The sequence below is a fragment of the Amblyomma americanum genome, chromosome 3 (genome assembly GCF_052857255.1).
Source record: "Amblyomma americanum isolate KBUSLIRL-KWMA chromosome 3, ASM5285725v1, whole genome shotgun sequence".
Lineage (NCBI taxonomy): Eukaryota > Metazoa > Arthropoda > Arachnida > Ixodida > Ixodidae > Amblyomma > Amblyomma americanum.
In genome coordinates, this window is record NC_135499.1 from 53,601,075 (window position 1) to 53,745,253 (window position 144,179).

A 144,179-nucleotide genomic window follows, 5' to 3' on the forward strand; every position below is an offset into this window, starting at 1 on the left:
GCCGGACGCGCGACCCCATTGGTCGAGCGCGGAAACCACCTTCTAGAACAATCTAGGTCATTCGCGGCACGCTGAGTCATCGGCGCCGGAGCGTAGGGGGGAGGGTATCACTTTGGCGCGCACGAGGTTACCCCTTTCCGTCGACAACAAGCAAAAACTCCAACATTCCAGAAAAATCGACGCCGCGCGCGGCCATGCCTCCCGCGGCGCCGCGCCGGCGAGCTGAGTGGAAAGTTCCCCCGCTGTTTTTTTTGTTTTATTTTACCGCGCGCGGGCGCGATTGCTTACGCGCAGCGCCGGGTTTTTCGAAGATGCGCCGAATTTTGTGACAGCGGCGTCTCTCAGTCCGGCAGCTGAGCGTCAAAAACGGAAGTATAACAGCTCTCGCTGTAATAATTATAATTGGTTTTTGGGGAAAGGAAATGGCGCAGTATCTGTCTCATATATCGACGGACACTTGAACCGCGCCGTAAGGGAAGGAATAAAGGAGGGAGTGAAAGAAAGTAAGCAAGAGGTGCCGTAGTGGAGGCCTCCGGAATAATTTCGACCACCTGGGGATCTTAATTATTCCGGGGCCCTCCATTACGGCACCTCTTTCTTCCTCGCTGTAAAAAGAGGAATTAGACTGTCCTCTGAGCAGGTATAGGCAGCTCTGGTGCACCAGAGAGAACGGCCAGAGAATTGGGCGTGCGGCGCCGACGTCCCTCCATGCCCTCGCCAGCGGTCTCCAGTGGACGGTACCGAAGCTTCGAGGCATAGCCATGGGTGTGGCGGAACGCTTTTTACTCCGTCTTTAGAACGCCGCAGACTAGTTTCGCAACTTCGTAGAGGATGACAAGCACGCAGAAGGTCAATGTTTGGGAAGGAAGCACCCGTGAGTGTTCCAGAAAATATTCGCAGGGACTGCACAGTGACCAGAGTAATCCGCAGGACTGTGATGGTACCGATTAGAATGGGTGCCATGCAACGTGCGAGATAATCTCCTCTTGACAGCGCAAGGTATTCATAAGTGTTCTTTGGAAAGAGTTGCACATTGTAAAAAGTTTTCGTAATATTACGGGAGAATCGTTCATAATTAGGTTACGGCATGTGTCGTGAAGCGGATAACTGACGATTCTTCCGGATTTGGTCTATATTTTTTCGGTACCTTGCATACGAGGCATTGACCTATCAAAGTTGGTCCGGGCGATGTATTTAGTACGCGGCCCTTATGGGTACTTGAGAGCGCAAGAACATGAGCGCCGCCATATTTGGTAGGTTACGTTCTAACTGGAGACTCAGATCAGTCTTTTTCAACTGGTGAGACCGGTTGGTATGACCAGTTGCATCCAATTGGTCCAAACAACTACACCCAATGTATCCGTTTGAACATTTGCATATTGGACGAACAAGACACAGCTAATATGATTCTTTAAATGAGTGTGTTCAGTAGCTTAACATATTAAACTGCATTCATCATTTGTGCTGTCAGTGCGGTCGAAATCCAATGAAATTCTAGAGATAAACAGTCGAGCGTCACTAACCCCATCACGAGAGACACAAATTGGGTAAAAGTGGCAGTAACCCGTACGAATAACGTACTGTCATTATAGGGATTACGGAACACAATAATGTTGTTACTGTATTAACATAGTTCCCTGTATACCTGTCTCAGTGCAGCGTTGTCCTCTGATGAAGCCAGGCAATAAAGAAAAAAATTACTAAACGTCTTCTTTAAAAATATAAATGCTGAGGGAATACATATTTTTATGACATTCCTCCGTATTGCATGCATTGTACGTACCTTACATTGTTCGTACGCCTCTCGTATTGCAGACTGAGTCATTTTTTGTTGTTTATGAACGCAATTTTTTTGCACAGCGTAAGATTGCACCATAAAAATCAACATATCTGCGGATTCCCACTTTGGAAGCTTGTAGTTCTTATTTATTGTCAAAAACGCAACTCACTGGTTTTCTATGGTAATCTTTACTCACAGCCAGCGCTGGACAAACTTTAAAAGCAAGATTTTGCAACTCGTCGAAAGATTAGACCCTTCCCATGAATGTTTTTGCAGCAGTATCTTACAATATCCACAGCTTCCTCACAACTATTGCCACAAAGGCATTCCTTTCACGCTCCCGTTGCGCAGAAAATCCGGCGTCGTCTAAGCATAAAATATAAACACCCGTCTAAAAAGCAAAACCAAACAAACCTTTCGTGAATTTTTAAAAGCTGTTTTTCAAACGCTGTTAGCTGGATTAATTTTTTCTTTACATTTAGGTTTAGGCGTTGGGTGGCCCTGCGATCGCAGGTTCTCAAAGGCCGCGCCTTTGGGTTCCAAAGGTCTCGGATGGGCGCCTTCAGCTCCAAGGTTATTAGCGGCGAAGGCGCAACGTTTGTGCCGTGTTGCTGCAGTGCACGTTTGGACATAAGGGCCTGATTCTCAAAGGCCTTTGTGGTGCCCGTTTGGCAGAGGCATTACTTATTCTTAAGGTAAACTGCAGGTTTCTAAATTACTCGAGGACAACAGTCGCGTTCAGCACTGTGGGTAACCCAGATCAAGTAGTATCTACAAATACAGACAGGAAAGCGAAACAATGAAGACAAAAATAATGGCGAGTTTAGTTATATAAGCTGCCCGCCGATATTCCTCAAGAGGAAATGTGACCGGCAGAAAGGCGTGGTTATCTCTTTAAGTTAAAACAATGCAATAATTTTATTCAAGTTTAACCGAAATGCTTAAATAATTAAGCGCAACGCAATGAGCTTACATTTCTTATGCATCAAATACTGTCACCGTTTATGTATTTGATGATGTAGAAGTTGCCTCGATTTCGGCGACGATACCATGCGCAGGGAAGCCTTTTCAAAAATGCGTAATGCGGAAAAGGGAACTGTGAGAGCGAGATTTCAATCGCGTATTTCTGACGTCCATTATTCCAAACAACATTCTTGCAGCCGCTAATTAATTTATAATTGAATTTTTTTCTAGTGGTGTTGCAGTTTCAACTGGCGAACAGTGATTGTGATGTCAAAGTGTGCTTATGGTTCACGTGAGGCATTAAAAACCTGCGATATAATCGCTGCTTCCCCATTTTAATTCACTACAGTGCTAAAGCAAGCTTGCTTCAAGAGAAGGAATAACAACGAAAGTAGATGGAGCAATTACATTGCAGTTTTCATGTCTCACGTCATCTATAAGCGCACGTTGTCGTCACAGTCATCATTCGGCATGTTGAAACTGAAACAGCCTGACAGAATTTGAATATAAATTATTTAGCGGTTGTAGGCGAATACCGGGCGGCGATTCATGCATAGTGTGATTAACCAGTTTCTTAAAATGGCCCTGGGTCCACACTGGGCATGAGGAGATTGATGCACAGACTCCAAAATGATTTTGAAGTGATTTAATTAAAGCATCTGGCTCGATGCCGCTTACGGGACAGAAGCTGGGCTCGTCGTCGCCGGGGCTGAGTCAGCGTGGTGTGGCACGGGCTCGATGAATGGCTGGTTGTCAGCAGCGGCCGGGCTGGGAGTTCCTCGTGGCTGTGCTGCCCTCGTTCTCGGCTGGTCGTTGGATGAGCTGCCAGGCGTGGAGGCGCATTGGCGAAGGTCGAACGTTAGCGACGGCTAGACCCCGGGCTCAGGTCAATGCGCAGCCCCAGTCTTCTGCCTCGCTCCGTCTCCGGCCCTCTCGTCCACTCGCCCCGATCGCTCCCCCCTTCCTCCCGTCGGCTTCCGCTTTTAAAGCCTTTGCTTCTTTCTTCAGCCGTGGCCGCGCCTTTGTCCACTCCCCCGTGGCTCTCGAGGGGTGCATAATGACGGGGACACTCAAGCGTCGTTCGACAGGGCCGTCGACGGTTACCATATATGGTCATGTTTCTCCGCCACAACCAAATATGGTCATGTCTCTCCGCTGCGACCCGACGCCAGGACGGCACGGCCAACCGTCTCCAGGAAAAGTCACTGACCGGCTCGCCGTGGCACCGGTGCATGTGCACGAATCGTCACATCCGCTCCTTCTTAAAAGGAATGTTCACTGAACATTAGGAATTCGTCATACACACACACGCGCACACACACACGCCGCGCTGTTCGGGCCAGTATCCCGCACAATTCGCTCCTTTCTTCCCCACGAGCACCGAGCCAGAGCGGAGTTTCAGAACAATTCTTCACCGTAGATACCACTCGAGTGCACAATATAAGACCATAATTAACAGTATGTACAACATCTCAAACAAGAGAACGAACAAAAAATGAAACTAAACGAAGCGCACTTGTAATGTACAAAACAAGGAAATGTAGTCTTAGCGAGGTACCTCCCTGTCCACTACTCGGTTACGGAGGTAGTACCTAGCGGCTGGAATACGTCTGCCAGATTGGAATGCCTCCTCCTCGAGAAGGGCGCCTCCGAGCTGCGACTGCATGAAGTGTTCCAGTTCATCACATGGACTGAAATTTTTGTGCCGGCCGCTCTGACCGCTTTTCTGCAATGCAGGGTTATTTACAATGGCGGGCTCCGTGCGAAGGTTATTTATTTATTTATTTAAATACCCTAAAGGCCCAAGTGGGCATTACATAGGGGGGGAGGGCATGAAAACAACACAATACAGATTATACAGGCAGCCGTTTCAGAAAGAGGCGAGCATGTTGGTGCTTGCTTTAACCGGTTAGCATGGACCACAGCGGTTGAGGCCCCTGCGATATCCCGAGTCCGAAAATTAACCGGCGATAGCTGCTCTACTATGCGGTAAGGTCCTTTCCATTTGGGCGTTAACTTACGGGCAAGCCCAGCCTTGACCTGCACACACTCAAGGTATACGCGGTCTCCCACCCTGAAAGGAACCGCCCCAGCCCTAGTGTCAAACCGCCTTTTTCTTTTGTCGGCTGCTTCCCGTAATGCTTCGGCTGTTACGTCATGGGCCACTTGCAATCGAGACGTCAGTTCGGCTCGATAATCATCTAGTGACCCGTATGGCACCCGTCTCTGTCCATCAACCACCGCATTCGGTGTGTCTGGGTCGCGACCGTACAAGAGGTAGAAAGGGGAGTCACCGGAGCTCTCGTGCACCGCCGTGTTGTAAGAAAAAACAGCAAACGGTATCTAGAGGTCCCAATCCTGTTGGTCTCGCGAAACATAATGGGATAACAGTTTGCTTGCTGTTTGATTAAGCCTCTCCACAGCACCGTTACAAGCCGGGTGGTAAGGGGTGGTCTGTCTTTTGTCAATTCCCAGAAGGTTATACACATCTTTCATCAACCTCGACACAAAGTTTGACCCTTGATCCGTTAACAACTGCCGCGGAACGCCGTGCCGCAGAACCACTGTTTCTACAAAGGCACGTGCCACAGTTTCTGCTTTTTGGTCGGGCAGTGCTGTTATCTCAGCATACTTCGTTAGGTGGTCAACGCACACCAGTACATATTTGTTTCCTGTTGTCGTAGTCGGAAGTGGGCCTAGGATATCCATGCCAACCCTCTCAAAAGGCGTCGAGACTTCCTCGAATTCCTGAAGGGGGGCCGGCCTGCGGTTTTTCGGAGTTTTTCTTTCCAGGCAAGAACGGCAGTTAGCGCAGTACTCTTTAACATCTGAACGCATGCCCTGCCAATAGTAGTAGCGCTCCAACCTCCTTTGCGTCTTCATTACTCCAAAATGGCCCGCGTATGGGGCATCGTGAAAAACCCTCAAGACGTGCGGCACCATTGACTTTGGTACCACCACTCTTTCCCACACCTGGCTAGCCTTCCTTCCTGACCGCGTAGGCCGGGTGCGCTTTCGTAGGGTTCCTTCGTTGTCAACAAAGTAACAATTGTCGGGATCCCGGGCGATCCCCCCAGAAATGGCATGAAATGTTTTCGCTAGCCCTTTGTCCTTTCGCTGCTCGGTGCGGAGGTCGTTTGTATCTATGGCCGGGCAAAACTCATTCACGGTGCGTACCAGGTTAGCTCGACTTAATGCACCCGCGTTAGTGTGAACCTTGCCTGGCTTGTGTTCAATCTCGAAATCGTATTCCTGAAGTTGCAGATTCCAGCGCGCGAGGCGCGAGCTCGGATCCTTCACGTTTAGAAGCCAGGGGTTGGCAGTCGGTCACTAGCCTGAATCTGTGGCCATAGAGGTAGCACCGAAAGTGCCGCACGGCCCAAACCACTGCAAGACACTCCCGCTCAGTGGCACTGTACCGCTGCTCGACTGGACTGAATTGCCGGCTCGCGAACGCGATAGGGTGCTCCTTGCCGTCAAAATTCTGAGACAGCACTGCACCCGCTGCAAACTTCGAGGCGTCAGTCGCTACAATGAAAGGCTGGCTGAAGTTTGGATATCCTAGCAAGGGAGCGGTTATTAATTTTTCCTTTAGTTCTTCGAACGCCACCTCTGCCTCCTCCGACCATACGAACTCTATGTTTTTTGCTGTTAGTGCAGTCAGCGGCTTTGCGATTCGGGCAAAATCTCGCACATGCCTTCGGTAGTATCCGACTAAGCCAAGAAACTCGCGAACGCCTCGAACTCCAGTTGGTCTAGGGAAGTCGCGGACGCTACTTAACTTTCCCGCTTCAGGTTCTACGCCGTCCGCGGAAACGATATGTCCAAGGTATTTGACCTGCCGCTGTAGAAGTTGGCACTTTGAAGGTTTCAATTTTAAGCCAGCAGCTCGCAATCTGACCAGCACTTCCTCAATGGCCTCCAAGTGTTCGGCAAAGGTGCTGCTGTAAATTATTATATCGTCCATGTAGACGAAGCACCTCTTTCCCAGCAAACCGGCCAAGATTACGTCCGCAGATCTACGCCAGACTGCAGGGCTGTTAACAAGTGCCATCGGCATGCGTCTCCACTGAAAGCGGCCAGACGGGGTGTTAAATGCGGTTTTGTCGACATCGTTTGGATCCATTTCGATCTGCCAGAACCCCGATGCGAGGTCGACAACTGTAAAATACTTGGCTGACCCAAGCTGCGCGAGGGATTCCTGCACCTGTGGCAGCGGGTAGGGATCTATCCTTGTAATGGAATTCAATCGCCGGTAGTCTATTACCAGTCGAAATGAACCATCGGATTTCTCAACTAGAAGTGCCGGTGCCCCCCACGGCGACTTGGAATGCTCAACAATGCCTTTGTCGATTAGCTCTTGGACCTGCCTATCCATTTCCTCTCTTTGTGAGTAGGGGATTCTATAGGCCCGTTGGTACACTGGTGGCGAGTCGCCAGTCGTAATGCGGTGTTTAATCACTCCGCACTTTCCCAGGTCTAGCTTCGATGCAGCGAACACATCCGAGTAGCGCCGTAGGAGACCCTCAACTCTTCCTCGCTCTTTGCAGTCAATGTGAGAGAGGTCAAACTGCAGGTTCGCTTCTTTTCCTTTCCTTTCATTGACGAGGCCCGTAGTGCAAATCGGGGTACCCTGCTCATCTACCTCAGCCGTGGAGAATGTAGCTATGTTTTTGTTTTTCGGCAGGTGAAGCTCTTGTTGCGAGTAGTTACATAAGCGGACGGGAACCCTTTTCTTTGAGTCAACCGTGACCAAACAGCCCGCCACACTCAGTCCTATTGCGAGCCCCTCTATAGGTTCAACGACTCCTATGTGTCCCTCATCAATCTGAGCTGACATCGCTCCCACACAGATTATCTCTGACCGAGGCGGCACCACTGTTTCTCTCGTTGTCCTAACACTAACGCCCGCGTGTGTAAGCGAGCCCTGTTTCGCGCTCTGTTCCCCATAGTCCACTCGTGCAACGTACTCGGCCTCTCGATTTGCTAATGGGACCAAAGCCCCGCGACAGGAAAGGCAGTTCTGGCTTAATATGAGATCGATGCCATGCTGCCGTAACAGGTCCTGACCTACGAGGCCCGATATACCATCCGGCAACGACACAGCATCGGAACAAATGTAGCTGGGATGGTCAAAACTTTCGTTCCCGATTGTGAAGCGCAAAAGGTACAGTCCTCCCATGCCGAGGTCAGCTCCTGTGATGCCCACGAATCTTACTTTCGGAGATTCTCGGGCCTCATGCACCTGCCTGTCTCCCTTTCTTGTCAGCAGATCAAAAAACTTTTGCTTAAGGAGCGTTATCCGGGAGCCAGTGTCAACCAACAGATTGCAAGTGACCCCGTTTACCACGAATTTGGCAATCGGGCAGGATTCTCCAAAAACGCTTACAATAGCACAGCTATTACTGCTCTCCCCCCCAACCGGCTCGGCTGCGGGGGACTCTACGCGTTTTTTGGCACAATATATCTTTGTTCCATCCCCGTGTTGGTCGGCGCGCGCTGCTGCCCATTTGGCGTACCAGATTCGCGGTTTAGCTCGGGACAGTATCTGGCAACGTGTCCGTACCCTCTGCAAGCATAACAGCGAACCTGCCTCCTTTCACGGTTCCGGAAATTGCCCCTGTTATTTAACTGTAGGCCTTCCGCGAGGAGCGCCTCCAGCCGGTCTAGCCTATCGGTCAACTGAGTAACATTCGCGTCGGCGCTTGCACTTTTTGGCTCTGTTACAAGCCGCACCTTCTCCTCACTGGAGACAAGCAACTCATTACGCTCCTCGTCTACAGCTGCCTCTACCGCTCCTTCAAAAGTAGACGGCGCCTTAGACAGAACAAACCTGCGCACCGGATCCCTCAAGCCAGTGATGAACTGGGACGTCATCTGCTCCAGAAGCAGCTCTCTGGCGTGCTTTTGCTTCGAACTATCAGGCCCCGGTTCTCGCGCTAGGGTTTCGTTCCCAAGGAAGCGAAGGCGGGAGGCAAACGCGCGTGCATCTTCCCCCGGCTTCTGCCGAGCGTCGAGGAACCGCCTGAGCTTTACGCTAGAAGGTTCCCTGTCAAAATATTTAAACGCTAGCTTTTTAAATTCAGCCAACGTGCCCGCCTTCCTGACTCCCTCATCTCTCCAGGCAAAATCATGTGCTGCCCCTGACAAGCGACATTTCGCCATTCCCAGCTGTTGTGCATCCGTTAACCCGCCCATTTTGCACACCTGCTCCAACATGTCAAAAAATTCAACAATAGACGGCCCCTGACCGTCGCCAGTGAATCTCTCCACCATGTTTGCTAATGCAAGTACGCTTGCCCCAAAGGGCTATGCACTCGAGTGGGCTTCTTCCATATTAGACCAAATATAGTCAGTGCCTCAAGCTCCTCTCGCCGGGGGTGCAGTCCAGCTTTTGCCCAATGATTTAAGTGTGGACCCCACTTCTGACACCAATGTGATGAACCAGTTTCTTAAAATGGCCCTGGGTCCACACTGGGCATGAGGAGATTGATGCACAGACTCCAAAATGATTTTGAAGTGATTTAATTAAAGCATCTGGCTCGATGCCGCTTACGGGACAGAAGCTGGGCTCGTCGTCGCCGGGGCTGAGTCAGCGTGGTGTGGCACGGGCTCGATGAATGGCTGGTTGTCAGCAGCGGCCGGGCTGGGAGTTCCTCGTGGCTGTGCTGCCCTCGTTCTCGGCTGGTCGTTGGATGAGCTGCCAGGCGTGGAGGCGCGTTGGCGAAGGTCGAACGTTAGCGACGGCTAGACCCCGGGCTCAGGTCAATGCGCAGCCCCAGTCTTCTGCCTCGCTCCGTCTCCGGCCCTCTCGTCCACTCGCCCCGATCGCTCCCCCCTTCCTCCCGTCGGCTTCCGCTTTTAAAGCCTTTGCTTCTTTCTTCAGCCGTGGCCGCGCCTTTGTCCACTCCCCCGTGGCTCTCGAGGGGTGCATAATGACGGGGACACTCAAGCGTCGTTCGACAGGGCCGTCGACGGTTACCATATATGGTCATGTTTCTCCGCCACAACCAAATATGGTCATGTCTCTCCGCTGCGACCCGTCGCCAGGACGGCGCGGCAAACAGTCTCTAGGAAAAGTCACTGACCGGCTCGCCGTGGCACCGGTGCACGTGCACGAATCGTCACAATAGTAATGTCTTCCGCATCAGTGTTAAGAGGAAAACATGCCACCTAATTAAATATCTACTGCTTTTCTACAAAAGGGGTATAGAAACCCCTAACTTTTGGGTACGTTTTCAATTTTGCAATGATGTGTAAGGCATTATTATACATCGATTACCACGAAAACTGAGCTCACCTTCAATGCTGACGGCCTTACGTTATGCAATATAACTTTGCCCCTAAGACATATAAAAATTGATTAGTTCATATAAGTAATCATGTGACAGTGGGCTGCGCGTCTGCGGAGGGCCGACATCTTCCCTATGTGGGACCCCGGAGGCACTCGAACAAGAGACTGTGTGGCGCCAAAAATCGTCGGGTGTGGGGGCAAGGGCCCATTATGGATCTGAAGGGTGACAGCCATCTTTATTCCCGCGCCAACAAGCATTCCCCGCGAGAGAGACTGCGGCGCCGTCCGGAGGAGAAATCCCCAAGCTGGCGGGAAAATGCGGGGGAAGACGGGGAATAATAATAATAATTGGTTTTTGGTGGAAAGGAAATGGCGCAGTATCTGTCTCATATATCGTTGGACACCTGAACCGCGCCGTAAAGGAAGGGATAAAGGGGGGAGTGAAAGAAGAAAGGAAGAAGAGGTGCCGTAGTGGAGGGCTCCGGAATAATTTCGACCACCTGGGGATCTTTAACGTGCACTGACATCGCACAGCACACGGGCGCCTTAGCGTTTTTCCTCCATAAAAACGCATCCGCCGCGGTCGGGTTCGAACCCGGGAACTCCGGATCAGTAGTCGAGCGCCCTAACCACTGAGCCACCGCGGCGGGGCAAGGGGAATGCCGCAGGTGGCGGCGCTGAGAGGAGTGCGAGGGAGACGCTCCTGCCTGGAAAGAAGGATCGCCCGGATGGACGGGGGAAAACGAGGAAAACTGGTCGGTGGGGTGACGAGCAAGGCCCGAGGCGACACCGCTGCGAGTCGCTCCTCCGGCGCCCAGGCCATCGGGGGGAGAAAGACGAGCCTGAGCGAACGAACAAGGCCCACTCCGCAGTCCCTCCGTTCCTGCCGACGAAGACTCCCGTGCAAACACAGCGACATGCCATGCCCTGCCGGACCCGACTACGTCGGGGAAGGCGGAGAATTGCGAAGTCAACGGCCCATTCGCACCTCCGAACAACTCTCCTTTATTCTTAGTCCGCGATGGGTATATATAAAGATGTCAGCACCCCAGCCTTTGCATCATGTACTTGTTAACACGTATTTCTTGAATATATCAGTTTTGTTCCAACTAAGTCTAGCGGTGTCTTTGCCTCTCCGTCCCGTATGGACCCGCGCAGTATGTGGGGTGGCCACAATCGTTCAATTACTGTACTCTATTAATGTCCGCCTTGCTGTAGCGTCCTCCAGCACAAACGGCATTGACGTATATCCAGAAGTTTTTGAAATCAAAATCTGCAAGCAGTGAAACATAACCAGGTTTATTCCATATCTCCATTAAAAATGTATCTCTAAACGAGCCGATTCTCCTGCCTTGCTCCGTTGAATCCAGTCTACCTCATCCTCGATCGGCCCTCTCGCCCGTAACCGGATGAAAATATTTTCATTTCAGAATTAACAGGTCTCACTCTACTAAACAAATCACAGAACTAGCGCTCACATTTTTGTCTGTGATTATCTTTGTTTAGTTAACGGAAGTGATTTCAGAACCAACTACTTATTTGTGGCGGAAGAACAATAGATTTCAATCAGTGTTTATTGCCAGGAAAAAATACACGATACCAACCAGCCCATAAAAGCATTGATGCTCGCGAGCGTGGCTGGGCTGTAGGGCATTGCTGAACTAGTGCAAAGCCGTGCACAAAATACAGATTTCCCGCCCTAAGCATTCAGAACAAAGAAAAGCACGTAAACCGCGAACCAAAACATTAAGCCATACTGCATCAGATTAAACGTTTAACCAATAACAATGAAACCAAGTAATAGATCAAAAAGGATTCATTCAGAAATTAGTAAAAATATAAAGCCCACAGAAAAATAGCAGTAATTACAGAAAAAAAATAAAGGGTAAAAACATTAAGCATCGGCGCACAATATCATCTCTCGCAGTACAAAGAGCTTTGCGAGAAAGGAAATTGTTAACCAGTGTCCTGTAGCGTTAACTTTCCTGAGTAAATTTAGTTTGCGTGGTCACTTCAGTCTACGTCTTGTTTTCGGCGCTGTGGTATACGATGAACCCAAGACAGCACGGCCAGATGCCGGCTTTATTGTGTCACCCTGACTGAATTATCCATTCGTCAGGCCTTTGCGCACCGCGGTTAACGCGAGGGCGCGTTCAATGGCCGTGGCGCCGGCGGCTAAATCGGCGGCCTGCTGGGCGGTGAGCGTCACACGCCACTGGCCATCTGCCTGCGGGCGCGCCAGCACCGCCGACAGCCGCTGGGTCTCCACACCGAGGCGGCTGCAAGCGTAGTTAACTTCGCGGAACTGCGCCGCGCTGGCCAGTTGCTCCGGTGTCCTGTCCTCCACTTCGACGATGGTGGCGGTCGCGGTGAAGTGCTGCCGGAGGCTCTCCAGCTTGCTTTCCAACTGGTACAAGGTGGCCGCCACGCTGGGATGCGCCGCTGCTTTCCCGTCTTGAATACTGGCCGCCAAGGAGGTCTCCCCGGAGGTCAGGAGGCTTCCCGGGCAGCTTTCGCACGTGGACACCTGGTGATTCCGAAGGAAAAAAAAAAGGTTTCAAGCGGCTTTCGCGCAACGTTAAACTAGTTTCAGCGTCGTCTGTAAGTGCAAGGGAGGGTGTGGAAGATTATGTTGCAAGCGAATGCGTCGGACGGTTCAGTCACGCGTGGCCCGTTAATATATGACCAATGGTTCGCGCTAGTGATGGCAATTGGTCATGCGACTTCGGTATGTAATGACTTCATTCCATGACAAGACACGCGAGATCTCGAGGAAGGGGAGTGCCGCTAGAACTGCTAACGCCGCAAAGAAACGATCCACGACGCGAATGCACGCTCAATGCCCCGAGCAAATGATGCGCGCCGCGCAAGACGCCGCCCAGCATTACTGCCTGCTCAAGTTCACGTACGAGCCCTGACAACGGTGAGAAAGCAACCTACTAATGAAGTACACGGGGCAGACGCTCCCTTGAAGGGTGACCGGAGCTCGGCGGAAGTGAACTGCGGCACGAGAATTTTTCACGAAGTGTTGGTGCTCTATATACAAACACCGGGTTTACAAACAAAGGGGGGTTCGTGGCAGCCGGCATCGTTTGGAGGAGGCGGGGGGGTGTTGAGAAGTACGCTTAGCGCTCATAACTATACATGAATGAACAGTTTTCAAACCAGTTTTCTGCTTTCACCGTGCGCCTATGATATTGTCCCTTGTGAATAACAACCGGACTCACACTATTCTGAAAATATGAAGCCTCACTTTATAGGCGATGTATTTATAAAACACCACGAAATGTACACGTAGGAGTCGCCCGCAGCTGGGGTTACGAGAGAGTTGCGCAACCCATAAAAGCAAGCAAAACTTACCAAATTATATTTCTCTTTTGTGGCTTCTCTCGTAGATTCAACCGCTGCCATGAACAAACTAGTTGATCTCGAAGATCGTAGCCGACGCTCAAAAGTTATCATACATGGTATTGATGAGCATTCCGATGAAAACGAAGACACTTTAAGAAATATAACTGGGATCTTTGAAACAAAACTTGGTATAAAATGCAAATCTGTTGCACGTATACATCGTCTTGGACGACAAGGGAACCGAAGACCCGTGATGGCGTATTTTCAAGACTTCACGGAAAAGCAGGCTGTGTTACAAAATTCTAAAAAACTCAAGGGGTCGAATACTTATGTCCAAAATGACTATAGCAAATGCACGCTGCGCAAACGTAAATTGTTGTGGGAAAGTTCAAAGATAGAACGTGATGCCAAGAAACGCATGAGCCTTGTTCACGATAAGCTGAAAGTTGACGGCGTGTTGTATGTCTGGGATGACGGACGAAATGAGCGTGTGGCTCTTCCATCGCGAAATGAAACAAAATATGAGCGCTCGATTCCTTCAGCAGCAAATTCCACGAATGACTGACAGAAAGCAGGCGAAAATACTCATGAACTGAGAGTGTTAAATGTGAATGCCCAGAGTCTCCTCAATAAGACAGATAAGCTTGAGTACCTTCCTTTAGTGCATGAACCTCACATAACAGTCATCACTGAGACTTGGTTGCATGATACTGTGATTCCATCCTGATACCCAGCTCCCACCAAATATTTCGTCGCGACCGACTCACACGGGGCGGTGGCGCAGCAGTGGTATTAAAAAACCCCCTAAACGGCATAGTCCTTAATCAAATCCCAGATCATGAAAGCCTAATTATCCAAGTAAATTGTTGGGGCCATTTATTCACAGTGTGTGCTGTTTACAGAGCACCGTCGTGCTCTACTGATTATTTGTTTAGGCTTTACGATCACTTATGCCTGCTTAAAAAAGACCGCCTCATTCTTGCTGGTGATTTTAATCTTCCCGAAATCAATTGGAGTAACCCAAAATCTGTTTTTGATGTTATTGAAAACCCTCAGACTGATATTATGCTCGCGTGCGATCTTGTGCAAACGGTAACTGATTATACTCGGGGAATTGGAAATGCCCGTTCTACTCTTGATTTAATCTTTGTCAACAGGAATGTGTCTGACTATACGGTATTGGTAGACGCTGGCATTTCTGATCATCATGTCGTAAACTTGTCCTTTCGAATAGCAAATCGACAAGGCCATAAGCAACAACCTGTTCGTACTGTCAAAAACTTTTCACGAGCCAGTGACCAAGCCATTTTGGACACCCTGTGGCATTTTTCTGATAATCTATGTGGTGATGTGAAATCATTATGGAAGTCTTTCATGGAAACTGTACAGTCTTGCCTCGAAACTCATGTACCAAACAGACGTGTAAAAACTAACAAAAAGAACCCATGGATGACACGAGAAATTATTCATATCCATCGCAAGCTAAAACGTGCTAAGCGTAGCGGTCATTTCAATAGCACCCATCAACCCCTTAAAACTGCGCTAGCCTCTCAATTATCCGAAGCAAAAGCAAAATACTTCTCACTCACTCCCGAGGTTTTTAAAGGATAGATTTGAGAAGTTCTGGCGGTACCTCAGCGAAACTAAAAAAGAGCAGAGTCAATTATCTGTTAATAATTGCATTTCACATGACCCGTCCGTTATTTCCAACTGCTTTAATCAGTACTTTCACTCTGTTTTCACCACGGCACACGATGACGTCGTTTGATTATTCGCTCCCGGATCTATCACCCGATTTCATTACGTACGAAGGTATTTTTAATATGCTCCTCAACCTTAAAGTGAAGACCTCTGTCGGCCCTGATAATGTAGCTAACGTATTCCTACGTCGCTATGCGGAACCCCTGGCCCATATTCTTACTCATCTGTTCCAGTTATCATTTCGAAACAATGTTCTTTCTGACGATTGGCGAATGGCTCGAGTGATTCCGGTTTTCAAAAAAGGTGACCGTCTTGATGTTGGAAACTATCGTCCAATTTCATTAACCTCCAGCATATGTAAACTCATGGAACATATCGTGTCTAACTTCATAATTGCATTTCTCGAAAAACACAATATTTTGTCGTGTTTCCAGCATGGATTTCGGAAAGGTCTTTCAACTGTTACTCAACTGGTAACTACCATTCACGAAGTGGCATCCTCTCTTGATAAGGCCGAGCAAATAGATATGATATTCCTAGACTTCAGCAAAGCGTTTGATCGTGTCTCACATAGCAAACTAATCCTAAAACTTCAGAACATTGGTCTTCCTCTACCGATAGTGAAATGGATTCAAGCCTACCTCAGTAACCGAAAACAGTTCGTCCACGTCAATGGCTGCTCCTCTGAAATTTTACCGGTTGGCTCTGGGTAGTGTCCTTGGCCCTGTTTTATTCTTTATATATTAATGACATCGTTGCATCAGTCGACATCGCATCTGTTAGTATCAGGCTATTTGCAGATGACTGCGTTCTGTTCAAAACTATTTGTTGTACCGATGACCAAACTGCTTTGAACAATAACCTTAATGCTGTACACCAGTGGTGTAGCCTTTGGTCTATGGAATTAAACCGAGAAAAATCTGTCCTTCTTCAGGTAACTAACAAGAAAACCCCGTTTCAGTTTTTGTACAAAATCAACGAATATCCAATAGTTCAGGTCGAAGAGTATAAATACCTAGGTGTGACGATAACTAATCACTTGAATTGGACGAGCCACATTAATAAAACATTTAAGAAACTAGGTTTTCTTCATTTTAAATTAAGATCAGCCCCTTCCCATGTTAAGCTGCTTGCATTCAATACCCTAATCAGACCTCAGCTGGAGTATGCTTGTGTAATATGGGACCCTTACTTGAAGAAAAACGTAACCAAACTTGAAATGGTACAGAGAAAAGCCGTCCGTTTCATATTCAATTCATATGGCCGATTAGATTCACCATCGTCTCTGATGAGTGCTAACAACATTTTGACGTTAGAAAGCCGACGAATGATTTCCAGGCTGCGGTTTCTGTATCTGCTCAACAATCACCAACTTGGCATCAATCCACAATTGTTCATTCATCCACGTGTGAGTCGTCAAACTCGGCACTCCCACCGTCACAACCTGGAACCAATCTTTGCACGTACTTACAGATTTAAAAATTCTTTTTTTCCACGCACTGTCACCCAGTGGAATGCTCTTCCAAGAGATGTTTAAATTTTCTGCTGATAATGTAACAGTTTGTGAAGCAAGTGTACGAAAAACCCTGTGCTGATTTTTCCCTTTATATATATATATATATATATATATACTTTAATGGTTGCCGATTCATTTTCCCCTTTTCTACTTTATATCATGTGTTTGCACTGCACCCTGTTCGTTTTATATTTTGTGATTGCTTCCCAATGGTGGCGCTGAATTGCATTTTTTGTGACCTGTATTGCCCTTCCTGCTTGGTCTTCAATGACTGCAGTATGTTTTAAATAAATAAAAATAAATGACAGTTCACCCATAAAGGCAGCTGTTCGTTAACAGCTGACGAGTGGTTTGATGAAGAGTGTGACAAGGTATGCTTAGTCATTTGAAATCTATATTTATAGAATGCCATGATAAATGCGTGTTGTGTTGTAAAGCTGGACACCCCCCCAAGAGGCTCTTTATCCGCCGGGTGTTTCCTAAATCATGCAAGTTTCTCCTGTAGCCTGACATGTTCCTGGTGCACTACATTTACTCACATAGAGTCATTCAGACTTGACAGCATTACATGAAAAAAAAACAGCTCTCAAATGGCATGAAAGCACACGAACGAGAGCAATACACTGAAGCAGGCGCCCCTGGCTGCATGCCTCCAGCGCCGGTTCCGGAGTCCGCCAACGATGGTGTTAGTCGTCTGCTACAGTGCGAGGTTCGCTTATCATGCTGTTTCAGGACTGTGTTCAATGTAAACGTTGTTGTCGTTTGAAAGGCAGTACTTGCAAGGGTATGTAGCATGAGCGGCAGAAATGTCAGACTACATGAGATGCTTGCGCGGTTAGGGGGAACATCCAACGGATAGAGTGCCTTTTGGGGGTATGTTCGGTTCACAACACACATTTATCGTGGCGTTTTATAAAGACAGCTCCAAAATGACGAAGCGTACTTTGTCACAATCTTCTGTAAAGCACTCGCCAACTGTTAACAGATGACCTCCTCCATGGGTGCAGTTGAACGAGAATTATTTGGTAGGTATTGCTTACGCGTCTTTTCATGGGTTATGCAACCGCCTCGTAGCCGCAGCGGCGGGCGACCCCTATGCGCACATTTAGCAGTGTTTCCAAAAAACATCGCTTCGAAATGACGCTTCATACTTTCAGAATTTGTTCTAGGGTGAACATGGTTGTTCTTCACAAAGGTACGAGATCATAGGTGCATTTTGAAATCAGAAAACTACTTTGAAAACTTTTGCTTCCACGCGATTACCCTCAAGTTTTTCCCCAGTCGTTCCAGCCGGCGACAGCAGCGCCACCGCATCTTGCTTACGTCACAGATCGGTGCTGGCCTCTACGCGGCGGATAGTGCTCACAAACGGAATGAGCGTAAAACAGGGTTTCCTTCCTTTCGTACGGTTACTCCATGTCCCTATACAAGAGCTGGCGATGAAAGCACGATGAGGACAACTCCATCCTTGGCAAAATCCATTGCTTCGCTCCTTGTGACTGCGTTCAGGCTTGCGCGGCAGCAAGATGTGCGTTTGCTGACGAGGAAATTAGATTTATAAATGAAACACTTTTTATTCCGCCCATTCTAATCTGATGACCGGAAAACAGGAGGCGATACTTAAGCTGTTCTTTCTTCCTTTCTTCTTTCACTCCCTCCTTTATCCTTTCCCTTACGGCGCGGTTCAGGTGTCCGCCGATATGCGACAGATACTGCGCCATTTCCTTTCCCGAGAAACCAAAAACTGACCAATACTTCAGCTCCGCCGCCCTAAGGGTATGACGCAGGAACGTTAATAGAATGCCCGTATACGCATTTTCAGATCCATTTATGGGTTTGTATCAAGTTCACTTTCCTGTTAAAAGGCACACAAGAAATATAGAAATTCAAAAACCATGGGCAACAAAAGAACTCTGTCAGCAAATGAGAACAAAAGAGAGGTGCTCTACAAACAATAACTGAACAATCGTAATCTTGACGACTTGACCACTTTAAAACAATATCGAAACAAACTAACAAACAAAGAAACTGCGCATTGCACACAAGAAGTATTTCTTGTCTTTCGTGGATGTCAAAAATGTTTCGAGCGAGCAGATACATATACAGATGCATATCCAAATTGACCACTGAGGGCAAAGATTCGCATGGGCGGAACTGCAGATGCTTCAAATAATTTTTTTAGAAACATACTACCTCAGGTAGGTCCCCAGACGCATGACAATATGTAAACATGATAAATTATATCTTTATTTCTGCAAACACTCAAATTACACGAAGTTATTTCAACAAGTGCAAATTTAAATAAGCAGTAGTAGAGATATCGATGAAATTCAAATAAAACCACTGAAATATATCTCAGATATCATATTTCTTTGACTACATCAAAAATTCCAAAAAGATGCAAATTCCAAACTAGTACTCTTTAAAAAGGAAATTTGAAATGTATTTGGCAGTTACGGGCCAGTATCTATTTTGCGTAACTTTAAAAAGACTTTTGAGAAAACAATTCACTGTAGGCTTTCGAATTTCGCTGACGACAATTTACTAACACCATACCAATTCCGGTTCCTGAAGAGCTAGGCTACAGAATTAGCCTCCTTCACCAAGAAAATATTTTAATGCAATTTGAATGGAAACAAAAGGTAAATGGCTTATCTGTCGACTTTTCCAAGGCTTCCGACTAGATGAACCACGATATTTTGCAGTATAAGATAGATATTTGCGGTATGTGTGAGTTATTGCAGTAATATCCCATCGGCGACAAGTTGTCCAAATTAATAACTTGCGATCAAGAATCTTGCCGTTGTTTTATGGTGTCCCGCTGGTTTCCCCATCCTACTTAATCTGAATATAAATGACATTGTTAATATTAATCAGAACGCCGAATTTACTATATATACAGACGATACCAGCACATTTTTTTTTCTGATAGTAACATCCATCAACTTGTCTCTAGTAGCAATAACACAGCTGCTCAGCTACAAAAATAACCACGTCTAACTCTATGAAGAATAACGAAAATAAAAACTTATTTTTCTGCCCAAAGATAGGCCCGAGACGCCGTCAAGAAGCGGAGAAACGACAGCGACAAGCCGTGAGTGAAACGACGTCTTCTTCGGGTCAGCTATCGCGTACGCACTGTTCAACTGGAGCTGAACCAATAAACCAACAGCAATTTTTTTTCCATAGTGCTCATGTTATTGCGGCTCACAGAGTATACCACTACCGTACGAGTATACACGATTAATTATGAAGTCATATACAGTATTGTGCGTTTTTATCGCTGACACTTTCAAAAATTTCCCCGCCTCAACCGATGGCTCGTTTGTGGTGAAACTGCACACAGAGCTTGCGTATTATGGTTACTTTTGTATCGTAGCAAGTTTGACAATGGTACTTACTTAGTTCAGGCGCACATGATGCGAAAACGTAAGCGTCTACGAGAGATCGGCGAGCCAAAACACGCAGACGACGCTTTTTCGCTGAGAACCGGCAGTGGCGCCATCTGTTTTCGGCAGCGGAAAGCGTCACGACTAGGCCGCCGAGGCAAGCGTTGCAAGGAGCGCGGGCCCTTTGAATATGCCGTTCGGCATTTGCGTCTGCTTCAACTGAAGCGCTTACAACAGTTTCGGCTAATTGAGCGGAAAAATATCAAAACAACTGATTTAAAGAGGCGAGCCCGCGCCCTACCAATTGGGCTACTGTGAGAACAACTGTTTCTAGAAAAAAAATTCCAACTCCAATGAATTTAACGTTGTACAATTTTTGTGCAAGTAAAAATTTAGTACATTCCTGTGAGCTTGCTAACTTTCAGGCATAATGTATTCTAATTATCTGAATAACTTTTGCTTGCAAACTATAAACATTTCATTTGACTGAATTTCTTTAATACTATCGTTTGGCATAGACTGCAACATTAAAATTGCAACCACTACTAGAAAAGAACTTGGGGTGGAATTTATTGCATTTATTGCAGAAAGTTGGGATGGCATTTCTTTAAGAGATAGTCGAGTGCAAAGTATAGGTCATTCGGCGCGTAACAACCATAATGTTTGTGGAGATTGGGCTTCTTGAGCGACCGGAGTGCGCGCCCGCTGCTGCTTTTTGCTCATTAGAGAGACTCCCCGTGGGGTGTCTGCGAGCGGAATGCAGGTGGCTGCGCTGCTCTTTTGAAGAAACATGCGGTATATCACCCTCCCTTCCGTTCTTCCCGATTCGACGTCGCATCTCTGAAGGGTCACTCTGAGTGACATTTTGGGGCCGTTGTTTCAGCGAGAGGTCCCGAGCGGGAAATGAACGGGGAGATCGCTACCGACTCGGGCAGCAGAAAGGTGCGCAGATTCCGCCTGCCGGGTGCCGCGGCCTTGGTCGAGGGCAAAGGCCGCGGGTGGTTTAACTTGTGCCTGGCCTGAACTTCCGGAATTCTGTCGCCTGCCCTTGCGGCGCTGACGCGCTCCGGATTCGGGAGGGCCTGATCTGGCTGGTTCTCCGCCATCGCCGGCCATTGCCGGTGACGCTGCGCGATGAGCCATTGACGTGCGAGCTGCGTCATCAAGATGTGCTCCACGCATGCCCAATCCTCCCTTGTGTTGTGTCGCGCGCGATTTAACCCTTTGGTTGGTTGAAGCGGCATGCGATCGCCCTTAGCTGTGCCGTCACGCGCATATGTAGTCTTTGCTTTGAGCGCGCTACTCCGCAGGCCCGCTCCTGGGTGCTGCGGCTGGGCTATGGGTTCTACCAAGGTCTGGGGATCAGTGCAGTGTTCTGTAATGCATCTTATTATGTAATAAACACTTGTGCTGTCTATAATAACTGCGCCTTCCTTCGGAGCAAGAGCACAGGCGCGTGGCGAACGCTGGCAGTGCCCTCAGCTTGCTATGGCCCGAACCCGCGATATGTGGGCGAAGTTCCACCTAATTAACACACACACCATGACTGTATTGTAAACCTTACATGTTGCAGTCGATGCTTTGATGGCATACTGTCTGCCTAAAAATCATGTTTGATGAAGATTGACATTTCAGGAGCGCTACAGCTCCTTTGTTCACAATAAGGCAACTTGCTTATGTATCCGGGTTTTTGTAGCACTTATAAGTGTGTTTAGTGATTTAGCTTAGACAGGATGGAAGGTGCCGCCATTCCTGTTAAGTGCGTTAGGCGGCACCGGGATGATGGGTGACTAGAGGTTTCAGTAGGCTGATGAAATCGTTTCCAGTCAGTATCTTCGCTTCATGTCAGTTAATCTCATGGCCACTTTTCTTTGTATGCTTGGCAATTGCAGTCCTTATTGCTTTTTTGTTTCGCATGTCGTTCTGGTGTTCTCTCAGGTGTCTCGTGAAGTCTTCTGTCATGTACGAAATTGGCTCGTCGGTTGTTTATCAGTGTGCATAACAAGACTTCACAAGAAGCTAAAAAGCAACAATGAATGCAATTTCTGAGCGTGCGAAGAAAAGTGGCCACAAGATTAACAACAGAGCTGTAGTGAACCTGGAACGTCATTCTTTTTTGACCAAAGTTGGTGACCAGTGAAATTCATCAATCAAAATGTTGGTTGGCAAAAACTTAGTCTTTTTTGTTGTTCAAATGTGGAAAATGCAAAATCTTCCCTAACATACGGTATTCCTATGGAATCAAGAGTGCACCTTGATGTCATATATGCGGAATTTTTTTTTTAGACCTGCTGGCTATTGCTGCCTTGAGGATCATCGCATTAAATGTCAAAGAATTCGAAGCATTCCAAGCCAGCTTTGCGCAACTATGCAACTCTTGCCTACTTAATTTTTATGATATGTGTCCTACAGTCTTGAAATTTGGAAGGGTTGCTTGCAGCCAAGCAATTATATTTGTATGTGTAACTTGAGCACTTGATTTGAGAAAACGGCACCAGTTGGGTTTTTATTCACTTCGCATCTACGAGCTAACAGTTAACCGCACAAAGAAAAATGATCCATTTATGTGAGGCTATAAGAGCATTTCTCAAAAATGAATTTGCATGTACTAAAACGATGCCCGTTCTGCATTAAGTTTTCAAGGTATCATATGTTCTGCTACTGCTTGCAGTGTTTTGATGTTGGCAGACATAAGAACTGTCTTATGAGTTATACTTGAAGGCCTTAATGAAACAAAAGAGGCCGACTACTGACTGATGTAAACGTGCATAAATTATAAAAATTAACTGCTGGTTTTTCACTGCAGGAACGAGATATACCCATTTAGATCATGCCTTGCATAGTCTACTATGGCAAGTGGATTGAAAAAGCAGACTTCTTCCTGGTGGTTTAGCACAAGTGCCTATTTCCTATCTGTAATGCAGAAGGACATATCTGTTTTGCTGGGAACCTACTGGTCTTTAGCATCCAATATTCACATGAAGCATTCAACACAAGTGTTGTTCTAGAGCAACTCTTCCTGAATATGAGCATTACCACACCAAAAACAGTTGTCAGAAGTTTATGAACAGGGTTGTGAAAAAAAGCTTGAAGTGGTTATGATGCCAGTGTCAAAAATAAGGCCTTAAAAAGCATTTTCCAAAGTTTTGATTGCTTTCAGATTTAAAATAAAGTAACAGACAATACTTAAATTGCAGGGGAACACCTTAAGAAAAATGCAAACCAAGTGCTAGTTTTCTTGACAACATATGGGCAGGACGAGAAAATTAACTAGTTCACAGTGTCATTTTATCTCTGGCAGTTCTACAAAAGCCATGATCCAATGAGACTTCATCATTAATGTTTTACAAAGGCAAGACTGCCTCCTTTTCCACACTCGCGGTGAGCAAGTAGGCATAGTTTGTAGCGTATTCAGAGCAATAGCTGTTAGTGAGCTTTTGAGGTCCACAGTTCAGGATGCTTTGTGTTTCTGAATGGCCATCTGAAGAAATTCTGCATGGTTCTACTGGAAGCGTTCTCTGGATTCAGCCACTTGTATAACACAGTAAGCAGGATGTCTGTGCAAGCCGACTAGGGGCGTGGATGTGGAGGATGTTTGTAGATGACTGACCACTGCTGTCGCCAGTACACTAGGTTGCAAGCTGATAACGTTGTGGCAGACATGCGGCACGGCAGCAATAGGCCGCAGTATTCATTTGGTAACCAACCTCTCGCGATCAACCTATAACTGCCACCTGCTAGGGCAGCTGGGTGGGTGTGCTGCATATCCAGTGTGTTGCAGTTCGACACCAACACCACATACAAGTGAGATTGAGGTGTCCACTGACCCAGGCAGCCAGCTGTGCACCTTTCCTTTCCTGAAAATGAAAGGTGGCCTCTACAATGTCACTGCCAATGAACACAGTATGTCTGGTTTTTGAGGAAAGGAAATGGCGCATTAACTGTCACATTTTGTTAGACACCCCAACTGCCCTGTAGGGGATGGGATAATGGAGGGAGGGAAAGAAGAAAGGAAGAAAGAGAAAACTGAAAATTGAAAAAGCTGGTTGCCATGGTTACTAGTACCTGTGTAGCTGTGGCCTCAGACGGGCATGACAAAACTCGCTTCTACTAGCATAGTGTAACCTTGGCTACTTCGAGATTTTCAACCTGTTTGCTTACAATTTTATTTCCTTCATTTCTTCACAACACTAACGACAATGGCTGTACTGTGCCAATTCCCAGCTTCTGCTTTATGAGAGACAGAGACATATGGAGTTCTTCAAAAAGCACAAGGTGGAATTTGCGCGTGAACACAGCCACCGCATGAGCATGCAGCCACTGTACGTAAAGAATGCCCTTCCTTGAAGGGTGCAGATCCAGCACTCTCATTGGAAAGCTACGGATCCAGCACCCTGATCAGAATGGTGCTGAAATGTACATCTCTAGGGTGCTCCCCATGTGACAAGCCACTTCACCCTTAAGGGTATAAAATTTTTCACTGCGTACTCTGCACATGAAGATTTAACAACTGTATCATGGGCTGATTCAACAACTTTTTTTTGTGTCACTATTCTGAGTGAGTTGTGCATTGTGCTTTTGAAGCAATAACCCATGAATTTTAATAAAAATTTGGACTGCTGCATCTTTTCATGTGAGCTAAACTCAACACAATTCTGTCAGTCCATTGCCACAGGGTGCATGAAAACAGCTCCTGAACAGAAAGCAAGCCTCCTAGAATTTTACCTCATGTGGAATAAGCCAAATAGCTAGGCCTCTTGGTATGTTAACACCTTGATAGTCAGCGCGACACATGATGCGAGGACGAAGGCAGAAGAGACAACAAGCGCTGACTATATACAATTTGTGCTGGTAGTCGGCACATGTTTCTTTTTTCTTTGTCCTTATCTCCCTTACCGTTGAGATGCTGAGCTTTTCTTTTCCCACCAAATGACAAGAACGCTACGATGCCACAATCTTAAAAAAAAATTATGGTCATTTTTAGTTGTCTACTCACTTCAGAAGTGGCTGAAGCTGCCACGTTTTGAACATAGAGGAAGGAACAGCTACGAGAGGCCCTCGTTATCTGAGCTGCATGATAAAAAGTGTGCGGGAAGTTGTGTTTTTGCAAGGACTACAGGGATTCTTTAGCTTACCGCACAGCGGCGCCATCTGCATCACAGGCGCATCTGTGAGTTGCCGGCGACTTAACGCGACTAGAGATAGTCTCTTCAGCTTGGTCTTCATGGCACAAGCACGCCAAGATGACAAACCAACAGGCATGCTGGAACCCTCACTACCAGCTTCAAAATATGTGATGTAACGACTGCTCCTAAATTCTTTCCTTCTTCCATGTTTCGAACTTTTAGGCTTCTCGTCAAGCTATAGTATATGCTGCCACCATACATCTAACTTGCCGTCTGTGCCATTAGAATGCGTAATCTATTCATATGTGATATATCCATAATGACCTTAACTGCAAGTAAAAAAAACTCAAATAGCCACGTCAGTCAGATCCTTAGGAGTAGTTTTTTCAACCCATATACAGCGGGATGATTTATAACTGTAACATAGTATTAAAATCTTCAAGGGATTTCAGTCTTACTTCTTGCCACAGAAACATATTGCAACAAAGTGACAAATTGATGTGGCGCCAGCTCTTATTCTCCTCTCACTTGAACTAGTGTACACTGGTACGGAACAACACAAAAAACACAAATCTACAAAGCTATCAGTAATAGAAAAAGCATGCTTGGAATAATCTATGGTATTTATATAAAGCATTAGAAATTGCATTTGAGTCAATTCGCTATAATTTGAGGTTCCTTGGATATTATAAGCCAAAACGAAAATGCAGTTAACAAAATTTCCTAGTTTGCCTCACTCCAACAATTCCAAACTCCATACCCACAACACCCGAGATCACGCATGGAAATGCCTGCTGCTAGGAAAAATTATGGCCACCAAATGTTGAATTATCAACTGCCATTAACCTTAAACAACCTCAATGATTAAAATACTGCAAAAAATCATTGATACATGAAAAAAAAAAAAATGCGGGAAAAAAGTATTATCCGGGAAAACATGATCCAAACTGCCCAATTTTGAAAAATACAACTGTTCAATGAGGGACAATGACGTATTGACATTTTCACTCCATTAAAATGTCGACTGGAATTCCGTGGCACAATGCCTTTTCTAAAGCTGACAGAATTCAGCCCGCATTTGTGCTGTCTTAAGCACACAAAGAACTTCGCAACACATGCGGTCTCTTAACGGCAATGGCAAAAGTGACCGAAATCTCGTACTCAGTTTTTTCAGATGCTTCTCCCCCTTCGAAATATTAATTGCGATGAAACCACTGTGTCAACTGACTATCGCAGCATTTTTCTTTTCCTTTGTTCTCCTTTTCCTTTGCCCCTTTGTCCTCAGGCACCCCGAAGAAGCCGCTACGTTTCTCTTCATGTCGCGTTTCTGCAGGAGCAATCTGCTTCTATGCTTGCGCATTTTTGTGTGCGTGCAAGCATGTGTGTGTGTGTGTGTGTGTGTGTGTGTGTGTGTGTGCACGTGCATGTTTCGCCCCTTTGCACCTGGCTACAGCAGAGAAGCCACCCAGATGGGTGACTGCCGCTGTTTTCCAGCTTTTCACGTCGCAAGACCCCCTTCTTGGCTCACTTGTATGGTTTGTACATGTTCAGTTGGTTGCTTAACATACTACCCGACCTAAATTTGCCAAAACTTTAAGCACAATAGCCAGAAAATCGTGTTATTCAGGAATGTTGAGTTGAGTTTAATGGCGCATAAGCGACTAAGGCTATCATGCGCCAAGCTCAAGGTATAAGCAATTGTTTTCTGTAGATTTTTACAAAGGTATAAAAAATATGGCGGTGTGGAATGCCTAAAAGGTTATATCCATCTGCCCAGTATTGAGAGCAAAACAAGATATTAAAGGTTTCAAAGGAGGCTGGGTACCCTCATCAGCCGTCCTTGGCTGGGCAAGGACTGGAGGCCCCCAAACAATCAAAATAAAAAACCTCAGTCCTTTTCTCTGGAATGCAAAAGTGGCTGAGGTGCATCAGGCAAAGTACTGGGTCGTGTTTTACATATTTTTAAGAACACCAGCTTCTGTTAAAAATCTAAAAAAACGCAGTACATGTCCACAAATGCATTTTCACCTAAGAGCAGTGATGGATGAAAAGGGATGCGTTGGTTATAAAACGGAGAGAAGCACTTTTTCCGTAGCTTTTCCAGTTTCGAACATGAAATTAAAATGTGACTAAGTTCATCTCCACATGCACAAACTGGTTGATCTTCTTTTGTTAGCAGGTAGTTGTGAATAATGTGTGCGTGGCCTATACGGAGGCGGCAGATAATGACTTCATTGAAACGTTTCTGATGCACACATTACTTCCATTCACCGAGCACTGGTTTTATTAAGTGTAGCTTGTTATTTACTTCGCTGTCCCAAGTGCACTGCCAAATTTTCCTTGACTTACATTGTATTAATTTCATGCAATCTTTATAGGGCACATTTGCATTCTTTATTTCCTTGCCACAAGCTTGAGCAGCACACAAATCTGCTCTTTCATTGCCCTTTATGCCGACGTGACTTGGTACCCAGCAGAGTCTTATGTTTCTTCCTTGAGCTAGGGCTGTTGTAATGTAGTGTATGAGGTTGCCAAGCAGCGGGGTTATTGCATTTCTAGAATGAATGGCTGTGAGCACATTTAGCGAGTCTGTGTAAATAATACTGTTGCCGAGGTTCCCATTTACTATTTCATCAATGGCTACACAGATAGTGTAACATTCCGCAGTGAAGACTGAAGCACACTGTGGAAGTCTTACTATTTTATTCCAATTCCCGTGTACCGCTGCACTTATAACATAAGCGTCTGTTTTTGAACCATCTGTATAAAAAGCTGCGTAATTACTGTATTTTTCTTCAAGTGTGAAGAATTCTTGTATGATATGTTCTTGCGGAATTTGTTTTTTTACCGAAGTCTGTAAGAGTGAGATCACAGACTTCCAGAAAGTTATACCATGGCGGAAGTGGACCTCGCCTACGAAAAATGCTTGGCAATATGTCTAGTACGCCAAGGTTCTGGCACATGTCTTCGAATCGTAAGAGCAGTGGATGGGTAGCTTGGGGTTTATTGTTAAAGAGTACTCTAGATGGGCACTCTGTAGCAACGGGGTAACAAATATGTTTGTGCAGTGAACTAATTTTTAGAATGTACGAGCATGTGAGCATGGCTCTTCTGTCTGTAAGTGACGGCTTGTTGGTTTCAACATAAAGACTGTTTATAGGTGACGTCCTGTAAGCACCAGTTGAAAGGCGTAAACCTAAACTGTGCACCGGGTCGAGTCGTTTCAAATACGATGGCCTTGCTGAACCATATACTATACTGCCATAGTCTAAGCAGGATCGTACCACAGAGCGGTAAATTTTTAGAAGGCTTGCCCTGTCAAAACCCCAGTGTTAATGTGAAAGGAGTTTGAGTATATTCAGTGATCGGGAAGTTTTCTTTTTTAATGCATTAATATGAGGCAGGAAAGTGAGTCTTTTGTCAAATGTTATACCTAAAAATTTGTGCTCATTTTTTACGGGCAACTCGGTTTCGTTCAGATGTAGGGTCGGATCTGCCTGTAATCCTCGTTTTAATGAGAACGGAATTGCCACCGATTCCTGTGGGGAAAACCGGAAACCATTTTTACCCGCCCATGCTGCTAGTTTATTTACAGTCAATTGTATTTGTATTTCACATGTTGATACAGTGGAGGATGTACAAGCTATTTGAAGGTCGTCTACATAGACTGAGTACATAACGGACCTCGGGATTATTTTACTGAGAGAGTTCATTTTTACAACGAAGAGGGTAGTGCTTAAAATACAGCCTTGAGGTACTCCATTTTCTTGAATAAAATTTCTCGAAAGCGTAGAGCCCAGGCGGACATTAAATGAACGGTTAGACAATAAGTCTTTACGGAAGTTCAGCATTCTGCCACGGATGCCGAGCTCAGCTAAGTCCTGGAGAATCCCGAACCTCCATGTTGTATCATAAGCTTTTTTTAAATCGAAAAAGACTGCTAGACAGTATTGATTATGGATAAAAGCTTCTAAGACAGTATCATCTAGACGGACTAGGTGATCTGTTGTAAAGCATCTCTTTTTAAAACCGCATTGATGGATATCTAGAAGTTCGCAGGATTGAAGGACAAAAGTTAATCTTATATTCAGGACACTTTCAAACGATTTGGCGAGGCAACTGGTAAGGGCTATGAGTCTATAACTGTTAGGAGATGTTGGAGGTTTATTAGGTTTAGGAAACGGTACAATAATAGCTTTTTTCCAGGCTTCAGGTATTTTCCCCAAAAGCCATACTTTGGAAAAGAATCTTAAAAGTGCTTCTACGGCAGGCTCAGAAAGATGGGTGAGCATTTCATAGTGTATTTGGTCGGTTCCTGGAGCGGTTTTCTTTCCGGCAGACAGTACTATGTTTATTTCTTGAAGAGTAATTAAATTTTATTCTTCGTTTTCACCTCCACTTACTGGAAGCCTTCATTTTTCGGTTACATTTTTGTGTTTTATAAATGACTGCGTATATTGCGATGAACTGGAAACTGCAGCGAAGTGTTCACCCAAAATGCCTGCCTGTTCCCTTATGCTTGTTTCTGCGCCAGGTGTTGTCAGAAGAGGAATTGTGAACGGTGAGAAGTTGTTATTTAATTTTCGAACCTGCTCCCACATTTTTTTAGATGTGATTTGACTGTTTATAGATGAAACATAACTCTGCCATGAAGTTTTCTCGGCAATGCGACAGATGTACCGAGCTTTAGCTCTTGCCTTTTAAAAATATACGAGATTTTCATGTGTCGGATACCTGCGAAATTTACCCCAAGCTCTATTTTGTCATTTTCTTGCTTCCTTGCATTCCTTTGTCCACCACACTTTCTGTGTTTTTGTCGCACCACTCCCGAAGACTGAGGAATACCTAAGTGTGCGGCATTAATTATACAGTTTGTGAACATTTCGTTTATCTCGTCGATGCCGAGGTTTTCTAAAACTATATCTTCTAAATTGGCTTGTGCTCTATAAATTTCCCAGTTTGCTAAATGCAGCTTCCAACATCGCAGTTTAGTTGGGATGATTTCCGGCGCAGATGACAAACTGATTATTACAGGAAGGTGATCGCTGCCATATGGGTTGTCGATAACGTCCCATTTAAAATCGTTAAAAACAGATGGAGAACTAAAAGACAAATCTAAACAGCTCATATTGCCCGAGGTTGGAGAGCAGTATGTGGCCCTTTCCGTTTTTAAAAGACATATATTGTTTGTGAGAATAAAAACTTCGATTGTTTGCCCCCTAGAGTCAGAGCGCTCGCTTCCCCAAAAAGGGGAGTGAGCGTTAAAATCCCCAACTACCAGATATGGCTCTGGAAGTTCATCTATCAGTTCTTGTAGGTCATGGACATTTAAAGTAAAGTGTGGAGGAATGTACACAGAACAGATTGTTAGTGTTTTGTAGCTGACAACGCTGACTGCTACAGCCTCAAGTTTTGTTTTGAGCTTGATTTCTTGAGCAGGGACGCCATGTTGGACAACAATCACAATGCCTCCCGAGAGTCGATTTGCCTGCTCTCGATCACGTCTAAAAGTTTTATAATGTTTTAGGATGTGCACATGTTGTGGACCAAGATTGGTCTCCTGAAGACATAAAACTGTAGGTAACAGTGACCCTAAAATATGTGCTATGTCACTGTAATTCCGCATAAGTCCTCTGCAATTCCACTGAATTAAAAAAGCCATGTTTATGTTTTTGAGAGGAAATGAAGCGGGGCTTACTTATGTGGTGGGCCTGTTATGAGGGGCCTGTCTTTTTTCCGCTCAAGAAAGCTGTTCCGCCTCTGTAAAAGAGGCGGAGTAGGTGTTGTATCCATCACCTCAACCGAGGTGCTGGAGGACCGCGGAGGGGCCACGGTTGTGTTAGTTTCAGGCCTCTCCCGACGGGGGGAGGTCCTGCGGGATCCCGACCCATGGACCGCGCTCTATGCTTTGAGGGTGGCAGAGCAGCCTTCACTGTCCCTGCCTGAGGCGTGGATGGCCCTGCCATAGGCTCTGTGAAACCAGCCTTGGCAGGTGCCGTAGTGCCGTGTGGTGTTACGCCCCCGCGCACCACATCAGCGAAGTTGGGTTTTGCTGTGAAAGAGAATGTGTTCGTAAGCGCAAAATGCCTCCTTGCTTCTTTGAATGAAATGTTTTGTCTTTATGGTAATTATTTCTTTTTCTTTTTTCCAGGACGGACATGCCCTGGAGTATGCAGCATGGTCTCCTTCACAGTTTGCGCAGCGCAGTGCTGCACCACATTCCTCAGAATGGTGGTCTTTCGAAGCGCATTTCGCGCAGGTTTTGCGGCCGCGGCAACTTTGTGAGCCGTGGCCAAACTTTTGACAGTTGAAACATTGGCGGGGATTGGGTATATAATGTCTGACGTTGACTTTCAAGTATCAAACTTCGATCGTTTCGGGCAAGGTACTGGTGTAAAATGTGAGGACCATGTGTTTGGTATCTATTTCTTTGTTATCCCTGCGGATCTTGATTCGGTGAACGTCGATTACATTCTGGTCGGTGAGCCCTTCAAGCATTTCGGCTTCTGTGAGATGGATAAAGTCAGATTCAGAGATTACACCTTGGGCTGTGTTTAGAGATCGCTGGGGGGTTACAGAGACAGAGATGTCCCCTATAGACGCAATGTTTGAGAGTTTGGAACACTGGATGCTGTCGCGCAGTTCGAGAAGTAAGTCGCCACTGGACATTTTTAAAACCTTGTAGCCAGGGCCCAAGGTATTGGTTAAACATTTTGAAACAAGGGATGGGGATATTAGTCTTGCCTGTATTCCGTCACTTTCACTGTGGATTACGTGGAAATGTTTGTCTCTTTTTTGAGAAAAAATCAGCTGCTTCGTTCCGCCCTCTTTTTAGAGAGCGATCAGGTTTGGATAAGGGTGGAGCCATAAAACATTTAGTTTTTCGGTCATGGTGCCAGCCACCCACCACGGAGTCCAATAAGGGGAAGGGACAGGAACTTGATAGCAAGTCCTGCCCACGACAGCTGTACACCTCAACTATAACCAAATATGACGCAACTCAGGGTAGTTGGTCACATAAGGTTAACCCTCGCCGCCAGGAAAAAAGGAAAAACCAAGAAGTGAGTAGGAGACAGGAGAGTTGTGAGAAAGAGATAGGAAAGTGAAAGACGGAAGGGAGGACAGGAAAAGGCGACTGCCGATTTCCCCCGGTCAGGTCAGGCCAGAGGTGCCGTCTACAGGAAGCTGGGGCCAAAGTGGTGTGTTGCCTCCGCCGAGCGGCCTTAAAGGACCAAACGCCCGGGATCGGTTCAACCACCAGGATCCCCTTTTCCTCGGACAGGGCGATGCCACGCAGGCTAGGCGCGGGTGCTTGGGTCCGTGGTGATGCAGTGTTCACCATCATCCCCTTGCGGGGATGTCCCTGCGGATGCTCGGGAACCCGTGGTGTCGCCACTCACCAACGCCTGCAAGCTGCAGACGCCCCTCTGCGGGGATTATCCAGGAATGTATTAATAGGGACAAAAATGGTGCGACTCAGCCTTAAAACCGGCGATTTTCAGCCTATGAATCAGGAAAGTAAGAAAGAAGTTTTTACTGTATTGACATATTATGCACTCCAATTTCAACCATTCGCAGTATTATTATTATTGAATGCAATAAACGGCTACAGCCACTTTCGCCTATCAACAGCAACACCATCACTACCACAACTGCTTAGTGAGAGCAAATCTGTGCCATCTATTTTTCTCTGTTATTAGTTAGCACTACAGAGAGCACAAGTATTTCATTAACTCAAATTATTGGCAACTTATTAAAACGTCTTTTCAATTTTATACTGCCTTCATCATTTTTGTATATATTATGGGGGAAATAAATATACTATTACTATTATATTACGATACAGGCAAACTTTTTTTGCTTTTTGTCCACTTAATGGCAAAATGATGTTGATTCTTTGTTGAAGAAGATAATAGAAAATATAGCCTACAACAGTCCATCAATTACAAATCAAACATTTTTTCAACACTTTGCCATCCTTGCCTGTGGACTCTGTGCTACTGCATTTCTCGTTTACTGTTTTTAAAATATGTTACATAGGCCCCCGAAGCCTTCGTATTAGTGTTCGCTTTGTAGTTCTGTGCATTTTAACAAGATATGGCGATGTTAGATGCTATGTTTATGTGCCAAGAATTCTCAATGATTTGCAAAATGAGGTATTCTCCATTACATCGAAAAATGTGTTAAAAACGTGGTTTGCTCACTGTACCGCACTTGCTTTAATATTTATAAGCTGTATTAGTCATCATTTTTAGAATTTATATCTATTATATACATGTTATCTGCTTGGCGTTGATTCTTATCCTGTGATTTGCTCCCCGTTGGTGTTAAGCTCCCTAAACGTTAGCCCTACTGCACGCTCGTTTGCTAAATCTGCTGTGCCAAGTCCCTCAAGCCATTGGTGGCTATGAGGCTCATTTCTATTACTCTGCATATTCTTTAACAACTGCACATTGTACAGTGGTACAACTGTACAAGGTACAGTTGTGACTCGTTAATTTAGATACTTTGGTTCCTGAGCACAGCTGCCCATAAAGTAAGTCGCCAGTAATAACAGATTGTGAAGGAACAACAAAAATTTGAAAAAAGAAAACACTGTGATGAAGTCTCCTCCTGTGCAAGTGGTGGCCAGTGAAGAGAAATAAGACAAAACCCTGAAAGCTCCAAGTGCATTACCCTGGCCTCCATTACCTTTACAATTATGCGGTGCAGTATATGAGGTGCCATTAGTCCATGAGACATATGGTGGCAGCTCATGGTGTGATGACACATCTCCTACTAAGACTGTTCTCATTAACATCTTGTACTTATCTGTATTCAGTCAGCTGACAAATGCTGAATGCGGCTTTCAACTCTGGACATCCTGCAGAGTTTTAATGTAATAGCACTAAGGCTTCCATTGTACAGAAAATCTGGTGTCGGCGTTGTTGGCATCATGAGCGAAAAAGCAGATAGCCCACCTGCCACCTAGGTCACATGATCTTGTGACATATCACAACCTGCCCACTGGATTGTGAGCAAATTGCCCACCATGGTAAGAGGCAGTTTAATTAATGACTGGTCGCGAGAGGTTGCTCGGGAAGAGCAACCTGGGTCTGCAAGCCCCGTCGGTGGTCATGTTTGAAATAGTCACCTGGTGAGGCAGTGGTGCACCGCTTAACCGCTGCACCACTGTGGCAGGAGTGGTATGAGGACTCCTGTGATCAATGAATGTAAAGATATAAAGTAGAGAATGACCGTATCTGTGAAGAAATGCGCAAAGAGGACCGTAGGCCACTGCAGGGACTCATTATTGCTATCATGTCAAATAAGGTGGCGCTAAGTGTCCCTCAAGTTTTTTTTCTACATAGCCACTCTGCAATACGGCAAGTTCTAAGGTGCGTTTTCTGGACACCTTCACACTGTGAAGCATAAAACCCCATAAAAAGGCCATAACTCAGGTATTCACACTTTCACACTGCTTTTCACTGTTGCCCTGCGCTTAAAATAGAGGAAATCAAACATCTACTACAGGAAGTGAAGATTTTGTTCTTTCTGGTGTTCCTATTAATGAAACAAAAATATATAGACCTGAATGGGTTTTCTGCACTTTCACACTGTCCATAGCCTTGGATAGCGAATTTCTATATTAATGAGGCATACAAAAGTATTGTCAATAATCTGAGTAGTCCATATTAATGCAGATCCTATTAATAGGGCACAACTGTATAATATTAAATTACAAGTCTACCTGCATGCCCTTGTACATCTTCGACCCTATCTGTGAGGGCACTATCAAAGTCATCCCATTTTGCACATCCATTTTCTAAAGATCAGCCTGATAACAGTTTTTTAAAGAAGATGACAGACAAAGCAGATGACTCGTGACAAAGAAGAAGATGGCCTCAGCCGTATTGCTATCGCCATGAATGTCTGTGCCGACCTAGCTGCCCTCGGACTGCTTTCGCTGCTGCTCCCGTCCTCCCAGCTTCTTTGATGATGATGATGATGGATTTTTATGGCGCAAGGGCATCTATGGCCAAAGAGCGCCATGGCAAAAGGTATTTTCAAATTCTCAAGGTGGGGTCGAAGACCCATTTCCCAAGCATTTCACCCTTAATAAGCCGAGCACCAGACCAGGGGAAAGCTTGTACCCATTGTATCACAGGTGGGTACCCGGCGGCACTTGGGATCGAACCCCGCACCTCCCGCATGCGAGGCGGATGCTCAACCACTTGGCCACCGCTGCAGTATCCAAGCTCCTTTGAATAAACCGCCGCCTTACATTTGGTGGAGGTGCTGGGTACAGCCCTGGAATTGAGCAACCATACTCTCCCGCCACCTGTGATGCCTAACGACGCTCAACATCAAGCCGTGCAAGTGGGCCCAGCTGTTACCTGCGCCGGCTCCCTTCGCCAACGGGACCCGGCCATCTTCAGAGGGACTGATGAGCAAGATGTCGAAGATTCGCTCATGTCCTACGAGCGAGTGAGCCTTTACAACAAATGGGACGATGCGACAAAACTAAATAACGTAATTTTTGTCTCACCAGCGTGGCTAACCTGCAGTATCGGAACCATGAGGTGGACATCCGAACTTGGTCTGCTTCAAGACAACCTTTGCCGATGTGTTCGGTCGTCCTGCTGTCTGGAAACTCCGTGCCGAACAATGCTTGCGCGAACGATCTCAGCAGGCCGGCGAAAGCTTCACAAGTTACATCGAAGATGTCTTTGACTTATACAAACGTATCAACCTCAATATGTTGGAAGCTGACAAGATTAAACACATCTTGAAGAATATCGATGACGACGCCTTTCCGATGCTGTTAGCGCGCGACTTGTGCACCATTGCTGAAGTCGTCACCCTCTGCCAAAGCTTCGAGGACCTGCAGAAGCAGAGGCTCCTGACTCGTCAGCACCCCCGACAGGTTGAGTCGCTTGCTGGGCTGATGCCAGCATCTGACACCTCCCCCCTGCAGCAACAGATCAAAGACTTTATTCAGGAAGAAGTGGCATGTCAGCTCTCTCTTCTGCCAAGCCCTACAGAGCGAGCTCCATATTTGGCTCCCGTTCTTTGACATTCCATCCAAGAGCAGGTTGCCGAGACTCTTCCACCACCTGTCGCCGCTCCACTGACGTACGCTGACGTCATCGCCCAAACACCACCCCCTATCGCCGCTCCGTTGACATACACGGACGTCGTCGCCATACTTTGACCGCCTACCTATCCTTTGCCTTGAATACCTGCGCGAACAGCGGCTCCTCTACGTCTGGCTCTGCAAATCAGCAATCCCTGGCGCACCATCGACAACCGGCCTATCAGCTGCAATTGTGGCTTGCCTGGTCATGTGGCCCAACTTTGCCGTCGTCGTCTCCCAGTCTATGTGCCACTTCCTCAAGCTCCCCCGTACTGGCCTTCCACAAGTCAGTACTCCGGGCCTGCTGAGCTGCTGCAAAGTCGTCCTTTTTATCCTGACCATTCGGCCCTTTTTAGACCTCATTCACCTTCGCTGAGGCGCTGCTCCGTTTCTCCTATGCGACGTTGCCCCACTACCATTCAGGAGGAAAACTAGGTGCCGCAGTTCCTGAGGCGAGAACTGCGCCCCCGTCAAATTTTGCAAGGCCTCACATATCCCCTGCTAATCTGATCGAAGTTTCTGTCAAGGGCATTTCTGTCTTGGCCATTAGGGACACCGGTGCTGCAATTTCTGTTATGGACGAAAAGTTTTGTCGTTCGTTGAAGAAGGTAAGGTGCCGATTGCTGCACTATCTCTGCGTATGACTAGCGCTGAGCACATCAAGCCGTCCGCAGCCTGTACCGTTCGAGTTGTGATTCAGGACTCCCTCCGCACGATAGAATTCGTCGTGCTGCTTTCTTGTTCTCATCCTGTTATTCTGGGCTACGATTTCCTTTGCCGCCATGAAGCTATTATCGATTGTGCTCGAGCAGAAGTCGGGTTCCCTTCTCTGCCCAATCCTTTGCTGGACGCTACTCCTTCTGTTGCCTGTGTTGAAGCCCTCGCCGCCGAAGACATCAATACTCCCCCATGCTCATCCGTTCTTGTTCACCTGTCTTGCAACTCTATCGGTGACGACACTGTCCCCTTTACTCCAGGCCATACTTTTGCGCACCACAAGTGTCTCCCTCTGCATACACCATACTGACTATGTACGCTAGCTTCTCGATACTTTTAGTCTTTAACCCGTTTTCCTGCCCTACCGCTCTGCGCCTTGGTGAATGCCTCGGCAGTGTGCAGCCCGTCGCATCTCCGCTCATCCGCGAGCAGACCGACGATACACCGCCCCTCGCCGCGAATGTGCTCAGCCCACCTGCTTCTACGCCAGATCCCTCTTCTGCCGAATTGTTCTTGCACTCCATTAATGCCGATCTTCCTTCACCACAAAGAACACAGCATCTCGCCCTTCTTCATCAATCCCATCTTCCTTCGACGCTCACCAAAGTGCCTTGGGTTGAACTTCCACCGTCACCCATCGCATCGACACTGGTGCTCACGCGCCGCTGCGGCAGCACCCTTATCGCGTGTCTCCAACCGAGCGCTAGACTATTGCACAGCAAGTCAACCAAATGCCTCAAAACGGCATCATTCAGCCCTCAAGCAGCCCTTGGGCATCGCCTGTTGTCCTTGTGAAAAAGGAAGATGGCTTCATACGCTTCTGTGTTCATTACCGCCGCCTTAATAAGATTACACACAAGGGTGTGTATCCCCTCCCACGCATAGACTGCGCTCTGGACTGTTTGCAAGGGGCAGAGCTCTTTTCGTCCCTCGATTTATGACCTGGGTACTGGCAGGTCCCCGTGGAAGCGGCCGATCGCCCCAAAACGGCTTTTGTGAGCCCTGATGGATTGTATGAATTTACTGTGATGCCGTTCGGCCTTTGTAATGCCCCTGCTACCTTCGAAAAGATGATGGACACCATTTTGCGTGGACTCAAGTGGAAGATGTGCCTATGTTACCTTGACGACATTGTCGTCTTTTCCCCCGACTTTGAAACCCATCTATACCGCCTGAAGCACGTTTTGACCTGCTTCTCTGATGCTGGCCTGCAGCTCAACTTGAAGAAATGTTGTTTTGCTACAGGTCAACTGACTATTTTAGGCCAAGTTGTCTCCAAGGAAGGCGTTTGTCCTGACCCAGTCAAACTTCGCACTGTCGCTGCCTTTCCCAAACCTACTTCCATCAAAAACCTGCACGGGTTCCTAGGTCAGTGCTCTTACTTTCACCGGTTTATTCGCAGCTTTGCTTACATTGCTGCGCCTTTAACACAATTGTCCGGCAGTTCCAATTTATCACTGTGGTCTCCGGCATGCAATGATGCCTATAACGCCTTGCGCCGCCTCCTCACAGCGCTGCCCATACTGCGCCATTTCGACTCGGCCGCTCCTACCGAGGTGCACACGGATGCCAGTGGTGTTGGTCTTGGAGCCGTACTCGCCCAGCGAATCTGTGGTTTCGATGAATACGCTGCTGCCTATGCAAGCCGCACACTTACGAAGGCTGAATGTAATTACTCCGTCAGTGAAAAAGAGTGTTTGGCCATCGTATGGGCCCTTGCGAAATTCCGCCCGTACCTCTATGGCCGCTCTTTTGATGTGATGGACCATCATGTGATTTGTTAGCTTTCCTCCTTGGAAGGCCTATCCGGCCGCCTTGCCAGGTGGGCTCTTCGTCTGCAAGAATATGACATCCGCGTGGTCTATCGCTCCGGCCGCAAGCATCAAGACACTGATGCCCCTTTTAACACTGAGGGGTGGTGTTGAAGTTTCTGCAAAACAATTCAAAACATCAGAGGCGTTCAAATAAGCATGAAGTGTTTACAGAAAAAAAAAAAAAGAAGGGGGCCACGCAGGATGCCTTGTCAATCTTTCAGGAGTGTATCGCTGTCCCGGAACTGGACAGCACAAGTTCAGTGATTTTTATCTGTACAATCCAGGTTTTCAGTCCCCAGAGATCTCAAAAATATATCTGTTATATAATGCAGCCCACAAACATTCTCATCATTCACTAGCAGCAAGATAAACGCTGCCACTGTTTTTCTTGCAGATTAAACCCCCTTGTCGAGTGCAATGCCAAGAATTTAAACCTGTGAATAACATTCCTGAGAAACAATGTGTAAAGTAACGAAACTGCTGGTGGGCCTGCCAAGTCAAAGCTGTTGCCACCCTCTGTAGGGGTTAGAAAAAAAAAAAACTGACAATTTAACGTATACTTAGCCAAATGCGAATTACTTGCACTAGCGCTCTGGTTTTTCACTTTGGTTTCAGTTAGAGCCTGTTTTCAAGGTCAGGCAGACTTCAAACAAAGACTGGCAAAATCAGACTTCAGCTCCATCTTAAGGGTATGATGCAATGGTGTTAATGCCTACATATACGGAATTGGTTATTCTCTGCTTTACATTCTTAGATCCCTGGGAGTGTTTGTACCACTGCTGGTGCGGTCGTCAAGCAACGTGCCACTGCCGTGCGTGCCTGCACACACACACACCTGTCAGGATGTCCCTGTCAGGTGGGCAGCCTGCCACAAAGCAGACATCAGACATCATGTTTTCACGAGAATGCAGGTAGCAGTGCTACTGCACTGAAAAGAATGGGGAAGTGAACCTACAGATCAGCATTCACAGCCAAGCCATGGTTCTGTCTTCTGTAGAGGGAGCAGCATGGACACAAGAGCCACTGCAGTGTCAGGGCAGAAAGAGTGTAGGTGAAGAGGACCATGCCCACAGGCACATACCATTTGCTTCATGGCACTTCCAGTTTCATCCAAGGTGTCCACCTTCTCAGATCCAGGACACTCGTCACCCTGAAATAAACATTTCGCCGCTTTCCTTTGTGGCACAGCAGATGGAGGAGCTGCAGGAGCTGCCAGCATGGGAGTCGACGCCACTACTGGCATAAAGGACATTTTTGACAGGTCTGCTGTGCTGCTGCGGATGAAGTTCGTGCCAGCGCCAACCGCCCAGTCACTTTCCGCAATGCTCGGTTCCACGTCTACTGTGGCAAGTTCCAGTAGGAACTGCCACATGTTCTTCTGCAACTGGAATCGGAAATGTGAAAAAAAGGCATTTATTTTGGAGTTAAATTAGTTGACTAATCACAGTGAATGCAGTGCTGTCAGCTTACTATAACATGCTAAAATGGGAAAACATGCACACTGCACACAAATGCACACCCATCTGGAATGACCTTGAAAAGGTGTCCTGAGTAATACTACACCCTTGAAACGACTCCTTTCTTTCACACAATTTTCACAGTGTGAAGCTTCAGTCATGTGCACCTTGGAAGTTAGTTTAATGGTGCAACTATCTTTGCAAACCTGCAACTAATAACGTAAAGAAAGTGGTTACGCACTATTTAAGAAACCATTTCGGGGAGCTGGAGGCAGAAATGTGGAGAGAGGGCTTTGTTTTCACTCCAAATGAAACAAGTGAATGATTTTAGAGCTAATTAGTTTTCCAATGACAGTGAATGCAGTGCTATAAGCTCATTATAATACACTAAAATAAAAAAAATGGACACTGCAAACAAATACATCCAATCTGAAATGACCATGGAAAGGTCTCCTAAGGGTCTTCAGAGTAATGCTACACTCTTGAAAGGACTACTTTTCTTTCTCACCATTTTCGCAGTGTAAAGCTTCAAACGTGTGAATCTTGCAAGTTAGTTTAATGGTGCAAATATCTTTGCAAACCTAGAGCTAATAATGTAAAAAAAGTTGCTATGCATCACTTAAAAAGGCATATTGTGGCAACTGGTAGGTGCAAAAATTTCCCAGTTTTAACCCATCCCCATAACTAAAAGTGACAATAAGAACTATGCTTTAAACCTGTCCAGATGTGCACCCATTCCCACGCTGCCTGGATCACATAACCTCAGATAATTATGATGATGTCGCAACCATTGCTATCACTGAGAGGTTCATTAAGCACCTAAAGAAAGGAGCTACACAGTGAAACAGAATTTAATTAGTACTCAGGTCTTGGGTTTCTTGGCTCATCCTTAAATCCACACATCTTTCACAAAAAGGATGAGGACGAGCAAAAAAAAAACATGCTAATGTGCTTAGAGTTTTGAAATATGTTTTGCCTCGTTCTTTTATTGCTTTGGTCCTCAGTGGAGAGAGAAGCTGCCGTATGAATAAATTTAACTGCTTTTCAAGAAATAAATTAGCTGGACATCACATTCAGCTCTGCAAGTTCTAACCCGTCCGAAGGGTTAGACGCTTTCATGCTTTGGCGTTCCTTAATCAGATTTTTCGTCTCCTATGATAGCTTGCAGTATCCTGTTGAACCGTCCCACTGCCTACTTTTATTGTGCACACCGTAATGGTAGCTGTGGGATTATCGTTCTTTGTTTGAACATCATGATTGTCTTCCGCAGTTAAAACTGAATATCTGTTCTGCAGCGATATCCTGAATTCCTCTACCTTCCCTATTAGCGCTAACTCGTTAATGGGCTGCCGTCGCACCGGTTTCTTCTCTTAAGTCGAAGCTAATTCGAGACCTTACCATTCTGTGGTCACTACAACGCACCTTTCTAAGGACCTCCATATTCTGCAAGAAGTTAGGGTGAGCGCATGTTATGAAGTCTATTCCATTTTTAGTCTTGCTATAGGGGCTCTTCCATGTCCATTTCCTCTTTTCTCGTTTGCAGAAGAAAGTATTCCTGATCTGTAAATTATTTCTCTCTGCAAACTCTACAAATAACTCTCCCCTGTTATTCCCAGAGCCTATAATATAGTTGCGTACAGCCTGGTCTCCAGCCTACTTCTTACCTACTCTGTCATTGGTTGCCCATTAGTACAGTGTATTATGTTTACTCTGCACATTGCTGATTCCACGTCTTCATAGAAGTTTTCGAGGATCTGGTCATCATGGCTGGATGTAGGCGCATAGGCCTATACCAGCTTCAGTTTGTACCTCTTATTAAGCTCAATTACGATAACTGCAACCCTCTAGTTAATACGACAGAATTCCAATATGTTGCCATCTATAACATGATCGATGAGGAACCCCATGCCTAGCTCTTGTCTGTCCGCTAATCCAGGAAAGCATAATTCGCACCCACATTTTAGCACCGTATATGCCTCATCTATACTCCTAACCTCACTAAGCCTTATGACATTCATTTACTACCCGCTAGTTCCTCCAACAGCATTGCTAGACTAGCCTCACTGGATAATGTTCTAGCGTTAGACGTTGCCAGGTTCAGTTTCCAATGGCAGCCTGTCCGGAGCCAGAGATTCTTGGCACCCTCCGCTGCGTCACAGGTCTGACTGCCACCTTGGTCAGTTGCTCCACAGCCGCTGGGGACTGAGGGCAAAGGGTTAATTGGTTTGTTTATATACACCTCCTTCACACCGCGACGTCACAAAGATGCGGTGGCCCTGATGTCAGTTGCACAGCAGGCAAACGAGGTTCCGGCCGCCCGCGTCTATCGTAGCTGTCACAGCTACCGGCACGACGGCGTGGCTGCATCGTGCCGGTACACTGCACAAGCAGCATGTACTGACCAGCCTGCATTGCTGTGGGATCCGCGTAGTAGCATAAAAAGAGATTAAATCCGCCTCGATAGGTTCCTTACAGACTAATACTGCAATAGGCCGCGATTTCAAGCTTAGTGTGGGCCTCGATTGACGCTGCCAGTCAGTACATGCAGCAAAGGTTTCGTAGCGGGGAAGATGTTACGCTCACTCGCCTGTAGCATAGTATGCTTGAAACAGCATAAGGAAAAAACCAGCGCAGATTTAGCTGCGCACGTAATTATCACCCGGAGCCGTTTTGGTGTGCACGGTACGCCGGCCGGCTGACTCGCAACCAAGGAATGCATTCATGCTCATGACGCAGCATAATTTAACGAGTGTGGAAGTTATATGATGCACTTAATATTTAAGTGGGACTATTTTTTAATACAAACGACATGATTATAATTGATTCATGTAGAGAGATCTGATAAATTGTGCTGCTCTTGCGCGGTCACGTTGGCATGTTTAGAAGAGCGCACATTAACATGTGCGAAAAGCCTTGTAAGCATGTTTAGCTCTTTTCATTTTATGATGCGTCATAAGCTGGTTAATGAGGTTGTGCGCCATCGCGAATCGTGTTTGCAACAAAACAGCTGCGGGGCGGGAATTGCCCGAGTTGTAGTGTTTTTTGGTCTTTGTTTTCGTTATCACATGACAATGGCGGGCGAAGGATAACATAAAGCATGCGTAACAATTGCGAGCACGCCTAGCTGCGTCCAGCACACATAGTGTGCAAGCGATTGGTTTTTTGCGACCTCAGCCGCAAACTCTTTCAACCTCCTAAGTTGCTCCGCAACCGATGTGTTAAGGGAGTAAGCTAACAAGCTGTTGGATGAAACACTGCAATGACATATTGGGGATAAGCTATTAAATGCAGCGCTAGCTGGCAACGCACTACGTGGCAGGTGTGTCAACAGACGGTGAGCACTCATCTGCTCGGCCGAAAGAGTGCCAGAGCTTACTCTCACTACTGTCCTGCAGAAACAGCATGCTAGCTTGTACAGTGTGTCAAAGACCGGTGATTTTATTCCATGCCTACAGTAGAAATCAACGGCAGCAACACTTTCTGCTTATTACCAACCACATACACAATGCTCAGTGCTGAGCTCTTTCCCTGAACACGCAGTATGTGGTCAACGTGAGCCTGTGTACTTCGAGCGAAATTACTAAGTTCAATGCATGAACCCATCTTGTGAGTCGAAGAAACTGAAAACGCACCTACAAGCTTTGAAAACCCGCGCTCAAGACCTCCCTGGAACGCCTGTTCCCCGGGTTCTTGCCTACCACGAGCCGGCTAAAGACCTCAGTGCCACCTCGTTCATTTGCAAACATGCAGGAGGTCTATAAGAGGTTGTGGCCAAGTACTACACTGGGGTGGCCAAATCCTGTTCTGGTGAGGGACTGTGTTGTTGGCTCTAGTCACCAAGATCAGGCCACACTCTATGCCTGGTGATGCAAGTCAATCGACACTCTGAGTGTTTTTTTTTTTTTCCGGTGGAGAATGGGAAGGAACAGAAATATGAGCCCGGTCTTCTTTCATGCGAGGCGGATGCTCTACCTATACGCCATTGCTGCCCCTAGCACTATGGGGATAGAATAGATATGAAGTAGTACGAGGACTGTGGAAGGGTGTAATGGCCCTGAGACTGACTTTTGTGAACGCGACACTGTGCTTAAAATCAGATGTAGTACAAAGACTAGAGATTAACCAAAGGACTGTGGGCAGATTAGCTTTAGAAGCCCATGGAAAGACAATACGCGAAGCTGTACAGGGAGATACGGGCTGCCCTTCCTTTGAGGCAAGGGAAGCACAGAGCAAAATATCATTTGAGAATTTAGACTACGAAACATGGAGGAGAAGAGCTGCTGTGTTGAAGTCTGTGTTGTTTCGGGCCTGGCCGGATAGGTGAGAGCTTTCTCAGACTCTGACTGTGCCCGGACATGTATTAGAGAAACCGAGCCGGGCTTGGGCGGGTAACGGTAGAGAGTAGCAGGCCAAAAATTGTGCAAAGAAAACTGCGCATCCGACACACGGACGGCGAAGAGGCAAAGACGCACACAAGCGCAGTTTATAATGGACCAATTGGCCCTACAAGTTCTACTCAAACATCTTTCTAGTACCACGGGATCTTTTCTAGTATGTAGCCAAGGAATAATTATGGCCCGGGCAGTGTTCCATTACACGCATCAAACGACCCATCACAACCACTTTTTAAACTGCTTTTGATAGCCTTTCACCTTTAAAAACCAGCCCAATACTCTTTTGGCACCTCTGCCATTGCGCCATGTACCGAAAGGATGGTAAGCGAAATGAACGCAGGCGCTGGACTCGAACATGGCCTACCTGGCGACTGGCAGTGCCTGCGACGAATGCCTTGAACGACTTGGCACTTTTCGGCTTGATATCAGTCAGGACCTTCACTATGCGGTCTGTGAGCTCCAGGTTACTGCTGCTGGAATTTAAATACTTGGGGATCTCAGCCGTCCGGTCAGTCCATCCGAGCGTCAACTGAAGAGCCCTGAGGCGCTGCGTTCCCGGCTCAAAAAATATCCGCGCCGAACTGCACGCCGCGCAGTCTTTGTGGGTCTTAAATAAGAACATTAAGTCCGCTGGGTCGAAGCAAGCCAGCTGTTCGTCCATTTTCAGCAACTTCAGCTCCTGAACGCCCTCAACAACACGTTCGAAAATAAGCGCTGGGCAAAATTGCATTTTTTGTTTGTTATTGACCAGTTTCCCATGCTGTTGCAGAAGCCGCTAATACAAGTGTATAGCGCCTATATATTCTAGGCACTATAAGAAATGACTTTCTCTCGCCTGTTAGCATTAATAAAATGAAACTAACTTTCTAAACGAAATAAAAAGTTGAGAATAACTGTGTGGTTAACTTAAAGAAAACAAGTCCTAAGTTTTGAACTAAGATCCAGCCTATCTTACCACGCTGCTGCAATCCACGCTTTTTATAATTTTATATTGGTAGGTTTTTATATTTTAAATGTTTTGGCAGAGTTGATGTTTAATCTTTCGCTGGTATCCGGCACTGATCTCCACTAGGGGACTAGATGCCGCACCGGGCGCCCGAAAGTGAAGCCACCGGAATTTGGACATAATTTGGACAACACGTCCCGGAAGTCAGCCTTTGGCAGTGCATGAAATCGGACCTCAGCACGGTTTTTCTGTTTTCGTTTTCCACTTAGCACCTTGTCTTTGTTCTCGTCTTTTTTCATGACAATGCCTACCTGTTGCGCCGTCAACTGCATGAGGAGAGCAGCAAAGTCCTCGGGAAAGACGTTCCAAAATAAGGGTACATTGCATCGCTATGGGACGACACTAGCAGACGACAGAACGTCGCTACACACAGTACGTACGGAGCCTCGTCTGCTCAGCTCTGTGGTATCGTCCCGTTGTGCTAGCGTCGTCAACTCTGCTCTTTGTTGTGATGAACGTCGTCACGCTCTAAGCCCAAGTTATGCCATCAATGAGGGATAAATTTAAGAAAGAATAGATTGAAATCTTCATTAGGCAGCCGACTTTGCAGTGACCATTTTACCGAATTATGTTTAGACCGAACCGGAGCGAGGGCGAGGCCACAATCTGGTGAAGTGCCGTCGTTGTTCTGGTGGTTCACATTAGCGCGTCCAAAAGGTATATCGGTACTGCTTTTTCGACGGACTGTATCAAGTACTGTTTCGTACTCTAGCAAATTATGCCTGAATGGGCTTTTATTCGGGATGCTTGGTGCAGTTGACTTCTAACAGCGCTTGTCACATGCGCTGCTGCATTCGTCTTTCTCGTGAGTCGTTTCTCTCGTGCTGTGTAGATGAAACGTGACTGTGCTATAAAGTTAGATTAAAAGCACGTCTGGAAGGTAAATGACACACTAAAACGATAAACATCACCTGCCATTGATGAGAAGCGTCATCGTCCGCCACAAAACCTAAACTGAAACAGCATAAGCTGTGTAACGAGTCGAGTGTCAGGATTTCCGCGCCATTGCCTTTTTTAAGATGACCTCGACTCATCGTCATTCCACTACTTGTCCTAATTACGCTCGGAAGAGAAGAACCAGATCAGTAAATAGTGTTCAATGCACGTACCCTTTTGCCGCGTCAAGGTGAGACCTGCATGCCTGTTTTCTTCGGTTTCTCTGAAAGTACAGGGTTCCCCAAACAATGCACACATTTCTCGCGTTGAGCTTGCTTATTCCTTTGATATTACAGCAGACGTTACACGAAACCAACGCGAAAACCTGAGAACAGAAGGGTGAAAGACGCGATCTTTCTGCATTGAAAGACACAGCAGACATCGAACTTCCGGTGGCTTCACTTGCGCCCACTTTGGAATGCGGGAATGCGGCATCCAGCCACCTAGTGGAGATCAGTGGTATCCGGCGTTTCAGGGCGGCGGTGGTGTGGTGGCGTTACAGTGCTCTAGAATATGGGTAGTGGCGTGCAGTGCTATCCAAACAACATGGCCGATGTAAGTCATATGATTTTTAGCCGCGTATGCTTGTTTTTGATAAGGCTGTTAATTTGACGAAGTGCGGTACTGATGTTCCCCAGTAAAGGAATCTGCAAGCAACGGACCCTCGGTCGGCAGTTCCTAAATACTTAACGAACGTCGATCACTCGACAATATTCGATTTCTGTTCTGTCTCATCATTACCGCATGCACCCGCCCAGCAAATGTCTCGACTGTACTTTTATCCCGATCCTTACCACTTTTGTGTACACTTGCAGGAATTGAAGAAGCACCTTATCCAACTTATTTCCAGGTAGAGAAACTTTTGTACAATTGTTTACGTTCTTGTGTACGCTATGCATTTTCACCGGAGTTTACCGGCGTGTTTCGCAGTGTCACCCAGTCTCTTAATTGCAGTTAGCGCTTTATTTTTTCTTTTTCACGGTTAGAAAGTGCGCATGAGTTCCCCGTTCTGTTGCGAGATGCCATCTGGGCCGAGTATGATTTTTCTGGGCAGTACTATATGATGCCCCCATTGAATTTGACATTGTATTGTTTTCGTTGACATCCTTGCTTCACTAATCCAATCAGCAGCGTCGCGAACCAAAGTGTCTGCTGTATGAGGGAGTAAACCTTGTTGTGTAATAAAGTGGTTGAATTCCTGGCGCCTGTTTTTATTGGAAGCTGCCTGAAATAGGCGTTTTATTTTGCATATATTTAGGGTCCCAGGCCTTCAGGCCATCGTCTTCACAGACCGAGATGGTGTGCCGCTAATCAAAGGTAATACTTGCACCTGGTAGTGTTTTATGTCTCCACAGAATTCTTGGAGCTTACAGTGCCCATGTCGTTCTACTCGGTGTCTGCATGCATTTTATTTCGAAGTCATGATGCTCTGTGGGGAGCTTATGAGAAGTAGCAGCAGTTGTCGACCCTCGGTGCGGAACCCGGCTGTGAGGTAAGGGAATCAAGAAGAGGGTGAACAGAGGGAAAGAGGAAAGGGTCGCCTGAATCGAGGGCTGCATGGGAATTTTGGTCACCTGCCAGTTCTTTAAGGGGAATCAATCTGGAGCTGTCCACCGTGGTGACTGTTTAAAGCTGTTTTAATGGTACCTGATCTGCAGTATCGAATTTATTTTCGGGAAAGAATGGACTGCTTTCTGGCCATCCAGAAAGCAGCTGCGGAGCCTCCCGAGTGGCTCTCGAGGCTAGAGCCGCTCTGTATGCTTCGTGAATTTTAGTATGACGAAGCCAGACTCATGATGGCTGACCACGACAGTGTCGTATGTACATAGCGTTTTGTGTGTTTTTTGTTGAGTGTTTTTGTGTAAATGTTATGAGTCAAAGCCAGGCAATAAAGAAAAAAAAAAATCGAACCTCCGAGGAAATAAATTGCAGTAACCTCATCTCAAGTATTTCTGACCCAGTGATAATTGCCTGCGAGAGAGAGCAGGACGGATTAATGCTGCTACAGCCACACCATGGCAAAATCACAAGTGCTCACTCGGGCTCACTCACAAAAGTTCGGACAGCCTACGGGCTCTCACTCTCACAGAGGCTCGGGCTCATGCAAACTCATTTAGGCTCATTCAGACTCGCCAGTCATCTGGGGTTCACCCACAGCGACTCGCATCTCACTCAGACTCCACTACTCATCTTGTCTCACTCACTCATTTGGTTTTGTTTATGGGAGTTTAACGTCCCTAAGTGACACAGGCTATGACGGATACCGCAGTGAAGGGGTCCAGAAATTTCAACCACCTGTGGTTCTTTAACGTGCACTGACATCGCACAGTACACGGGCCTCTAGAATTTCACCTCCATTGAATTTCAACCGCCGTTACTGGGATCGAACCCGCGTCTTTCGGGTCAGCAGCAGAGCGTCATAACCACTGAGTCACTGCGGTGCCCTCATTTGGGCATGACTCATTTGGAGTCACTCATTTTGACTCGCGACTCATCTGCGCTCACTCATTCGGGCCCACTTGCACATATCAACTCATGAGCCACCCAGGTTCACCTTGACCTAGGACCCTATATGCTTTCGGCTGCGACACAGAAGTCTTCTGTCCTCTGTGATAACGTTGTAGGACTTGGGTTCAGCACAGCTCTTCATGACCCTTGCCTTTTTGTCCTAGAAGAACTTATTTGAGGGCACAATGTCCCCTTGGTGCAGAGGTGGCAGTGGTTGCCGGTTGTTCCTTGTCTGACGATTCTTGTCAATATGTAGACCAGAACCATCTTGAATGCTCGGCAGCTTTGTTCGGAGCTTTCTGCCATGAAGGATCTCTGCTGGTGACTCGGCTCCTTCTAGTGGAGTTGTCCTGTATGCCAGCAAACTGAGCCAGTAATCTTGATTGGCTTCAGCGGTTTTCTTTAATATTCATTTTACCACTTGACCCCCTTTTCTGCAAAGGCATTTGACTGTGGGTATCTAGGGCTGGAAGTACTGTGGTGAAAATTGTATTCTCTTGCAAATGTGGCAATTGTCTGAACACACTTTCATAGATATGCCATATCTCGTGAAGATAGCGCTAGTTGCTTGAATGACAGTGTTAGCCAAAGCAACCTTAAAGTAGTTCCACCTCTGCAAAGTTCGACAGCACGTCGTAAACACAGACGTAAGGCCTGCCGCCTTAGTAGAAAGTGTCAATGTCAACTCGATGGCACAGCTGCTCAGGTACCGGGCACATCTTCAGAAGTTCATATGGCTGGCTGTACAAGTATACGAGTATTTCCTGCTGACTGTGCATTTCTGAACAAAATCTTCAATCTCATTACGCATTCCCGGCCAGAATACCACTTTTCGGGCTCTTGCCTTTCATTTAGTAGTACCCAAGTGGCTTGGGGAATTTTTTTCAGTATTTTGTGCGTCATGCTTGTGGGAATAATAACCTTGCCTCCCTTTAACAAAACGCCATGGACTTGCGACAGCTCGGCACTAATTGGCTTCAGCTAGCCTTTGGCCTGTTCGCCTCTGCCTAGAATCCCGAGTACACTGCTTAGGTATTTATCCTTGCTCGTCTTGGCTACCAGTCGTGTCGAAGTTCTATGGCTCACGCGAGACAAAACCACATTCACGGCATGTACTTCTGCGTCTTCACTGGTGATGCCCGGGACAGCATTTCGGCCAGAAAGAGGTATTTTCCACGAACAGAAATAATTCTGATGTCATAAGGAAGCAGTCTCGGCAAGAAGCGCTGCAGCCTTGGTCGCATGTCACCAATTGTTTTATGGAGGTCGCGCACTACTCTCTTGTCTACACATATCACCAATAGGACTTCCATCAGGAGGCACACCCCTCCCTAAAAACATTCACCCAGAAAGGGACAGGAAACGCGCAACAGCTAGGGTGCAAACCTTGCGCAGACAATTTGGAGAAGACCCCACAGTAGCCTATGTCGGATGTGGCCACCTATAGACAAGCGTCAGGCCGTGACGCCAAAAAGATGCGGCGGCCTGTTGTCAGCAGTGACTTTCGTTGCATAGGCAAAAAGTGGGACCTACCGCTTTGGGTGCACCACGCTTGTATGTTTTTGGGCACAATTCACGGCGTGCCAACAAATTATGGTGCAGTTGGTTGAGCAGCAGTGCCGAAGAAAGGAAGCGGCAGAAGTTTCCGCGAGTTTCTTGCAGTCAGATAAGCACGAAAGTGACGGGCGGGGCCGAGGAGCAAGACGGTTAAGTTCGGCGACGAATCAGCTTCGCGGCTATTTATTACCGCCGAGCTCGTTTTGCCCATTTGATTAATATATTGGGTTTCTGCATTCAAATCTACTAAGTTGGTTTGTGTCTCTGACTTCTCATCGTTGCTGTTCGGTCGCGTGGTGAACTGTGCAAAAATTAAGTGACGCCTGCAACTCGTTCTCATTCTGTAGTGCGCTCAGCATAAGTTTAGGCGCGATATTCCGTGTGCTTGGGATCGTAAGTTTAACACAGGGAGCCATTTTCAGATGTTTATCACCCGGACAACGTCCCGAGCATCATTTCGTGCAAAAAAAGAAAAAGACAAAAAGCTGCCGCCGGTCGCCTTCAACGTTCACACCGTGCCGCGCTTGAAGAATCGCTGGACTCGGGTAGTAGCACGCATGGCCGTTTTTTTTTCTCTGTTTTAATTGTCCCAAGTTTCAACAAGTGTGTCGTTTCAGCACTGGTTCAACGACGCTAGGATCGCGACAAAGTCGCGCAGTGTTATTTCCCAAATTATTTGATTTTTCACATTGTAGGTCGATGAGAACCTGGCGAACACAGCAAATTCCACACCAAAAGCCACTCCGATCAAGCAGAATGCGCACGCGTGAATAAATTCTAAAATAAGAAGCAAAATTTTATAGCTTAGCAGAGTGAGCGTAAATTTCGTTTGCGGCTCAAGGAGAACGTCTATGCATGCGATCATGTAGCTCTCGGATCGCATCCGCCTTATTCAAAGCAGCTATAGTGTTCATTAATTTCCACGGTCTGTGGAGTGAAACGACTCGGTGAAAATAGGAAGCACATTACAAGGTTCATTGTGTGAGAAAGCTGACTCGCGTCATGCATCACGTCGTCCTATCTTGCACTAGCAATCAGATATGCTTTATCGGCCCATATGTTGAGAACTGTGGACGATTAGTTCCTCCCCATACCTCGCGCTTTCACCCGCTGTATAACGCTGCGCTTTTACAATTGTCACAGAGAAGCACCCAATGCAGCACTCCGCCTACTAATTCCATCTGGCGAACAGACTGAAAAAGTGAACAGCTACTCTCCGAGCATCAACAAAAATGTCTCTAAACACAAGCGACTCGAATGCTTTGAAATATTCGCATACACCAGTTGGTTTTGAAGGCAGCGTCGCTTGGCGCAATGTAGGCATGCTGCGTTTTGCCTACGCCCTGCGTCACTGGCGACCGCAGCGTCACCTTTGTTTACAAACACGACGCTTGTCTATACAACCTGCCATCGCAAAGTACTGCCAGTCAAACAATCGCACAAAACTTTTTACTGCTGGCTCAATTCTCACTGACTCTAAAACCGAGGCAGAGGACAGGCATTGTACTAGCCATGACCTCCATGCTTGCCGCCAATATCATCTTCGATTCCAAAGTAGCTATCCTTGACTTTGCCAACGGCATAGTGTCCTCCCACCGTCCGCCGCCTTTTGCGTTCTTGGCAACCCGGACAATCCGTCGCCCTTATTTGGACACGGACATGCGGGCCTTCCAGGTAACAAGGAGGCTCACTCCCTGGACCGAGGTCTCACTTTTCTGGCTGGTGAGGAACAGCCTTTCATGGATGTTGAGAAGGGCCTACTGTCCTTTCGTGACATCCTTACCTATTACCACGAAAATAGAACCTGTGTTCCCCCTACCCCAACCCTCACAACCACACAAGCCGCTCATTGGCACAGGCAACAAGCGTGCACAACCCCATACCCCATCCTCCTCCACACCTGCTTTCCTGATCAATTTCCCTCCACCTGCAAGCTCTGTGGCAAACGTGGAGACTTTTTACACATAATACTCGCCTGCCCCTCATTCCCACATCCTCCTGCACCAGAGGTTGCCCTAGATTACTGGGAACGCCTGTTCACCAGTACTTCGGCTGGGACCAGTGCAAGATCATTACTAGCGCTCTCTCTAAGATAGCCCTCCAAGGGCTCTCCTTTGCTTTGTAAAGCGGTATTCACACGAGGGACCTCGGTGCGGATGGACGGGGAGGGGAGGTGCGCTACGTCACCGGCCGGCCAAACTCCTCCCCCGCTCCCAAATTCAGGATTCACACGGGCAGCGGGGAGCCACCGTGGGGATCCAGGCGCGCAAAGCGGCCGGGCTGCGGAAACAGGAGTGGGAAGGGTTAAAAAAAGACGGCCGGATGGCCGGTATTGCTGTTCTTTGAAAATGGCGAAGACTAAAAAGAAAAAAAAAGAAACTGATTGAAGGGAGATAAGAGGGAAAAGAAACCAAAAAAAGGAAACACAAACACAGAAAGTTCCCAGCACCGGAGCTCAATACATCTCGAAATGTCTGGCGCTGCATGATCCAGAGTAGCAGAAATAGACATCGCAAGAAGGCGCAAGTACGTGTTGTTGGCGGCTTTACTGGAAACCGAGGACTTAGACACATCAAATACATCATGCGGCCGTATTTACTAAGACAAAGTGACTGTACTCGCCTACAGTGTACGGCTCAAACTAGGAAACGAGTTGCCATCTCCTGACAGATATTCTCCCAGGCAGAGGCTTTCAACTGTGTCTTGTTGTAGTCGCTGTTGGTGACATCCCACAGTGAAGAGTACTGCTCAACTAATGACAAGAAGAAAAGCATTGCCTCGTTGCTGCAATGCATCTTTCGCTTCTGACGCACACTGAAGAAATGCACAAATGCAGAGCGAAATATTGCATGAAAGACAGGAAGTTCAACACATCCTGTCCGGTTCGTTCACAGAAAGGCCAACTGCGAAGCGTCGCACGATGAGGCAGTTTTTATTTTTTTTTACAACAAAAGCCGCCGTCTGGGTGTACCATGCTGAAGGAGCGGGGTTGTGCTTATCTGAGGCGGAAAATGCCGACAGTCGAGGGGGGAATAATGAGAGAGAAAGAAACAGATGCACGAAAGATAAAAGAGAAGAAACTCAAAGAGAAGATGCAGACAAACACAAAGACGACGTATGCCTCAAAACGCATTTTGCTCTAACTAGTTCATAAATATTGGACTTCAAAAATGTTATTTATTCGTACATTCTTAGAGCACGCGTTCTGCTACGTCCAGCGTGTGCGAAATCCACGGCAAGAACTCGTAATACAGCTCCATCGACACCGGAGCGCCACTCACGGCGGCCCCAATGCGTGGCACCGAGACCGAACTGCCGCCGCATTCTCCCGGGGACGCAGGGACTGAATGTAGCGGTCGAGCGAACGGTCCCCTCCCCCGTAGGCGGCGGCCGCCGGAGCAAAACCGGAAACTGCGTCGCCGCGAGCACTCTTGAAGGCGTGACGTGTACGCAGCCGCCCTCACTTGGGGAGGGATAACATCGCCCGTGTGAATACCCCTTAAGGGGCCCTCCCTACATGGGGAGGGCTCCCAAGTGCCATGTAGAGGGCTCTGCCACCACCCTCTGTAATATTAGCAATAGATGTTTCCACTGCCACCACCTGTAAGGAGGGATAAAACAAACCAAAGTGAAGAACTTGCAGCAGATTAGAGATCCCATAAAGATGACTTTTTTTTGCAGCACAAGCTCTGTTAGCAGTCAAATACGCGCCTCTAATTGCTCTGAATATGATCTTGTGTTCAGAGCCGCCCTAAGTTGCTGATGGAAGCAGTTTTTTAGCGTGCTTTTGAACAATTCCAGCGCCATCTGGGTACTGCAGGCTGCGTAAGAACTAGGAAAGGTTAAGAAATGAAATGAAATTTACGAAGCTGCGAAGACAGCTCTTTGATGTAGTTCCCAGAGGCTAGACTACACCACCATTAATTTTCACACGACCATCACAGAGTCTTTATGAATCTTTATCGGCGGGGAAACTTTTAGATCCAATTTTATCTGCAGTGAATGCACATTTTGCTGCTGGAGGAGCATTAACGCAGCCTTGAATAGGCAAAAAAAAATGGTTTTTAGTGAGAGTGGAAGTTTGGAGTATTCTCCGGTGTCTTTCCCAGCTTTGGTCGAGGTTAGATATGTTGAAAGGAGTTGGTTGTCGTTGCTTAGTGGACTTGGAACACATGTGCAGCTGCCACGGACAGTGCACCTGAGCATGCCCTGCGGCCTGGCTTCCTTGCCACGGTGGGCATGGCCATGTCGCAAGGCAACAAGCTGGGCCTGGGAAAGTGCAACAAGATGGTTTCCTCATACAGTAACTACCAGGTGTGTGTGTGTGTGTTCTCTCTTCAGTCCTCCCAAATGAGAATGCTGCTCGCCATTTCCGTTGGAAAAAAATTTGCATTTATTTCTTCTTTTGATCTAAACAGGCTATATGAACGTAAAGCAAGCAATTTTCTTTGTATTAGAGCACTAAATGACCTTTGCTAGCATTGCGCAGGTACAGAGAGCGAGAGCTCCAGTATCAAAGGGAACACATTATCTGCATTGAATCAAACAATTATGCGGCCGCTGAAGCCACCTTAAGAGACAAACGCGATAGTGGTGTGTGCTGCATCCATTGTGCACGAATGGAAGTTGATGAAGATGATGACATTCTTAGCACTGTACAAGGAACAGGCAGTTAAACCTGCGGGATGTTTGGCTGCGGCGATGGCATAGTAGTGTAATGCAGTGGCCAGCAAAGCTGATCTCTTTACACCGCCGCAGATTCGAATCCTGCTTTCATTCATAAACTGTCTTATTTATTAATTTCTTTATTATGTCATTCACCCACCTGACTCCCCCTGTTACGCTTGCCCTCTCCGGTAGCGATGTCGGATACTGTCACAGCCTCCCAGCTCCTCCTGTGACGATGGAATAAGAATGACTTGCATGCCTGAGGTTTAGTTTATTTTCTTTCAGCGACGAAAGAGGAAACTGTGACAAAGGGCAATAAGGCCTGATGAGATCACAGTTCTCCAGTGCAGTCTTGCAGTCTTCAGTTGTAATAATGTTCTTATCATTTTTTTAAGATATCAAGAGAAATCATTCTTAAATTTCTAACATTTCAAGGGAAATGACGTGCGGTATGAAACTGCTGTGTTGCTTTCAGCTTGGGTTCAAAGTGACACTGAGGACAGCTCCATCATGTTTTTATTCTCAATGAAGTCCAGGCTTGCCGTGGCTCTATTGACATCTTTTCAGTAGCGAAAATGTTTACTTTTTCACTGGCGAGAAAGTTGGACTTAAAAATTTTTTTTCTCACCACTCCGATTAAAATGTGCAATGTTGCTGATGTTGTTCAGCATCGGTTTTCACATTTCCACAAAAATGAGACTAGAAATTTTGAATGTTTAGTTTTTTCCTTTCATCTTGCTCGAGCAATAAAACTGCAACAGTGCCAGTGATGGCTAAATTGGGATTTGTAATCTTTTCATTGCTGTTTAGTTCAGCAAAAACTCTCACCCGATGTCACTACTGCGTACCCGCAGAAAGAGCCAGTGGTGGCACTTGTGTTTAATTTTTCTCTGTTTGCTAGCTTCTGAGAGCTCCATTCTTTTTGTGGAAGTATTGACACATCAAAAGTAAGACACGCCAAAAGACAGGGTATTAGCTTCTGAAGCTTGTTCATTCTGGCTTCATTCACTGTGCTGCATTATAACAAAATAGCGTTCAGGGCCCCATTCAGCCGAAAGAGTGATGAGTCTTGCAGCGAAACTCTCATCACCATACGTGGATCTCTGGAATGAAAAGTTATTAAAAACATGACATGTAATGCAAATTAAAGGTCGCTGCATGTCTCAAGTGATGTCACTTTATAAAGTAAATGATTTCCATTTAAAAAAAAAGTGTCTAGAATTTTAGTCGGGATTCGAACCTGCGACCCTTGGGTTGCCTAGGCCACGCAGGCATGGTACCAATGTGGTTTGTATGTATGTCATGTGGTCTTTCATGTAAACTGGTATCTTATGACTGCATGCTAATGAGTATGTGTGTAATTAGAGGTTCTTATTATGGAACTATTAATTAAGCGAGGCGTGTGTTGCCGTTTCACATCCTCATTACTTGATGCGGCATAGTGGTGGCTGGCATGTGGTGGCAATCGGAAAACTCCTGCGAGTTGATGTATGGCACTGCCCCAACAGATGTTGCGCAAGCAGTATAAAGGGCACGTTGTCTTCATTTGATTTTTCAGTATTTGTGTGTGCAGAAAATTCGCTGAAAGGACCAATTAACGCTATTGCATCATACCCTTACCTCTGTCCTTACGATTCAAATTGTTCAGTTTGAATAATGGCGCGAAAGGGCCCCTTCTACGTGATCCCAGTCGCTTCTGGACAAATAACACCACCCAGTATGTTGAAAAAGAACTGTACTTCCGATTCAGATTCTTTTTTTCCTGAGACCTTTGAGGGAGTATTTTTTACTTCCCGTGAAACCTGTCAATGCGCAACGATCAAGGCGAGCATGGCGCCCAAGGTGGCGTCGTCATTTTGCACCAACCCTGCTCAGCAGCGGAGGTGTTATCGGGATTTCCCAGTACCTGTGCATGACTTTGTACACGCAAGCGACATCTTTGTATGCAAAGATAATGTCCATTTGTTTGATTTTAGTGGAGACAGAGATGACTGCTGACTGCTCCGCCCAGCCCGCACAATCGACAGGTGCCTGTTTGTAACTTAAATTTTTACCGTTTCCGAGGAGATTTGCTGCTTTCGAGAGCCTCTCTGAATGCACCAGGCATGCTGTAAATGATTTAGTGCGCCAGCAGTAGAGCATATAGCGTTTTCTCTTAGACAGCCCGAAATCGACCTTCAGACTGCACTGCTGAATAACCCCAACCGCTTTGATTGACCAAGTGATTATTTTTACTGATCGGAAAATTTAGCATAATGCGCTCGTAGCTTTGCGTACGTATTTCTGCCATAATCGTGCATAAAACTTATATTCTAGGTTTTTATTTTTCTGTTTCGTGACTGAATATAGTCAGTATTTTTGAAAAAATTCTTGTGCCAACTCTCTGAAATTTTACCAAAGATTTTTGTTTCTTTGTCAAGACTACATATTATGTTTTATCTCTTTATGTCATTAAAAAGAGCTTTATTAGCTACTCTGCGATGTGCTGCAATAAAGCAAACTTTTTAATTTATGGGTTGAATAAATTTTTTACGCACACCACCCAGAAGTTGCCTCTTTTCTTGCAGTAAGGGAAGAGTTAAGGCGGAGCTTCAGTGTCCCCCTAATTTTTTGCTGCTTCTCAGGGGCATTTGTTTCTTGTCTGTGGTGAATCTTTAAACTAGGCCTGCAGCAGCTTCTCTGAAATGCTGTGCAGTGCCACTGGGTTTCCCATGACCACTGTTTTGTGGGTTGCTGCTGTGGGGGTACATTTAATTGCTGCTCCGGTCTGAAAGCATCTATATGGATTTTCCTGTTGAAATAGCAACCTGCGGATTCCAAAATGTTGGCTGGATAAAAAAAAAAACTCGCATTCAACGCAAAAACTGTGAAATATTGCTCTTTTCTTAGAAGAGACAGCCATCATTGAAAACTGCATGTTCTGATAATTATTATCTCTTTTTATTTGATACTTACCTCTTCTCTTTTGTTGTGCTTTCTGCATAGGTGGTGAGCTTCAACAGGCATCCTGTGACCATCACACTTGTTGCAAGCAGTTCAGCTAACACTGGTATGCGACCACACTGCCTGTCCTCGTTGTACAGCCAGTACCGACATTGCAGATATGTACTCCTGGTATTAGGTACAGTGAAACCTCGCAAAATTAGAACTCTTGCATTTAAAAGTTTTGATTTGTTGAAAACTGAAGCTTTAGTCCTGAGTGTACTTTATTAGAAAGGCTTCCCTTGAAGGGACAGTCTGTTGAAATTTATCAACCATGTTTTGTGTGTGGCTATTGAAAGCTCTTTAAAGAAGGAAAGCTCATTGTTCAAATTGTCAGCCCCACCCCACTATGCTCTGCAGCGGACATGGCAGTAATTAAATTACTGCATTGAAATTACTTTTCTGGATAATTTGTAATTAATTCATTACTTTTTGGGCTGGTAATTTAGTAATGTAATGAATTACTGTGGGTGATAACTTCATGGCAAAATTAATTAATTACTAGCAAAATTACTTTTGCTGAGTATTGAGTCCATGCTGCTCCTTGTATCATCCATGCTTTTTGGCCTCGCATTTGCGGGGTTGAGCATCTTCAAAGCAAGAAAAACGTGCGACCAGCAATAGCCAGCACTCCAGTGAAGCGGCACGCATGGATGAGAGACGATGTGTGTGCGGGCATCAGCACTGCCTTGGTGAAGCAGGAGAGCTCAATGACCATGGCATGCTGTATTGCACCTTCCCACAGATGCACTGCGAGTGCTTGAGCGAGTACTTCCCCCTGGGCTGCTTCGCTACTGACACCTAACAAACTTGGTGAAGCAGGAGTGCATAGGAGTTTTTGGGGAAACTAGCTTTGTGACCGGATATGAAACCCTATCGTCAGCTCAAGGGCAACACAGGTGACAGCGTCATTGCGACATGCAATTTATTTCCGTCAACGTGCCCCCAGAACGAGTCAGTCGAAGAGCAGATATGGCAGTTTGTCTGCACCCTGGTGCATTTCCGGGACGATGAGCGTGAACAAGCAACCTGTGCACTCCTGCTCTTTATGCGTACATTTTTTTCAAAATCAAGAGGGTGGGACAATGAATGATGAACTTTTGATTGAAGAGTGATGCGAGCAATTGTACAAATTTTATGATTGAGTTGACCTTCTCTATGACAGCAAAGTGGCTGTTCAATGGACTAGGGCTACCTTGCTTTAAAGAGGGACAAAATTTCTGACGCCCACTTTGAAGCTTAGTGGTGGTGAAACAAAGAAATCGGAAAATTTTGTAGGAACCAGGACCAATGCGCAACTTTTTATGCGTTAAAACTAAAAAGTAACCCAAGTAATTGTAATGTAATGTCATTACTTTTTAGAGCAGTTATTTGTAATTAACTTAATTACTTTTGCAAGATTTCTAGAAAAATAATTAGTAATGTAGTTTTATTACTTTTCAGAAGTAATTTTGCCATGTATGCCCTGAAGTGGGCGTAGTCAGGCTGATGGTAATAATGACTAACAAAGCTGTAATATTACCCTGGTTTCCACTACCATATACAACAGAAATAATGTACCATGAATGTTGATACGAATTTTGGTATGGTACGGATTTGTAAAATTTCTTGGCCGGAGTGCGTTGTGCACAATATGCTGACCCGCTCCGAACACTCTCTCGCACCACTACAAATGATATGAACGCACGAACTGTCAGTGCACTCTCAACCACTACGCTCATCCTGCACATCACTGATGTCGCAATCTCCAGTCCCGCAGTACACATCATGTGTAGTGAGTGGTGACGCACAACCTTAAAAAATCCCATCAGCCTTAAACGGATCTGTCTGAATACATTTCCCGTGCTTTTGTTCGCTTTGGGTGATACGAATATTTTTCATGACCCTGTGATATTCACATCATTGAGACTCGCTATGTAACACCACCTACCAGAATTTGTCAATTTTTTTTCACTCATCTCCGGCAGTATACTGCTCCTTAAACATGAACTTCGGATAACCCAAATAAAAACTGTAGTGGTTTGAGCATCTGCCTCACATGTGGGAGGTGTGGGGTCTAATCCCCAGTGCCACCAGGCATCCACTGGTAACACAATGGATACTGCCTAGTGCTCTGCTTCTTTAGGATCAAATGCTTGAAAAATGGGTCTTTGTCCCTACCTTGAGTAGAAGAAAAAAAACCTTGTGCCATGATGTTCTTTGGCCACAGATGCCCTTGCACCATAAAATTCATCATCATCATAAAAAAAAATTCAGTCTTCCTTGAGTTTGAATCACTGATAGTGAACTGCTTGCTATGGGCTGCATTCCCGGAAGAGGTGGCAGTTTTATTTATTTGGTCTCATGTGTAGTGCTGGTGTGGTAAATTCATTGCTGTCAAATTTGTGTTTCTGATTTTATTCAGGGTAATGTTTGCTGGGTATTCCTGTGATGTTGCATTCACTCAGGATAGAGAAAGCTTAGTTTTTTTTATTTCAGCCATCATCTCATGACATGTTTTTATAAGTTTTCACTCTTTCTAAACTTGGTGGCCACAAGGTTCTCCTGTTGGATGTATGAAACGGAGTAACTTTATCCGAAGTCACTGTGCACATATTGACCACTACGGAAACATGCAATATGCTTACGGGTACATGTCGCACCAATCAGTATGAGGCCGGTGAGATGAAAGTAATGGTTGATTTATTGGCTGAAGTGCTAGTGCATATGATGCCTTGACCCAGAAAAAAACCGAACGGCGCGTGACACCGGCATGAAGAGGGAGCTGAATTCGGCTGCATTTCGGCGTCATCATTTTCGGGAGCTGGTGCCACTCATGCTGTGTAAGGCAGCTGCTGCTGCTACAGTAGGCCTCCCTGCTAGTGAAGGAGTCTAGTGAAGCTGGGAGCTTGAACGTTACATGCCGCTTGTAAGGAGTGGCAGGGAAAGGTGGCGGAGGAAGGCAGCCGCCGGCCGGTTGCGGCATAGATACCACACATGCAGGTGCAGTGGGCAGGGCGTCCTCTGGAAAGGCTGGCTTCAAGCAGTCGATTGAAATGGTGTCAGTGTGCCCATGAACGTCAACGATGAAGTACTTCGATGTTCTTTCGAGTACATGGAACAGGCTGTCGTAGGGGCACTGAAGCGGCTTGCGAACAGAGTCTCGGCAAACAAAGACGTGTGTGCATGTCATTAGTGCGGATAGAACATGTGAAGATGGCCGAGACTGTGGTTGGAGATGTAGCGCTCGGAGATGACGACAAAAATGGCGGAGCTGCGTCACGTAATCTGTAGGGTTGGGACTTGTAGACGATTTGGTGGATTCTTCACAGGAAGACGCAGGGGCGAGCCGAAGAAAAGTTCTGCCGGAGTGCAACAAAGATCATGTTTCAGTGTAGCACGGAGGCTGAGCAGAACCATTGGTAGGGAGTCCAGTGGGTAGTGTCGAGTTGGGCTTTGAGGGATGTCTTTAGTGAACGATGGGAGTGTTCGATCATGCCGTTGGCAGTGCGATGGTAAGCAGTAGTTCTAATTCGGGAAGTTTCAAGTAAAGTCATAAGGTTATTAAAAAGTGGAGATTCAAACCCGTCGCCACGTGCAGCGGTGATGGTTGAGGGAAGCCCATTCTAGGAGACCCAGCTGGTGACGAAAGTTCTGGCGATGCTGTCACTGGTGGCGTCAGGCAGAGGGAACGCTTTGGGCCAGCGAGTGAACCGATCGATGCAAGTAAGAAGATATGACTGTCCAGCGGAAGGTGGCCAGGGACCCAAGGTATCGATGTGGACGTTGTCAAAACGGGCTGACGGCGGAGGGAACGAGCCGAAGGGAGATGTCGTGCGTCGCTGAGTTTTAGACTGCTGGCAAGCCAGGCAGGCATGGGCCCAGGCGCGCATGTCTTTGTTGATGCCGCTCATACGTAACGTTATGTGAGTAGATGCAGCGTGGTGCGAATTCCGGGATGGGACAGGCCGTGGAGGGCATCGAAGACAAGACGATGAAAGGCAGAGAAGACCAAAGGGCGCGGAGTGCCGACCGAAGTGTCGCAGATGATGGGGACGGGGAACGAAAGGGAGAATTTCATGGAGAACAGCGAGCCAGGGTCCTTGTGAAGGTCCATAACTTTCGTGTCATATTGCTGCGGTTTTGCGAGGGTGGCAAAGTCGAGGTTTGGTGATGAAGCAGCAGAGGGGAAGCAGTGAAAGGTATTCATCCAGGAGGATCTCGTAGGCCGACTGGTGTGGGCTGGGTATAATGGCAAAGACTGAGGCCCTGAACAGAGATGTTCGTCACGGCATCCACGAGACACTTGCTGTGCATGTTGACCAGCAGACCAGTGGCGCAGGAAATCAGCCCTGAGAATTGGATAGTGTACGTCTGTGAAAAGGAAAACCCATCGGACACACATCGGAAACCCAAATTTAGTTGAGAGCATGTTCTCCGTACGTAGTGATGGGGGTGAGGTTTACGGCGTGTAGTGATGGGCCAGTGCGGCGAGAAGGTAATGATGTAATGCTGCAGTGGAGGACGCTCACCTCTGCTCCGGTGTTGATGAGAGAACAGAGGCCCGAGGTGTGGTCGTGAATGAAGAAGCGGCTGGTGTCCGGGGTGGCACCACTTGCCGCTTCTGCTGGTGTCATGGGAAGTTTCCCTGGAAGCAACAAGGAGGGGCATACCGATGCGCTGCTTTGCCGAAGGTGCGGTGATGCGCTGGCTTGAAGAGGTGGTGTAGCACTACATCAGCGAGGTGAGGTTTGGTGACGGGAAGGTGAGCGAGCGCGGGAAGTCGACAGTGTGGCGATCTGGTCTGTGAGATGTGTGATCTGGACGTGGAAGTCGTCGTAGAGGCTCTAAAGGTCCACGTGAGAGGGAAGAGATGATGGTGTGGTGGGGGGCTGCGAGACTGCGCCGAGAGAAATTGTGGAGTAGGAAACGTCCCTTATGCAGTCTGCCAGCTCACCAAATTTCTCCAAAGACAACCCCTGGGCAGGCACAAGCACCATGCGGATGGACGACGGCAAGCGCTGAAGGAAAAAAATTGGGGCTCCAATCCACGCTGTGAAGGTGGTTGGACATTGAAGCTGTAAAACGACACCCAATTACCTATTGCGACGTCACTTGAAAATTCACACACGTGGCTCTGCAAAGAGTGAAACCAGAGACAAGTGAAATGTACTTGAGATGTATGCTGTATGCCTGATTTCAAAGGAGATATGCTGTTTGGATTCCATTTTTAGCCTGGCATTTTTTGCTTATGACGACGACACAAAAATGCAACTGTAATCTTTACCGGGAAAGACACGCGGGGAGAAGCAACGTGCTTCGCATTGTTTGCAGGCGCCGTTATCATACATTATACGGTTTGCACTTCACACAAGGGCTTTGAATGATGTCTTCCACTTTGGAAGCAGCTGCAAACCTAATGTTTACTGGAACGCGTAGTTGTAGTGCCCACGCGTAGTGCCCACTTGACATGTGGGCACCACGCATCAGAAATATTCCTTCCCTTACCCTTACAGCGCGGTTTGCGATATGTGAGACAGGCATCATTTCCTTTCCTTAAACCCAATTTTCATTTCAATTTCCTTGCCTTGCTGTGGTCCATTTTTTCTTTCCTTAAAATTTCCTTAAATTGTCTGGGGGCAAGGCGTTGCTCCTGCTGAAAGGAGGATGTTTTCTGTGGACTCCTTGGCAGGGCTACAACACACTGTGGCCTCTATCCCGCTCTTAAAGAGGAAGCTTAAGCATCCTCCAATTTTTAGAAATGTTTTTTACTCTTTTTTTATTTTTAGTCAGTGGTGTCATACATTATGTGGTTTGCACTTCACACGAGGGTCAAATGCCTTGGAATGATGTCAACCCCTTTTGAGTCACCAGGAAAAGCATTGTTTACCTGAAGGGAACGTCTGTTTTTATTGTTCACACAGGTGCCTTATCATCCAGCATGTGGTTTTGATGCTTGTTTTGTGGTTTTTCTTTAGCCTGACATTTTTTTGTTAACGACGACACCACCATGAAAATTTCATGGATGGTAGAGGTATACAGCTTTGCTGTAAAACTCGCGCAAGAAGGCTTGGCCGAAGGTAGCAGCCTTGTCGCCCAGGGGCAGGTGGAGCTGCCACAGCAACTGTGTAGGTTTGCGGTCCCTCAGTTGTTCAGAGGAGATAAGTTGCTGCAGGCGGCGATGTTTCGAGATGGCTGTTCGCTTGATGAGCTCAGCAGCCGACTTGTCAAACGGGGCCGCGGCGGGCGGAGTTATGGGGAGGTCGCGGGTGGCGGAAATCTCGGGTGGTAGCGATGCAGCGGCGTGATGGAACTTCTGTGTCCGGGAGGTGATGTGGCCAGTAGTGAACTGGCTGTTTACCTGGGCAAGACGGAGCTGAGGATCAGCCGCCGAGAACTGCAGAAGGCGAAGGGACAGTGTAGACGTGGCGCCGGAGGATCCGTCAACGGGCAAGGCGGAGACATTATTGTCGGCATTGTCCATGGTGGGAGTGGGTGCTCCAGCAGACGTTCAAAGTCACCAGTTTGTCACACCAATCAGTATGAGGCCGGCGTGATGAAAGTAATGGTTGATTTATTGGCTGAAGTGCTAGGGCAGATGATACCTTGACCCAGAAAAAAAACCAAACGGCACGTGACACCGGTACGAAGAAAAAGCTCAATTCGGCTGCACTTTGGCATCATCATCTTGGCGGCTGGTGCTGCTCGTGCTGTGTAATGCCGATGCTGCTGCTAGATACATATTGCCCTGAGGCCGAAAATAACATCTTCATGCAGCTGGTGACTGCCAGAACTGAGTATGTAAGTGGCAGTACTCGTGTGTCGAGTTGGAACCTGTGTGTCTCGTTTTCTTGTGCCTCTTATTATGTACTTGCATGCACACTCGACATCTCATTTTGCATGGCCCTTTTCATGCACCTGCTAAACTGCCATTTTTTTTTTATCTTTTGGCTTTCTAGGCATGATACTCAACCTTGAAGAAGAGCTGAACACTGTTTCACAGACACTAAGGAGCGTTGTTGAAGCTTCTTAGCCCATATAAGCAGGTGAGTTTATGAAGTGGTAGTGGTCTGAAAAGTGGCGTGACAAGCTGCTTTGGTAAGGACTTCAGCTTTTATTCGTTTAGTTAGCTTTATTGCAGATGTCTTAATTGGGCTGCGAACAAAGCAGTCAAAATTCAAAATGACTGTGTTGGGAAGCTTGCTACACTTCTGTACCACTGATCGCTGGCTCATTACATTCAAGCTCTTGCTGCTTTAGTCACTCTCATTGTGCGAGTGGACGCATCTCGCTATCCTCTGGGACCTCTTGCACTTCCTTAAAAATGTGGTTGAAGTGTTTCAGGCATTTTAAGTAACTGCAACATTTGTGGCTGCTTCTACTGACTGCATGCGACCTACTGGTTGAATTGTTCACATCTTCAACAGTATTAAAATTCAGTAGTCTGACTTACTTTCAAAGAAATAGTTCTGCTTGATGCAGGCAACCACCTACTAGCTGTTTTACTTTCAAATGCGCGACATGTAAAAACTTTTAACTCTGGTTACAGTAGTTGGGGCATCGTGAGCATAAGTGAGGCAGCATTAGGTTGCATGTAAGGGGTGACTTCTGTAATATTACTTCAACAAGAAACACATGTACAGGGAATAACAGGGACGTGAAGAAATCTATCCAAGTCCACACGCATCAGAGATCATGAATTCGTCACCTGCTGGGAAGACCGCTTACATACGAGGGTTGCAACCTCAGCTAGACTGGCAGGCCTATCTATAATCATTTGAAAGAGGAACACGACTACATCACATGCCATGGAATTGAGGGCCATCTGACCCAGCACTGCCTGGCATGTGGTTGCAAAGCGTTACTTGAGGCTTGTGCTTTCATATGCAGGCACAGGAATCAAAAACTCACATACAATACAGTCGAACCTGAAGAAAACACTGGACCAGGGAAGAAATTCACTAGTATAGCATTGACCTGTTTGACAAAAAAGGAAATAGATTTCTTGGCTGTAGCAGCACACTTACATTGGAGTGATGTCATCTCTCAGCTGTTGACCATATTGTGGTTTTCTCCCTGATCCTTTTTAGATTTTCCACTTTAGGCTTTTCTCCTTTTTGTGTTTAATTTTTTTGTTTTAATGTTTAGCCATGTCATTGCTAGTTTTCAGTTTTATTTTTTATGCATTTTTGCAATATTTATAGCTTCATAATTTTATGGCAGCTCGGTTTTATTGCACACTACAGTTGACTTTCTGACACAGCTCTGCCTGAAGGCTTTTCTTCTCAGATCTTTTATTTTTCCTTATACTTGAGACTGTAAGCATGGTTCCGATATTCTGTACGGGCATGACTTGGTTGCCTTGCGTTTGATGTTGATGCAGCAGTCTCATCTCGCCATGTTGCCTTTTGAATTGTTAGACTGAACTTTGCAATGGTGGTTAGGTTTGTCCCACTATTTGGTTCATTGTCAGCTTGGATTTCATGCCGGTATGAACTTGGACCAAGATTTCAGGTTTTAAGTTGGTTTAGGTGAATCGAGTTATACAGTGGAATCCACTTATAACGATACCAGATATATAGCAATATATTGCTTATAACGAATTCTTTAGACTTATCGATTCTCCCATTGCCCCTATGTAAAAATAAGCTGTTTACAAGAAATAACGGATACAGCGTTAGGATTCTGGCTGCCTGGCAGGTGTTACAATCAAAATTTGCCTGAAAGTTTGATAAAAAATAAAATACATTGGAGCAAATGACATGAAAACTCTGCAAATGGATCAGCATGGTTAAATCTTAAGGGGAGTGTTGCCTACGGCCTTGGGAACCAAGGCGGCTGCCCCACAATGCTGTCTCACACAAATGTAGTTTCCTGCGGTTTGTGCATTTGCGAACTTGGTAAAAAGTGACAGCGACTAAGCGCAAGGTGATATCTCCCAACTCCCTCCAGCACTTTTGTCATTGAGATTTTAAGTGCTAACTTTTCTGGCGCATTCGCCCATTTCGCGTTGTCCGCAGCGCAGACCTTGCGAAGATGGTGTGCGCCGATAATATTGCGATGTGTTTATCTTCGATGGGAGCTCTAGAGCGGGTGGGGGTGGCTACATGCATGGGGGAATACGTGGGTGTGTTCTTTTTGCTTTTTTTGCCGGTCAAGATGTAACGATAATCGCTTATAACAATCTGTTTTTTTCCGGTTTTCTCAATATCATTGTAAGTGGATTACACTGTAGTTGTCCTTGCTTATGATGCCTAGCTTCCATGTGTTCTTTTATAGTTGCTTTTTGCCCAGCTTGTTCTTTTATCTGGTTGGTGGGCCATGTAAGGCAGGTGTCAGTCTCGAAATAAAGCTAAATGTTAGCGCTCTCATGCATGTCATTTTCATGTCCCTGTTGTTTTTCTCTGGGCTGGTTTTCACAGTGACAGCTGTAAATCCATCCATGGTTACCAACCTCCGGAACCATCCGGAGGTCGGTTACTGTGCAAGGAGGGTATCGCAAGAGTGCAAGAATCCCCAACTGGAGGATGGTTACTAGGGAAGGAGGAGGGTATGGTGAGAGCATAAAAAGGCGCAAGTAGTGGGCAGTTTCCAAGGGGACCAGCCGGAGTGTAGTTACCCTAGAAGGAGGAAGAGAGCTACCACGGAACGAGGAGGGTATGGCGAGAGCATAAGAAGGCATAGCCAGACGGCGGTTACCAGTTGAACCATCCAGAAGGTGGTTACTGTGGAAGGAGGAGTTGTGTGGCGGGAGCAGAGGAATCCCCAACTGGAGGATGGTTACCAGGGAAGGAGGAGGGTTTGGCAAGAGTGTAAGGAGGTGCAACTGATGCGTGGTTACCACGAGAACCACCTGGAGGGTACTTATTCTGGAAGGTGGAGGGTAAGCTGAGAGCACCGCAAGGCATAACTGGAGGATGGTTACCACGGGAACTGTCCTGAAGGTGGTTACTGTGGAAGGAGAAGGGTATAGCAAGAGCATAGAGAGCTTATCCAGAGGATGGTTACCGTGGAAGGAGGTGGGTGCAGCGACAATGTTGGAATGCATAATCAGAGAATGTTTACCATGGGAACCATCCAGAGGGTGGTTGCCGTGGAAGGAGGGGGTAGAGTATGGCAAGAACCGAGGAATGTAGCATGGTTTTTCTGTGGCAGCTGCTCCAAAACGTGCTCACCCTCGAGAAGGGGGTCATGGATGGCGCCGCACGCTGAGAGCGGCGGACTGGGGAGGAGAGCTAGTTGCAAAATGGGTATGTGCAGAAAGCTGAAGGGAACTCTAAAGCTATACAGATATGAACTCTCTCTCATGTTCTCTGCGTCAACATGTCGTAAAATGTAAAATCTTGGTAGTTTCTGTTGACTCGCGTTGGACAGCGGTAACCAGCTTATTAATTTTTTTAGACAAGCATGTCTGACCAAGTCAGCCAAACATTTGCGCTTCTAACCTATGTGATGCACCCTTGTAGAAAGAATTAACGCCAGTAGATGCAAGATGATGTTGTTGCCAGGCTATATATGTAGGGTCTGTGAGCAGCTGCTTGCACTCAGGTGTTCCATACATTAAATAGAACTTTCACCTTTGCTACTGAGTGCCTCTGGCACTCCGTCTCGTGGCTCGGTGATGGCCCCTGTTGAGTGCACAGTGGCAGGGAAAACTGACTCACGCAGCAGACCAAGCTTTAGATGAAAATACAGTCACTGACTGATTTTTCAGACACAGCAAAGTCCAAAGAATGGTATGAATAATCGAACAGTCTGAAATATGCTTAAACTTATATAAAATATTACTTATGTAAAAAATTGGCTTAAATTGCGAATTTCACCGTTTTCCATGTTCCGTTTGCAAGTGATACCGTTAGTGTCTATTCAAGCCAGAGTAAGGATTTCATATCCATACCACCTCAAGTCACCGATACCAGACTGTGCGACACGGCCGTGTAGCCCTACGTGCACCGCGCTAAGCGAGAACAGTGTGTTACCCGGGGCGACGACGGTCGTGAAGCCCGAGAGTGGGAACCTACTGGAAGAAGCAAGATGAAGCGTGTGCCTCGGGCTGCATCCTCACCATGCTATGTGTGCAGTGTCTAAGCTGCTGTGAACAGTGCATCTGTACAATTTTCAACGTGATTGCGTGGTCTTCTCTATAGACCACCGTGATTGTGCAGCCGATGGCTATGATGTTCATGCCATTAGAGAGTTTTAGACTGGGGGCACCAAGGCTTGGGGGCCCCATGGAAATAGCAGGTCCCAATTATATCGGTGCTTACAGACATTTAGAATAGCGGTTTGCTGTACACAGCGATGCCATGGTTGGGTTCGTTAACTGCAGCACCATTACTGCTAAGAAGAGAAACCTTAAAAAAGAAAAGTAAACATATGATATGGATGCGTACACCAGTGACTTTTAAATTAGAATAGGGGTTTTCTGTATGCAGCAGCATCAGGCTTGGATTTGTTGACTCCGGTGCCGTCTTGGCCGGAATGCCCAGTTGTAACTCTCGCAGATGTAATTATGTTGTTTACGTGCACATAAATAAAAAGAAACTTTGCGGAATGGGAATTTTTTGTGACCTGTTTTTGAACCAAAACCATTAACCTGTTTGAACTCCCACGCTTTCTGACATCATACAACACGTACTCAGCAAGCCTAGCAGCTCTGCAAACCCGCAAGCAGTCTGAAAATCTGGTTTGTTTCTTCGTCGCTAAAATTTTGTAGTCTGGGAATCTTCACACAAAGGGAAAGCTTCGTGCACCTTTCATTTGTCATGAATGTGAAACACTGTGAAACGCTGCTAACATTAACCCAAGACGCCAGACGTGCTTTACATTTGGCATATGCTCGTTTACATCCCAAACTTGGGGCCCCCAAGGCTTGGGCGCCCTATTCTGAAGCTCTCTATTAATTCGAGCGGCAACAGCAAGGAACAAATGGTCAAGCCTATCTAAGCCACTTCGTCCGACTTCGTTTAAATCCAAGGTGGTGCCGTCCACTACATCGCAGGGCCGGTTGTTTCTGACGGCAGTGCCTGCTTGCGTCCGTGCTGTGTCGAAAAATCAACTTCCAGTCGAAAAACCTTTCTCCACAGCATTTCCATTGCCCGTTCTAGTCCGAAAAATGTAACGTATGGACTCCACAGGGTCCGAAATATCAGTTGTATGTACACATTCCTATGAAATGCCTGACGGCTTCTTAGTAAAGTCCTAAATATCGTACTCATCCAAATTATTAGTCTTAAATATCGGTCGGCTACTGTAGTCGCTGATATGCTTGGGTATCGGGACCGAGGTCTTCACCGCATGACGATGAACTCTGCAGACGACGGAGGGAAGCCTTCAGGAGGGTTGGTAAACTTGAAGGTTTATTTACATATTTACAACAGAAGCAGGGAGACCAAAAGTCAGAGATGAAGTGCTGTGAAACCAGCCAAATTGCGGCTTAAATACCGTGGATATTCCCTAGGCACCTAACTAGGGAAACCGGTGGCTGATCAAGCGTCCAATGGGCAGACACACTCTTCATAGTCTCCGCCCTAACCCCGTGACCGCTTCGCCCTCACAAACACGTGCACAGGCAATAAGGAATCCTGGCGCCTTGAGGTACTGGAATGCTGTTTCCGACGGGTTGACCAGGTGCATAAGGTCGTTGGCTTTGCAGGCGGTGATCCCCTCCGTGGGAAAGATGCGTCCTGACGGCCCCGTGAATTCCAGAGGGTAAGATGAGTCAGCCGTGTCCGCCCCCGCTTTGTCTGGCCGCGCAGGTGCAAGCGAGCGAGGCGGGTCCGGCGCCTTTGTTCGGGTCTTTCTGCCGGTCCACGTGAGGGCGCAGTTCGGGAGAAATGCCGCATTCCATACTCCGGACGAAGGGATGAGAGGCCTTTCGTCACAGCTCACCGTCGCCAGGAGCCGTTCCTAATCCTCTTCTCAGGACAACAGCACCTTTGGTCAAACATAGTTCGATGGCGCCTGCCGGGCTCGTCTGTTCCCGCTGTCGGGGCCTCCGATCACTACAATCCGTCCGCCGCCAAGAAGATGCCACGAAGTGGTTGCAGCTGGTCGGTGCACCACGAATGGGCGTCAGGGTCCCAGTCGGCCTCGTAGTAGTCAGTCCACTTGACCTGCACACCTGGCAAGGGTCCTCAACGGAGCATTAGCGATCAGATCTGAGCTCAGCCCCTACCTCCGGCTAGGCAGCACACGGCCAGCCTCAGAACATTGCCAGGTCTTTAATACAGAGCAATATGGCTGCAAATTTTGGATGACTTAACCCTCGCCAACAGCTCACGCCGGGAAGTCTGCTGAACCAAAACTAGTTCCTCTTTGTTTTTCCTTTTTTCACAAAAGACATGCGTCTGAAATTTGGTAACAAACATTTTTTTTTTCGGCAATGAGGTAGGTACGGAGAAGCAAGAAAAAACAAAACAAAACAAAAACCAAAAATGATACGGTAGCTTTTCTCGAGCATTAGGGCATTTTACGCCAGGTTATGCAGGAAAGCTACAACTGAGACTGTCGGCATTCCCGTTTTCCCGCCCTTTTCGGTAGCGGATCTCAAAGTTGTGCTCTTGAAGCGCTAGACTCTAGCGCAAAAGTCTCCCATTCTTTGGCGACATATTTCTAAGCCAGCTTAAGGGGCAGTGATCAGTTTCTATGGTGAATCTCGAACCTGCCAGGTAGCACCTCAGTCTCCGGGTGGCCCAGACCAAACAAGCACATTCTTTCTCAGACGTGCTGTAAGCCTGCTCCCTTGCGGTCAATTTTCAGCTCACAAACAAAACCGGATGCTCTGCTCCGAGATCGTCGTGCTGGCTTAACACTGCTCCCATGCCCCTGTCGCTAGCATCGCACTGAAGGATGAAGGGGCGGTCATACGCGGGGGCTCTTAGCACAGGTTGCCCCATTAATGCCGCCTTTAAGGCCCTAAACGAGCTCTCCTTAGCATCGTCCCAAATCACCCGAACTAGCTCTGCCTTTCTTAGACTGACCGTCAGCGGACTAGCGATTTCCGAGTAGCTGGGGATATAGTTCTGATAATATCCGGTTAGACCTAGAAATGCTCGGATATCGGTCTTAGTTACAGGTCGGCGGTACTCCTGAATGGCTTGCACCTTTGCGTCCAGCGGCCTTCGGGCTCCCCCTCCGATAGCATGCCCTAAGTATTCTACCTCAGCTTTTCCAATCTGGCACTTCTTAGCCCTGATCGTGAGGCCGGAGTTCTGCACCCGGGTCAATACTTCCCGCAAATGACGCAAATGTTCCTCCCAGCTGTGCGAGAAAACCGCTATGTCGTCGAGGTAAGGAAGCGCAAAGTCTTCCGTCCCCCTGAGAACACGATCCATTAAGCGGGAAAAGCAAAAGGGGGCGTTTTTTAGCCCAAAGCTCATCACGAGCGGTCGGAAGGTACCCATGGGTGAGATAAACGCCGCGTAACGGCTCGCTCTTTCTGTCAGGGGCACTTGCCAGTATCCCTGCGTTAAGTCAAGGGTTCACACATAGGTAGCCCGGCTAATCGTCACGACTCTTTCCTTTAAATTAGGAATTGGGTACAGCTGGTCGCGTGTTATAGCATTTAGCCGGCGGTAATCAATGCAAGGTCTCGGGTCCTTGCCAGGCACCTGCACCAGCATGAGGGGAGAGGTATATTCACTGTCTGACGGAACAATAATCCCCATCTCTAGCATCCGTTCTATTTCAGAAGCTAAAATTTCCTTCTGCCGCGGAGAGACTCGGTAGGGCCTAGAGCGAATCGCTTCGTCCGATGTCAGCTCAATGTCGTGTTCTATGAGATCCGTTCTCCCTGGCTGGTCCGAAAAAACAGCCTGGAACTCGCCCAGCAGTCGCTGCAGGTCCCCCCGTTTCTCTGCACTCACGCTCTCCTCCGCCCGAATCCTCTCGAGCAGGTTTTTGAAGGGTTGTGATTCGGTCTCGCCCCCTGGAAACACAAATTCTGTTTCCACTTCTTCTGGTACATTTAGTGCAAGGTGGACAAGGGCTTCGCGTTCCCTGTAAGGTTTCATGAGATTCGAGTGATAAACCCTCGTTTCCTTTCTCCGGCCTGCCATCCTAACCACATAGTTAACGTCGGATAGCTTTTCAACTACTTTGGCAGGCCCTTCCCACTGAACAGCGAGTTTGTTTGCCCGTGAAGTAGCTAAAATCAACACTTTGTCACCTACAGCAAACGTACGCTGGCGCGCATTTCGGTCATAGTACCGCTTTGCTATTTGCTGAGCGGACTTTATGTTATTCGCTACCATCTTCTGACACGAGTGAAGCGATCAAGCAAGCTCAGCACATACTCCACCACGGTAGGGTCGTCGCCGGTTCCCTCCCAGGCCTCTCTTAACATCCGAAAGGGGGATCTCAGCGATCGCCCGTACACCAGCTCCGCCGGACTGAAGCCCGTGGCCTCATGCGGCACCGAGCGGAGCGGCAACATCGTTGCTGGCAGGCAAGCTTCCCAGTCCATATGATGCTCATAGCACATAGCTCTTAGCACGCGCTTCAAAACCGAATGCCACGCTTCGACGCTGTTACTCTGAGGGTGTCTGACCGAGCTATGAACTATGCGTATTCCACATTTTTCCAGGAAGGTAGTAGTCAGTGCGCTCGTGAAGACGCTTCCCTGATCGCTTTGTAACTCAGCCGAAAAGCCAACGCGGGAAAATGTCGACAACAACCCGTCAACAATGCCCACCGTGTTCACCTCCTTGAGCGAACTGCCTCGGGGAACTTGGTCGCCGGACAGATCATAGTTAGTGTGTAGCGGTAGCCCGACTGAGTCACTGGTAGAGGACCGACTGTGTCCACCACCAAACGACGGAAGAATTCGCTTATCATGGGCACTAGCTTCATCGGAGCTTTCCTCAAATCCCCTGGCTTTCCGACACGCTGACAGGTGTCGCAGGACTTTACAAACTGCTCGACATCCCTGAAGCAGCCAGGCCAATAAAACTCCTGTAGAAGCCTAGCTTTAGTTTTCTTCACTCCAAGGTATCAAGACCAACCCCCACCATGGCACAATTTAACGATGCCTGCGCGGTATTTCTGCGGCACCACGAGCTGATCAAACTGGACCCCCTTTGAGTCCTTGTAATATCGATACAACACCCCGAAACGGTTACGGATCGTAATGTTTTTTGTTGCTACACTTTCTTCACTTGTCGGGCTGGATAAATCTCGAAGTGTAACGTCCGCTGCCTGCTCGGCTGCAATCATGTCTCTATCGTCTTTGGCCAGATCCAAAAAGGGTTCCAGGCGTGGCTGCACGACATTTGACCCGACCTCCACTGAGTCGCCCTGCGGCTCAGAGACTGGTTCCTTGCACTCGGCGTCGCATCTGTTCCTGTCGCGAGCCTCTCCGCTCGTCTCAGAACCATCGCCTCTTGGGTTTGCCCCTGCCTGACCCGTCGTGGGAGAGCCTTCGTTCTTCCTACGATTTACTTCATCTGCAATCTCGCGAGCCTTCGCACGAGTGAGCGCCTGGATGGTTCGATCGCCGAAACTACGACCCTCTTCCTGGAGCATCTGCTCCGACCGATTTGAAAAGAGGTACGGAAATTTTTCCGGCAGATTCCGTGATACCGCTGCCTCCGTTTCCAGAACGCCAAACGGGCCCTCTATTCTAACTCGTGCGATCGGCAAGCATGCGCTGTTCTCTTCGGCCACCTGCCTAATCCATGCACATTCCCCAGTAAAATCAGCTGCGTTCACGTACGTGGGGTGGATTACGTCCATGGTGGCCGCGCAGTCCCTCAGAACCCGGCATGGTTTTCCATTAACCTGCATGTCTTTCAGATATGGCTCTAGCAGGCGCATGTTCTCATCGCCCGCCTCCACCAAGGAGAGAACGATTTCCTGCTTCCTGCAAGCGCAGGCTAAGTGACCGCGGGCTCGTGACAACGGAAACACACTGGTTTCTTTCTGGCTTCAAAAGCCTTATCCCTCTCTTTTTCGGTCGCCCCCTTTGTGGGGTTGCTTGATTCTCATTTGTGGCCCTCGTTCCGCTCCAAGTTGCGGCTTGCTGCCCCTCCTGTCTGGATCCGTGGAACTTTTTTTTCTACTTTGGGGCTTACGGGAGCACGCGCACCCTCTGCTACGCGCTTGGCATGGAACTCTTCGGCCAGCTCTGCTGCACTTTCTAGGGTTTTATTTCCCGGCCTGTCCTGCACCCACACGCGCATTTCTTCCCTCAAAGAGCCAACAAACTGCTCCAGGCAGATCACCTCTATTACTTTATCGTGAGTTCCGTAAGCCTGTTCTCCCTTTAGCCATTCCTGCCTGTCTGCCTTAAGGTTATCCGCAAAATCCGGAAATGACTGGTTAGGCTGTTTTCTGGCTTCCCTGAAGCGGCGCCGAAAGGCCTCTGCGGACAGGCGATACTTTTTTAGGAGTGCTGCCTTTACTTTAGTATAGTCTGCCGCCTCTTCTTTTGCCAGACGAGCGAGTACTTGGGCCGCCTCACATGGAAGAATGGTCAGAAGTTTCTGCGGCCAAGACTCGGTCGGGAACTCGCAACTTTCACACGCCCGCTCAACGTTCACGAGAAAGAGTCCTATGTCCTCTCGAAGTTTGTACGGTTGCAAGAGGTCCTTTATTTTTATTTTTGATGCTGCCTGGCTTGCCACTGTGTTCGGCACCTCTAGCCTAGTGCGTTCTGCCTGTGCAGCCTGGGCTATCTGTAGATCGAGCCGTTTTTTCTCGATCTCTCTTTCATGCTCTTCGCGCTTCCTCTTGTGCGCTACGCGCTTCTTTTCGTGCTCCCTTTCCTGCTCTTCGCGCTTTCTTTCGTGCTCTTCGCGCTTCCTTTTTTCTTCATCCTCTCGCTTCTTTTGCTCCCTTTCCTTCTCCAACTCCTCCTTAATTAGCTCCCAACATTCTACTATCTCCTCCTCGTCCGCACCGGAATCCTCAGTTGCCCTAATCAATTCATGTTTTCTACGGATCGACCCACAATCAATGCCCAATTCCCCGCATACGAGAACTAGGTCTGGTTTGCGCAGCTCCTTCCAGTCCATGACTATTTAAGCAACGGCAAGTCTCCACTCACGTGGTCAGAGGAGCCCCGGCTGCCTCTTATACCAACCTTCGATTACCTAGGCTAACAATTTTCCAAAGTTGTAAAACCTGGCAATGCTCCAAGAGAAAGACCGCGCACTTACCATACCAGAGTCAGGACCAGGCGCAGACCATCCCACTGCAGCCACCAGTTGATATGCTTGGGTATCGGGACCGAGGTCTTCACCGCATGACGATGAACTCTGCAGACGACGGAGGGAAGCCTTCAGGAGGGTTGGTAAACTTGAAGGTTTATTTACATATTTACAACAGAAGCAGGGAGACCAAAAGCCAGAGATGAAGTGCTGTGAAACCAGCCAAATTGCGGCTTAAATACCGTGGATATTCCCTAGGCACCTAGCTAGGGAAACCGGTGGCTGATCAATCGTCCAATGGGCAGACACACTCTTCATAGTCTCCGCCCTAACCCCGTGACCGCTTCGCCCTCACAAACACGTGTACAGTCGATAAGGAATCCTGGCGCCTTGAGGTCCTGGAATGCTGTTTCCGACGGGTTGACCAGGTGCATAAGGTCGTTGGCTTTGCAGTCGGTGATCCCTTCCGTGGGAAAGATGCGTCCTGACGGCCCCGTGAATTCCAGAGGGCAAAATGAATCAGCCGTGTCCGCCCCCGCTTTGTCTGGCCGCGCAGGTGCAAGCGAGCGAGGCGGGTCCGGCGCCTTTGTTCGGGTCTTTCTGCCGGTCCACGTGAGGGCACAGTTCGGGAGAAATGCCGCATTCCATACTCCGGACGAAGGGATGAGAGGCCTTTCGTCACAGGTCACCGTCGCCAGGAGCCGTTCCTAATCCTCTTCTCATGACTACAGCACCTTTGGTCAAACATAGTTCGATGGCGCCTGCCAGGCTCGTCTGTTCCCACTGTCGGGGCCTCCGATCACAACATCGCCGAATAGGTTTGGAGAAGTGATTTTTTGTGACAGATTTTTATTCCTCACCTGAATTGTAATAACGGCCACCCGGCGTTTCGAAGAACCACTAGCCATGCGCCCCCGACACCCCTCCGCCGCCGACCTCCAGGGAATGTGAACTTGCCTGTCTGTGCTTATACAAACTGTGCCCCACCACCGCGGGCCTGCACGCTTGCTGTATGAGTTCTCATGTATATGAGAATAAAGCTTGTGTTCACGGAGTGTGGTCGTACTTTGAGTTCGCAAGGCTCCTTCGTGACGGAGTCATTTAAGGGAACCCTGCTCATGTGTGCACGAATTTACTAACTTTCAATAGCAGTTTCGCAATAGGGGCAGAGAAATCGTTCAACCCCTTTCATATTGCTGCAGAATGGTTATTCTGAATTGTTCTTTTATAGCAGATGTCTCCTTTTTTTACTTCTTTTCAGGCAGGAGATTCGTGGTAGGCAGTGTGGTCATCGGTTTGAGCCATGAATGCTTTAACATCTTAAACAACTTGTTTTATGCTGTGGCAAATAAATGCCTTCTACAATACTTTTAGCATTTGGAATGGGTGGTGCCTCATTTTTCTTATATGCTGTCATAAGAAACAAGGATTCAGTCCCTTCTGGACTTCATTCAATCCACAAACATTTTCCCATTCATGTACTAACACCCTCTATGCCATGAGGCAATAATCACTACTTTAAGAGAAAGTAATTACACGTGTGGGGCTGATGCTGACTGGCAACATGCAGAGCTGCAAATCATCTTTTTCAGGCGGTTTACTGAGCACTAAGTGAGGTGCTGAGTGTTGCGAGTTCATTGTTAAGGAATTTGTAAATGCAAAGTAATCTGAAATTCTTGCTGTAGAATACAAGGGGGCTGAAATGGTTTTCAGGCATTTTTTTATAAGTGAATGGCATAGGAATGCTGCAGTTGAAGGGACTATGCAATAAATTAATTTGGATTACGTAACACAGACGAGAGATAGGCATTCAATCACTCGTCACCCCAGTGCGAGAATTTTTGAGCTAGCATCAATAACAGCGAAGATATAGACGATTAAAAATTACGCTCCTCCTCTCCCCCCTCAACTCGTGCACAAGGAGCACCAGAAAAAAAAATTTAAAAAACTGCTCTGGGACTGGGCCCCGCCCATGAATACGTCATCTGCTGACGTTTATTTTGAAACTTCCAGTTGTTTTGTTGCTCATAGCCCCCCAGCAGCAGCGTCGGCGGCATGGCGCATCTCTCCGGTCTCTTCGCCTTCCTGGATTGCGGCGCGCGTCGGGTTTCTTTACTTGTCATCTGTGGTAATTAGGAGTTATAAACCCGGACCTCGAGGTGCGACTGCTCGCTTTTACGGCCGCGATGGGCATCGAGCCCTATGCGTGCGCATGAAGAGCCGCGCGAGTGGCTCCGGAACTCCCGACAGAAGGAGGCGGCAGAGGAAAATTTAAACCATATGCGCGAAGGCAGTGCCCTGGCTCGCGCTTGCCCGAAAGGGTCGCGCGGCGGCACGAGCAGACGATTTTCACAGCTACCGGAAGTGTGCCCGTGACGTCGTGGCTGCCGTGGCTCCAGCGAATGAGAGCGTGTGGTGGCCTGGCGACGTCATGGTACAGTGACGTCTTTGTTCCACGATTTTAGTTCCAAAATCGGTCACTACGAGCACACCAATCGGCCCGCGAATTTTAAAAACACGGTTTTTAAAAGCTCATAATAAATTGCCGGCTCAGTTCTGAAGACTCATACTTGGTGTGAATGCTTCTTAGCATCATTTCTAAGCATTGAAAACATATAAAAGTGACTCTTTATTCGTTGCATAGTCCCTTTAAGCACCTGCAACAGATGTCACGTAGTGGCGACGGCAGTCCGGCGAGCTGGAAGAGAGCGAAAGGGCTTGCAAACGAAACTCTTTATTTGGGCTGACTCTCGCTCACAAAGAATAATGACTCGGCTGTCGTCGAACAGAATGCCTTCTGCTCTGGCTGCGCTCAATTTAAAGCTGGCAAGGAACCATCGAGATAAGGCACCAAAGCAGGTGGAAACAAATTGTAATCTGGAACAAAGTGAAAGCAGTTGTGCATGGTCCCACCTCCGTCACAGAGAAATGATAAATTTAAGCCGAGTGTCTGCGGCTTCGAGTGTGAACAAAGATTGCTGGCAGTATTGTTTTATGCACGTTTTTTTGCTCACTTTCCTCGTACCAACAATTGTTTCTATTAGCAACGCATACCATTGAAACATAAATACATTTATCATTCTGTTAAGCTAAAACCTGTTTTTTTTACAATCATAAACTGGAGGATTACAGCTGTCGCGCAAACGTTTTGAAAAAGAATGAGTGGCTGCGCAAGAGTGAAACACGTGCCTAAAGAGAATCAGCTGTGGGTAAAAATGAAATACAATGCGGATTAAGAAAAGTGCACATAGAAAAGATTACCATGTTCAGCAGTGGTTAAGCATAATCGGCCATTTGATGTTGGTGCATATATCTAAACTTTCTTTATACAGCCTCTGGAAATTTAGCGGTTTATGTGTAAAATATGCCTAATAAGAAAAATCACTAAATGGTGGTTCCCAGAATCGTACGAGTACAAACGTGCTGTTAAAATGCGTAATGTGCTCTGCGAAACATGAATTTATGAGGTTGGCTGACAGTACTTCGCAATCTGTAAAATTGCCTACAACGTCAGGCTGTGACGGCCTCCTTAAGCAAAGGCTCTTATTTGTCCTCGGCTACAATCAAGCATATTAACAATTCGATTGGAGTAGCCAGCCGGCGGCACCTATGCTGGTGTTATATGTCTTCACTACGAATGCTTCACTATTCATGAGAAAGGAGACCTACTTTAGTGAGAAACGAGGTTTGCAGTTCCGTGCTGGCGAAGTGCTGGAGGTGACCGTGGAAATTCTGCAGACAGCAGCCTGATGCAACAGAAGGCTCGAGACAAATGGCAGACACAAGTTTAGGAATCCAGCTTGTCACACACATGACATGTTGCAGCACCGACAGTTTTGCGCCACTGACGCCCTGTAGAAGTGACGACAGCAGCCCCAAACCAGTGGCGGATCTGAGGGGACATGTGGGCGATCAGCACCTCCTCCCCCACCCTTCTCATCTTTGGTGCGTTTGTATCGTGCTGAGGGGAACTCCACCATCAATGTGTCAGTGAACAAACCGCTGCGCCTAGCCCTAGAAGTGAAAAAACGTGGGCATCACACAACCTTAGAAGTGGTGAAGTTCGATGGGTGTGTTGTCAGACCAATGGGGTACATGCACTGCATTCAAAGTCCTTTTAGTGCGCTAGAAGTAAATGGGTCACGAGCCGTTATGTCCAGGTGGTGCTTGAAGTAACTAGGGTCAACTCGGAGGAGTGTCACGCGAGCTGCAGACAATGGAGAGAGCATGTGAAGATGAAGAGTAAGAAACGCAGATGCCAGAAAGAAGGGGCGAAGGATGAAGTCACTGGAGGAATGTGCAGTGCAACATAAGGTATGTCACTAAGGCAACAAAAACAAATCATGGATGAAGCCAGTCCTTTGAGAGATTCCAAAGCCAAATGACCTGCATGGCGAGCTCAACAGCAACGCAGAATAGTAGAGCACCAGCGTGACTCAGTTAACCGGGGCGGCAATCCGAAGCACAGTGTCGAATACAGCATACCTCGGTAAACAGTATGCGGGAGCAGGTCAAGAGTGAGAAACGTGATGAAGAAGCGAATGATGAATTCGCTTGAGGAATTAACAGTCGACAGGCACGTACAAGTGACTTCGGAGAGCGCCAAACAGAGGGAACGGTGAGTCGAGTCGCAACGAGAAGCTCGGGCGGCTTATTGCAAGAGGAAAGCCGAAAAACGACTGCAAGAACATTTGGGTGCAACTCAAATTTTCAAGCTTATAAAAAGCTAAACAAGGGAAAACGTGCTAGCGCACTGAAGTTGCATTTGGCATAACCATAGTAAATTATTGACGATTTAACCATGTTTGTAAATTCGTTATATGTGTGACAGCAGTTTTGCGCCCCTGTGAAGCCTTGTCAGGCTACGAAGTCTGTTGAGATCCACGGCATAAGCATGCATTTTGATGCCATGTCCGAAAGGTAGGAACTTTTGCAAATCTTTTCCTGTGTAATGTTTACTGGAATGGAATGCCATGTCCGAAAGGTAGGAACTTTTGCAAATCTTTTCCTGTGTAATGTTTACTGGAATGGAATGGCTGTCCTTAATTTTACACGCAAAGCCCTGAGCATGGCTTCTGTTTCTACCGAACATTAACAACTGGCCCCTTGATCCCACACTAACCCGAATTGTACAGGAGTTGGTGAACCTGCATGAATGGGATTTGGGGGGGTTCAGCCGTTCCGCAACCGGATTTAACCACAGGCAATTTGTAGGTTTGGTAGACTACATAACCATTACTCACAGAGTAGATACCAACATTTTCTTAATGACACTTTACAAGTCGTGAACACAGCAAAACCACTCGCATAACTCCCCTCGGGAAAGACTGTCTCTAAGACTCCGAACGGTCACTGGGGCTAGGTCCCGCTTGCACTAGAGTTGGTCACAAAACAGAACGCGCATGGCTAAATGGATTGTTCAGTAAATTGTGCTTGAAGATGTTTGAACACGGCGACGTGCTGCGGCTGTCTTTCCTCTGCTTTCCGCTTCTGTTGAGCTGCCTTAGCCAAGCAAACCGCTTCCATAGTTGCCCAGTATTAATAATGGTCATTGGTCAGGATGGTGTCAACAGACCGGTTCCTCTGCGACGGAATATGCACGCCAACAGTCTATTGACTTCCGAAGTCATCATTGCGTCACTCAAAATCAGAGAATGAACAAAAACAAAAATCGAATGCAGCGGAGCCATTGTTATACAGCAAGCGAATGCGTTTGGAATGCTTCAGATTGCGTTTTGAAATTGTTGTGAAGCACCGTAGAACTTCGTTGGGTCCGAATGCCATTCGAAGTGTCGACTGCCATTTGAATCAAATGCGACTGGAAAGTCCGCGTGGCACGAAAATTATCATACAATTGCAGTAGAGTAGTAGCACAGTGCTACTGCTCTAATACTGCTCATATGCTATAATGTGGTACAGGAACATGTGGTTTCATCTCAAGGATCAGCGTAAAACTTATACTTTGGCAATGTATACACATGCAAATTATAGTTAAACTCGGATGGGATCGCCCTATTAAAGTCTCATGCAACTTATAAACTGCTCAAGTCAGTTTTTACGAGTTGGAAAAACTAAGTTGTCAAGATGGTCCTCGTAACAATACAATAGATTTTTCTCTGGTATAGCAATGTTGAACGTTGGCATGCCATTTTAGCAGATGGCACAAGGTTTACCAGCATTTTCCAGTATACTTCTAACACTGGATGAATGATTGTACTGCCTTGTGCTATCACTCATTTAGCGAGCCATGGAAAGAAAAATGGTAGGTGTAACGTTAAGAGACCGGAAGCGGGCACAGTGGGTGAGGAAACAAACGCGGGCTGATGACATCCTTATAATAAACTCCACATCTCCGACCAAAAATTTTAACTTTAACCCAACGTTTCCAAGCCGACTCGGCTCCATCATCGGGGGTGACTGAGGGCAAAAGCAAGCGCCTTTTAAGTATGAAGGGGAGGGGGGGGGGGTGGGGGGTGGGGTGAAGAGAACGTCAGCTGTGTCGTGAAAGGCGCGGGAGAGGGGTTTTCGGCTGTTAGTCACGCTGGCGCACTGCAGGGAGGTGCTGAATGGTGACTTTTTTTCGTTGCGTTGAAGAGTGAAGTCCCTGGGCATATACTGGGGGCAGGCTTCCTTTTGTGCGGTTGATATTGTTCGGGGTTGGTTGGATATGCCAGGATTCCAGAAGGAGCCTCTTGTGGTAATTTGTTTCGGTTCCGAGGATGCGGGATTCTTCAAAGTTGATTCTATGGTCGGAGTCCTCGGAATGTTTGGCTACTGGATTGCGCTCTCTTGCGAATTTGCGGACGTCGTTTTTATGTCGCCGAATTTTTTGTTTGAAATTTTTGGTTTCGCCGATGTAGCTTGTGTCGCAGTCGGCGCATGGAATTTGGTAGACAATGCCTTGGGCTCTTTCTCTCGGCGGCCGGTCTTTGGGAACAGGTAGGCAAAGCGCAACAGTGTTTCTGGGCTTGTGCGCAACCTGGAGACCCGATTTTTTCAGGATTCGGGCGATGGTTTCGCTGACGCCTCCGACATAAGGTAAAAAGTGACGTATTTTGGTGGTGGCGTTGATCTTTGTGCGTTGATTGCTTGACGAATGTTGTGTTTTCGACGTCGAATGGTTTTTTTGAATAGCCTTTGGGTAGCCGTTCATGATGTGTTCTTTGAATATCGTGCGTTGTTCTTTTTCTCTGTAATGTTCTGTGCTGCAGTGTGTCTCAATTCTTCTGAACAGCGTCTTCACCACTGCCGCTTTATGGACTGTCGGGTGGTTCGAAGGGAAGTGGAGATACCGGCCTGAGTGGGTTGGTTTGCGGTATACGGAGAATTGAAGGGTATTGTCGTTTCGGGACACGAGGACGTCCAAAAACGGTAGAGAGTTTTCTTGTTCCACCTCTAGCGTGAACTGAATGTCAGGTTCTACGGAGTTTAAATGACGAAATAAATTTTGAGTCTCAGATTTTTTGATGATGGCGAAGCAGTCGTCGACATACCTGAGGAAAATCTTTGGTTTCGGGTGGAATGAGTTGAGGGCTCGCTGTTCGACGTGTTCCATTGTTAAATTGGCCATGACGACAGAGATGGATGCTCCCATTGGTGTTCCTTTCACTTGTCGGTAAAATTCCCCGTTTGACGAGAAGTATGTGTTTGATCAATACCACCTAGACTAGCTCAAGGCCTCCGCACGCGTCCGTGACGTCGCACACTGCAGATGGGCCTAGAAGTCAGCTTCACCCCACGCGTTTTTTCCAGTTGCCCGTCGGGCACCCATTTCTCAAAATACTGCGTGTTTTGTGCCAGCGTAATATTAGTATTTAACGGTTTCTGATTAGAATATGTATTCTTCAGGAACAGGCGGGAATGCGAAATAATCGACGCCTTCGCTATGCATGTTGCTCCAGATAAGCAATGCGTCAGCTCCGCTTCGGTGCTGTTAGGGAGAACTGAATTAAACTACCTCAAGATAAGTAATCTTCGGCTGTTGTAAAGGCATGTGTTGTTCGTTTCTATTCTATTTTATTTATTTCTTCATATCGCTCTTGTCAGTGCGATGCGGTCTTCCCTCTTCTGCCCATGATTTGACGTTAACGTGTATATATATTCATGTTACTTCATAGAATAAACAGTTGCTAGAAAGCGCTTTGTCCTGTTTGTTCGTCCCTTCTCGTATTTTGACAGCGCTTGTCATCCCCTTCAAGAATGCATTTCCAACTAGCCCCAGTTGTAGCTCTTTTGACTTTTTTTAAATTCTTCCTAGTCAGTTGTCTTGCATCCATAAAATGATTACACTATTCACTTCCCACTCATAACCACTTCAGTAAAAATCGAACATTCCCCTATGCTTTCCTTGGTTGCATTGACTGTCAGCTTCCTTCATATGTTATTCTATACTACTTCACGTTGCACGGATGTTTCACAACAAACCAGCAAGATTTCTAAAAAAAGTTGCAACGAATACAGTGAATAAAGAGTTTATTTAAGCACTTCACACTCACACACACATACACAAAGAATACAGTTGTCATCAACTTGTGTGATTTGGTGAGATGCGCACACAAGAATCCAGTACAATTTGTTCAGTGCCATACTGTATGAAACAGGAACAAACAAACCCATTTGCATTTACATGTCCATCATACAGAAGGGAAAAAAATTTGGTACACAAGTTACCACTCACTACAGTTCTATCAAATGTTCTATAGCTGCAGTTGCTAAGTATGAAAAGAACATGTACAGATTATAAAATGCCTTAATACAAAGCTATCTTTATAATGTAATCAGGTGTGCAAGAAAGGTCCGCTATCTCAGAAACACTTGCTATTAAACGATACAGTCATCAATCCTCAACTCTTTAGAGTTTGCATTTTTCGCTGCCCCTTCGACACTGTTGTGTTGTTTTTCGTTTTGCACAGATTATTTAACAGCGTGTTGGCAGCAGCACTCAAAATATGGTGCATGACTTTTTCTAGCGAATGACCAGAATCACACGTATCAAGGTCTTCAAAAATTATATAAAGCGCACTTAGGACAACAGACAAACGAGACCAAACAACACAAGCGCTTACTCGCAACTGCGCGTTTATTCGAGAAACGCACAAAAGGAAGAACAATCACAAACAAAACAAAAGCCATCGCGCAGGCGTGACAGGAAAAGTGCTCATACAGGTGCGTCAAGATAACAAAACTCTCTTTCATGCAAAACCACCATAGGGTCGGCAACACACGTGTGCTGATTGTTATCTTGGCGCACCTGTATGAGCACTTTTCCTGTCCCGCCTGCGCGATGGCTTTTGTTTTGCTTGTGATTGTTCCTCCTTTTGTGTGTTTCTCGAATAAACGCGCAGTTGCGAGTAAGCGCTTGTGTTGTTTGGTCTCCTTTGTCTGTTGTCCTAAGTGCGCTTTATATAATTTTTGAAAATGAAAAACCAACTAGCTCAGATGTCAATTCTGCTTCAGTTCATTTCTAGTACCTTGAGCTCCTCTGTAAGTGTTAATCCTCTTCTGAATAATCCTGCCATCCTGGCAGCTTTAATAGCTGTTTGTGCACACAAGGCGCGCTTGGCCTCCTGGAATGCCAAGCGTGGAATTTGTCCTTTGGAACTGCAACCTTTGTGTGGTGGGCTGCCGCTGTCCAAGAGCCATAGCCGCAGGATATGCCACATCCTTTCTTCAGAATGGTTGCGTCATTCCCGCTTTTACAAGGATTGCTTGCGTGTGGCCTGCGGGGATCTTCCGAGCCATCGCAGACATTATCGTGAGTGGTGCGACCTGGCGGACAAGAATATCGACTTCCTATGGAACACTGCTTGCCCTTGGGTGCATGACAAAAAGAAAACTTCTCCCCTTGGAGGGAAAGTGCTGGTCATAGGAGGAGGCCATCTTCCTGATGTTCATCACAAGGTGCTGGAGCTCGGACCGAAGTTTTGCCTACATCCAAACCTTCATAAGGTGGAAAAGATTTCAACTGCAAGAGGCATTTCGAGGCAAGTTCCTGAGGAGGACCGTTCCAGGTGCATAGTGGAATGTGTAGATGCGATGAAAAGATGTGGGGGTGGGAAAAAGAGCAACCGTTGCCTGAAGCCTATGGTAGATTTTTTGACATCCAGTGAGCAGCGGGTAGTTGTGTCCGACAAAGAGGGGTACTTCGTTGTGTTACCCGAACACTTGTTTAAGAAAAAGGCTTATTCGGCAATGGAAGCACATTTTAGACCTGTTAAAGTCAAAGCTACAAAGGTCAAGGAAAATGCTCTGAAACTCTTGTCGCGTTTAAACCTAGAGAATTTGCGCTCTAGCGTTAAAAAGGCTGAAGGCCTAAGGCTCGAAGTCTTCTTTTCAGCCAAAACGCATAAGGACGACATACCCTTCCGTGCTATTGTCACTGAGCGGTCGACTTGGCAACATGTCGTTTCATGCTTCCTGCAAAAGCACCTAAAAGGTCTTACCTTAGCGGACCCATATCAGACGCCAAATTCTTTGGCTGTTGTCGACTACCTTAAGAATCATAATCCTAAAGGAGCGTCTGCATTTAGTATTGATGTTAAGGACCTCTTCTACTAGCTGCCACATGACACACTGATGAAATTTGTTAGTGATTGCATTACCGAGGATAATGATGAACAATGCTTTGTCAATGCCTGTGGTATTTCCGTTCCTTCGTTTTTAGAAGTGCTGTCGTTTTATCTGGCTTCTGCTTTTGTTGACTGGAAGGGGCATTTGTTTATTCAAAAGACAGGTGTTTGTATCGGATCCAAAGTAGCGCCCTTCCTCAGTGATATCTTCCTGTCTCGAGTTGACTCTTATATTGAAAAGAATCAGAGTGGCCTTGCAAAAAAGATTTTCAGGTATGTCGATGATTATCTGGTGTTTGTTGACCGACATGAATTTACAAGGAGGGTGGTGGACATTATTAAGATTTTTAAAGAATATGGGCGTGGATTACAGTTCACCTTTGAAACTCCTACAAACGATTGCCTGCAGTTCCTTGACACAAAACTTCATTTCGTGCAGGATCATGTGTGCTGGAGGTATTCTCCGAGGTCTGATAAACCACTCTTAAATTATCAATCAAATCACTCAAAAATTGTGAAGTGCGGCATTGCTGTCTCCTGCCTAGGATCGTCTTTGCTCAAGTCGTGCCCTCACGAAATGAAGGAAAGTTTCTGCGAGCAAGTGAACAGACTAAGATTGGCTGGATTTCCAGAGGACGTGCTGTTTCTAGTTTCTAGCAAGGTGCTCAAAAAAGTAAAAGAGTTCAATAGGTCACTTTTGAAGGGTTCTGAGGAGAAAAAGAAAAATATTGCAATCATACCTTATGTTCATCGGTTTTCTCATCAACTAAAAAACGTGGGTAACAGATATGGTGTTAATGTTCTCTTCTCTGCCCCTCAGAAAGTTAGTAGTGTTTGTGCGAAGGTTGCTGCGTGCTCTAGCAGCGGTGTATGTGATAAACGAAAGCGGTGCTGCACTGTGAATCACAAGAACCGCTATGTCAGATGTTCAAAAGGAGTGGTGTATCGCATTCCCTTTTCTTGTGGCCGGACCTATATCGGTCAAACGGGCCGCTGCCTTAATGTGCGCTTGCAAGAGCATTTTTTCTCATTGAATAAGTCGCCTTCATATAATCTCGCTAAGCACTGTTCGAAATGCGGCGGCTGCAAGCCTTTGCTTGACCAAACTAAAATCTTGTTCCGACACCCTAATCAGCTAACCAGAAAGATTTCAGAAACCTTTTAAAGCTGGCACCAACAATCTCACTGAAAGCACTGAACCCATCAACTATGGAGCGCCAGAACGTTAAGCTTGCTCTCAGGATTTTTAATGAATCGACAGCAGCTGCACTGCAATGTTCCGCTGTACAACATGCTAAAGGAACAGCAGATTTCATAAACACCATTTTGACATGGTGGCGAATAGTGAATGTAAAGACGCCAAGAAATGGTGAACGCCTGCGTGATGAAATGCAGTCTCCGATTGCGTCAACAACATGTCCACAGCTTGAATTTTTGAGGAAAATACCAGAGTGGCTAGACCACTGGGCTAGCCTCAGACACGATGCTGGCCACCTGATGAAAGAAACTTACGTGGCTTTTGGCCACACGAGCCACGCTCTGCATGAGATCGCTTTATACTGCCTGGAAGAGCTGGGATTTCGGTATGTGCTCCTTGGAAAATTTCAAACAGATTGCCTTGAGGATAGATTCTGGAAGTATCGCCAGCTATCCGGAGCCCAATACCATGTCTCGATCAGGCAGATTTATGAATCTGAGAACAAGCTAAGGCTTCAAAAAGTACTGGACATGCCTGATCTTGACATTATTGCAGAACCGATCTCCGTCGTAAGTGTTGAATCACTTTGTGCACAGTTCAGTATAGCAATGACCAATGCTGATGTAGCAAAAAAATCGTCGATGATTCCCGCTGTTACGTATGTTGCGGGATACTGTGCCCATGCAACACTGAAAAAGCTCATGTGTATGTCGTGCAAGGACAATCTCGTCCTGGATAACACCAGTTTGGACCATGATGACACACTGCTCATTTCAGGCATGACAAGAGGAGGATTAAAGTTTCCACGAGATGTCGTAGTGAACGCTGTACTTTATACAGAAATAGTCCTTGACAAATTGAGGAGTGAGCAGTATGCATCCAAATTTCTGGCTCTTCCAAATCAGAAGGAGGCCCTTGTTTCTCTTGTGTCAACCATTCTCCACGATTCTGGAGACCTCGATACGAAGCAGAATTGACATCTGAGCTAGTTGGTTTTTCATTTTCAAAAATTATATAAAGCGCACTTAGGACAACAGACAAAGGAGACCAAACAACACAAGCGCTTACTCGCAACTGCGCGTTTATTTGAGAAACACACAAAAGGAAGAACAATCACAAACAAAACAAAAGCTATCGCGCAGGCATGACAGGAAAAGTGCTCATCCAGGTGCGTCAAGATAACAAAACTCTTTCATGCAAAACCACCATAGGGTCGGCAACACACGTGTGCTGATTCTTACGGATGTGATAGGCCTCTGATATCTCTCTGGTTAGCTGATTAGGGTGTCGGAACAAGATTTTAGTTTGGTCAAGCAAAGGCTTGCAGCCGCCGCATTTTGAACAGTGCTTAGCGAGATTAGATGAAGGCGACTTATTCAATGACAAAAAATGCTCTTGCAAGCGCACGTTAAGGCAGCGGCCCGTTTGACTGATATAGGTCCGGCCACAAGAAAAGGGAATGCGATACACCACTCCTTTTGAACATCTGACATAGCGGTTCTTGTGATTCACAGTGCAGCACCGCTTTCGTTTATCACATACACCGCTGCTAGAGCACGCAGCAACCTTTGCACAAACACTACTAACTTTCTGAGGCGCAGAGAAGAGAACATTAACACCATATCTGTTACCCACGTTTTTTAGTTGATGAGAAAACCGATGAACATAAGGTATGATTGCAATATTTTTCTTTTTCTCCTCAGAACCCTTCAAAAGTGACCTATTGAACTCTTTTACTTTTTTGAGCACCTTGCTAGAAGCTAGAAACAGCACGTCCTCTGGAAATCCAGCCAATCTTAGTCTGTTGACTTGCTCGCAGAAACTTTCCTTCATTTCGTGAGGGCACGACTTGAGCAAAGACGATCCTAGGCAGGAGACAGCAATGCCGCACTTCACAATTTTTGAGTGATTTGATTGATAATTTAAGAGTGGTTTATCAGACCTCAGAGAATACCTCCAGCACACATGATCCTGCACGAAATGAAGTTTTGTGTCAAGGAACTGCAGGCAATCGTTTGTAGGAGTTTCAAAGGTGAACTGTAATCCACGCCCATATTCTTTAAAAATCTTAATAATGTCCACCACCCTCCTTGTAAATTCATGTCGGTCAACAAACACCAGATAATCATCGACATACCTGAAAATCTTTTTTGCAAGGCCACTCTGATTCTTTTCAATATAAGAGTCAACTCGAGACAGGAAGATATCACTGAGGACGGGCGCTACTTTGGATCCGATACAAACACCTGTCTTTTGAATAAACAAATGCCCCTTCCAGTCAACAAAAGCAGAAGCCAGATAAAACGACAGCACTTCTAAAAACGAAGGAACGGAAATACCACAGGCATTGACAAAGCATTGTTCATCATTATCCTCGGTAATGCAATCACTAACAAATTTCATCAGTGTGTCATGTGGCAGCGAGTAGAAGAGGTCCTTAACATCAATACTAAATGCAGACGCTCCTTTAGGATTATGATTCTTAAGGTAGTCGACAACAGCCAAAGAATTTGGCGTCTGATATGGGTCCGCTAAGGTAAGACCTTTTAGGTGCTTTTGCAGGAAGCATGAAACGACATGTTGCCAAGTCGACCGCTCAGTGACAATAGCACGGAAGGGTATGTCGTCCTTATGCGTTTTGGCTGAAAAGAAGAGTTCGAGCCTTAGGCCTTCAGCCTTTTTAACGCTAGAGCGCAAATTCTCTAGGTTTAAACGCGACAAGAGTTTCAGAGCATTTTCCTTGACCTTTGTAGCTTTGACTTTAACAGGTCTAAAATGTGCTTCCATTGCCGAATAAGCCTTTTTCTTAAACAAGTGTTCGGGTAACACAACGAAGTACCCCTCTTTGTCGGACACAACTACCCGCTGCTCACTGGATGTCAAAAAATCTACCATAGGCTTCAGGCAACGGTTGCTCTTTTTCCCACCCCCACATCTTTTCATCGCATCTACACATTCCACTATGCACCTGGAACGGTCCTCCTCAGGAACTTGCCTCGAAATGCCTCTTGCAGTTGAAATCTTTTCCACCTTATGAAGGTTTGGATGTAGGCAAAACTTCGGTCCGAGCTCCAGCACCTTGTGATGAACATCAGGAAGATGGCCTCCTCCTATGACCAGCACTTTCCCTCCAAGGGGAGAAGTTTTCTTTTTGTCATGCACCCAAGGGCAAGCAGTGTTCCATAGGAAGTCGATATTCTTGTCCGCCAGGTCGCACCACTCACGATAATGTCTGCGATGGCTCGGAAGATCCCCGCAGGCCACACGCAAGCAATCCTTGTAAAAGCGGGAATGACGCCACCATTCTGAAGAAAGGATGCGGCATATCCTGCGGCTATGGCTCTTGGACAGCGGCAGCCCACCACACAAAGGTTGCAGTTCCAAAGGACAAATTCCACGCTTGGCATTCCAGGAGGCCAAGCACGCCTTGTGCGCACAAACAGCTATTAAAGCTGCCAGGATGGCAGGATTATTCAGAAGAGGATTAACACTTACAGAGGAGCTCAAGGTACTAGAAATGAACTGAAGCAGAATTGACATCTGAGCTAGTTGGTTTTTCATTTTCAAAAATTATATAAAGCGCACTTAGGACAACAGACAAAGGAGACCAAACAACACAAGCGCTTACTCGCAACTGCGCGTTTATTCGAGAAACACACAAAAGGAAGAACAATCACAAACAAAACAAAAGCCATCGCGCAGGCGTGACAGGAAAAGTGCTCATACAGGTGCGTCAAGATAACAAAACTCTCTTTCATGCAAAACCACCATAGGGTCGGCAACACACGTGTGCTGATTCTTACGGATCTTACGGAGGTTCTTACGGAGGTTATTTTGCTCAGCCTCATGCAGATCACACAAAGATTTAAATGATGCCGTAAGAATAGGTGGCTTTGGGTCATTGCTGCTTGGATCAGGGTAATATATACACTTTCCACTGTTTCTCTGGTTCAGCCAATTGTTCCTAATTGACTTCAAAGGGTGCACAGGGTCCAAAATGAAAAACAGTGGACGAGAGGAATCAGCTGGGTGTGTGTAAACTATACTGGCTTTGGGGGGGCTAGCAAAAAATGTCATGGCTTTCCGATTGATAGCATTGTTGTCTGAAACAACAACTAGTACCTTAAATCCAAGTGACTCAAGGTCAGTAATGAGCTTGTGCAAAAATAGATGCAGTGCTTTTGCATCTATCTGTGCGACTGGCAAAATGTGAACAACATCCTTGTTGCTTGACAAAAGGCTTTGTAGCATGAACACATATGCTGTTTTAGCCGGATCGGAACTATTGGCTGTGGAACCTGTAACGAAGCCTGCTTTGTACTCAAAATAGGTTTGAAGATGGATCTCATCCATCATTAATGTCACAGTGCGCTCATGCTCGGCCATTGCTTGCAATACAGTTTTAGCTTAGTTCAAGAAACAAGACTCTTGCTGTTCAAGTGCTGGATTCTTGTGATATGACGAACACAGTTGTCGAATAGTGTCTGGGTGCGGCAGCTTAATTTTAAGCGAGCTTCTGATGAACCTGTATGCATGTGGAGAAATGGTATACAGGAGACCTGAAAACACGAGTACATCTGGTGGATATCGAGGCATATTTTTCAAAACAAGCTCGACTTGGCTTCGCACAAATTTCAGTACCTGTAAGTTCCATCCATGATGTTCTTGGAGCTCATAATCCTTGTTCACCTCATCCAGGAGCATTAGCACAGTTGCGAGAAGCTGGTGTTCCTTTTCGCTGCCATTAGCACAACTCTGCAGCTTTTCAACAGACTGCAGCAGTTTATCAAGCTCCCTTAAATCCTTCATTTGTGACTGCACACATTCGTCTTTAAGATTGTGGAGACGGGACCCTCCGAGAAACACCTGAACAGACAGGTCGTCTAAAACCACCACTGATGAACGCACTGCGGGAGCTTGGTCGAGGGAGAGCTCCAGGAACAAAACCTTTGCCTGCGTAGTGACCACAGTCCAGAAGTCGGAAGTCTTAAGCTTCGGAAGGGCAGAACACAGCTCCCCAAAACTGCAAATTTTGTTCCTGCGATCTTCTTCCTCTTGAGCAGCAACAGAAAGCTCTATCGCTTTTCGCAGTGACGCTGCCTCGAGTCGGGCCTTCTTTTCTGCAGGAGCTTCTCGCGAAGATGGTGGCTGAGAGAGATATTTCGGGCAGCCGGGAAACACACTCGGGACAGCAGCTGGCTTCAGGCGGACACGCTGCAGCGGAACTTCGATAACGTTTCCAGTGTTCTCGTCCGTGTACGTTGCAAACCTGACGAAGTCGCTCGTTTGAAAGTGTTTTTCACACACCTAAAAACAAAGTAAAACCACAAGTCCATTAGGTTTGGGCGACAGGCTTACAAAATTCGGCAAGCGAAATAACTGGGAAATAAAACTCCGCAAGCGAAGTAATAAAGTGAAGAAAAAGTCCCCTCTCCGAAGCAAGCCATAAAAAAAAAAATGTCGTGTGAAGCACAAAACCAAGGAAAAGGAGCAGCGCAAAAGCATGCAACCACAAGAGAAGAAAGGACAAGACACGGCACAAAACGCGAAAACAGCGCTCGTGTCTTGTCCTTTCTTGCGTGGTTGCATGCTTTTGCGCTGCTCCTTTTCCTTGGTTCAAAATGCACTAACTAGGCTATAAACAAGTTACACTGAAGCAAAAAGTTTAAGGCAAGCATCCTGAAAAACAGCACCAAAAGTGACGCTTACCACAGTGTGCTTGGTTGGCTTAAAATCTTCGCGAGAAATAGCCTTTGTCCATGCTGCCCTTTGCGTCTCGTCGGCAGGAAACTTGTAGACGCTGACACTCGGTCCACCATCATAATTTGATCTGCAGCCTGGGGCGCAGCAGCAGCCAGGCATTTCAGAACTGAGGCTACGCAGGTTCAAACACGCAAACGAAGCCTCTGCAGATGAAAAAGCTTGCACAGTTCTTGAGCTCTTCCGTGAAAACGCGACACATTCACGTCAGCTAGCACCATGACCATGTGCGTACTGGTTGTCTCAGTGTTCCCAACCAACTTAGGATGCGGACTGGCATTAGCCTTCAAGCGCAAGTAGAGTATGATATTAAACATTTTTAAAGCCGCAGTTGACAGCAAGGATGCAAGGCTTAACACATTTAACAGTGGCTTGGTTTGGGCTAGTTGGTAACAGTTCTTAGAAAACATAGCGCAAAAAGGACACGGACGACACAGAAGTGGACAGGACAGGCGAAGAATTTGCAAGATTCTGAAAAGTGAGTACTGGAGACAAGTTCGACTATACCATGATTGGCTTCGAGTCCTCGTTTTGGAGCAGCCTACTGGAAATCCCACAAAACTAGCGGAATTTTAGAAGCTAGCAGCATAGACGACTGAGTTCCTGTGGCAGCGAGCGCGTCTTGGCCTGCCACAAACAAGGAAGTCATTGAAAGGAACAGGTGAAGACGTCACCGTTCTGGGAGATGCTGTCATTTCCCCTGAAATAAGAAATATTTTAGAGAAAGGACCGAAGTTTGCGTACCAGCCCCCTGTGCAAAGGCAAGCATTAATCGCGTGTGTTCGTCAAACGGCGGCTAGAGCAACGAAAAAGGACAGAGAGCGTCTGATTGGAGATGGAATAGCCTGCCTCAAGAGTAATGAAAGGCATCTGATCAACAAAAAAACCGCGGTTTCAAAAAGTGACTGCTTATCTGCATCAACAGAATCTGGTTGCTTTGCAGTGCGACAAAGAAGGTGGCTTTGCCGTCTTACCAGCAGCGATGTTTAAAGAAAAAGCCCTCTCCGCCATCCAAAAGAACTTTAACCAAGTCAAGTTTGACCCGAAGCGGTGCCGCCGTTCTGGAATTCATCTTCTGGGAGAACTAGGTCTCGACACTCTTCGTAAAGCAGTGGAAAAGACCAAAAATGGATGCTTAGATGTATTTTACACTGCGAAAACGCACAAGCCTGCATGTCCGTTTAGGGTCATAGTGTCCGAGAACGGCACCTGGCAAAAGCTTGTTAGCTCCTACCTTCAACGGCACCTTAACACCTTGAAGACTGAGGATCCGTTCCTCATCCGAAGCTCTAAAGAATTGGTCGTCAACCTCGAGCAGGGTCCTTTTTGCGACGTGAATGGTTTTTCAATAGACATAGAAGACCTTTATTATTCAGTACCTCATGGAGAGTTGCTCTCGGTGCTCCGAGAAACGATATGTGAAAGCGGGGAAATAGCCTTCCAGAACGGCGCGGGAACCAGCAGCGATTCTTTCCTGTCTTTGCTGGAATTCTACCTTGCGTCCACAGCTATCTTTTCAGAAGGACATTTCTATATTCAAAAAAGAGGCATTTGTATATGTTCCTCTGTTGCACCTGTGTTATGTGACCTATTTTTATCCGCGATTGACAAACGCATTCAAGCTAATCTTTCTGACCTTCCTGTTTTAAAAGTGTTCAGATACGTTGATGATTTCCTTATTATTTTTAGAAAATGTCATGGAAGAAAATGCGATGTTGACAAGGAAGTGTTGAGAATTTTTTCGGAGCACGGTGCCGGGTTAAATTTCACGTGGGAATCACCTACAGATGGCCGCATTCAGTTCTTAGATATTGAATTAGATTTCACCAACCTTAATATCTGCTGGATGTACCATCCACGAACCAAAAAACGTCTGTTGCGCTTTGACAGCGCGCACTCTAAAGTTGTTAAGCGGGGCATCGTGTCTTCATGTCTCCACGGAGCAGCGACAAAATCCTGCACGCACCGTATAGCCGCCAGCATCCATGAGCAATTCAGGCGCCTGCAGGAGGCTGGATTCCCCGTAGTCCTTCTACTGGCAGTGTGTGAAAGCCTTCTGCAAAAGCTGAAAGCCCCCAAGGTTTCTTGTAGTGAGCAGGGGAGTGAAGAGATAAAAGGCAAGACTCCAGTCCAGGCAATACCATATTATCATAGGTTTTCACATAATTTCAAGAAGCTGGCAGCGCGTTATAATGTACAAGTAGTTTTCTCTGCCCCATGTAAGCTTTCCAAGGTCTGCACTAAGAAAATGGTTAAACGAGATGACTGCACGACGAAACATCAAAGTTTACGGAATGTAAGGCGAACGTTGTGTACAGAATTCCTATCAGTTGCGGGCGTCATTACATTGGGCAGACAGGAAGATGCTTCAATGACAGGGCCAGAGAACATAGATTATGCGTACGCAACAAATCGGGAAGTAACCTGGCCGACCATTGCAAAGCATGTGACACAGAGCAAAAGAGTGGATGCTATCCAAAAATAGATAAAACAGAATTCTTAACATCAGCTAAAGGAAAAACGGAGCGTGAAGTCATGGAGGCGTATTTTATAAAAAAAGCTGGGAAAAAGTGCGTCAGCGCACCTTCTATTCAATTATTGGACAGTGAAGTAATTCCTTGATGGCTATCTGTAGGTGTGAACCATGTGTCAAGAATGTTTACGGTGTTGTGACCCGGAACGGTTCCGCTTTTCCTTTGGGTTTTCCTGCTGCTTCTATTCCTTGGCATTTTATTGACTTTTACTTCAGTGGAGCCCTCTACACTCGTGTTTTATGCTTCTGGTTTTATCCTTTTTCTGTTTAGGTCTTTCTGTATTTTTTCATATACATATTTCATTGTTTCCTAGTTTCAAACTTTTTCAATTTTTTTCATTTGATTATGTATAGTATCACAGCCCTTATCTGTTTTTGGCCTAAATTTCTGCTATCTTTTACTTCCATTGCCATGCCCATAAATGTAGTTTCCCCATTGTCATTGTCTTTCTTCACCATGTGCTTGTCTCAGTGTGGAGCCTTGTACACTCCCCTCATCTTTTAGTCGATCTGTTTATCTCCCTTTTTTGCCGCGTTATTTGTTTGGTTCTTAACCTTGACAAGCTTGTAAAGCTCTTTTTGCAGTAAGTTTCAGTACACGATGTCTCTTTTCTTTCAGTGTTCCCCCGGCACCGTGCTTTCATTTTGTTATTTCATCGTAAATTTTTTGCTTATTTTTCACACGCTGTAATCCTGATTGTGCTCTTCTTTGCGCATGCTCATCGCTTGATGGTGGTGATCGGCTCCTATATATTAGACGTGGTGGCTTTTCGAAATATAAAGTTGCAAGTTAGCGCCTGTCCTGTCCACTTCTGTGTCGTCCGTGTCCTTTTTGCGCTACATTTTCTAAGAACTTAACACATTTATTTTTGCAATATTTCAAACTATAAACTCGTTAATATAAGCGTGGCAAAAATAAGAAAAGAGCTTTCTTGAGTTTTATTTGAAGCGACAAGAAAATAGCTAAGTTCGAGCCAAGCCAGGATAATTCCAAATCCGATCGAGGGAACAGAATTTTTCCGCTTAGTCAGTTTCCTCCCAGATGGCGCCACGTCAACCTGCTGCGCGCTGCATCTCTTAGCAGCGACGTAGACGCTTGGCGAGGAGGTCATGGGGGGTCCTTGTAAAGTTATCTAGGTGGTATTGGTTTGATAGGCACAACTCCAGGAGGCGGCACACATCATTTACACTCAGCGGGGTTCGTGCGCTTAGTGTGTCGTCGCGTTGTAGGGCGCCACGGGTAGCGGCCACCGCAAGCTTCACGGGGATGTTTGTGAAAAGGGACACCACGTCGAAGGAGACAAGGCATTCGTCAGCCTCAAGGGTGGCTTGGGACACCAGTTCGATGAAGTGACTGGAATGACGGATATGGTCGCTGTTTTTCCTGCAATGGGGGTATTAGTTTGTGAAAGTAATCTGACAACGAGCGAAGAGGGGAACACCGGAAGTCGACAATCGGGGGCAAAGGGATCCCCGGTTTGTGGACTTTGGGCAGGCCGTAGAATGCTGGAGCCGATCCGTTGGTGCTCAATAACTGAAGGTAGAGGTTTCGGAAGGTGGGGTGTTTTTCGAATACTTCTTTCATTGTTTTGTTTAGCCTTGCTTGGGTAGTGGTTGTGGGGTCCTTCTTCAATTTTGCAGATTTTTGACTGCTGAGTAAGGTGGATATTTTCTCTTCGTAGTCCCGTCTGTCCAGAACGACTGTTGTGTTGCCCTTGTCCGCTGGTAGGATCAATATGTTGGTGTCAAGACAGACCCAAGCCACCTCTGAGCCCGACGAATGCCTTGTCTCCTTCGACGTGGTGTCCCTTTTCACAAACATCCCCGTGAAGCTTGCGGTGGCCGCTAACCGTGGCGCCCTACAACGCGACGACACACTCAGCGCACGAACCCCGCTAAGTGTAAATGATGTGTGCCGCCTCCTGGAGTTGTGGCTATCAAACACATACTTCTCGTCAAACGGGAAATTTTACCGACAAGTGAAAGGAACACCAATGGGAGCATCCATCTCTGTCGTCATGGCCAATTGACCATGGATGGATGGATGGATGGATACGGCTGAACCCTTTACATCGGGCGGTGGCTCAAGCCACCTAGCCATGTCTTGTGAAATTTTACTCCTGTCTTGCTTTTAGCCACCAATCAGATAACCTTCGCTTGGTTACTTCTAACTTCTTAAAATCCACTTTCCCTTCACTATCCCTAAACCCCAATGCCTTGGGTAAGTCAGCCCCGCTGCCTTCCACTGTAGGGTGAAGCCCTTTACAGAAAAGTATCAAGTGTTCAGCCGTTTCCTCCTCCTCTCCGCACGCAATGCGTAAAGTGTCTATCTCCTGGTACCTGACTCTATGCTTCTTAGTCCGCAAAACTCCAGTCCTGGCCTCAAACAACAAAGAACTTCCCCTACAATTATCATAGATATTTTCTTTGACAATTTCCTGTTTAAAGGTCCGGTATGTTTCTAGTGCCGATTACGTCAGCATCCCTGTTTTCCACAAAGCTCTCTCTGTTCCTTTAACCTTTTTCTTAACCGATAATTGCTGATTTGCCCCCTTACTGCTGTCCAGATATTTGCTTGTCAATTTTCTAGTTCGCTTTCTCCATTTCGTGTCAACATTCTTTATATACAGGTATCTGAAAACTTTCCTAGCCCACCGCTTTTCCTCCATCCTTCTCAATCGTTCCTCAAATGCTATCTTACTGCTAGCCTCTCTGCTCTCGAAAGACGCCCATCCCATATCACCCTGTACCCCCTGATTTGGTGTATTGCCATGTGCTCCCAAAGCTAACCTCCCTACTCCCCGTTGCCTAATTTCCAGCCTTGCTTGAACATCTGGCCTCATACACAGGACCGCATTCCCGAAGGTCAGGCTAGGGACCATCACCCCTTTCCAGATCCCTCTTACCACCTCATACCTATTGTAATTCCACAGTGCCCTATTTTTCATGACAGCTGCATTCCTACTAGCTTTATTCATTACATATTTTTCATGCTCTGTCAGATACTCAACACTGTTATTTATCCACACCCCAAGATACTTGTACTCATTCACTACCTTTAGCACGAACTCCTGTATTCTATGCTCGCCGCCCTCTTCATTAAATGTCATGACTGCAGATTTTTCCTTACTATACTTGAAGCCTAATCTATCTCCCTCTGTACTGCATATGTCTAACAACTTCTGCAGGTCTTCCTTGTTGTCAGCCATTATCACTATATCGTCCGCATATATTAGTCCCGGTAATGTCTGTTTAATCAATTCCCCTTGCTTGAAAAAAGATAGGTTGAAACCTAGTCCGCTCCCCTCTAGCTTGGCCTCCAAAGCTTGCAGGTACAACATGAACAACAAAGGGGACAGAGGACATCCTTGTCTAAGCCCCCGCTGTATCTCTACAGGCCCTGATACATTTTTTTCCCATTTTATGAGCACTCTGTTACCTCTATATATATCTTTTAAAAGATTAATTACTCCATTTTCCACATCCAATGTGCCCAATATGTCCCACAAATGCTCCTGAGTAACGTTGTCATAGGCTCCCCTAATATCCAGAAATGCTAGCAATAAGGGCCTATGTTCCTTTTCCGCAATTTCTATACCACTGTGTCAATGAAAATAGATTGTCCTCCAACCTCCTTTGTTTCCGGAACCCATTTCTGTAGTTCCCCTAGCACCCCCTCGTTCTCCACCCAAGCCTGCAGTCTATCCTTTATAATTTGCATCACCACCCTGTAAACCACAGATGTCACTGTTATGGGGCGATAGTTACTTACGTCTGCTTTGTCCCCCCTTTCCCTTATATATCATGTTCATTCTACTTAATCGCCATTCATCGGGGACTTTCTCATCCACTATCATTTTGTTCACTACCTGTATTAATGTTTGCTTGGATTTTGGTCCTAACTTCTTTATCAACATAATCGGGATACCATCTGGTCCTGTTGATGTGCCACTAGGAACCTTCTTCTCTGCCCTTTCCCACTCTCCTTGCTCAAGTGAAGCTATTGCTGTAAACGGTCTATCCTCCTTCGATAAATTATGTACCACGTGCTTTGCTGAAAATTTTTCCGTCATCCTTGTTCCTATGTGTTTTATTGCTCATCATCCCCTTCTAGTCGAATACCCTCATCTGTAACAATAAAACCTTTGTTCTAGCCTAGTTTTATTACTCATTGCATTTAGATGTTTCCAGAATTTTTGGCTGCTTTTCTATCCTTTTTATTACTTTTGACATCCATTGGGCACCCGCTTTCTTCTAATTTTCTCATTAATCAAACAGGATGCGTCCCTTCTACACTTTATGAAGGTATCCCATTTTCTGTCTACTTCGGGTTTTGGTTCCCCCCTCTTCTTGGAATATCTGTGTTCCCTGGATGCTTCCTTGCGCTTTTCTATTGCCCTCTTGACCTCCTCATCCCACCAACTCTTGGGTTTGCATCTTTTCCCTTTTAGCTTTACTCCCACCTTAGCTAGCTCTAGCTCCAGTAATCGAGTTAATTTGGTATAAGTCCATTCCTGTTTCACTATCCTCAAAAATTACTGTTCTCAATTTGTTTGGCTGCTACTTCCAATTGCTTTTCTGAGTAAAAATTTCCCCCTGATTGTTTATCTTGATTCAGTCCTACATTGCTTTTTCTTCTGAAGCTCAACTTGATACGCTTGTGGTCACTACCTAGACTTCTGGAACCATCTTCATCTATGCTCATTACCCCTAATCTGTTATACATCCTCTGTGACATTAGTGCATAATCTATCGTCGAGTGCAGACTCCCCGCCTCCCATGTTATGAGCCCTTCACACTTCTCGGTGCTGTTGCATACAACTAAATCATGCCTGTCACACATGTCCTGCAGCATGCTTCCTGTCGAATCCGTGTACCCATCCAGGTCTTCTATGTGTGCATTCATGTCGCCTAATATAATTATCTCGCCCTGTCCTCCTAGCTCATCAATGTCGCTTGCAATACATTCTAACATTTTCCTGTTTTCCTCTTTGGCATTAACCCCTGTCCACAGGTATACAAAGCCAAGGAGTGTTTGCTTGCCTGCCACTGTTCCTTTTAGCCATAAATGTTCCCTGCATCCCAGTCTAACTCTTTGAAAATTCAGCCATAAATGTTCCCTGCATCCCAGTCTAACTCTTTGAAAATTCATACTTTTATGAATGAATGCCCCAATTCCACCTCCTTTCTGCTGCCCTCTGTTCTATTGCAATATTCCCATGCATAGTCTGGGTTACAGGGTGGTTGCTCCATGTCTCTAAGATGTGTTTCCGCTAAACCATATACCATTAATTCCTCCTGTCTTAACTGTCTTCTATTTCCTCCCATTTCAGTCTATTCCTGCCACCTTGCATGTTAATGAAACCTATATCTGAATTAACTTGGCCCTGGCGCTTGCGTCTCTTTCTTCCCCTATGGTTCCATTGTCCGTTTGATCTTATTCTTCCTTCTCTACACTGGTTCCTTCAGAACTCTGGGTCCCCCCAAAAAAGCTGTTGCCTGGCGACCTATCCTACTACCCACCTTCTTGCCAGTGGCACCACCGTAGTGGATGCCATCCTGTGCAAAAGGGTGGGGCCTAACCTCGTACACTTCCCTGTTGACCTCCATCACCTCGTATCTTAGTCGTCGACTCAATAGCCTAATTACCCGATTAGTCTCCACGACCCTCCTTTCCGTCTCGCGAGCCTGCCTCTGGACCTCTGGGATTGTGCATATGGTCACATGCACACTCTCAGAGGCCTCTCTAAGCCTACGCATCCCCACCTCCAACTGCGTCTCAAGATTCTGGCTCCTCCCCTGCAGTACATCATTGAGACCAGCATGGATGACCACAAGGTGTTCCGCCATCCATGCTACCCACCACCACCTCCCGGGCTCTGGCCATTGCATCCACCATGCACTTTCCCGACTGAGCCTCCACCTGCACCCCGCCTGTTCTGCCTTCACTGCCGTCAGAACGCCTCCCTCAACCCTCGCTACATTCGAGTCCCCGACCACCAGAACTCTCCTGTGCCCCAAACGTTCGCTTCCTAATTCCATCTGTTGGCCTCCGGATCGCTCTAGCTGACTCTCCTGCCGCTGTACGCTATTGTCGCGAGTTTCCATGCCCGCTTTAAACCTTTTTCATTTCGTTCGCATTTTTCTCACTCAATGCTCGCTGCACTACAGCACTGTACGATCGACGAGCCTCGTCCTCCACCTGACACTTCTCCGAACTGGGGTGCCCAGCCGGCCGCGACCTGAGCGCTTCAACCTGTTTTTCTAGCTGGGTCCGCTTTTCCCGCTCTTCTTTAATCTCGCCCACCATTCGCTTCAACAGGGCGGCATTATTCTCCTCCTTTTTAATCAAATCGGCGACCTGAGCTTCCAGCTTAATCCGATCCTCTCGTTCGACCTGCCGGTCCGCATTAAGTGCATTAAACCCAGCTTCCCATTCCCCTTTTAACGCATGAACGGCGTCCCCAAACCGCTTGCACATCTTACACACGAAGCTAGCCTCACCCGCCTCGGCTAAGCTCCCGAACCCTGTCTCATCTAAGTAACACCAACGGTCGCACTCCTGGCACTGTACTAACTCTCCGTCCTTGTCCTCCTTAACTTTCCTAGCTTGCCGACCCATCGTCCGGCCGACTACGCCTTGTGAAAGCCCGCCAAAATTCCTATGCGTAAAAACCCGCCAAGAATATTACACAAAACTTCGGCACTACGCAACGTAAAAGCCCGCCAAAATTCCTAGAGAAGAAACCTTCGGCACTAGTCAACGTAAGAGCCCGCTAAAACTCCTGCACAAAACTTCGGCACTACGCAACGTAAAAGCCCGCCAAAATTCCTACAGAAGAAACCTTCGGCACTAGTCAACGTAAGAGCCCGCTAAAAATCCTGCACAAAAACCTTCGGCACTGCGCAACGTAAAAGCCCGCCAAAATTCCTACACAAAAAACCTTCGGCACTACACAACGTAAAAGCCCACCAAAATTCCTACACAAAGACCTTCGGCACTACGCAACGTAAACGCCCGCCAAAAATCCTACACCAAAAACTTTCAGCAATACGCAAGGTAAAAGCCTTCCAAAATTTCTACGCAAAAACCTTCGGCACACACACTTCCGCTAGCCTTTCTACCCTTAACTCGGTTTAAAACTACTGCCCGAAAGCATGTACAAGCGCAAAAACCAAAAGGCACTTAGCTTCAGACGTAGTCGCTGGAGCTCCGAAAAAAAGCGTCCGCCTCCGACGGTGTCACGAGCAATAAAAACAAGCGCCCCTTTTATCTTTGGTTGCTTTCTTCAGGCTTCGAACGCAGTAAGTTCAGCTTTGACATTTTCAGAAGCGCTAAAACGCCGAGGACGCAGAGGGAACAGACAGGGACGAGCGCTACTTCCAACTTTGCGGAAAAGCGAGCGCCGCCTGTCGTGCAAACAGAGAAGCTCCGCCGGCACTTTTGGTTGGAAAGGGGCTCTCGAGCAAGCATGCACAAGGCAGCGTTCAGCAGTTCACGTGTGCTTGTATTGTTGTTTTAGTGTTGTTTATTTGCCGGAAACGTGTGTCTGCTAACGAAAGAGTATGATGGAAGAGGAGAACATCCCATTTCCGATTTTAGAAACGGGGTGGGGCGAAGAGTTTGCGCGTTGTAGCCTGAAAAACGACCATGTGTGGCAATACCTGCACTCTGCTACCTCAACGGAGCGCCGAATGAGCAAATGAAAATGTGCCTGAATGTGCGGCTATGCACGGGCGAGTGTGACAGTATAATGGGATGCACTTTCCTAATACGCACAGACGTTTACGTTTGCGCTTCTTTGATAGGGCAGGGGTTTCTGCTAACTTAACACCTTTTGCCTCAGGGCACACTTAGCTGATTAGTAAACGACCCGTTGTACTATATCCATCCCGGCTCGTGCTGATACGGCAGAGCGTTGCTTTGCGTGCTAACGGGCCGCGGGAGCGTTAGAATGAGCGGATATACGCGAAGTTGCGCTCGGCCATGCTCCCGCTGTTCAGGCAGCACATTGTAGCATTTATGATGAATGTTCATACTAGTATATATAATTCGGTTTTCCTGCGTCGGTGGCAAAACTTTTCTAGAGCGACCGAGCAGTGTGTACTTGGCAGTAAGCGCGAAATAAAGCATTAGCACCCGTTTCGAAACGTGCTGGATGTGCGCATTACTGGTCCCATCAACGGGTTCGTCTTTTGCGCCTTGTATCTCGTCGCGGCCTTTATTACGTACAAGTCTCGCTGTTGCAAAACGCGTGGTTAGCTTAAATAAAACGCGTTGCAGTTACATGTCAGTTACGTGGAAGTTACAGCTCACATCAGTCGTCGCACTACAGTGCAGGAATGCACGGCCGGCTCATGTTTTCCAACCAAAAACCAAACCGCCTATAGAGGGCGCTGCCTGCGCCTTCACCACGCATGCGCAGAAACTTTTCCGCAAATGGTCAATTTAACAATGGAACACGTCGAACAGCGAGCCCTCAACTCATTCCACCCGAAACCAAAGATTTTCCTCAGGTATGTCGACGACTGCTTCGCCATCATCAAAAAATCTGAAACTCAAAATTTCCTTCGTCATTTAAACTCCGTAGAACCTGACATTCAGTTCACGCTAGAGGTGGAACAAGAAAACTCCCTGCAGTTTTTGGACGTCCTCGTGTCCCGAAACGACAATACCCTTCAATTCGTATAGGCTCCGTGCGCTGCAGTTTGCGCGCGCGAGTGGCGCCACCTGGTTAACAGCGGTGGCGAAAGGCGGACGCAGACAACGCAGCTCTGGTTCAGTTTGCAGTGAGCAAGGCGAGCGGTGAGGTGTTTCGTCCGAAGGCGAAAACAAACATGGATAATTATGGGTACTCTACCTGCTGCTGTGTTTACCCAATGTCATAAAAGCTATAAAAACACTGCAGTCAAGGTAACGAATATATTTAAACGCTTTCCTCGGACATTGTGCATGATCGCTCATGCACAGAGGGTCTGCTGGAAATGACTGCACTGTGGAATTAAATTCGTGAGTGTGAGCTGGGAAACGGTTTACATTGACTGGGGTGTATTGAACGTGCCATCATTGGTAGGAGCTGCTTTATGTCTTTATGTAGAGCGAAGGAATGCGCTGAGTCAGTCACAGGAAATGGTCTACGGTGTAGTTCTTGGAGCTATCATCTGAAGTCGAAGTCTTCGTTTGTTATGCTCATCTGTGGTTCAGCGTGTCAATTTTGTTTCTAGTTTGTTTTTTCGTGCGTGCGTGTATCCTGTGGGAGCGACGTCGTACTTCTGAGAGTGCTTATGCTGTTTTTCACATTGTTTTACCTAAGCTTTTGTGTACTTATTTGCATCATTTTATTTCCTTCAGTGGTTTAAAATTTTGTATCTTTATTTGTGGCATTTATGAGATCTCAAATCCTTTTCTACACGAATAAAAAGAAAAATAGAGAGTGGTTCGAATTTCTCTATATATATTTCTTGGATTTCACAACATCGCTAAACCCTTAATTTCGGAAATTAATCTTTTGATTTTATTTGGGTTTATCGTCCCAATGCAACGCAGACTATAAGGGGCGCAATAGTAGGAGGTTCGAGATAATTGCAACCACTTGGAGTTCTTTAACGTGCACTGACATCGCGCAGCACGCGGGGCTCTAAAATTTTGCCTTCACCGAAAATGCGACCGCCGCAACCAGCATCGAACACGATGCATTTGGGTCAGCAGCTGAGCACCATAACCACTGAGCCACCGCGGCGGCCTTTCTATAGTTAAGTATTTACCAAAAGAGCAATACGACCAAAATAATTCATGTAACTGGTGTCTTCATGAGATTCCTGAAATGAAAGTCCGGTGGAAGATACTTAGGAAGAAACCCATCGTCTTTTTGTATGCTTGAGCTATGCTTCTCTGAGAGGAATACAAAAAGTAAAGCAGTGTCTACCCTGCAGGATATAGAGCACTATCATCTGATATATATGTGTAGTAAGTTTGCGTTCTTCGCAATTCTAGCCGACCATTCACATAGTCGATGTCACAATGGATGTAAATTACATAGCTGAATTCATTATTTGGGTCAGAGCCTTGTTTCTCAAACTGTAAAGGTACTTAATCTCAATAAGCTAAACTGCGCTGCCGGATATTGCAGTGCCGTCGGGACTGCAACACAATCATGGTTGCTCGGAATGAGTGATCAGCAGTAGCAGTAGCAATGGTGGCGTCAAGGCTTTCAATGCCTTGAAATCCGCAGAGAAGTAGGCATTGACTTAGAATGGCAACGCGGTCAGTGCGCGTCTGCTATGCGGCCGGGCTGGCGGGAACGCATCGGGCATGGAGGAAGGCGCAGGGCCACCACTGCCAGTCTCGAGGGGGGCGCGCGCGCTCTCCCTTCGAGAAACCGGCCGTGACTGAGCGTCCGGTTAACGCGGCGAGTGCCACGAGGCGGCGCTGGCGACGTGGTCGCTGCTGGCGCCACCATACCAGCGCACGGAGCCCATACCGCAAACCAACCCACTCAGGCCGGTATCTCCACTTCTCTTCGAACCACCCGACAGTCCATAAAGCATCAGTGGTGAAGACGCTGTTCAGAAGAATTGAGACACACTGCAGCACAGAACTTTACAGAGAAAAAGAACAACGCAAGATATTCAAAGAACTCATCATGAACGGCTACCCAAAAGACTTTATTCAAAAAACCATTCGACGTCAAAAACACAACATTCGTCAAGAAATCAACGCACAAAGACCAACGCCACCACCAAAATACATCACTTTTTACCTTATGTCGGAGACGTCAGCGAAACCATCGCCCGAATCCTGAAAAAATCGGGTCTCCAGGTTGCGCACAAGCCCACAAACACTGTTGCGCTTTGCCTACCTGTTCCCAAAGACCGGCCGCCGAGAGAAAGAGCCCAAGGCATTGTCTACCAAATTCCATGCGCCGACTGCGACGCAAGCTACATCGGCGAAACCAAAAATTTCAAAGAAAGAATTCGGCAACATAAAAACGACATCCGCAAATTCGCAAGAGAGCGCAATCCAGTAGCCGAACATTCCGAGGACTCCGACCATAGAATCAACTTTGAAGAATCCCGCATCCTCTGAACCGAAACAAATTACCACAAGAGGCTCCTTCTGGAATCCTGGGATGTCCAAACCACCCCGAACAATATCAACCGCACAAAAGGAAACCTGCCCCCAGTATATGCCCAGGGACTGCGCTCTACAACGCAACGAAAAAAAGTCGCCATTCAGCACCTCCCTGCAGTGCGCCAGCGTGACTAATAGCCTAAACCCCCTCCCTCCCCCTCTCCCGCGCCTTTCGCGGCACAGCTGATGTTCTCTTCACCCACCCCCCTCCCCTCCATACTTAAAAGACGCTTGCTACTGCCCTCAGTCACCCCTGATGAAGGAGCCGAGTCGGCTTCGAAACGTTTGGTTAAAGTTAAAATTTTTGGTTGGAGATGTGCAGTTTATTCTAAGTCTTCAAACCCAACCAGACAGGTAAATCTGTCAAAATGTTTAGTTTTTTAATGACATCCTAGTCGAGATCAAGAAGTGGGCTGGGCATGTGATGCGAAGGCAAGACAACCGCTAGTAACGGGGTGGATTCCTAGATAAGGCAAGCGTAGCAGGGGGCGTCAGAAGACTAGGTGGGCGGATGAGATTAAGAAGTTCGCAGGCATGAGGTGGGCGCAGCTTGCAAAGGACTGGGTTAATTGGAGAGACATGGGAGAGGCCTTTGACCTGCAGTGGATGTAGTCAGGCTGATGATGATGAGTGATGGCAAGCCTAGGCCAGTATAGAGAGCTTTCTTGAATGGCATAGCCAATTCTGGCAAACAGTAGGGGAACCCTGGCTAACATGGCCCATGACAGCCAGGATTCTATAATGGCACTACCAACAATGGCGAGAAGTGGGAGAATCATGGCTAATTTGCTCACTGATAGCCAAGATTTTGCGATGACACTACCAATACCGGGAAAGCGACGGACGAGGGCCATCATTGAATGTGTTAATGAGGGGCACAGCCTATATCAGGTGCTCATTGGCAACTCTGGGCCTACTTAGGGCCACGCTTTGCCACCGGATTTGTAATATTGGCCCGCTATAACGTGCTACCGGGGCAGTCGAAGTGCTCTCCGCTCTGCAGTTTCCGAAGCTTGTCGATCCCGAATGTCAGCAGTGCGCTCCGCGGTAGCCTTCGATATTCGTTTCTGCTTGCCCCACCGCGGTGGCTCAGTGGTTAGGGCGCTCGACTACTGATCCGGAGTTCCCGGGTTCGAACCCGACCGCGGCGGCTGCGTTTTTATCGAGGAAAAACGCTAAGGCGCCCGTGTGCTTTGCGATGTCAGTGCACGTTAAAGATCCCCAGGTGGTCGAAATTATTCCGGAGCCCTCCACTACGGGACCTCATTCTTCCTTTCTTCTTTCACTCCCTCCTTTATCCCTTCCCTTACGGCGCGGTTCAGGTGTCCAACGATATATGAGACAGATACTGCGCCATTTCCTTTCCCCCAAAAACCGATTATTATTATTATTATGTGAGTGAGGACATCCGCATGTAGTTTCTGCGCTCGTTCTTCGGCAGCTTAAAGTTTTGGCACTCGTACACCGTTGATGCTGCACCGCTTCTGCTTTTGCCCAGCAAACAACGTACGTCCCCAGGTGCTCCCAGAAAGGATGGAATGTCCCAGTCCCAGTACAACATTTATCGAACATTTCCAAGCCGTAGAGGCAGGACACAGAAACACAAGCAAAAGGGTAGTGCGCCCACTAATGGCCTAGAAACGTTTTTTCGAGGGTGTTAAGCAGAAACAAAAACAAATAGCATTTTGGTCCCAGTAAGTTAACTGGGAGAACGTTTTTGGGACCAATGCTTTTCAACAAAAAATACAAATTTACTCCTCGCTCCTTTTTCTCTCTCCCTCGCGCCAAAAGCTACGGGGAGAGAAGGTTTTTCTCCTGCACTCGCCGTTTTGAGAGACCAAACAGTTTTGTTCGAACAGCCGAGGGAAGCGCAGTTCACCCCTCATCTCTCTCGAGGGCCGTCGGCTCCATGCTGCAGACAGGCAGGCGACGGTGGTCTGCCTTTTCATCGCACCGCCGGGAGCGGCGGTCACCAACGTGCCCGTATTCTATAGTGTTTCCAACTTCAGCACGGTGCGGCGGTCCCTGCAGGCATCTCCAACTACCAGCAGTCCTCGTTGCGCCGCTGTCTAGCAGAGGCGCAGTAATGGCTTCCTGTCGCTCGCCCGGCTTCCTCGCTGGACGGAAGCCATCTTGCGCACACGTATTCGCGCAGCCCCTAGCCGCTCGCGCGCAAGCCCCAGCGCGCGGCAGCCCTTGCTCTCATTACTGGGCTGTCATGAACTTCGTAGCTACGGATTCATGGCAGCTAGCTTTCCCGCGCACCTCGGCGTGCCCACATAATTCCTTTTGGAACTGGTGCAGCGGCGCGCGGCGCATCGCAAGTCTTTTGCGCAGCTTCACGGCCCTACACCATAATGGCGCTCTTACAGGCGTCGTTCGCGGCAGTGGATTTCAAGGCAATGGGCGACTCCTAGCGCGCACTCTGCATCCCTCAGCGCCTCCGACGACTGTGGCGTGTTGTTGCTGGCAGCGTGGCCGTCCACTGCGGTCACAGGCGGGAGAGATCTTCGGAGGCCCACCAGATTCTTGCTGCAAGTGCCCATGGATTAACCTGCTCTACCTACATTCCCGTCCTGTCGCAGCGATATAGTTTGTGTTGTGTTCGCGTCGCTGACTCCCAACCCACCCCCACCGGATTACTTGTGCCTTGATCACCTTGATCTCGCCTCCCACGCCGTATTGTGCCGCACGCGCGGTCTGCTGTACCATGGGTGTGGCGCGCAAGGGCTCTTACCTCAAGGCGTCCCCCCTTTCCATCCGGCTCCAAGCAGTCTTATCTCCACACTTAGTCACAAGAAAATAAAACGGGGGTGTAAACGAGGATGTAACGCGTATGTTTGAGCGTTCGCTGTGCCGTGAGAAGGCGTAGGACAGAAGGCTGCGTTGAATGCATATATTATAGTTGCAGCATTTTATTTCATCCCCGTTTTTCCGTCGGCAACGTCGTCAAGGTATGTTGGCTTATGCTCGTTTTTTTTTTATTTTTTCCTCGTAGTATTATTTTTTTTTCCTGTTTTGATAACACGCTCAAGCTTACTCCGAGGCTCGTGCGAGAGCCAAAGCCAGAGGGAGGTTTCACCCTGCAGAAAATCCGTGACCTGAAACCGCGTATCTGTATCGTACGCCCATGTCCTCTTTTCTTTTGACACCCAGGTTGCTCTTTACATGCGTTTGCTTTTGCGTGTGCATATATGCTTTTGTACCCTTTAAAATGTTTGCTTAATGTCCATCAACTTTCAGCCTGTATTATGTTTTTATTGCTTCATTTTTTCAGATTTCTCAGAGCTAGAGAAAAATTTGGCCATTATTATATGCTGGTGCCGTAGTGCTCCGTACATTGTGTGTTAAATGGTGCTTACATATGCGTCTCCTGTTTGTATTAATTTAAATGCAAAGAGCACATCTAATGAACTGAAATTCATCTGTATTTCGCTGCTATTTCCTGTTATATGGGCGGGACCGGGCGACTTTTTGAATTCATATTTCCTTTGTGTGTAAAATTCCAGCACATTTCATGTTCTTGTGGCGGGAGCAGCGCAGCACGAAACAAAGAGATGCGGGAATCGACGCTGACTAACAACCAGTTTTTTAATGCCCGTTCGTCGAATATATACACCTCGCTCGTATAAGAAGGAAAAGAAAGAATCATGAAAACTGCATATGGTGTACACGTGGTGAAATATTAAGACATCGCACGAAGATAATCAATTTCTCTGTCACGAAGCGCTATCGAAATTATGCTGACGCATATACGTCGTTCTTTTGTCGGATGTTGAAGGCTTCTTCAATCTCCCTGGTCCGTTGATCAAAACATGACGGGATGACCATTGTGTTGCTAAGCTGCAGGTCACATTCATGCTCGCTGCAATGTTTTGCTAATTCACTGCTGATGGCGCCCTTTAGAGATGTCTTGTGATCTCGAAGCCGTTCATTCAAACAGTGCTCTGTGGACCAATGTAGGTGCGTCCGCATGACAAAGGCATTTTATAAACCCCCTTTTCACACATTTCCCACGTTTTTTCCGGTGCTTTTTCTTGCATTGATTTTTCTTTGCTCGCTGTTGACTTCGGCGCACAGGCTTCTTAATTTGTTGGGTGCTGACATGAGCACTTTTACACCAGCTCTTGCGCCTACCTTTTTGAGACTGTGGGAAATGCCATTAATGTAAGGAATAACCGCGTACGGCTTCCTTTGTTATGATGTGGTTGTGACATATTTTCTGCCTCTAACCCCCGTATTCACAAACTGGCCTTACCTTTACCTTACTTTAACGCGAAGGGCGACTTTCAGAAAGGTCACTGAAAGTGAAAGGTAAGGGAAAGGCCAAGCTGTTTTTCAGAAATCCACCTTTCGGCAGCCTTACGGAAAGCGCCCTTACCTACAGAAGGAAGAGGTATGGTAACGCGGCTAAAGAAATATTAATACTTGTCGCATCAGTGGATGTACTGATAACTTGTTTTGTATAGTATAGAAAGCAGTTAAACTTATACTGTAGCGGTCATAATCATTCAGTAGACGAAATTAACTAGCCTGGCTCAAATTTTTACGCATCTTTCCTCTTGGTCTAGCCACAGTGATAGGCAGCCGTCGCTACAAGACGCTGCGTTGAGTCGACGTCGGTGTTTGTTTACTTTCGTGTGCCTCTGCGACACTGGATAGCAGTCTCGTCGGGTAACCTGCTGCTTTCAGCCGACTGTTCTGGGCGTGAAAACTGCCTTGAGCTTCATGATGACAGGATCTCGTCAATGCGACCGAGTATGTCTGAGTATGTGGGGGTAACAAGGTCAAAGGCGCCCGTGGTGCAAGTTTTGAGTGTGCTCGGTTGACGTACCCTCGAGCTAACTCGTCTGCTGTCACGTTGCCCCTCATCCCCTCATGTCCCGGAACCCATACTATATTATGTTTAGTGTTTATGTGTCTTTACGTCGTGTGTATAATATGATTGGCGATGCTGTCGATCCTTCCTCTTGCGTAGTTTCTGCATGCTTGTTTATAGTCTGTCACTAGAGTGAGGTTCTTTCCTGTTGCGTTGCCGTGCGATATTGCCAGAGCAATTAATGGCGGCCTCTTCAGCTGCCTCTATGCTTGGGTTGTTTATCGTTGCGCTGGTCACATGCCCAGCTTTCTGGGACATCTACTACTTGCGCCATCTACCGGCAGTGGCGGCGACAGGGAGCGTAACCAAGGGTGTGACATTCCCGTAGAGCCAATGGGGACGATTTTGAAATGCGACGGTGGCGGTGCCTGGGAGTTGGCGGTAAAGGCATAAATTGCTCAAAAGTTTTTGAAACAAGCTCAGCCAAGCCAATCCAGAAAAATCCAATATGGCGGCGTTTGTTTACCCGGCTGGTTGCGGGCGGTTGCTCGCGCGTTCGTGGTGCTGGCGGCCGCTAGCTCGATGCAAGCTTCGTAAATACTGGTGACTTGCTGCTCCCGCGCTGCATTCCCGCTTGATTTCCTAAGTACTTACGACATCTGCTTACCCGCTTTTGCATTTCGATGTGTCTGTTGAGGCAGCACGGTGCATGGTGGCGAGCGGCGCGGCCAGCGCGGCTGATTAGCAGCTGCTTAGGGCGCTCGCTCGAGTACCAAAAACGTAAATAGTTTTCTCCAAAGAACAGTTTATTAAAGGAAACATCAGTAGTGACAATCGATGTACAAAAGTGATTTTAGGCATCTTGGGCATTGCAATATCAGTGACAATCGTTCTAAAAATCAAAATTAATAAATTCCATTATGGAAACCTAGAACACATGAGCCGCCAGATACCAGGATCGCTGCAATCGTTCCGACCGTGGCGACACTTACGGCGCGGACGCGCAACTTGCAACATGCCACAGCACTGGCGTAACTGAATGGGAAGGGGTACAAAAAAACGCAAAACGTGAGCAAAAGCACCTACAAAAAATGCTTCGGGGATTTGTGTAATATACACTTAGCTGAGGAATGTGCCGAAGCTTCAGTCCTGTGCTATTAATACACGAGCTTCCCAGCGCGTTTGAATAATACGATGCTGCCTACGGGAGGGGGCCAAAGTTTTGGCATTTTTCCAGACTTTGAAACTGTTTAGCACCGTAACACGGATAGATATCGAAAATGCTTCCCGGTTTTAGGTACCCAAATATATGGTGTTTAAAATGGTGTGCAACGATCTGGCATGGCTTTGATCAAGAAGCTTCCTGAGGCATTTTAATTGATACCTGATATTGCCTAAAATATGAAAGATGGCGCCCGGTAGCGAGCTACGCTGCAGAAATGGTTCTGACTGCTGAAGTTGCGTCCATTTCGACGCATACCTTTTTATCGGGTGACTTTTGCCTTGCAGACAAAAACACATGTCAGAGCTCGAACCGAGTGTCTCGACCGGAGCTTCAAATAAAGAAGGTTGTTACGATGACCATGCATTAACACATCTACATAAAGTATTCGCGGCTGTTCATATATGCTTTTCGTGGAGCAACTTTGCAAATTGTCAGCCCTTTGCTATTATCTAAAAAGTTTATTGGGGCGTGTGATCATGATATATTAGGGTATGAGAGCTAGCTCGCCCGAATTTATCTATTCTTGTTACTTTTAAAGAGCGTAGCGGCATTCAAACGGCCGACATCAAAAAGTATTCGCGGATATAAATGTTTAAGTTTATTCTTTTAATACTTATTTAAGAAAATTTGATATAGCTTTACTCAGAAACATTCTGAAGCTGTTCAGCTGTTGTCGGGCAGAACACAGAACTTGGAGTCTAGAAGCAAATAGTGTCTAGATAGACGTTCAGGTTGTTACTGTCACGTTCACCTGTAATGCTTTCAAATTAGTGACTCTAGTGCTGTCCGAATATGGTGACTCGAGTTTGCACTTACAGTTCTAATCTGGGTTCAGAACCGTTTGTTTTGGTCAACTAATTTCAATAAATGTGCTCGTTTCTATAGAAAATATATTAGTATGAATGTATGAATGAAAAATTTCACGCATGATCACTATTCATACTTTTATTGCTGCAGCTATTGGCGACTTTTTTTGCTGTTCTTTCATTCTGACTTCTGTAATATGCATGCATGATGTATTGCCGGGATCCATCCTGTGTAACACTACTGAAAAAATGAGGCTTCGCTTTTGAGGTACGAAACTTCGCTTTTAAAGATACTGCAAGATACCGTCAACTTTTTTCCATTTTTGCAAACAAATTGGTGAATTTATTTGTGTCCACTTCTATGCTACGAAAAAGCGCTTTTACTTGGACGTCATCAAGGAAGCAGTTCATAACGGTATATATAAATGGTAAATATGGTGGCTGTCGCAACTTGCGACGCTGCCAGTCGCTGCTTCGTCGGCCGATTGCCATGACATCGCAGTTAATTCTCCCGCACCTCCCAGAGTGACATCGGAAGGGGCCGCCAGGTGCAAGCGGGTTAACCACGGATTAACAGGGTTAGTCGCGATGTCATATCAATCGTCTGAAGCGACTGTCTTGAGAGCCTCCTTTGAAGAACGTTTGCATCTGTCCTTTGAGGCTGGGCTGTAATCATTTTAAGCAATAAATTTTTTCTATTTCACCAGTATGAGTTGCGAGTTGCCACCAGTGATGAGTTGCGTTATCGCAAGCAGCTTGTTTTTAAGATTCATCATCTTCAATATGCTATGAAAACGTGTAAAAAATTGACCGCCAATAGCAAGTTCAAAGGATGTCAAGGGGTATAAATTAGAGGGGGAAGACAAATAAAAAAAAACAACTAAGTGTCCTGCCCACGCCAGTACAAATACTACATTGAGACTGTTAAAAGAATGAAAACTAGAACTGCCTCCCGTTCGGACGGCCAATAAAAATCAAGAGAAACACCCCCACAAATACATTGAAAGAGAGAGAGAGATGCGGGTGGGGGGGGTGGCAAAGTCTTGCACAGGGTGCCGGGTGATGTAAGGCCGGCTCAGGACCCAGCCGCTATGCCCAAATTTCAGCGTACGCGAAATGCAACAACGCTCCGGCTGTTTACCCCCGGGGGGTAGAATTAGTTCGAAGTGCTCCAGTGCGCTGTCCCTCATAGCCCGTAATGGAACGAATTTGTAGTATTTCATTGTAGCTTTTCCCAGTTCCCAGGTTACTCTGCCTGCAGCAGCTTTGATTTCTGTGGTCACGTGAAAAACTAATTATACTGCACTGAACAATACTATCGCTTACATTGGAAGCAGCAGCGTTTGGTAAATCAAACCAAATACAATTGTAATAGAGAGGTAGAGCGCAACAAAAATAACCAGACGCTAAAAAGGAATGTATAGCAATAAAATAAGTCACGAATTGCATTCTATGTTACAAAGTTAATGAGAATATCAAATAGGCGGGGATGTCATTATAGCACGTAGCGGAAAGCACAATGTCAGCAAATTACCATGAATGAAGGGGAAGCTTTCGTAACGATAACACTCATGGGAAGTGATCTGTTACGTTTACAGTAATATTCGAAGCACTGGAGGTTATATTTCTTTTCTCCTTTGCACCTTTGGGGAGGAAATCGAGCAAATGTAATAGGTCTATTTTCATGGCGTCACTGTCAATAAACTTGCACTTGTCACACTATCTGATAGCTGGTGCGGAAGGGGTTATAACTTCCCCGCAAAAAGGCAAGGACAAGGGCTATAGTGCCGACATAAAATATTTTATTATACACTTTTTATACAACATTTGGAAGCAAAATGTGTACTGTCAGAATCACATAGCGTCATTACCTTGTGTTCATGTTACATGTACAACCAGAACGATGCACTTCAAACGTAACGAATATGAATATAACTAAACACACTTCACAGCAACATGGCATACAAAAGAAGCAATACTTTGCGAAAAGAATAAAGAACAAGGCAAACTTTTAATCGGTTGCCAAACAAAATGAGTCAGCAAAGAAGGACATACAAATGAAGATAAATGATGGCATTGAATGTGCGTAGTTCTGCTGTTGTCACTTTTCTCGAGCCTGTTTGTGCGCATTGTGCACTTGATGCCAGTATCATATGATCTACGCCCGATACGCCCAATCAGTTTTCTTAAATTCGCTGCAAACGTTTTTCCTGCTGCCCCGCAGAACTTAAAGGCGTGTGTGCATGTTCATTTTCAAAGCACCCCCCCCCCCTCCCCCCCAAGTACTTTTTCTAGCTGTACCGATTGCGTTATAAATCGGTTACCCATGGTTTGTTTACATAAAAGAATTTTCTTACGCAAAAGACAAGCCAAAAGATCATTTTAAAAGTGACAACGGCAATACTTACAAAACATACATATCACATTTATATTACACCAAAACATCGCTCAGGGCATATATGGCAGGTAAACAGTCACATAATACAAATACACTATTTTTAGTACACACCGAACACTCCTTTAGGGGCAGGTTACATGAGGAATCAGGAACAGTACTCTTAATCTTCAAGCAGTGATGCACTTTCTAAACTAGAGGTACAACACAGCACTATAAATATAGGAGGAAACACGCAAAACTAAAAGGCACATCTCACCACATAACTGTTATCTCCTCCTATGGCTACAATTATTGCTTTTCTCTTTATTTCCTTACAAGGTTGCGAAGTTTTTCTATTGATTTGACTTTCGTCGACATTCCCATAGCCCGAAGCTCCGTGCGCAATTCTCCTGCATCCATGTCGTCCACATTTTGTAGACAGTTTCCTTCGCTTACTTTTTCTTCTGCACAGCGTAGCCTCTTCGCCCGTGTCTCTTGAATAAGTCCCTCAAACCAATACTCTTGATCCCGCTTTTTATATGCACGGCTTAGTCTGATATTCTCACTCACTTCAAGCCTTTTCGTCAGCTTGAGAGCGTCAGCGGCTGCATTCCACTTGTTAGACTTCCCATGGTGTAGATGCTTTAGCACGTCGTTTTTTTTTCTCTAACCCTTGACTTGAAAACCAACCAAGGCACTTGAACCTTTCGTGCTTTGCGGAAGCGTGGTGCGCGAGAATATGAATGTACGGCGTAACTCTATCGCCACCATAGCCTTTGCAACCTTGGACTCCTAATTCTAAGAACGTGTGAAAGAATTCTGAGGTTTCTCTTTCTATGATGCGACCTTCAACATCATTTTCCAGGTGGTACAAAATTTTCCGCATAAGCTTCCAAAGGAGCAAAGTTCTTTCCTCTGTTTGAGGGTGCAATTTCCCGGCCAGTTTTTCAGGCAAAGCCTTCAGCAGGCGCTCACAATCGTCCCCCGATACCGACGTGAATGTGTTTCCTTTGTTTCCTTCATTGGCTTCCCAGACGTGAAATTTAATCCCACAGTTATTTATGGCGACAACGATGTCCTGAACATGTATGGTCATACAACGTGGGTTGCGGACTTTTTCACGGTAATCTCTGTCTTCTGCTTCTGAAAGCAATCCATCTACAAGGCGGTTAACTATTCTTAACTTCATGTGCAATACATCAGGAATTATTAAATCAGAGTCGAAGTTAAACAATGGCACGTTTTTCATCCCGTTCGCCTCTGCGCAGCAATCAGCTTTCATGTTCTCAAGAGTGCGGATCAAAGGAGGCTCATTAATGCTCCTGTTACTTGTCAGAACTGAGCACCTTGTCTGTGGGTTTGCTCGACAAAATGTACAAGGCTAGTGTGATGCAGCAGACTGCAGACCCTGAACAACAAGCAAAAATTTCAAATCTGACCCTAGACAGATGCGAATCGGAATCTCGTGGTCCCCTACAGATATGCCACCCCTTCGTGCGACATTAATTTCTTTTATCAAATCCCGAAAAGCCTCTCTTATTTCAAAATAACCCTCCGAGATCTCCGCCACACTGAGAAGGCGATGAAGGTTATGGCTTTGTAGCTGCCGCGTTTTGCAAATGATGACGAATGATAATGTTGTCCAGGTCGTGCGTCTACTCACAACGCAGCCATCACCCTCTATTTTTACAAGGAGTGCCTCGGTGGAGATCTCTGTCACACTTATGCCTACATCTTTAGCTAGCTCTTGCGCAGCTAACGCCAAGTCTTCCTCAAATGAAACCTGAGCGCCAGGTGAGGTACCTGGTGTCTTGAAGACAGTTATCCTGCTATTTAGGTGCTCTTTGTAAGAATTTATTAGCCTTATGGTAGGCAGATTAGGGACGCTCGCGGAGAGGTGCTCCCAGAAAACGTTACTGACAAAATGTACGTCCAAGAGGGCTGCAACTTCTCGCAAGCTTTGTTTGTTTGGAGAAGAAAGGGCATTATAGTTAACTTGACCATTGCTGCAGAAACCTCTTTTTACTCCGCAATTACAAATAATTTCTCCATTTTCCTTGAATGTTACTTTATGCAGCAGGCCTTTTAAGTCAGTTACGAGAAGCTGGCATACATCTAAGCCGTAGCTCTCCAGTACAGCGTCATGTGCTTGCGGGATGGAATATCCAACGGCATTAAGCTTCCTTCGGTCTGTTTTTTTCCACCCCTCGCCGACCATTATTCCTTTGTTCAGTAGCATTGCAGTTTTTTTCGGATTTCAGCTTTTCATTCTCCTGCTCTAGGTTAAGAAGCTTAGCCTTATAGGCAGAGACAGTGTCTCTGAGCTCATTTATGGCCTTTTCTGAAACTGTTCCTACTCTTTCGAGTTCTTTTTGCAGAGCAGAAATTATGATGTTCTCTATGGATTCTCCGGTATTCGTTTCAGGTGGGCTAGATTGAGACTCTAAGTGAATCTTTATATGAACCTTTTATTTTTTAAGAAGGACGCTTTCGCACGGCCTGTCAAATTCCTGTAGCGCCTATTCGCAATATTGCACAGTGACGTAAACCGGTCTTCAAAATATTTACCCATAATGGGAAGCCTTACATTCGGGGGCAAAAATGATTGCACAGTTTCAAAGTATGTCTTTCGAAGAAGGTCCTTCTCGTGTCTTGTCTTTATAGCTGTCTCATTGGTCAGCATGAATGTGACACTGCAACTGTCAAAGGTAGCAGACAAGATTATATGTTTATCTGGCGTGGCCATTTCGTGGAGCTATAAACAGCAAACTAAATAAAAACTAGAAAACTTGATGAACAAGAAGTCATAGCAGTGGAATAGAGACATTAACACTGAGTGAGCTAAACAGGTGACACGTTGTACAAAACAAGCCAAAATAACGCGAAAACAAAACAAATAGAACAAAAGTAGAACTCCATGGGAATAAACACTTATCACTGTATTACGATGCGCCAGCACTGATCTTTGTCACGATAAAAACCTGCAAGGTCTCACGAGGAAATCCGCAAGGAAACCTCTTGCAGGACTTCTGAAGTGTTACCCCACCCTTAATTCTGATTGGAGACTCAATCGCCACCGTGTTCCCAAGTTTCGTTTCCCGTATCGACCATGCAGACGGAAGTTGGAGCCTGGAGAAGTCTTGTTCCTCACAGAGTAGCCATTTTTTTTCTAATGGTTGGCCTTTCCCGTGAAAAGCCCACCGATAAATGTCCTGGTCAAGTTTCACCTTCAGGAGACCGCTTGATCGACGGCAGTTGGACAGATTTTTTTTTAATTTCGTACACGATCTCTTCAGAGGCAGACTGGAGGCGTCGATTCGATGGTTTCCTTCGGGATGTGAACTTGCGCAGACAGGCCTCGTTGAGATTCCTCTTAGGCCTCAGGGTTCAATGCCATTTGGAGTACCCTTTCCAATGGATCAGGTATCCTTTGCGCTAAATGAAAGACAAATGGAGACATTTTGTCAATACTTTAGGAAACGATTTCATTTATCTGAAGATAGCGGGAGGGGGGGGGGGTGAAACCAAAAGTAGAGAAACTGAAACTGAGTCTCAGGATTTTATTTGTTGTGGTACTTATTAGGTTTATAAGATCCACAAGCGCACGTGCACCTTATTACGAGGAAAATTGGCATGTTATCTCTCTGAAAAAAAAAATGCTGCTGCTGATATGAAGGCGGCAGAGCGTCATCACGACAAACGCTAATAGTAATCGTCCTTGGCAATCGCGAGTAAGTCTAACACCTGTGCTACACGGGCACGTTCGAATGACACCTGAGTCGAATGACATTCGCAACTTGGAATGGCATTCGGACTCGACGGACTTCCGCGGCGCTACACGACACTTTCCAAACGCATTTCAAATTTCCTCAGCTCGTTTTCAGTGTACGATGACGACGGCGGCCGTGGTCACACTAGTGCGACAACGACACTATCACGGTCAACAGCAGCATATATGACTGTAGTGGGACAAGTTTTTGAGGCCAACGACACCGACGAATCCGACCGGCGGACTGTCAGCCTTCATGTCCTCGGCAGGCAGGCGGCTGAGCGAAAACACGCTGATGAGGCGACGGTGTGAATATATTCGCTCTTCTACCTTATCCATATTGTTAATAAGCGAAAGGAACGGGTATATTTCACATGCGCACACTCGAACACTCACCAGCTATAAGCGCTTGCCAAGTTAATTTTAATCGACGGCGACTCCCTTCCCTTCCGCGACGACTAGGCCTAGCGAGTCCGCAGGGTTACGTCTTCGAATTCGGTGGTTGTGAAGAGCGAATTCACAAGTTTGAGCGCACGCAAATGATCGACGAGTGTAGTTTTGACAACAGTGACCTCAAATCAACTATTGCTCACATCGCAGGGCGCGCATACGATGAACGGGAAGCGCCGGTGTGACCCAAACCGCCGAGCACTGCTTTACGACCAGTAGCAGTCGTCGCCGTTGCTATTTTGTGGATAACAAGTTATGCCTTTTCAATTACCGCGAACGGTCCCCAATCATACTTCTGAATAAAGAAGTTTAAAATAAACTACTGATCGCGTCGGACGAAGTCGGGACAATTAGCGACAAGCGCCGATCGTACACGATGTCAGTAGCCCAGCTGTCAAGTGTTTCTCAGGCGAGCGATCGTATCGGTGCTTCCTCCCACAGATTGTCGCACTGCCTTAACAAGCCACGGGTACAACCAGTACAAAAAAGATGAGATTATTTAATAGAACTAAAGCGCAGAATGTGTTTTAGGTCATGCAAACGAGCGCTAGCTGTTCGTACGCAGGGATGTAAACAATAGTATATGTGCGCTGGCGTCCTCATCGGCACACTGCTGGAGAAATTGCCACTCCCGCGGTAAATGTTCTTTGGTGCACTGTTATAGTCAAGCGCTTACGTAGACAGAACACGAGCTTTTTGCTAAGCAAAGAGCAGGAAAAAGCGAGCAGCAGGTATCAAAATGAGCAGCCACAGAGCCGAAAGCACTCGCGCGGCTGTGGGCGGGGCGAAGCGATGGCGGCGGCAACGCCTGTTGGTCGGTTCGGGCTGCGTTCGCGTTTCGACGGCATTCCAAAATCTGGAATGTCTCCGCCGAGCTCCGTCGACTTGAATGTCATCCGAACCGAATGCCGTTGAGAAACTTCATGTAGCAGCGTAAGTTCGGCAGTCGAGTCGAATGACATTAGGTTGGAAGGCATTCGAAGCGCCCGTGTAGCAGGGGTATAATACTAAATTCGGTATTAAGGTCGGTGCGACTTACTAATATCAAGTACTAAATTGAACAACTATTTGCCGGCACGCAATACTACGCGAAAATGTTGTGACCCGTAACAGAAGCGCAACAAACATTTTTATAACAACATTACAGAAAACGATGTGTACATGAACTTGTACATTTTTGTGAATGATACGATGTTGTTTTGCTCGGGACTAGTCCGGTGCAAAGTGGAGCAAGTGCATTTGAATATGGGAACGCAGTTTGCACCTCGTTCCTAAACCGGGTGAAATCAGTCACAACTATTAGACTAAATGATGCGTGAGCGGAGTAAATATAAGTGACCATCAATGTTGTTTTATTTCCTACCATATGCATACTGTCCTTAACAAGTATGTGTGTTCGGTTATAGATGAATCATCCACACTTAAAGCAGATAAGCTAATACAATGCGTAATTATTTTTTGTTCTTGCGTTGCCGTTATTTTAAATGGAGCGAGTTTTCCAGGGTACCTTTTTAACAATCTCTTAAAGACCATTATTTAGGTTTCAAGCTTAGTGCTGCAGATGGAATAAATGCACTTTATTTTTCTGATGAAGTATATTGCTGCACATACCAAAATCAAACCACAGGTAATGACTAAATGTACCCAGCAGTGCGTTACAAATATAAAAAAAGGTTTTAATGTTACAATATTCAAAGAAAAAAGTTATAAACTTACCGTTTTCACGATGACTCCCTCGACGGTGTGGTACATCAGTTGCTTCTGGCAGAAAGGTGAGGCTGCAGTTGCTGGGTGTGGACGAATGGTGTTCAGCATCTCGATGGTACTGTATTTATAGTACGCCAGCGAACAAACTAGCATAAAAACAGCGGCAAGGATTCGGGATCACGTGCAAGGCTCACGTGCTTTCCCTTTTGTCCCAAGACGCCTCCCGGAAACTAAACATCGCGAAAGAATTCCTTTTTTTTGAAATTTGCTTTACCTTCCGATGAAACCGGTTGTGTAAACCAAAGCATTGTCACTTTCTTTACAGCGGGGAGAGACCTATCCCTGGGGTAAACAGCGTGACGTCAAAGGGGAAAGGCGCGATGAGCAGAATCGTCAAGTTTTTCTTCTAAACTGGCTTTGCACGCGACGAGCACCTGCTACCCATCCATGTCAAAACGCGCATTCCAGCCGCCTGAGTCGAAGCGACAAAGGCGGCTACGGGAAAAGCCAAATACCTATGTGTCCCCATCATTCCCAGCCCATGTTCCTTCAGCTGGTTGCCGACGCCATTTATTATTCGCCTTTTTTTTCTACTTTATTGCCGTGCTCCCTGTTTCCTCTTTTTTTATTTTGGTGCGTCTCTGTCAGGAACTCTGTCAGGAGCGTCAGTACTATACTAGTACTGTCGAATGCAGGCGAGTAATTCTCACTATCCAAGCGGCTTTGCCTCCCCAAATCTCTCGCGGCGCACAGAAGGCAGCTGGTCGGCCCGACGATTAAGTATCGCTGTTTAGTTATTGCGACAATAAACTCACCCCCATGGCATAAAGTGGAGATGTGCTACTACCGGCGCATTTCGCGAGTGACTCTGGGAATTGGATCCTTTTAAAGACTTTGTATCTATTAAAGAATTTTGAAGACTTGGTTAACTTTCGATGTTTACAGCCTTCAATTTATAGTTCATTAATAGTCTTTTAAATGAACTTTATCACGGACATAAAGTCCGCCTTGGCGCACAATCCACCTGCACGGACCACGACGATGCATCTTTTACGGCTTTTAAAAGAAAAATCTGTATATATTAAAAAAAAAAGCACGCGCTATTGGCTGCAGCCAACACGATATTAATGAACGTCCGTCACGTCTGCGGCTTGGCAGCGTTCATAACAAGGCACAAAACAAAGAAAAAATTCAATATACGCGCAAAAAATTTTGAGAAGAGTATGATACAAGCAAGAACGCGAGTTCTGCTTCTCATAACGAGATGAAGGGTAAATGCTTACCCATGTATTCTCTCTAATGAGGCTATCTGTTTAGTTATTTTTTTTGTTAAAAGATTTCAAGATTGAGTTAAGAACGAATTCTTCCCACAAGCGAGACACTATCCTAAAATCGGGTCGCAAACACTCACTGATAGTAGTGCATTGACAAGGAATCACCGTTCGAAGTCTTTACTTTATTGTTATGGTGTCGCCGCCGGCAACTAATATAGCGAACGGTTGCATCACTTTTGCAGGAGCATACTAGTATGAATGCAAGCATGCAAATACTCAAGACAGTAGTTCTACCATCCTTCCGTTCCGCAACCAAGCGTGGTAACGACTACGCTACTTGCTGCCAACGCATATGTAGTTCTGCTTGTCTAGGACGCTGGAGAGTGTTTGCGGAAGGGCGTCGAATCAGATGGATGCCTCCCAAATGCCCTGCAGTGTCTCCAGCCTTTAAGATTCACAAGCAATGGTGTACTTCATTAACATATTAACCCCACATCAGTGATACAAGCAGCAACACCGCGCTAAAGGCTTTCGCCTCACCGCACTTTAGTTCAACAAAGTGCCCCCTGAATTTTTTTTTTCTTGTTCTAACGTAATAATTGTTTGCAGCTTAAGACTGCGATCCAAATGTTATATTTGCGCAGGTAAGAAGCGTATTACACTCCGCGTATTCTGTATAGCAACGTTGTGTCCATTTTCGGGAGGTTACGTTGCTGCATGTCCCAATTTTATCCACAGATTCCCTTCTGAAACTATGATGCAAATGTACAAACTGCATGCAGTGGGAGACCGAGACAGGCAACCATAGAGGGATATAAAGTCGGAACCCGACGCATGGCGTTGCAGCGCTTCTAATATTGTCGCAACACTGAAGTCAGTGCTCTGAATAACAGTCCGGCCCGATTACGATGTAAAAGAGCTGTAGTACACAAAACATGGTGAGGACGGTTAGTTTTTTTCTTTTGCTTCGGGCTAGTCTGGTTTTGGTTTATTGGGTTTTAACGTCCCAAAGCGACTCAGGCTATGAGGGACGCCGTAGTGAAGGACTCCGGAAATTTCGACCACCTGGGGTTCTTGAACGTGCACTGACATCGCACAGTACACCGGCCTCTAGAATTTCGCCTCCATCGAAATTCGACCGCCGCGGCCGGGATCGAACCCGCGTCTTTCGGGCCAGCAGCCGAGCGCCATAACCACTTAGCCACCGCGGCGACTCTTTGGGATAGGATAAATTAACAAACAAGCGCAACAATGGTACATGGATTTGTTTGATAACTACGTAACAGAACCAAGAAACGATCCTACTCATGCTCTGTGCAGCTTGTTGGGAGAGCAGTGGTGGTGGTTTCAATGTACATGCGGGATTACCCTTACTGTGGTCTGTCGGCAATTGCTCCATCTGAGCCCCTTAATTTAAACAATGTGTTTCTAACCACTGTCCCGCAAAGCCATTGTTGGCCGCTCAGTTCATGAACGCAGAGGGTACTCGATGAGAGAGACGGTCTCCAAGAGAACGTTCAGTCTCCTCAGATTGCACAGGAGTGTCTCACTACGGTCACAAAAAAAAAAAAAAAAAACCTGGAGTGCGCCGCTATTCGTGGTTTCACCAGTTGATGTTAGATACGCTAAGTTCTGGACACGAAGTCCTGTATTTATTTATTTATTTACTTATTTACCCAATACTGCAGACCTCTTGCTTGGGTGCAAGCAGGAAGGGCACAAAGATATAACATACAAGGGCAATATGTCAGTAATAAAAGCATGCACGACAAATAAAACTGAAGAATATCTCTATACAGTAACTAAAATACATCATCAAAGGCCTTCAGAAAGTCAACAGCGGATATCACACTCTCAGGGAGAGCATTGCAGTCAGTAACCGTCCTCGGAAAAAAAAAGAGAGAAAATTTATGACCGTTACTTTTCGCGAAATATAGCGCTGAACTATAGTCGTGCTGATGAGGAGTTCGACGTGTTTCTGAAAACTGTACATGGCATTACGCCGATAAAAGAGCTGGTTCACTGATCCGCCACAAAGATAGGCGACAGCAATTACACAACCAAGACGGCATCTTGCAACTAACTCCCCAAATGACTGTTGAGATTGGCCTTTTGGATGCTTCCATTGCGGTCGCCCAAAAAATTCTTCTACAAGCATCTGACATCCCTGCATTCGGCTTCCTTGATTTTTTTATACATATTAATTTGGCTTCTAATCACGAGCCTAAATCCAGGAGTTCACTAAGGTGGCACTTTGGGCTATTTGTAATGGAGCGAAAAGATACGGCGCCGGTGAGACATGACACACTGTATCACTGCGTCCTGCTTCTGCTGGGATGTATCTCTTCTCTACCTTACAACTCGTCAAAGAGAACCACGCGTTTTCACTCCACACAGCGTCCCTATCGAACGGCCTCAACAAGCCCTTCAGCCATCTTGCCTTTTCCGTCCCCTCTTTCTCTTCTAACTGGGCGCCTTTCTCAATATCCTGCTACTGAACATGCGTTCCTCGGGCGCAGCGAAGGCTTCACGCCGCATTGATAGTTTTTTTTTTCGCCCACAAAGCCCTAGTTGCTCCTTCCTCCTCCTACAGTGTGGAATCCGAACAATGGTTAACCGCCCAACCCAACCCCGCAGCTGTGCGCCCTCCCGTCTGCCTGCGTGCGGCTATGCGAGGCAGGAAAGGGGAAAAGAAAAGAGAAAGAAGGAGTTCAGGGTGAAGCGGCCCGTGGTGGCAGTTTGCCGAACTAAACGGCCATTCCCCCCCACCCCCCCCCCCCCCCCCCCCTGGAGACGACGCGGCGACCCAGCGCGGCCCGCCGCCTCCTCACCGGCGCCACCCCCCTCTCCCGCCCCGGCGGCTGAACGCGCGCGGCCTGAACAATTGAACTATGACTTGTAAATAGTGTATATATGCCCTCACCCCCTATCTCTTTCCTGCTATCCCCTCACCTCTTTCGTTTCACTTCTTCAAACTGCCTGCTATCCTATATTTCCGCTACCCCAGCTCAGGTGCCGCCGATTAGTGATGGCAGATGCCGGTGTGAGCAAACATCTTTTACCTTCCTTTTTGTTATTTTAAATAAATAATCACTAATCACTATATATATTCTTTCCCTCCTTCGTCTGTTACAACAGCGATCGTTTTGTGTTGGTATCGGTACTTTGCTGCGTCCGTGTAGACTACGCCGGGATTGTCGCTGAATTCCCTGCTGAATGCTCGGACTCAGGCTTGTCGTCTTTCATGCTGTATATTGGGGTCCATGTGTCTGGGTATGGGTCTTACCTGGATGTTGTTTCGGTCTTCATTATTAATTTGTTCCTTGTCTTTTTGTGTGCCCAGGAATACCCGAATTTCTCCGTTAGGTGTCTTCCCGTTCTGGTTTGAGTGAGTCTTTCTAGTTGCGCACTACGTTGCGCTTCTTGTAGTTCGTCGAAAGTGTTCGATACTCCCAGTGCCATTAGCTTTTCGGTTTGTCTTGACATTGAAGTTCAAGCGCCGTTTTGTATGCTTTGCGTAGTATGCTGTCGTTTTGCGCAACGACGAGGAAAGTGGTGTGACGTCATGCCAAACGGCGGAGGAGGCACCGCGGCGAGGCGTGCGGTGTGACGTCATGACAGATGGCGCAGCGAGTGCGCGGCGTTCGCCCAGCAACGGTGGTTGCTAGGCAACGGCTCAAGGTCTGCCTCTGTGCCTCCTCGGAACACCGCAACAGCGAAATTGCAAGTTCGTGGCCAATGTAGCTTTCACTACAAAAATACTACAGTGAGCAACCTGGGCCCCTACAAACACGAGACCCCATTCTGAACGATTAGAGGCTCGCGTCTGGCTGAAAGTATTCATAGCAGCCAGAGCTAGGCAAGAAAATAAAAACGAGACATTCCTTTGTCAACTTGCAGTGTTACTGCACCTGTTCATCAAACGAGGGTTTTTTCCCCCCGCCTCCTGGCTGTTCAGTTCGCCTCTTTCTCTCCAGCCCCTAATCCTATAATTGTGAGGGGCGACCGACTTGCGCGGGAGTTCAACCCGAGAGAAGGGTGGATTCTTTTGCGTGAGCTTCCGGTCTTCAGGACTATACCCTACCACAGAATCACTTCGGTACACAAGCCTTCACGATACATACGTCGATCTTCCTTTCTTGCCTATCATGATGCCTGACGCACGCCATGGGTGGCTTTCAGAACGCGCGCAGGTCGGATTTCTCCCGCGCTTGCTTCGCACATCCTTCGCACTAGCTTCATGCCGGGCCTTCTAATGTCGATCCAGATGCTTTACGCCAATTGAGGCGGCCCGAACACCAACGAAAAATACGGTAACAACACCATGAGTCGACAGACCATGCAGTCATTGCGAAGTACCCAACAAACACAAAACCTCCTCAAAATCTCCCAGAAATATCCCATCAGGACATTTGAAATGTCCCCAGGAGGTGCTCATTTTTCCCGAAGACATCCAAAAAGACTGCGAGAAAAAAGGTACATAAATGCATTTTGAGTGGTGCATGCGCACACTGGGTTGAGACAGTACACGCACAATCTTATCAAATCGGGGCAAAACTATTCCTTAGATACATTTTGAGTGGAGCATGTGCACACTGGACTGAAGCAGTACAAGCACATTCTAATCAAAATGGGTCAAACTATTCCTTAGGTGCATTTTTTCTTTTTTGGACAAGGCAAGTGGTGTTGTGCTTACACAGTTATCTCCTTCCCTGTTAATGTGATAAGCCTCACAAATCTCACGCCCCAACCTTGTGCCTTCCCTGCCAAGCACACACGTGGCATCAAACGCTGGCACGCACCCGCACTGCTTACAATGCTTGACCAAATGGCCGCCCCTGCCAATGAATCTACCAGCGTGCGGTGCTCTTGTAGTCGTGCGTTTAGGCAGCGGCCAGACTGCCCCACATAGCATCTACCGCAGGAGAGAGGTATGCGGTATACGATACCAACAGTGCAAGGTACCAACTTGCATTCGTGTTTTATGGTGCGGACCGGTTTTTTGTTTTCATTTAGGGCTTTGCACATGCGCACCGGCTTTTCGGGGGCAGTGAACAACCCGTCCACGCCGCACACCTCTCGAACTGTTCTCAGCCGGTGCGATAACTGGTGCACGTACGGTATAGCTGTACGCCTCAGTCTTTTGCAGCTTTTTTCGGCTGCCACGCCATTGCGGCCACCTGCCCTGATTTCTTTCAGGAGGCATTCCGCCACATCCGTCACAGTATCTTTTGGAAAACCGGCGGTCCGCAACCGGAGCACTTGCGTCTCCAAACTAACCTCGATTTTATGTTGGCCTGACTTTTAGAGAGCACCACGCAGGCAATTTTTTGCAATGCCCCGCTTGACCAATTTTGAGTGAGCCGAATTATATGGTAAAATTTTCTTTTTTGTGCGTGGCTGGTACGACCAACAGATGTGCCCCGTGCCAAAGAACAAACACACCTCGAGGAATTGGAGACACCCGTTCATCGGAACTTCATGCGTGAACCTCAGCTTGCCAGAACAAACACCGAAAATCTCTAAAACACTTTTTACAACCTGTGGTTTGTCGCTCTCGTTGTCAACATTCACAACCACAATAAAATCATCCACATATCTAAAACACCTCACAACACGTTTTTCCTCTTTCATGCACGCCGCCACGCGTTTGTCAAATTGGCCTAAAATATTTCACTAAGTATCGGGACTATACTGGAGCCTATGCAAATACCATCTTTCTGCACGAACAACTTGTCGATAAAACAATTGTAGGTAGATGAAAGGTAACATTCAACTAACGCTACAAAGTCATTAACAGAAACCCCGCTGCTATTTTGGAACTTGACAGCCCCCCAGCTTTCAATCCGCTCTTTTACTGCGTCTAACAGCTCTATTTGGGGAATGGAATAGAAGAGCTCCTCAATATCAATTGAAAAAAGCAAAATTGGCTCGTGAAGCACCATCTTGCTCACCCAAAAATTCAATCACATCCTTTGAGTTGCTCACACGAAACAGGTCTTCAGCGTCTAGTTGGCTATGGTGCTTTTGTAGGTATTTTGATACCAAGCCTTGCCAGGCTTCTTTCTCGGATACAATTGCTCTGAGAGGCATGCCTTCTTCGTAGGTTTTTGCAGAAAAAAATACATTCAGCCCCGGCATATTCGCTTTTTTTAGTCTGGTGCAGTCCTGTCAAACTCATCTGTTCACACAGTTTTAATGCCTCAGATTTTACTTTCCTGCTAGATCTTTTCAAGGGGGTAAAATTCTTATCAATAGCCTGCTTAGCCTTTTCATGGTACATCGCTTTGGGCTACACGACGAATCCCCCCTCCTTGTCAGCAGTCAGCAAAGAGAGATTGTTTTTCCTGAGGTAATGAATCGCATTGTTCACCGCTAGCGTTGCTCAAAGTGAACGCGGCTTTCTACTTGACAAGCAGTCGACACCTTGGGAGATACATCTACCTTTCTCTTCCCCCTCTGCACATTGACCAACTTTCCTAACCATCGTAAGGAGTCCGAGCGGTGTCTCTTTAACCTCATTACAAAATTTAGGCCCGCAGCTCAAAACCCTTTCAACTTTGTCTGGGAGACCACATTCCGCTAAACACAACACTTTTTTCTTCTTAGAAACATCTTGGGAATCCCCTTCCGCTTTTTTCCAGGCACACAATGATGGCAGGCCACAAGGCCACGGAAACTCGGCAACATTAGCTGCCTCTCTAGCCCAAGTCCTGATCGAGGCATCACAGGTTACCTGGCAGCTTGTCCTGGTCGCGGCATGCACACGTAAACACGAATGGAAATACCGGATGTGTCTCCAGAGTTCTGCACGGAAGATCTTTGTGATTCTTCTAGTATGTCGCACGGACGCTTGGCAGGGATGGAACAAGGCTTGCACACCAGGCGGTACCAGTCCATTCCTCAGGGCGAAGGATAGCACTCTTGCCCGGTAGGCAGTGAATGCTATAAGGTTCACATAAGTAACTGAAGGATCACGTCACATAAAAGAAGGAAGCACAGCTAGGGCCCGATGTACGAGAAATCAATGCTATCAATGCGGAAAGCTGGGCTAGTTGGTATGTCATCATTAATTAAAAGACTAGCGCATAAAACTGGGAGGAGACAGAACATACGTGGCCTTTGATGCCACTGTGTGCTTGGTAGGGGAGGCACAAGGTTGGGGCGTGAGATTTGTGAGTTTTATCACATTAACAGGGAAGGAGATAACTGTAAGCACAACACCACTTGCCTTGTCCAAAAAATAAAAAATGCACCTAAGGAATAGTTTGCCCCATTTTGATTAGAATTTTCTTGTACTGTTTCAGCCCAGTGTGCACATGCTCCACTCAAAATGTATCTAAGGAATAGTTTTGCCCCGATATGATTAGATTGTGCGTGTACTGTCTCAGCCCAGTGTGCGCATGCACCACTCAAAATGCATTTATGTACCTTTTTTCTCGCAGTAAAACATTAGTTGATGTTTAGCGCTTGTCCGGTCTTCTTTGTCTGCGTCCCAGTTTTATGCGCTAGTCTTTTAATTAATGATGACATACCAACTATCCCAGCTTTCGCATTGATACCCACATAAAAGGCTATCCAAAGAGGAGGCGGTAGACTGGCGCAGACTACAAACCGGTACCTACCCGCACCTGCACAAACTACACAATGTTTTCCCTGCACAGTATGCAGACTAATGTCCGTGGTGCCAGGGTAAACCTACACTAGGGGATTTCACATGGGTCTGCCCTAAGGGAGGCTTAGAGCCTAAAATAGACCACCCGAGTGTGACGCAGTGGGAGCTCGTGCTGACCAGATAGGACGAGGAAGCGCCACGATTTCTCGTACGCCGAGCCACGCTGGCAGCTGTCAAGTGCGGCATCCTAGAACGAGGATCGACCACGGCGCCCAGTGACCCGTAAAAGGGCAGTTTGGGTCAAGAACGTTTTAAATTTGTCGCCAATAAAGTTTTTTCCATCCATCCATCGTCGTTGCGCTCGCTTCCGCTCGCTTCGCCAGCTGTGTCGCATGCCTGATAACATGCTGGAGGATTGGAAATGAGAGCTCGCGTGTGCCGCAACCACAGTTGAGGCGGCAGAATGGACGGCGACAAGTCTGCTAAGCAGAAGGAGGCCTGGAATCGACATCGGAACGAGATGAAGAGGAAACGAATCGCCCTGGAAACAGAGGAACAGCGCACCGAACGACTGACTAAACGCCGTGAATGTGCCGCCGCGACACAGGCACGTTATGTGTCGTCTTTAATGCAACAACAACATAGCTAGACAACCAGACTAACCTGGACTTGCAGTCAAGATTAACCGAGGCTAACCAAGCTATGCCTTAGCTTTCGCTACGTATATTCTGGCATAGCCGAGCTAATTAAGCCACTGTCAATTTTTTTTGTTTAGTCGCAGACCCGCCGGGCCAGTGCACGTTCCCTGCCGCACCGAGCGAGTCACGTAACCCTCTCTCGCCCTTGCGCGAGCCGCCGACCCTCGCAGCAGCTGCGCCGCCGTGTCACGCGACCATCTGCGCCTCCGCCAAACAGCGCGCGCGCACGAGCCTTGGCTCCCCTCTCCTCCGGACGGCTTCATCCCGACGCAGGACGACTTTTTCGCTACCGACCAATTTAGTGCTCTCGCACTGAAATCGCGGCGGCGCGAACAGGTCAGCTTCCCTGGGAGCTACTTTAGACCACTCGGCCATCGCCGCAGCCTTTATGTCACACAAAAAGAGTGGGGATGACAACACCTCGTATCGTTCATCGGGGCAGTATCGGCGGATGGTCGGACAGATGTCTTGAAGGGATCGCTTATAACAGGGCTGGCATGGACACTTGATCTTGGGCCAATTACCAAGGAATGAAAGTTCGATCTCTATTTCGTATTGGCTGCTGCTCGGCGCTATGTTGCGAAGACGGCAAGACCAAGAGCGCCCGCAGAATTTTTTGCGGGGGGGGGGCGTCGGTTGTTGGCGCCGGAGGGGGCAGGAGCAGGGGTATGTTCGCAGCAAAAATGTACCATTTGCGGAGTGAAATATTTATTTATTTTTAAATAAACTAGTAAAATACGCACACTAAATAAAAATTACAAACGGCAAATTAATGCGTGGCTTGGAGAGATACAGTGGAGTTTATTAACGAACAAACAATTAACATTAATTAATAAATGCAAAAAGATACTACTATCACTTCGTGGAAAAGAGTGCTCAGTCTTGCTGCATGCAGGTTCTCGACTCACCCGAATTGATGACCAGCACACAGCGCAATATGTTCACAAACACGCAACTACAGTCACTCAGCTAGTCTTCCTTGAACAGCAACTGCAGACGCCTCGGATTTTTCTGGCGAGTTTCTTGATGACACGGGTGATAAAGTCATTTCTGTGCTTCATTACACGCTCTCAGTGCACACTCATCATACAAAGGCCGTCCAGCCTGTCGTTTGTCATCGTTGAGCGTAGCCAGGTTTTCACTCTCCTCATTGTACTGAAGGAGCGTTGGACCGTACATGTAGTAACTGGCGAAGCCTGAGCCACCTCAATGGCTTTTGCAACACCGGGAAAGAATGCCTTGGCCTGACGTAGAAGCTCGCAGTACGTTATTTTTGATGGGTCCCCAGTTTTGTTGCACCACATCTCGTACTAAGAGATGACCTGTTCCTTGAAGTTGCCGATGCCGTAAAAGCATTGGAGTTCTTCGTCGAGGGCAGCGAACTCAACACGGCTCAAGTGCTTCATTTTTAATGGATGCAGCTGGAGAAGTTTGAAGCTCCTCTCATTGCTTTCAGAAAAGCGGCGAGCTAAAGAAGCAGTGAGAGAGTCCAAGTACGGCACATATATTACCAGACGGTAGTATTCCTCCGGCGACTGAATCCCGTAGTTGTCTCGGTGGGCCTCACGAGAGACTTGTCTTGGTACAGATATCACCACATTTAAGTGGTTGGCAGCCTCCCTTGCTGCATTCATGATGTCAGAGAACTCCTCTCCAGCGTTTGTCCGGTGGTCGCGAAAAATACGTTGCAGCTCAGTGATGTGGTCATGCATAGAATGGAAGTCCATGGATACACCTTGCAGAACGTTCGTAACTGGTTTGAGTCGAGCGCTGTACTTCGCTACAATGTGCAAGCAGACGATGGAAGATGAGCTTGTTGTTGCGCAGTAGAGGATGTGAGCTCGTTGTCTAGTTGCAACGTTCGAGCATGATTCCATTGACGCGAGCTCCTCGAGTGCTTCGACTATGGTCACGAATTGCTGAGAAAAGATCCTACCTAATAGACTTGTATTTTGCAGACCATCTTGTCTCACAGAGCGTCGGAATATTGGGCACCAATTTTCTCCGGGGCATGCTCTCGCGGAAGAAGTTGATGGTTTGTTTGATTATCCGAATTGTGTTTTGAATTTCAGAGGCGTCGTTCAAATCGTTGATGAGATTTGGTTTATGACTTGCGCAGTGGAAAAACAGTGCCTTCGGGAACTGTTTCTGTAATATTTTGTTCACTCCAGCTTCTTTTCCAGCCATTGTAGAGCATCGATCGTACCCCTGTCCAACAAGGTTCGAAAGAATCAGCCCGGCATTTGTCAAAAGCTTCAAGATTGCAGCGGTGGTGATAAAAGCGGAGTTTAATTGCTCCAGCTCTACAAATCACAAAAACTGCTCTTGAACGCATACTTCGGCTCCCGCCTTGTCATGAAGCGAACGCCTATTGACATCTGCTCTTTTTGCCTGAAATATTTGGAGTTTCATCATCATCATCATCATCATCATCATCATTTATTAACCCTTAAGGGTCCCGTAGGGACATTACATAAGGGGGGGGGGATACATAGTGTCCGACGGTCATACATATGAAAAGGCAAACAAAATTGTGAAAACTAGGCAAAGTAAAAGAGAAACAAATTAATATAGTCAATCAAGAAAATGTGAAGAAGAACCACACAGAAATACACACTACAGTAATAGAACGTGTCCAAACAAAGTTATTGGTCGTTTTACAGTGGATCGTAGCTGACACCGGGTAAAGGAAAGTTTTATTATTCTTGAAAATGTTCGATGAGTAGCTGCTTAAAGTTGGAAGGATTAGTCTCAACAACAATGTTTTCGGGTAGGTTATTCCAGAATTCAATCGCACAAGGAAGAAACGATTTGTTGAATGCATTGGTGGAGCCGTGCAAGCGTTGTATGCTAGAGGAATTAAATAAGCGGCGAGATGATCGTACCGGAGTGCGCAGGAGGTTTTCCTATTTAAAGTACAGTTTGTGGAAGAGGCACAGAATTGAACATTTTCGGCGAAGCGCTAAATATTTCAGACCGAGAGATGATTTCATGACAGTAACACTGAGCCGAGGTTTGTACTGCGAGGTGATGAAACGTGCTGCCCGGTTTTGGATGGCTTCTAGTGAGTCAATCAGGTAGGCCTGGTTAGGGTTCCATATTGTTGAGCCGTATTCTAGTTTGCTGCGAATATATGTTACTAGCACATAATTTCGTTATGTGATCTGCCCATGTTAGAATGGTCGTTATCTCAATGCCGAGGTACCTGTATGAATTAGTTTGAGACAAGGCTATGGAGTTCAAGGTGTATGGAAAATAGAGATTGGAGCGTTTGCGTGAAATGTGCATAAATTTGCATTTTGAAACATTCAGCTGCATTAGCCAGTCGGAGCACCACTTTTGGATTCTGCTGAGATCTTCCTGTAATATTGTCTGATCACTGCTGTTGCTGATGCGGCGATAGATGACACAATCGTCAGCGAAAAGACGGACGGTTGATGAGATACCAGAAGGTAGGTCATTGATAAATATTAAAAACAGTAACGGAGCAAGCACCGACCCCTGGGGGACCCCGGAGATTACTCTAGTAGTTTCGGATGTATGACCGGCGATGACTGTGAACTGTTGGCGGTTAGTTAAGAAGCAGTGGATCCAGGATAAAGTAAGGCGGTCTAGTGACAGACAGGAGAGTTTGGACATCAGACGTTGGTGGGGGACGCGATCGAAGGCTTTGGCAAAATCTAAGTAGATGATATATAGCGGTCTGAAAAGAGGAATATAAATTTAAATGAAGATCAGTAGTAAGCTCGCAGAGCTGTGTTTCGCACGAAAAGCCTGCCCTGAAGCCATGCTGATTTCGAAAGAAAAAGGAATTCTGATCGAGGTAAGATGCAATATGTGAGTATAGTATATGCTCGAAGAGTTTACGCGAGATACATGTCAATGAAATCAGTCGGTAATTCGAGGGGTCGGTGCGATCTCCAGCTTTGAAAATTGGCACAACTCTGTTTATTTTCCAGTCCTCCGGAAGTTGGCTAGTTTCGAGAGATTGAGCGAAAATCAGTTGGAGGATATGGCTTGTAACGTATTTTGTTCCTTTGAGGATCTTGGCGGGGATGTTGTCTGGTCCAGGAGAAGTTGATGGTTTCAGATTGTCAATGAGATTTGAGATTCCCTCCGACGTGATGACAATAGGTGGCATAGGTGCATAATTAAGGTTAGGCAGGGCAAATTTGTTGCTTTCTGTGGGCTCATGGGTGAAAACGGAGGTGAAATACGTGTTCATTACGTCAGAGCGCTCGAGATCTGTAGCATCGGAGCCGTCACGCGCCTTCAAAGAAATATTGTAGGAACGGTTTTTAGTAGGCATGAGTAGGTTGCAAAATTTTTTCGGGTTCACCCGTATTATGTTCATGAGGCCGTGACAGTAAAATTTTCTTTTCGAAGATCGTAATAGCTGTGTGTATTCGCGTAGGCAATCGATGTATTTCTGCCACCTCACAGCGCATCCTGATTTCTTGGCAATGCGGAAAAAGCGTTCCTTCTTACGGGACAATTTCCTCAGCGCATTTGAGTACCATGGTTTACATGCGTCACCTCGGATACAGATGAGCGGGACAAAAGCTTCTACAAGAGATAAAAGTTTTTCTTTAAAAAGACACCAGTTTTCATTCACTGATCTCGTGTGTCTGGAAATTCCAAAAGCGCGAAAGAAATCCTTGAGATGGGCGTTGATGCTCGCGAAGTCAGCCTTTGAATAATCTCGGATACATTTAATAGACGGCTGGGGGATAAGAGTTTCAATGGACAGGTTGAAAGATATGGGACTGTGATCGCTTAATCCACTAGTACACGAAAGCGATTCGATCAACTCAGGGTTAGAAATGAGGACTAGGTCGAGAATGTTTAAACCTCGCGTTGGGACACACACTGCTTGAGAAAGGTTGAAGGTAAGGACTAGTTCTAAAAATTGTTTGGATTGCCGAGAAGACGCAGTAAGGTTTTCCCTGTCGATATAAGGAAAATTGAAGTCCCCACACACTGTGAGATTGGCTTGAGGGAATCGAGACTGGAGGTCCTCAAGTACAGAGTGAAGGTCATTAACAAACGAGGGATCGGTATCAGGGGCTCTGTAGCATGCAACGAGCATGTTGGTATAAGACAGAAAGGAGATTTTAATGCACAAAATTTCATAATGGCTGGTAGTACTAACTAGTGCGGAAGAAAGGCTTTATTTCACCAGAGCAAGGATGCCACCTCCCCTGCGGTCTGCTCTGTCTCGCCGGTACACGTGAAATGACTGATTGTCGTGAAGTAGTTCGGAATCCTGAATATCGGGTGTAAGCCAAGACTCGGTGAATAATGCGATGTCTGTGCTGTAGTCATCCAAGAAGGGCTTCAAGTGTTTCTTTTTTTGGCATGTAGCTTCGAATATTTGTTAGCAAAACCTAGTTTTTATGATGGGCTGCAATAGGCCGTGGGCATTGAGAAGGACTGGAAAGATGAGATTGCGTCAGCAAGAACGCAAAAAGCAAACGCTGTGTTAGCTACGGCATCTATCTGCTCTCTCAGGATGTCGCCACAGATTGTGATGATCTCGTTGTGGACGCGGACAGAAGTGTACTTAGCATTGCCAGCAGAAGAAGCGAAGTGCTCCTGAAGTCGAGTGTCTCCGGCTTCTGCACGACAGTTAAGGAGATCACTGAAGACTCCACTATCGGACTGCTTGCCGCGAGTTGGCAAGTCATGCGTCGCGCAAAAGACAATGGTGGAAACTATTGGAAGTAGTTTCTCACGATTCCTTTAAACTTGCTCGTGCAGTGCTCTGTTCAGCTGCTGTACAACGGGTAGTTGCTTGTCTCTCATCACGTCCATAAAGTTCTGTGAGGCCGTCATTGTCTCCTGGTGCCATTGGGATTTTACGTGATCCCTGCACGCCTCGCGAATTTTTCTGTAGTTACTGAAAGCGCGCACGAGAAAACTAACTTGAGTACCCTGGTGAACACGCGGAGGAAAAATGACGCAAAAAACGACAAAGTGCGCCTTTCGCTTTCGCTGAGTACGGAAGCCAAGGGGCGTAATCTCCCGGCCATTGGTGGCGAAAAGGCCTCTTTCCAAGTGTTACATCTTTCTTAAAGTCGTATGTAACATTTGGCGACCATGGCTTAGTAAGAAGACGTAAGGACGTACGTAAGACGTAGACGCAAGATGTTCGGGATGCCAGTGAGTTTAGCTTTGCCTAGAAACTCTCCTAAGTCATATTCTTGAGGCAAGTTAGTTGTTTTCTTTCTGTTGTCTCCGGAATTCAATCCCAAGCAAGGAGAAAGGGAATCGTCTCGGCTTACTGCGTGACTGGAGCTCGCTGTTGGTGGAGTTCCTTCCATGGAGTCGATGACATCGGCTGCTGTCCGGTGATGAAAGCTTGCATCGCTCTGGTAAAATCCGGACATCAATCCTAAGGAAGGAGAAAGGGAATCATCTCGGCCTGCTGCGTCACTGGAGCTCACTGTTGGCGGGTTCCATTCCATGGTTTCGACGACATCAGCTACTGTCCGGTGATGAAAGCTTGCATCACTCTGGTCAAAAGCTGCACCGTTGTCACATGTCACTCCAGAATCTTCAGGGGCGCAGTTGGAAAACGGTTCGTCAGACAACCGGTGAAGCTTGAAGAAGCCTTGATGTCCATCATTCGGGACCGCGAGAGACAAAGCTGGCTATGGAGTTCCTCGTGGTTGATAGTGTTAGAAAATATATACACATTGATTGGAAAAACAGTTGAACGCGTACGTTGGAAACAAAAAAATGACTATATATACAAAGAAAACTTATTTACATGATAAATGCATGCTCGTAGCTTCGTGCACCTCGCTCGATCTTGCTCGCGCATCCGCACAGTCGAGCAACCACACACAAAGTGCTCGCCGCTCGTCGCTCTGTCGTCCGCTGCCTTGGTTGTTCTCAGCTCCGTCGACAACCGGCCACTTAAAAACACCGAAGCGGAAACAAACACAGAGGCGCGGACACGTGCAAGGGCTTACTTGCCGCAATGTCCAAGAGTGCGCACTTTGGGGGTGAAAGGAACGCTGCGCGACTTCCGAGGAGAAGGGACACTGGCCACTCCTGCCGTAAAATTTCTTTTGTGTTTTTTTTATGGGGATTAGAGTCCCAAAACGACTCAGGCTATGAGGGACGCAGTAGTAGAGAGCTCCGGATAATGTCGACCACTTGGGCCTCTTTACCGTGCACTGACATCGAACAGTACATGGGCACCTTCTGCATTTCGCCTCCATCGAAACGCGGCAGCATCGGCCGGGATCGAACCCGCGTACTCGGGCTCAGCAGTCGAGAGCACTACCCGCTGAACCAGCGCGCCGAGGCTCCGATCGCAAAGTGTAAAGGGGGAACTCACAGAAACAAACATATACGCACGGAGAGGACGCCATGTAAAGGGCGCTCGATTACAATATTGTTCATACGAGGTGGATGGGTCGCGGGTCACACCGAACATTAGAATAATGGCAGTAACGCTAATTGCCGCATTGGAATGTTACATTAATGTTGAACATTATTAAATAACATTATGTGTTATAAAGAAAGCATTAGTTCAACATTGAGGATAAACATTATTTTGGTATGGTGACTTTTTAATGTTAATATATTGTTGCAAATTACCATACTATGTTATATGTTGTGCCAAAACATTAGTTTGATGTTCCAAATGAACATTGTTTTAATATAGTCCTCTAAACTGTATTACAATGTTGGAATCATAAATATCAACAAAAGTGCAATATTTTTCTCCCAGACCTTTGATCACTGTTCCTACAGTAAATATATTCTACTAGCTGTACGTTGCAACTAAATCTCTTATATTGTGCCTGCCATGCATTATATGCACAGCTCCAATATTTTGTTAGGAAGTTTTCTTTATTACCCATTCGTCACTATTACTCACCAGCCACCCGTTGGTAAGAGTATATAGGCTTGACACGATAGTACCCGTTCAGAGGCGAATGTATGATTTGCATGCTGTGCTGTGTGTGGAGGTCAAGTGCCGCCCCCGTAGATCGTCTTTGAAAAGTGTCAACTTGTGTACCGCCACAACTGGTGAACGCGCATGCTCGTGTGAGGTTGCTTTAACATTTTCGAGAATGTTGCATTTATTTCTATTGATATTTATATAGTGCTATAAAAACGTTAAATATATAACATTGCAAGAACATTACAAAAAGTACATCAAGAACTTACTATTAACTCTCGACTAAAGCAAAAAAAATAACATTTTTATAATGTTTCGGTCCTACATGGGACCAATATCAGTGGATATGGTGCTCACATGTGGCGGGCAGTAGCTAACGGTATTTTAGTGCGTGGTAGCAATTGCCTCTTCTAGCTTGGAATTTGTCCTTCCTTTCCAAGTTTTCTCCTATCATTTTTGTCGTGCGCTGACTTTGTTGATGTCCATTTGTGAATTTTCCAGGTAGCACCGAAACATTATAGTAATGTTACTTTTTGTTTGGTAGAATATTAATTCAATGTTCTTGATGTATTTGTAAGGCCGATGCTTGTTTGGGCTACATTAATTTTTATTAGTGTATGACGCCTAGCCCGCAGAAGATAAAGCGGCTGCCGAAGACGAGCCTGCCAAGGATCCACCCAAAGGGTTTCTTATTGCACAAATATGCACGTGCTGGGAAACACATGGCCGTGTCGGCTTCTCTTGTGGGAAAATGGTCGGAATCATTTACTCGCTGCCGCCGCTGTGGCGAGGCCTCTCACGCCGGAGCGGTGCTCAGCCAAATGCACATTCACACTGGTTGCCGGTTCGGTGGCCGGCGTACGAACGTATCCTGATTATAGCGGGCGACGAAGACGAAAACAAGATGCCCTGTGCACTGTCTGCCCCCGTGTCGCCATCTCTCTAGAGATCAAAGCCACAGACACCCATATCAAGACGGCTCGAAACGCATGCTCGCCGGTGCCGCTGTATATCTGCAACAGGTCGCCCGTAGCAGAGCTAACGATGGCGTCGTTCGAAAACGGCCGAACGACGCGTGCCCGGGCGCGGCATGTCTCAGGTGTGACCCAAAGCGTGGTAGAAGGGCTGCTTTTACCCTTTTGGCTGGGCGCACCGCCGCCCCTGGCGTGCGGCGCTTTCTCCTACGTTTTCGTCATTGACGCAGCCATCACTCACGGTTCGAGTGAGAAGGCGCGTCGCAGTCACACTCAATGAGAGGATGACGGCGGCGATGTGCGGGTGGGTTGGCGAAAGGGGAGGCAGGAAACAGGAGAGGGCTCGGATGCCTTTTCAGGAAAGATGGATCTTGTATTTGGTCATGGTGTACGAATATACTGCGCCGTGCATTTGGTTTTGCTGTGCTTTGTGTTATTGGCCGGGCGCTGGGCTTGAGGCTGTAGTGTGGCGACCGCTTCGATAGCAGGATCTGCTCGTTGTGAGTACCCTCAGCTCCTGTTAAGTCCCTGACTCGCTGGTGATTAAGAGCGTCATAAAAGTTTATTTAATTCCATATTCTATTTGATAGGTAGCCGTACACAAAATATAGTTGCGGCCGCGGCCGCATTTTTCTAGGACCAAAATATTTATGTGGTCCTATCTTAATTCGTTGAAATGAATCGCATAATGACACTACTGGCCTCGGCTTTCAGTGCGCTACAAGCGTACAAGCTTTTTGAGGGGCGGATTTATATAGGCTTGGTTTGGGTGGCGGGGTGGTCGAAATTGCGTCATTTCGGCAAGGAGTGTCACAAGCAAATGTGACGCCACGGGAAGGTGTCACACTTTTTTTACTAAGTGTGGCGGTATAGACTTTTTTCTTAATGTAGCCGTCAATTTATGAAAAACCGGAAGTTCTCGCGATAACACTGTGTAGATCACGAAGTTCAAGATAGAAAACCTCAAGCGTTCCTCTGAGAATTGTTCGCTATCTTCAGCCTGTCATTCCTTCACTGCCGTGCCATCACCAGCAAAATTACGTCATAGTGTGCAGAGTGCAAAGTTTGCTCGCAATCCTGAATGGCGCTTCTACGGATATGAGGAACCTGAGTGTGCTAATCAACTTTTTAGCTCGAGCGAAAAAAATTGTCAAAATTTCCAGAGGGGTGCAGCCCCCTCTTGGCCTCCCATCCGGACACCCATAGGCAAGACGCCTCGGGCCGACTAGGTTGGCCTCTGGAAAGCCGACGTCAATCCCCGACCTCGGCCCAGGGACTCTCAGCAAGGTTGGCTCGAGCAGTTTTGGCCGGCTTGCCTACATAAGGCTGACTTCATGTCGAGCTCGTTTCGCCCCTTGGTTATCTCTGAGCTATGAACAAAACACTCGTCATGTTGATGAGTTGCACCATGTAGTGTTAAACGCCGTCATTTTCAAGCGCTTTCTTTTAAATGAAAAAACTTGTCACAAATTTCACGGTCTTGATACAAAAACAACTTTCAAAGAAGTACTCCAAAGCACGAGAAGAGTACGGGGACCAGTGAACTTCCAGCAGCACTCTAGTGCTAAACTGTGCTTAGATGTTGGCTTCTCTGTATATGCTCGCTGATGATGGTAAAAACTGCATTTCCCAAACGAAGGGAAAGGAAGGAAGGGTCGTTGAGTAGTTAAGGACGCGGCTCGCGCGGACTCGCATTCAAGACCGACTCTTCTGCTTTGTTCGAATCTCTGCTGGTAAAGACCGCCTCCCACTGCTTGCATTACGGGCTGGTCACTGCTAAATCTTCAGGCTTGTTCGTTTGGCTGATAGAGCCAGCGGCGCAAGGAATGTTACCGCGAAACTCTGGCTGCCGTAGGGAGCCTATATACAGTAACTCTATAGCGCTGTGTGTAGCGTACACTTCCAATGAGTTTAACGGTTTACGCAGCGATAGCGCAGACATTTGTAATTTTACGATGGCCTCAAGAAGCATAGTCTATCGGTAGATGTATTGTATACTCTTCACAGGCGGCGCTGAGACTTATTTGCGTGCCAGCGCGATGCTCTGCAGTTTGGCCCGGGCCGCTTCAGAGTCCGCCAGTGCTATAGGCTAGCCATACAACCGACCCATGGTGACCCATTTGGCCTCCACCAACAGGCATATTCCGTCCATCGATCGTTCCAGGTCCTGGCCTCCAACCAGAAGGTGGTGGCCAAAGGCCGCGGTACCTTCTTGGGGCGTTTTCCACAGCGCCGTGGTGATCCGCGATGCCTGGCATAGATGCTCCTGAGGGGGACTTTCCCCACGACACGTATATGTCCTACCGTTCTGGCTGCTCGGTCATGGTGACCTAGGGTGTGATGCGGAAACTATTCCGGGCTGTCTCACTCGTGTCCACCCATCGTGCGATAAGAGTAAAGAGTTTTACCACCTCAACGCTACTTCGCTCGAAACACTAGTTTTATCATTGTCTTCGTCCAAACAAAGTATATCATCTGCAGCTCAGAAACACAAGCATCCTTTATAGAGTATCTGAAATCGACTTGGCGGAAGACACGCGCTGCTGAGTTAATCCACCGCTGTTCTGCAAATATGCGGTGCAAAATTCGATTTCTATTTGCTAGTAATTTGTCGACAACGCGGATTTAGTTTTAAGCGAATGTCTTTTCCAAACAAGCCTCCTAGAAATGTTTTGGCAGCTTCCATGCACGCCTGACGACAAACATTAACCTTTCAGGTATACTCCAAACACAAATTAGCCTTTACACGAGCAAAGCGGGAGTAAGCTCTCCTTTCTAGCGCATTCCCTTTTAAGCGCAGGGTTGTTGCCCAAGCCCGGGGTATATTTTCATCACTGAAAATACGACTTAAGGTTGGCAACGGAAACAGATTCTCATCAAAACACGCAAAGTCCTAGCAGTTGCGAAGGTTTTAACCAACGTTTCAATCTCCTCTATTTGCTATCCTCGAGACA

General features: G+C 46.7%; 2 protein-coding genes across 11 annotated transcripts; one reads left to right on the plus strand and one right to left on the minus strand.

The window, feature by feature from the left end:
- Nucleotides 1-11,593: 11,593 nt before the first annotated feature.
- LOC144124602 (uncharacterized) lies at nucleotides 11,594-45,416 on the minus strand. The gene is made up of 3 exons (XM_077657385.1): nucleotides 44,983-45,416; nucleotides 39,849-40,151; nucleotides 11,594-12,564 (listed from the first exon to the last, which is right to left on the minus strand). Exons 1-3 carry the CDS (start codon nucleotides 45,346-45,348, stop codon nucleotides 12,142-12,144), a joined length of 1,092 nt encoding a protein of 363 aa, XP_077513511.1. The 5' UTR covers nucleotides 45,349-45,416; the 3' UTR covers nucleotides 11,594-12,141.
- A 279-nt stretch (nucleotides 45,417-45,695) lies between these two features.
- LOC144124603 (ragulator complex protein LAMTOR3-like) lies at nucleotides 45,696-111,021 on the plus strand. Of its 10 annotated transcripts, none has more exons than XM_077657387.1 (7): nucleotides 45,696-45,996; nucleotides 47,376-47,410; nucleotides 47,819-47,877; nucleotides 54,806-54,939; nucleotides 58,279-58,414; nucleotides 65,214-65,300; nucleotides 109,966-110,985. In XM_077657387.1, the coding sequence occupies exons 1-6, from the start codon at nucleotides 45,862-45,864 to the stop codon at nucleotides 65,285-65,287; spliced, it is 573 nt and encodes a 190-aa protein (XP_077513513.1). In that variant the 5' UTR covers nucleotides 45,696-45,861; the 3' UTR covers nucleotides 65,288-65,300; nucleotides 109,966-110,985. The 10 variants fall into 10 exon arrangements, with proteins under 10 accessions (XP_077513513.1, XP_077513514.1, XP_077513512.1 ...); XM_077657388.1 differs by lacking the exon at nucleotides 109,966-110,985 and adding an exon at nucleotides 71,013-74,480; XM_077657386.1 differs by lacking the exon at nucleotides 109,966-110,985 and adding an exon at nucleotides 77,665-77,786 and having other exon boundaries at nucleotides 45,700-45,996.
- The last annotated feature ends 33,158 nt before the right edge of the window (nucleotides 111,022-144,179 follow it).

Bases quoted from the DNA above. Each gene is read 5' to 3' on its own strand.
- LOC144124603 (XM_077657387.1), top strand. From the start codon at position 45,862: ATGACAATGCCTACCTGTTGCGCCGTCAACTGCATGAGGAGAGCAGCA. The intron at 47,878-54,805 runs GTAATACTTGCA...ACACATGTGCAG, and splicing joins TGGTGTGCCGCTAATCAAAG to CTGCCACGGACAGTGCACCT. The intron at 54,940-58,278 runs GTGTGTGTGTGT...CTTTCTGCATAG, and splicing joins CCTCATACAGTAACTACCAG to GTGGTGAGCTTCAACAGGCA.
- LOC144124602 (XM_077657385.1), bottom strand. From the start codon at position 45,348: ATGCAATTTTGCCCAGCGCTTATTTTCGAACGTGTTGTTGAGGGCGTT. The intron at 40,152-44,982 runs GTAGGCCATGTT...TTCCGATTCCAG, and splicing joins CAGGCACTGCCAGTCGCCAG to TTGCAGAAGAACATGTGGCA. The intron at 12,565-39,848 runs GTATGTGCCTGT...CGGAATCACCAG, and splicing joins GAAGTGCCATGAAGCAAATG to GTGTCCACGTGCGAAAGCTG.